Genomic DNA, 144179 nt, shown 5'->3' with positions numbered 1-144179 from the left:
TGAGAAGAACAAACGGACTTAAGATGGCTCGAAGTGATCAAAGTTGGTCTAAAACAGAAGATAAATCCAAAGCAGCATCAGATGAATGTTACCATTTCCAGTTACGGCGCCCTTCATCTAATATGGAAATGTGTTGTTTTTTTTTTAGCCGTGTTGTTGTTCTTCCTATTGTGTTTAGGCCAGAGATGCTCTTCAAACAGCTGACAGACATGACCACATTACAAGAACATGGTGTGAGTCTGATTTGATATTCCAGTCAACGCTGAGAGACCTTAACCAGGAAGTCAGAGGTCAGCTGATGCTGCGAGCAGGAAGTGAACCAAGGGAAAGGTTCACTCTACTCAATCTCAAAGAAAATATGCTGGTATTTGTTGATGTTGATGGTACAATAAAAATATATAATATAATAAATAATAAAATATCATGTGATGATGAGATGTGTTGTTGGTGTTTGTATTTTCTGTAAATGTCTTTTTTAATGTAAATGCTTTGTTCCAGACAGACAGGGAATCAGTTGCTGTACGATGACATCATCTTGATGTTGACGAGGAGGGCGAGAAAAACTAGTTTTGTCCTGCAGATGGCGATCTTGCACCGTGTTCAGAGAGCCGACACTTTGATGGTGCTGCTCTACTCAGCTTACTTTAGCCTGGGTTGGACTCTATATGAGCAGCTTCCACTCTGGTTTCACTCTTAAACACACTTGTTTGATTTCACTTGTAAAAGTTGAAGAATAAATATTTTATTACAAAATTATTTGTTGATGCATTTTTTAGGGTCAAATATCTTGTTTGATTTGAGGAATGAACTGTTAGGGTGGAAAAAGTGAATCAGGTTAAAATAGTGGTGCTTTATATCAGTGAAGATGTATAATGTAATTTAAAATGTTGATGATGGGTTGTAGTGGGCTTGTACTTACAAAACTGCCTCATTTTATTGGAACGATCCACAGTTGCATCCATTCACGGATGACATCTGACATCATTTGACATCTGGTCTGAACACGTTTGTACACAAGATGCCTCAGTTCTGGATGTTCCCACAGACTCCTCTGTGCACCTAAAGAAAAGGTCAAGGGTCAGCAGCACATGTAGTTGGGACAATTCTTCAGTCGCACAAACTACACAATCATTTTCCTCCAATGACGACTTTTCACTTGCAGAAATGGTCCTGTGTGATTTCCAGGCTGTGATATAAAAACTAGTTCCTAATGGCAGCGACTCACTCAGTAAACATGTGTTTCCTTCACCAACCTCACACACAGATCCAATAAGATCAGGAAGTGGGCAGTATAGTACAATATGTGTTATTCTGTGCTGCACTGCCCAAACTAAAGATCTGCTGAAGTGTTGGAAATGATCCAGATGTTTATTTTGGACGATACAGCAGAAGATCAGACATGAAAGTGGAGATAACACAGAAGACCTGCAGCAAAGGTCAGAGGTCAGACTGGGCCCTGGATTCAACAATGAGCCAATGATCATCAAGCAGTGACTAAAGCAGAGCCCTGACCTTCTGACATTCATCACACAGTCAGAACAAATGTCTGCTGATGACTTCATCTCATGAAACGACTGATAGATGTCAGTTCATTGATCAGCTGAGCTGCTGATCTTCATCGTCACAGAAACATTCAGCTTGTTTCAATCAGTAAATAACTCCCACTACTCCCAGTTTGAACTGTTCCCACTCAAAATGCTGTGAGAACAATGATCATTGTAGAACTTCACAAACATCACGTGTTGTTTTCCACATGTAAGATCAGCAAACACACAGAAACTTCCTGTTGCCACACACGGCCTCTAAAATCTCTTCCACGCTTTCTGTCTGAAGTCCACTCTCTGTGTCGGATCCACAGGAAACAACAAGATCTTATTAACATGGTTTTCAACGTGTCTCCTTCCAAAAAGTCCAACCAATGAACAAATGTGTGTATTTGTGGAGGCCGAACAAAAGCATGACACATTTCTCTGTTTCTATAAACTGGAGTCAAACACAAACATGAAGAGTTTCACTGACAGACTCCAAAATGCCCCCACAGTGGATCAAAGGGAAATCCTACAGTGTGGCCAGAGACTCTTAATGGCTCCAACATCAACACATCCACAATGTTGGATCCAGTTCTGCCTCACAGAGTTACTAAGACACACCCTCTGCCAGCATCACAACAGCTCCACCTGCTTCACCTGCCTCCTCAGCATCTGTACACCTGAAGAGAAAAGAAAGGCTCCAACAGCTCAAATCTACAAAGGATTCATGAAGTTTCATCCAACAATAACATGTTTGCCTTCCACACTTCTATTATTCATGATCACAAACACAAAGAACTTGTGCAGCCCTGATATCAGCCCTAATATATGAGTGTGTTTGCCCAAAGACTGAAACAGCATCAACATGACAGCTGTAAGAAATCTTCTCTCAGCCTTGTTTGGCAGAAGATCCCTGCAACAAAGATTGTAGCTGAAAGATGACGTGTGTAAAGTTTGCTCTGTGGGAGGGTCGAGGCTGTTTTTAGACCTTTGATAGTTTCCAATCCAGTTCTGACAGACAGGAATAAAAACAACATCATTAAGATCAGATCATGGAGCTGTTTGCTGCCTTGTTTCTATCTTCACATTACAAGACTTTACTACAATAAAGATGCTGACATGTGTCTGTAGGAACAACATCATTGAATCTATAACAACTGGAGCCAAACCAGTGGCTCTGCTGGGATCACTGGTGAGCCAACACTTCCTTGTTGATGCAGATTTCAGGGCTTCCTTTTGCTCCTCCGTTATAACTGTTCTCTCTTCTCAACACATGATGACACAAAGGAATCAGCAGTGACAAAGATGATGCTGAAGAGAAGCACACACTTCACACATATAACAGACCAGTGCAGTTACACACACCTCTGCTCGACATCAGGCCTCAAACAAAGACACAAAACACTAACTTGACTCTAAACAGAAGAAACGAGCAGCTGTTTCTGTTCTGTGCTTATTTATATTTGACACACATGCTTCTCTTTGTGCAAACACACATCGCACTATAAGGGTAACCTCGCACACAATGATTGGACAGCACAGTGATGATGCTGGGAGATCCTATACGCAGCAACACAGAAACACTGAGAACTTTAAACAATGATGGAAAGTGTTATAAATGACTTGTTGGCCTCTGATCTGTCACAAACAGCTGAAACGTGTCTCTCATGAGTCACATGAAGGTTTTTGACAGAAAGGACAAAAAGTAGCTGCAGTCAGTTTGTGTCATTTTTATATTTATTCATCTGGGAGAAAAATCTGAGGGACATTAAAATGTGTTTTCAACAGAGACAAGAACATGAATATAACAGAACAGGTAAATGAACATGTTTCAAGTAAACAGCTGGACTGATCAGGTCCAAACACAGAGTGATAAACTTGTCAAACAGCTGTCATATCTTTATATAGAAGCTCTTTATAAATGCTGCTCACTGCAGTCTGTTTACTAATAATGTCAAAGTGTTAGAAACACAGAAACATCAGAATGGTCTTTGTTCACAGAAACCTGTCTGGGATCCTTTGTTGTTCTTTTGATGCAGAGTTACATTATAAATATAAAGAGTTATTTCAGAGTCTCATCAGTTTTCCTGCATGTCTTTATTTAACACATCAGCAGGGCTGAAGCTCTCATGTTAAACACACACTGATCTATGGACACGTTCATGTGTTTCTAACAGAACCAGGCTGTTATCAGCCTGCACTAACATTATGTCACACACACTGAATGTAACAGTGACAGTTTACATCATCACACAATCAGCTGTGATTGTTTCACTGTCATCAAACGAGTCAACAGGAAGTAGAATCAATAGAAACCAATCATTTCCTGACAGCATGTCTGATGGAAATAAGTGCAGATTATGTATGAAGTCTAACTGCACACAGTAACTGTGTTACAATAAGGACTTAACAGCGCCCTCTGCTGGAGTGTTTCAGTACTGCGTTAACTAGAATACACCACCTCCTCCTCACACCACCTGCTACAGCTCTACTCTTCTATGACTACAGTCATCCACAGCACTGATGTGAGGTCACATGGTTCATATGTAAGGAGCACAGCTGACCTCAGGTCAGTTTAATGACTGTGAGCAGCAGCTGTGTTATTGTCACTGTGACAGGGAGACACTCTCAGACACAGCGCTCATGTCAGCTTGTTCTCATGCAGGAGGATCAGGAGCTCCATGTTTGTCTTTCTGTTTGAATCATGATGTGTTTGTGCCATCAGAGTCTGTCATGAGTACTCAGGGTTTCACAGCAGCTCTTCTGGATGCTGACGAGGACTCCAACCTCATGTTTCACCTCTCTGAGCTTCTGATGTCTGTGAACACTCGTGTTTCTTCTCTGGGCTCATCTGGACAAAAACACCTTTCTGTGTTTGGCTGCAGCCTCATTCTGACTGACAGGAAGTGTGTTATCCATGAGCTGCACTTCTGTGAGGAAGTTTCCTGCTGTGTTTCCTGTCTGTGGACAAACACGAGTGTTCCAGCTGAGGACTTGGTTCCTTCCACCTGTCCATACAGGACATCACGCTGTCTGCAGCTCTGTAAATGCAGCTCCAGGTCCTTCCACGTGCTGCTCTGTATTTGTGCAGTTTGTAGTGTGTCCTGGGAAACGTAGCACACATGGTGTTCTTCTGCTGTTTCCTCCTTTCACTGAGTGTGAAACACTGACGCTGTGCTGTTGTTCACAGAGGGGAGCTGATTCTAGCTGCAGCTGGACTCTGTCATCTAACTGAATGTGTTGGTGCTGATCACGGGGCTCTGAGGGGGGAGCAGCAGGAGGACTCTGGATGCTGACGTCAGTGTATCTGTGGAAGCTCCCACAGCGTGTCTGTCATTCAATATTGTGCTGTATATTGTATCTATGCAAAGATGAACAGACTGTGTGTTCACTGGTCTCTGTGCTGCAGCTCTGATGTCATCATCACTCCCTCCTCCACCCTCAGCAGTCCCAGCATGCTGCTGTGGTGCACCCCACCCTCACTCTACACCTGAGCCACAGACCACACCCTCCACCTCAATATACACCACAGTTTTCTCTGCTGTGGAAATGAGATCAGGAGGAAATCATCATTATTATTATTTAATAAACGCTCACATTAATGTGGGCTTATTTGTTTCATATTAGAAACATTAGTTGAGTGTTTTTAGTATAAAATGGTCAAAGTCCCTCTTTTTGCTCCTCCCCTCACCTGTGGATGGGCGGTGCTGTTACCGTGGTGACAGCTTGGATGTGTTTCAGTCCTGCCTGGTTATCACTGCAGGAATCTTTCACATTTATTACAGGTAATAACTCTGATTTTTCTGTGTATTATGAACCAAATGTATCCTGATACACACAGAGATGGATGAGCAGAGGTTGTTTTTGCAGTTTATGTAGTTACTATGGACTTAATGCACACATATTATTAAAATTAGGGCTATAACAGTTGTATTGATGTATAGCAACTTGAAATGCTCCCACAAATGGCTCCACAGCATGTAAAAATATAACAAAAGCTCTGGCGGACTTGGTTCTGTGGTCAGTCTTAAAGGGTGAAGTTAAACTCTGTAATCTTCACTGTGTCACAGAGTTCAGTGAGTCCCGTTATTCACAGTATCAATCAGATCATCAGAGAACAGCTGATCAGCAATCAGTGGTGCCAACAGCGCCTCCTGTGGTGAGAGGATGCAATAATGCAATGTAGCATTTTTCCACTCAACACTTGCAGTCATGGAAACTGTCTGTTGGATCTGTGTGACGTTGCTTTCTTGGTTAGAGTTCCTCACAAATGTCCAGATGATTCTTCTAATGAGGCGTCGACCATGTTTGCAGCTCTTTGGAAGAAAACGTCGCCCTTTGCCATCCTTACTTTTCTTTGACTTCTTCAAATGCAGCTGAACTCCAGCTGGTATTTTCTTGGACTTTGCAGCTGTTTCTGGTCATCAGTTCATTCCTGCAAACCTCTGAAGCTGAACAACAATGATGCTGCATTGCTGGCTGATCCCAAAAGGTTGATTCTGTTCATCTGGACGTTTTCAGAAACGTTTGCTCACTGATCAGGTGACTTCTTCAGTCTCAGCTGACTGCAGCTTTACAAGCTTACAAACAGCACATTTGCACAATGACTGAAAGCAGCAGCACCTGATATATATGATACTAATATAATACATATACATATATAATCCATACTAATGATGAAGGAACTGAGCTCACAGTCCATTGTTCATTCAGTGAACTACTCAGTTTATTTTGGGCCTCAGAAATGCTCACTCTGTTTGTACATCACTGTCAGCAATAGACTCATTCTGCTGTGTGGACAGGAACACATGTGACATCACTTCCTGTTTGTTTGTGACTGAAGAGGAAGAAGTTTACAAGGAATCATTTAGAAGAGTTTCAAACATTGAATCCATGAATCTGAAAACGTGTTTGTGAGTGAAAGAGACAGACATGTACAGACTGAACTATCTGTTCAACAGTCAGAGTGTTTCTGTAACAGGAGACACTCTTTACACTCCACTCAGCACAGGGACACTGAGGAACCAGGAGTCCAGAGAAACCTAAACCCAGGATAAAGAGTTTGAGTGAATGTGGTGTTGAAGGTGTGGAAGTGGATCAGAGTGTCAGAGGAGACTCTGTAGAAGGACAGAGTGCCAGCAGGACAGTCCACATACACTGCTGCTCTGTTAGAGACAGAGGAGGAGGAGGAGGAGGAGGAAGAGGAGGAGGAGATGGGTGTTTTTATTTTATTGTGCCAGACAGAATCAGGACCATCATCAGAGCAGATCAGACTCCAGGACTGATCATTGCTTCCAAACAAACAGTCATTACTGTCTCCTTTCCTTCTGATGCTTCTGTAACTCACTGATATATAAACGCTTCCTCTCCACTCGACCTCCCAGTAACAGCGACCAGTCAGACCATTTCTACACAGCAGCTGTTCCCAAACATCAAATCTGTCTGGATGATCAGGATATGACTGAACCTCCTCCACACAATGTGCCTCAATGTTATTGATATTATTATTATCATTAATATATAATAATAAAACCTTTATAATAAAACCACTAAAAACCTTTATTCTAGCGCAACTTGTAAACGAACTTGACTTTCAAAATAAAAGCACAAAGCACCAAAACGTTGACTACAAAAAACAAACAGTAATGTACAGCTTAAACAATTTACAATCATGACATAGATCTTGACAAGATAAAGAAATAATCGAAATTATATACAATGTCATCATGCCAACAGTTACAACATCGATGGAGGATCTGTGTAAGCGCTGAGGATCGTCCTGATGGACAGAACAGAAGGAGAGTGAGACAAGTGAAGATATACTAAACAACACTGTGACATGAACTGAGCCACACACAGTTTGATTCACAGGTGATTGACACATTATTTGACCACAAGTGTCTGTGAAGGTTCTCAGTCATCCAGGTCATCGTAGTCAAAGGAGCCTCTTTGCTGACTTTAAAATCAGCAAAGAGGCACAGAAAAGAAGACCAGACACCAGCGAGGGAGGATAAGAAAGACAGACGCAACAACATTGTCATCCCCTATGTAGCCGGTGTATCAGAAAAACTCAGGAGAGTTTTCTCCAAGGATGACATCCCGGTGTATTTCAGACCCAGCAACACGCTCAGACAAAAACTGGTTCACCCGAAAGACAAAACGCCAAAACACAGACTTAACAATGTGGTGTATTCTGTACAGTGCAGCGAGGAATGCACAGACCTCTACATTGGAGAGACAAAACAGCCACTTCACAAGCGCATGGCACAATACAGAAGAGCCACCTCCACAGGACAAGACTCAGCAGTCCATCTGCATCTTAAGGATAAAGGACACTCTTTCGAGGATGCCAATGTTCACATTTTGGACAGAGAGGACAGATGGTTTGAAAGAGGAGTGAAAGAAGCATCTATGTCCACTGTGAGCGACCATCATTGAACAGAGGCGGGGTTTACGACACCAACTCTCTGCCATCTATAATCCAGTTTTGAGATCCCTTCCCAGACGCCTTAACGCCCACTCACACCCTGGGCCATCTGATCTCAGGAATTCGCATGATAAGGTGGGGCCAGGTTTCACAATGAACTCACCCGAAACTCTGGCTGATTGGGGCCCACACCCAGTTTCACACTTTGGCTCAGGCGATTAGAGGATCATCAGGGGGTCCTTTTGTCCCTCTGTGGGGGGATACTCCCACTAGGTTTAAATCTGGGACTCTCCACCATTTGACCTTAGAACTGAAGAAGCTTCTCGGATGAGAGGTGAAACGTCTTCAAGTAACTTAAAGAAGTCCAGACGCTTTTCTTTGCAAGCTCCTTTGACATTTGACCACGAGCAATCTTTTCTGGTTTGACGCCGTCTTTGTAGCCAGAAACCAGCTCTCTCCTCGGCTTCCTCCACTACACGCTTCCCCCACGCCAGTCTCCTCCGTCACTATAAAGGGGAGAGTCATGAGCTCCATCACCCTCACCTGTGCCGTCCAACGTCCCGCCACCAGCCTCCACTGCAGCAGGCCAGAGACCACACCCCTGCCACAATAAGTAAAAGTATATCCTTGCTGTACCCTTAATGCTAAATGTGCTAAATTAACCGCTGCCTTTGCCCCTTTGGGATTATTCTTATGTCACTGGGATGTTGACCTTTGACCTTCACATTAGAGAGATGGGCAGACATAATTAGTGTATGAATTTTAAAGTAACAGGTAATAAAGAGAGTGTAGCAAATGTAGTCAGGTTTATTACTCTGTATCACACATGAGTGCCCGAGGGAGGCGGGGCTGACTGGGGAGACACAGGAAACAGAGAGACAGGGCTGACTCGACATGAAACGATGAAACGTGGGACACGGGAACAGAAACTAAACACAGGCTGAAATGAACACTGAGGGAGGGAGAACTAAGATTACTGAGAGCCTGATAAATAAGAAGAACAAAAACCAAGAAAAACAAGAGTCAAAGAAAACCAAAAACACAAAGCATTGGGCCAGGACCCACTGCTGTGACATTTATATGTGATAAAAACATTAAAAACTGCTCAGATGTTGAAATCTTTCTACGTATACTTTAGGTTCAGCTCTCCAGCCTGGCATTTGGTTAAGCATGATTCAAACATTTGATTTTGTTTAACTGGTTTTAATTATAGTTACTTTTTGTGAACATTTGTTGCAGCATTTAAAAATACATCATTTATTTTCAAACTTTTATTTGATTTAGAGCATCATATTTGACCAACGTAAATGTTTTAATTTCATATAAAATAACTGAAACAGTGAACTAAATATCTGAAATCTTTCCTTCCTTAAAAGTTATAATCCTACTTAAGTTATAGTGCAAACGCTTAAGCAACAAATATACTTGATGCTAATTAATTAATATTTCCCTTTGATGTTGCAACTATGCGGTCACTTCTGTCTTTAAACAAAATAATATTTTCCAGTTACAGAAATCATAAAGTCCAAACTAAAGTGCTACTGTTGCTATATGCATTTTATATAAATCATGGATGATGGTCCTGACATGAAGGAAGAGAAAGTTACAGGTTGCATCCTTTGACTTTGTCTCCGTGCCTTTGGGCGATTTTCAGAAGGACAGATGTTTCTGTTCAATTCTTAAATCAATTTTTTCAAACACAAACACTATTTTAAAGCTTCTAGAGAGTAAAATATTAATGATAATTATAATAACAATAATAAAAACAAAAGCTCTCAGATCCATCAAACCAAGCAGCAGAAAGAACAATAACTGAAGAGAAAACTTTAACCTTGTAGACTTCATTATGTTCCAGCTGCTCTACAGACGCTGTGACCTCGAACTTAAGCAGGTCGTAAAGTATGTGCAGCTCAATAACTTCATAATCAGACCCTGTGGTATTTAGGCAGCAGAACAACTAAGAATAACAACTACAAATAATGTTTTTAGGTTTCTGTTGTACTGCAAGGTTCTGTACAGGAGAACCAAACCAAGAGCAAATATTACATCTCATTTACACCTGAGCACGAAGAGCCATCAACATTTAGCAAATTGAATCATCTTTGTTTAGATGCAAGAAGAATCATATAGAAATAGAAATCCAGAGCAAAGATATCCTCTAATTCAGCGTAGCACATGTGCAGCTGCTGCGATTCACGTAAGCATTCGGCTCGTCGCTGTTGCAGATTTTTCTCTCGCTGTTCTGGCTCACAGCGCTGCAAACACAAAAATAAATATCCCCAAAGCTGTGAAAGGGAGCTAATTAGTAAGAGTATTGTTACTCTCCGCAGGAGTAGTCCAGCAGTAGAAATCAGTCCAATAACAAGGTGTGTAACATCTAGCAGGGTGACAGAAAAACCCAGGGTAACTTCTAAGGACCTCAACGTCTCTCTCACATTGTGTTTTTTAAACATGCTTCCATTTGTCACTTCAGTCTTTACTCTGAAATACAGGAAGAGAAATCATGGCTGAAACAATTTCTCATGAAACCAGGGGTGTGGTCCAACAGTCAGTTTGGTGAGGAAGGTTCCTAACTGAGAGAAGTGACCCAGAAGTATCTGTGTAGCAGCCACAATGAATCCAGATCATGAGCTTTATTAACTGATCAAAGTCTCTTCTTTCATCTTCTGTATCATTCAGTTTGCATTGGTAATGCCCATTATTGTAATGCTTTTTTAAGACCAGCAAAACTTTATTTCACTTTGGGTTAGCTGGGATAAGTGATGGATGGAGGGAATTTTACTTCAGCCACAGAAATCCTAAACAGGAAGGAGGAGCAGAGTTACAGTGGATCACTATCCAGCAGGGAAACAAGGTTTATTTCAATTTCTTGGCCATGAGTGAGATTTACTGAGTGGGCAAATTAGGGAGACGACACCATTAGATCCCGAGCCCTCCATGTGTTAATCAAGAGACGGCTGCTGTGCTACATCCATAAATAATGAATAAATTAGGAGCTAAAGCTGAAAGGACAGTTTATTTGTACCATCTTCACGTGAACACATTCAAGAACATCACAGATGAAGAAACATTAAAAACTTCCACACTACATAAAGCAAGAAAAATAGTTTTTCTTTCAGGTGGTTTCAGAAAAACAGAAACATCAAACATCTCCAAGACTCTCTTTGAAAGAACTAAAAACCTTTGTTCTCATGGTCCAATCATGAGTGAACTCCCCGATGAAGCCTTGTGTGCTAAAACATGTCAGAGTTTTAAAGGTTAAACATGAGTTTCCAAAACGTTTTGCTGGAGAACAATGAACTATTTGACTGAGTTTCAATCATTTACAGACGAGCAAAACCAGGACAGAGAAAAAAGGACAAAACTGACTCAGTAAAACAACAGAAAAGAAGATCCCATGTAGATCTGTATTATGTAGAAGTTCAGCCCAGCAACCAGTTCAGTTCAACACAAGTTTAAATGATTCTATCTGAACTCTGTGGAGCCTGATCTCAAGCTTTTTGAGTCTGACACAGAAACCAGAGGATCTTTCTGTGTCTTCAGATTCACTGTGATCCAGTGATGGGAGTGATTTCAGCCCTGAGTGATCGCGCTGATGTTTGCACAGAGCAGACAATGAGGTGAATGTTTGGGCACATTGGTAACAGTGAAACAGTTTATTAGTAACGTGGGATCGTTTGTGTGCAGAGTATGAACTGAGATTCCTGAAGCTCTTGTCACACTGGTCACAGCTGTAGTTTCCTTCCATGTGTGCACGTTCATGCCTGTTACGAGTACTTGAATGTGAGAAGCTTCTCTCACAGTGTCTGCACTTGTGTGGTTTCTCTCCTGTGTGGACTCGTTTGTGTGATTTAAGCTGACCTGCAGTGGTGAAGGATGACCCACACTGATCACAGAAGTGCTTTTTAACCCCACTGTGAATCAGTTCATGTTGTTTTAACTCACTTGGTGTGGTGAAGCTTCTCCCACATTCTTTGCAGTATTTCAGTTTGTCTCCAGTGTGTCTACGTTGATGTACTTTTAGGGTCTTTTGCCGACTGAAAGTTTTTCCACAGAGGTCACAATGAAAGTCTTTCCCACCACCACAGTGATGACAGGGTTGAGAACTGGATCCATCTGTGTCGCTCTGCTTCTAAACAAAGACACAAAGACAGTGTAAGTCAGTCCTTCAACATTTGTATCCTGAACGTCGCCTGAAATAAAGAGCATCTCTGCAGACGTCCAACTACATTTGACTGTTTCAGTTAACACACTCAGTTTACTGGGCTGCAATAACTCCAATACTACCACCATAATACTACAGTAATACTAAAATCATAACTGAAAGGAAAATCTGAATAATCACTCAGAGCTGCTTTTCCATGCAGTAGAATTGCTAACATGCTAACACAGTTTAATGAGCAGAGTTGTTCCAAACATCCATCCATCCATCCATCTTCATCCGCTTTATCCGAGGCCGGGTCGCGGGGGCAGCGGCCTAAGCAAAGAGGCCCAGACCTCCCTCTCCCCAGCCACCTCCTCCAGCTTATCCGGGGGAACACCAAGGCGTTCCCAGGCCAGCCGAGAGATATAATCTCTCCAGCGTGTCCTGGGTCTGCCCCGGGGCCTCCTCCCGGTGGGACATGCCTGGAACACCTGACCCAGGAGGCGCCCAGGGGGCATCCTTGTCAGATGCCCGAACCACCTCAGCTGGCTCCTTTCAATGTGGAGCAGCAGCTGCTCTACTCTGAGCCCCTCCCGGATGGCCGAACTTCTCACCCTATCTCTAAGGGAGAGGCCAGCCACCCTTCGGAGGAAGCTCATTTCTGCCGCTTGTATCCGCGATCTCGTTCTTTCGGTCACTACCCACAGCTCGTGGCCATAGGTGAGGGTAGGGACGTAGATCGACCGGTAAATTGAGAGCTTCGCTTTTACACTCAGCTCCCTCTTCACCACGACGGACCGGTGCAGCGTCCGCATTACTGCAGCCGCAGCCCCAATCCGTCTGTCGATCTCCGGCTCCCTTCTCCCATCACTCGCGAACAAGACCCCGAGATACTTGAACTCCTCCACTTGGGGCAGGAACTCATCCCCGACCCGGAGTGGGCACTCCACCCTTTTCCGGCTGAGAACCATGGCCTCAGATTTGGAGGTGCTGATCCTCATTCCCGCTGCTTCACACTCGGCTGCGAACCGTTCCAGTGCGAGCTGGAGGCCCTCACCCGATGGAGCCAACAGAACCACATCATCTGCAAAAATCAGAGATGAGATTCTGAGGCCACCAAAGCGAAAGCCCTCCGCCACTTGGCTGCGCCTAGAAATCCTGTCCATAAAAATTATGAACAGAACCGGAGACAAAGGGCAGCCCTGGCGGAGCCCATCACCCACCGGGAACGAGTCCGACTTATTGCCGGCAATGCGAACCAAGCTCTTGCAACGGTCGTATAGGGATCGAATGGCCCGTAGCAATGGGCCAGACACCCCATACTCCCGCAACACCTCCCACAGGACACCCCGAGGGACACGGTCGAATGCCTTCTCCAAGTCCACAAAACACATGTAGACTGGTTGGGCAAACTCCCATGCACCCTCAAGTATCCTGGAGAGGATAAAGAGCTGGTCCAGTGTTCCGCGACCAGGACGAAAACCGCATTGTTCCTCCTGTATCCGAGGTTCGACTAGCGGACGAACTCTCCTTTCCAGCACCCTGGCATAGACTTTCCCAGGGAGGCTGAGGAGTGTGATCCCCCTGTAGTTGGAACACACCCTCCGGTCCCCCTTCTTAAAGATGGGGACCACCACCCCGGTCTGCCAGTCCACAGGTACTGCCCCTGATCTCCACGCAACATTGCAGAGGCGTGTCAACCAGGACAGCCCTACAACGTCCAGAGCCTTCAGGAACTCGGGGCGGACCTCATCAACACCAGGGGCTCTGCCACCAAGGAGTTGTTTAACTGCCTCAGTGACCTCGCCCCCGGAAATTGGTGGGTCATTCCCCTCATCCCCAGACTCTGCTTCCTCCTCGGAAGACGTGTCAGTAGGATTAAGGAGGTCCTCGAAGTATTCCTTCCACCGCCCGACAATTTTCTCAGTCGACGTCAGCAGCGCTCCGCCAGCACTATACACAGTGCAGGTAGAGCACCGCTTTCCCCTCCTGAGACGCCTGACGGTTTGCCAGAATCTCTTCGAGGCAGTCCGAAAGTCTTTTTCCATGGCCTCTCCGAACTCCTCCCACACCCGAGTTTTTGCTTCAGCCACTGCCCGAGCCGCATTCCGCTTGGCCTGTCGATACCTGTCGGCTGCCTCCGGAGTCCCACAGGCCAACCAAGCCCGATAGGACTCCTTCTTCAGCCTGGTGGCTCCCTTGACCTCTGGTGTCCACCATTTGGTTCGGGGATTACCACCGCGGCAGGCACCAACCACCTTGCGGCCGCAGCTCAATGCAGCAGCTTCGGCAATGGAGACGCTGAACATGGTCCATTCGGACTCAATGTCCCCAGTCTCCCTCGGAATGCTGTTGAAGCTCTGCCGGAGGTGTGCGTTGAAGATCTCGCGGACTGGGGCCTCTGCTAGACGTTCCCAGCACACCCTCACTACGCGTTTAGGTGCACCAGGTCTGTCCAGCGTCCTCCCCCGCCACCTGATCCAACTCACCACCAGGTGGTGATCAGTTGACAGCTCAGCCCCTCTCTTTACCCGAGTGTCCAGAACATATAGTCACAGGTCTGCTGATACGATTACAAAATCGATCATCGACCTACGGCCTAGAGCGTCCTGGTGCCACGTGCACTTATGGACACTCTTATGTTCGAACAGGGTGTTCGTTATGGCCAAACTGTGATTAGCACAGAAGTCCAATAACAAAGCACCGCTCGGGTTCAGATCAGGGAGGCCGTTCCTCCCAATCACGCCCCTCCAGGTCTCGCTGTCGTTACCCACGTGAGCATTGAAGTCTCCCAGCAGGACAACAGAGTCTCCAGGTTGAGCACCCTCCAGCACCCCCCCCCCCCCCCCCCCCCCCCCCCCCCCCCAGGGACTCTAAGAAGGCTGGGTACTCTGAACTGCCACTCGGCGCATAAGCGCAGATGACAGTCAGGACCCGTTCCCCGACCCTAAGGCACAGGGAACAAACCCTCTCGTCCACCGGGAAAAACCCCAACGTACCGGCAGCAAGCCGAGGGGATATTAGAATACCCACCCCAGCCCGCCGCCTCTCACCAGGGGCAACTCCAGACTGAGACAGAGTCCAGCCCCTCTCCAGGAGACTGGTTCCAGAGCCCAAGCCATGTGTAGAGGTGAGCCCGACTATATCTAGCCGGTACCTCTCAACCTCACGCACTAACTCAGGCTCCTTCCCCACCAGAGAGGTGACATTCCATGTCCTTATTGCCAGTCTTGGCAGCCGGGGGTCAGTCCGCCAGGGCCTCCGCTCCTGGCCGCCACCCGGCACACAATGCACCCGACCCCTATGGCGCCTCCTGCGGGTGGTGGGCCTGCGGGAGGATGGGCCCATGTCTCCTCTTCGGGCTGTGCCCGGCCGGGCCCCATGGACTAAGGCCCGGCCACCAGACGCTCGCCCTCGGGCACCCTCCCCGGGCCTGGCTCCAGGGCGGGGCCCCGGTAACCCTATCCCGGGCAGGGTAAACTGTTCATAAGGGTCTTTTGAATCGCTCTTTGTCTGGTCCCTCACCCAGGGCCAATTTGCCATGGGAGACCCTACCAGGGGGCAAAAGCCCCCAGACAACATAGCCCCTGGGATCCCTGGGACACACAAACCCCTCCACCACGATAAGGTAGTGATTCAAGGAGGAGTTGTTCCAAACAGTCAGGCTAAAATGACAAGATAACAATATAAATACATACCTCACAGTAGCTGCACTTGTAGAGTCTCTTTCTGGTGTGGATCTGTTGGTGTTGTCTCAGGTGACGTGGAGATTTAAAAGTCTTCTCACACAGGTCACATTGATAAGGTCTCTCCTCAGTGTGGGTAAACATGTGTCGTTGTAAGTGTGCGTCTGTTGTAAACTCTTTGCCACACTGTTCACAGCAGTACACATCATGTCTGGTGTGAATGCGTAGGTGTGTATTTCGGCTCCCTCTCTGGCTGAAAGTTTTTCCACAGATGTCACAGCTGTATGGCTTAATTCCAGAGTGGGTAACTAGATGCCTCTGTAAGTGGCTACTGTGAGTAAAAGCTCTGCCACACTGATCACAGCTGTATGCCTTAATTCCAGAGTGGATAACTAGATGCTTCTGTAAGTTGCTACTGTGAGTAAAAGCTCTGCCACACTGATCACAGCTGTATGCCTTAATTCCAGAGTGGGTAACTAGATGACTCTGTAAGTGGCTACTGTGAGTAAAAGCTCTGCCACACTGATCACAGCTGTATGCCTTAATTCCAGAGTGGGTAACTAGATGCTTCTGTAAGTTGCTACTGTGAGTAAAAGCTCTGCCACACTGATCACAGCTGTACGCTTTAACTCCACTGTGGACGAGTTGGTGTTGTTTTAGGGAACCCTTCAAGGAAAAAGACTTTCCACACAAGTCACAGCTGAACGGTCTCTCTCCAGTGTGGATGACCTGATGCCGTTTTAGTGAAGCTTTCAGAGTAAACTCCATCCCACACTCGTCACAGCTGTATGGCTTAATTCCAGAGTGGGTAACTAGATGCTTCTGTAAGTTGCTACTGTGAGTAAAAGCTCTGCCACACTGATCACAGCTGTACGCTTTAACTCCACTGTGGATGACCTGATGCTGTTTTAGTGAAGCCCTCACAGTAAAACCCATCCCACACTCGTCACAGCTGAACGGTCTCTCTCCAGTGTGGATGACCTGATGCTGTTTTAGTGAAGCCCTCACAGTAAAACCCATCCCACACTCGTCACAGCTGTATGGCTTAATTCCAGAGTGGGTAACTAGATGCCTCTGTAAGTTGCTACTACGAGTAAAAGCTCTGCCACACTGATCACAGCTGTACGCTTTAACTCCACTGTGGATGAGTTGGTGTCTTTTTAGAGCATCCTTGAAGGAAAAAGACTTTCCACACAAGTCACAGCTGAACGGTCTCTCTCCAGTGTGGATGACCTGATGCCGTTTTAGTTTACCCTTCTCAGTAAAACCCTTCCCACACTCGTCACAGGTGTGTTTTTTCTCTCCCTTTCTTCTGTGAGGTTTGTCGGCCTCCTGAGAGCGCTGACTTCTGGCTCCATGTTGGTCCTGCAGTGACAGAGATACAAACAGAGGCAGTGAGTGAAATGCAGTCGTGGAACAAACTCAACCTTCAAACTCCATTAACACTAGTTTTAAACCTGAAGGTGGAGCGTGGCACCAAACACCTTAAAGGTCTCTTATCCCCACCTGCTGGTAGTTCTAACACATTACATCCAACCTGCTGTTAAAGATAATTCATGACTGTTCAAACACTAAAATCATGCCCATCCCTCCTGATTGTGTACACACACACACACACACACACACACACACACACACACACACACACACACACACACACACAATTTTATAATTTTGATTATTTTGTTGTTTCCTATTACATATTTCTATAATTTGTATAGATTTATACATAATTATTCAGTGATAATAAATCCTATGTTTGTTTATTCTAAAGGAACTCGATATATGATCCAATGTTGATCTCCACACAGCTGTTGTCACTAACGGCGCACTCGCTTACGTCACTGTCGTGAGACATTCTCGCAAAGAAATCACGGTTTTAGTAACGCAGCGTTCCTACGGGAAAGTAACGGTAATCTAATTACCGTTTTTGCAATAGTAATCCCTTACTTGGGTTACAAGTAACGCGTTACTGCCCATCTCTGGTCCTGAATCAGTCTTATTAGGTAATGTTCAAATAATGTGATCATCCCAGTGTTTCCAGTGTGGGAGAAAGTACTCAGGGCCTTCAAGTTACACACTATGAAAGGCAGCAACAAGTTTAATGTTCAGAAACCTAAAGTCTGTATCAGCAGCAGGATGGAGCTAAAAATAAATGTTGGTTTCAGTTCTATGAAGCTTTGAGTATTTTGGATCAGTAGCTGCTGTGTTTGTTGCATCACATTGCTGTAACTGTTTATATGCTTTATATATTCTGAGCTAAGTTGATCTATAGTGTTACATCATATTCTATAAGGATGTTATGTGTTTGTAGACTTTCTGCCCAGTTTGACCCATTTAGCAGAAGTCAGCCTGTTTAAGGCTCTGATATCTATTCTGTGTGACTTAAAGCAGTTATGACATGGTCTGATTTTCTCACCCAATATAGGAATATTTCATATATCAGTCTACTCTTCATTCTATCAGACACAGTTATCACAGCTCCTACATTTGCTTTTTACACATATATGTAAGCATTGAGCCACATTTAGTACCAACATATTAAATGAACAATATTTGTCCCTTATATATGATACATCTGTATACACACTGTCACAGATACTTGTCTGTGAGTGAAGTGATTAATATGATAACTATAATATTGGCCATATTATATTTACATTACCACAGTGAGATGACTTTAGTCTCATGAACAACATCAGCTAATTGTTATTTACAGCTAATCTTAAACGACTGTTCAGCACAGAAATGAAGCCCAACAATCATGTTTCACAGTCCTGTGGTCTCAGCCTCAGATACTCATCAAATCACACAGAGCTCATGTAGAAACAAATGAACTAAATATGTTCTCCTTCATTTCTGTCAAACAAAGCTGTATGAAACGTTTCCAGCTGTTAGTATCATGGTTGCTAGGCAACCTGGGCAGCGCGACGGAGGCTAGACGTCCCATTTCACGAGCCTACGAGCCTCGCACTTCGGCCTTAGCGGTCTTTGAGTACGCGGCCCTTGAGGACTTTAAAGCTGCAGAACCTGAATCGGGATACAGCCATGATGATCTCCAGCCTCGTGCTCGCCAACATTCTCACCTGAGTTAAGAAGACGATCACTGAAATGGTCTCAGCAGGTCCTTTGATGACAGCAATGAAATGCAGTGGTAAGGCTTTTTGGGGATTAAGTTCGTTTTCATGGCAAAGAAGGACGATGCAGTTCATCTGATCACTCCTCATAACATTCTGGAGTGCAGGCAAAATGCTATTATAAAAACTTAAGCAGCAACTTCTCCAGCTTCCAATATTTATGCAATTCTCAAACCTTTTGGCCACGACTGTATAACCTCTTCTGAAGTTTAGTGGATATTATACATGGTTATGCTCAGGATGTGTCGGCCAGTTTCCACTGGAAACGCCTTTTGGTTAAACTGTCAGCGAGGAATTTGCATTTGCACGGTTACATTTTTATATAACTTTAATGCACATAAACAACAGCTGCTTGTTTCAGTGAAAATACATTGATGGGTTTTTAATAAAGTTGTGCAGCTGTAAAGTATTTTGTCTGGTGTCAATTCTATCGTCAGCTACATCGTTATGGCAAATGTTCAAATGTATATGGTGATAAATATCTTTGGTCATATGGTCCTGCTCTGTCTGTCACCTTCTGTGTTGAGCTCATTGTTTCCTCTGTAGTGGCTGAGCTGAGTCCAAGTAGCTGAAAATGTTCCTCTGCTGCTCCGTCAGACTCTCCTCCTCCTGCTGATCAGCTGGGACACAAAACAGATCTTTGTTAGGCTCCACACTGCACTGAAGAGTCAAAGTGTCTCATATGTTCATCTGACAAGTAAAAGAACACATTTTTGTTTCCCGAGGTGGGCAACTTGTTGGAAACAAACACAAAAGCTTTGAGCACTGATACCTGCCATTGCTGGCATTGAAAGATGCAACGCCAGCAATGTGGATTGTCAAGACTCAAACCAATCATCAAGCAAAGACAACAGGGATCATTTGTTTCTGTTTATTTAGCATTCACAGCATTTGTAGTTGCCTTCTGTGCAGGGGAAGTCCACGCACACTGTGTGGTACCGCCATCCACAGAAGGTGCATTCAACCTCTGTAAGAGAAACGAGGTTGTCTGAGACTGAAATGATATTCACTAAAGAAGTGGTGATTTGTAAAACTTCAAGTGTATGATAAGGTGAAAACAAATACACAACTGCATGTCATGTAGTTGAAGGTTTTTTTTCCTTTGGAAGACCGGAAAACACTGAAAGTTACAAATTAGTCCTTTATTTATCCAGGTAAAAAAAAATCTCATTGAGATTAAAAATCTCATTTCCAAGAGAGACCTGGCGTCATGGCAACACAAGTCACATACCACACAGGTATATAACATTTAAAACAAACACAATATCCCAACATGTGTAACAAATGTATTGTGCTTGAAACAAATTCAGAATAGGTGATAAAGCAGCTGCACATGTGTGTGACGAGTAAATCTGGCTGTATAACAAACAGAAACAAGTGATCCTGCTGTCTTTGCTCAACGGTTGGTTTGAGTCTTGACAATCCACATTGCTGCCATCTTTCAATATGTTGAATGCACCAGTGTAAGTGCAGCCACTCAGACTCAATGTGTTCATAGAAACAGGTGCACATGTGTCACGAGTTCATCCAGCAGTAGCTATGGCACTTGGCCACAGGGGGCAGCAGTGGACTGACCTGCATTTGAGACTGCTCCAGCTGCTCTGTGACAGTCAGTAGATCTGCTACAAATTGCAGATCATATGCAAGTTTTGGAAATGACATTATAAATATTCCTATCTTAGCCACGGCAGCATTGTTGATGTATTACCTATATACTACAAATTATTCCACCTGCTGAAAAGTGGATCTAATGTGGGCGGACTCACACTTAGCAAATAAACCTGTGATGTGAGAATGTAATCAAACTGTTGATCAGAGGCAAAGTAATTTAAAGTTTATGATGCTATCGTCTAATGTTAGCTGACATGATGTTAGCTTGTAAACTTATGTTGTTGTCTGGGTCTCATGTCTGATCTGATGATAATAACTGTGACAACACAGAGATTAAATAAAGGACGTTGGTGGGACTTCTTATGTTAGAACTATAACTTCAGTTAAGGAGTGAGACGTAAGGTGACAAGGAGAATGAAGAGAATGAGAAAGAAGTAACTGGGAAGAGAAAATGAAAACAAAAATTTGAAATGATCAAATTTGTGTTAACAGATGATGGTGATTTTAAAAATTCAAGTAATTTAAAGGTTTTATCCTGTTTGTTGTTGTTTTTTTCATATTCTTCTATTTGCAAGAGGTTATTAATAAAACAGGTTCTCTTTCTGGTTTCTCTTTTTGGACGCACTCTCTACAGCTTATCACATCCAAAATGGGGGATGTCAAGTACAAAACCTCGACAGAAACAATCAGCAAGAATTTTAGCATCAGTCCAAAATAAAACTGTCCAACTACAGAGTTTTAAAATCCAACTAAACTATGAACAGAGATCTTTTACAAATAGGCTATTGATGAGATGACAGTGGTAACAAAAACGTACACATCCGCGCACACAGACAAAATGGCGGGAGAGCGTTTAACGGTCGACCTCATGAGTCCGTTACCGTGAACTATGGAGCGGCAGATTTGTGCTGGAACTGAGCTGCACACAGCTGATGTTAGCCAGGAAACATTACACACTGCTAACGTTACCTTCACACGGAGCTCCACACGGAGACGATCAGCGTCAGGCACAAACACCAAGTTCAGAAAAGAGGAACTTTGAGCAGGAAGGAAAGAGTCAGAGCGGCGTTTGAGGACACGTTTACAACCACGAACATCAGAATCTGTCTGTGCTGCATTCAAGTGCAAGTTGGAAACTCACTAATCTCTGTCATGTTGTCCAAAGATGATTTATTTCTGCTGGTTTTCTTGTTTGAAACACAAACATGTGTCAGCACTTTGTTGTTCTTCACCCTGCAGCATTTGAATATTTCAGGAGTAAACTGATCATAAATTCATGAAGTCATGACTGAAAGTGCAGACTGAGAGTGGATCACATGATGTCTAAGGTGTGTCATGTGACATGTTCAGTATTGTCACACATGTCTAGATTGTCCCTGATATCATAACTGCTCAAACACTGATGATTATATTTGAAGAATTATTCCTGATGGCAGCAAAGTTTGAATGGAGCTCTCTGTCTGTGCTGATTTGTCGCCCTCTGGAGGTCAAAGCACAAACTGCATGATGTCACTGTAACCACCACGGTGACAGGAAGTGTTTTTAAATGATGAAATATGTCAGTGATGCTGATAGTGTGTTCATCACAGACGTTCAGGCTGACATGAATCAAAGTTAATGTCATTATGGACCAAGGACAGTACTCTGGGTCTCCTGCAGAACAACTCGAGCTGTGATACCTGAATGAAGAGCCTCTGCTGCTTTAAAGAAGGAGGCTCGAGGCAGCGGTGAGGTGCAGACCAACCAGCTTTTATTCAGCAACTTTAACAGAAGGATCAGAAAAATAAAACTATACAGCACAGTGATGCTGACTGAAGCCACAGCATTAAACTAAACAAGCATCTGATCATCTTTAACAACATCTAATAAATAATGACAACTATTTAATCCTGTATTTCCTACAATAAAGCCTGTTCAGATATTTGTTGCTGATGGAAATGTAAAAGGCTCCCAGGAACCAAAGGACAAAAACAGAGGCAACAGTCACAGCTGCAAAGGATCCCCTAACACATAAACTGGTTCGAAGATATTTTCTAGCTCTGCAGAGGAGCTTGATTGCACGGACAGTAAAAAGTGGATTCAATAACAGCAGCGAGCGCTGAGTGATATAACGGTGCTGCGAGCAGCAGTGCAAAGGCTCACACAGAGACAGCAGCTACACTGTGTGTGGATGTGATCCACAGTCACAGCTGTGGGTTTCAGTCAGTGTGTCTCTAACTTCATGGTCACATTTCAAAGCTTATTGGAGCCAGAAGATGTTCAAGTAAAAGATTTATTGCTGTACTCGTCTACCAGGATAACAGGAGGTTCATAAAGCTGTGTAATACTTCAGCTTTCCATCATGGAGTAGTAGTTGTGTCCCTTTGTGTTTATTAGTGTGTTCACACGTCTACTTTAACTTCACTCTGTAATGAAAGGATTCAAATCACTGATAAATACATACATGCTGACTCTGAGTCTCAGTGAAGGAGGAAAGGATGGATGAAGGCAGCCTAGTGTGGGTCATGTGTGTCCAGCAGTCATCCAGGGCCTGGATCCATCTGTAACAGGAAGACAAAGTCCAGCCTGTAATCATCCTATCAGGCACAGCGTTTCCATCCAGCATCCTGACGACGCTAACAACCCGTCAAACGTCTCCTCTGGTCCACAGAAGTCACACTTCCTGTGTCATGTTTACCTTTTTAAGTGTGCTATTCAAGCCTGTGTGACCAACTCTGACTCTCCAGATTCCATCCTGGTCTCTGCTGCAGCTTCTTCTACACGACTGTTTTCTGTATAATAATATCTGCCTTTCCCGTCTCTGTCCCAGTGTGCCTGCCACTCGTCCTTCATCTTTACCTTCATTATACTCTTCACCTCACTTTCACTGTATTTTATAGTCAAACCTGCACGACTTCTTCTTGCTGCACCTTTTTAAACTTATCGTCCTGTTCATTGCATCAACACCGATATTCACAGGGAGCCATAAGAAATCCACTTCTATCCCTCTGTGTTTGATTCTATACAGTAAATGAAGTATATCAAAAACAATATGTTGCCTAGAGTCTGAAGACATATCACCTGTGCTCACTAGCACGCTGCTCGAGTCCCAGCAAACCACATACCTCCATATTAGTGCGTCCTCCACCCAGTTCAAGCCAGTAACATCACTACCAGCTCCCAGTATAAACTGCCACATCATCTGTAATTCTTTTACTCATCACCAAACTTATTTGTGGGAGAACAAATGCAGCAGCCGTTCTTTTATCTGACAGTGTTGACGCATCAGTAAATATCCTCACATGACCTGAGGACTTTCCCACTATATGAACCTGCTTTTAGTCGCCCCTCCTCCCTCGCCACAAGCTTCCTTTACAACATAACTTATAAAAAACAACTTTATTGACATTCAGCAATAACAATTACAGACAGTCTAGAAGAAGAATCACATGATCAAGGAGCAGAAGTTTATGGTTTTAATAGCTTTTACATTTTGGGAAAGTTTTAAAAACATTGTTTGGTTTTCTTTCTAAAGCGTTGAAAGGACGGCTTTGCATCAGAACAGTAAGATCAGCAAATGAATCCATTAAAGTTCTTTTGCCTTGTTTGCAAAAGCAGCCAAACAACATTTGTGTTACAAAGAGAGACTTCAGAACAGATCAAAGATCACAAACATCAGGCACTGATGGAAACAGCCAAACACAGAAACAGAGGCACCAGCAGGTGAAGGAGGCCTGTTGTAGAAATGACTCTGAGTGCTCAGGTAGAAACGCATGAAGAACCAGTGCGTCTAATATTTGGAAACCAGTCTGTGTTTGAGCGTCCTGGATGAAACACAGATCACGTTGCAGAGCGAGGACGTCGTCTTTCCTCCCGAGTGTGTAACTACAGGACGTGTGCAGAAGGTTTAATCGTCCTCCTGACAGTTACTGATGAACGAGTCCTTCAGGGAGGCTCCAGGATCACTGTGGCTTTTACCAGCTGCTGCTAAACTGAGAGGTGTTGCTGCTTCATGTGTGAAGATGTTTGCATGGCTTTAACAGTGCAGACGTTCCTCATGTGCACCCATTTCATATGTTTTATTGTGATGTTTAGTAACATCTGCTTTCCTCCTTCAGGCAGACGATAAAGTGAGCTCAGCCTTAAACATGTGGAGAGAACGTTTGACCGACAGTCCTGGGACGACTGCAGAACAATGGTTTGTTTTTAATGATAAAGTTTCATAATGGAAATAAATGCTGAGCCTGTTTCATGATGTTGGCCCTGCAGCATCAGGCAGGATTAATACTGTAACAAACGTGTGTCACAGTTATAATGACTTTAAATGAAGACTTGGGTTGGATGGAGATGTCAGCTGGATTTGTGCTGACTGTCACTTTAAATGTTTTCAGTTCAGCTTCTAAATCTACTTTTGTATAATGTTTGCTGAGTTTTGCACTTCATGACGCTTTTAAGAAGAGCCAATAAATCCTGACTTTACACAAAAATAAAGGTTTAATGTGTTTAGTGTGACAGTGGAGGAGAGCGCACATAATAAGAGTCATTAACAGAATAGTGACAATTATAATCTGTCTCATTTTAGGAGCAGCTCACAGGCACAACAGACTACAGAGCAATCAAAGCACCAGTTAAACGTCCATGTGACCGGCTTACAGCCAATGAACAGTCCCCACTGTCCCCACCAACACAGTGTTTTAACACAGTTCACGGTGGAGAACAGCTGCTGACATAATGTGGATCCCAAGATCCATAACTGGCCTACCTGGGGCTGAAAGTCTCCATAAATGCAGGCGTTTCGGCGGCTACACCGGCTTCCACGAGTGTGACGCTTATTTTGAGAAAATAATAGAATATAAATGTATTTTTATATTCCAATATCACAATAATCTTCCAATGTAGAACTACAAGTTAAAAAAGAACTAAGATAAATCAAATCCACTTCAGCTAAATACTTCTCATTTCTTTCCATCTTACATGCTGTGACTGCAGCCATTCCCACATCTCTGTGAATGGGACTCATGGACATGGATCAGTGGTTGTTGATCAATGGTCCTGAGAATCTGCATAATTAAGATGAAGGAACGGAGCTCCCAGCCCATCGTTCCTGCAGCTGCTTTCAGTCTTTATGCAAATGTCCTGTTTGTAAGACTGAAACCTGCAGCTGAGACTGAAGACGTCACCTGATGATGACGACACGTTTCTCCCACAAAACGCTGCGTCCAGATGAACAGAAGCAACAGACTCACTTTCCTGGATGATTGAGATGCATCAAGACTTCATTGTGTGTTACTTCTCATTCAGCACAGACACATTATTCCTGTTAGGTCATGTCAGCTGTCACTCAGTACAAGCACAACTGTGAACAACACAAACTTCTCTTCAATGTGTCACAGAAACACTAACGGTGTGTTCACACCGAACGCGATGGACGCGAATAGAGCGTCAGGTTTACATGTAAAGTCAATGGAAAGGCGCGATGACGCGCGATTGCGGGTCCCGCGAAAATTCGGAAGCAGATTTGCGTCGCGAAAACGCCAAAACGCGTGAAACGCGCGTCAGTGTAGCGCGTCTGGCGCGTTTGACTCGCGAATAAAACCACGCGCGTGAGTTTTTGTGTTGCATTTTGTGCATACGCGCGTTTCGCGTCTACCGCTCGAGTTGGAAAAATCTGAACTCCAGCGTCAAATCGCGCCGCGACAACCAATCAGGAGCCTGGTGACGTGGCTGTTACCTAGGTCAAAGGGGCAGATCCAGCCAAAGCCTTTCATACTTCAATGGAGGGGAAGGCTAATCAATGCGGTAGCAAACAACTCGGAGCTGTACAACACCAGCTGCTTTCAGTACCGAGACAGGAATAAAAAGGACCGAGCTTGGAGGAAGATATGTGAAGAGATCGGGCAACCTGGTAAGTTCATTCATTTCTCTTTTGAAAGTTTTCACTGACCCGGGAAGCCGCACAAAAGCTAGCAAGCCACCGCTATTTTCCCACTGACGTACAAATACCGTTCTGCTTTTATGCATGTTGTCATTTAGGAATATATTTTATTGTTTATTAATAAACAGCACACAGTGGTCCCGCTGTTCATCCGTCACTGCTTTGCTTTTTCGCTGATTTTTTATTGCACAGTACAGCATTGCATTCTGCAGCCTGATTGACAAATCTCCTGCGCTTGCCAAATTTATCACGTTTGGTTTTGATAACCATCGCGTCCAATAGAAAAAACAGCACAAAAACACCCATAACTATGAGCCTCATTCGGAAATAGACACCTGCACCGTGAGGGAAAAAGGCGCACGAAAGTGGCGGGCAGATGAAGACAAACCGTGGCATAATAATACTTTTACGTTTTGCAATCTACAAAGGTTTGCACTTTGAGAATCAATTGTGAGAACTGTGACCAGGGGCTAGTTATTCTGAGAACCCCTGCAATAAATGAGGGACCACTGTCTACTCTACGATTATTATATCCAACCTGTTAACATTTAATACTGTATTGATAGAACCAACTGATTCTGCAGCAGAGCATCCCCAGTCCCTGAGCTCCTGCTGCTGCACCCACAGATATGTACAGCAAGCACTGATACCTTTTTAGTCGGTGGGATTCCCTTGTGATCACCTTTACTAAATATCTACAACCAATCTGATTATATCCTGTTATTGTTTTTTTTTTTTCAATGTTGAAATTAAAATCTAGTAGCAGCCTTCTCATTTCTTTGTGTTTTGTGCTGTTTTACAGGCCCACAGAGGAGGACGGCTCCGAGGCAGATGAGGGACGGGTCCCAGGACGGTCCATCGGCGGTGGAGCTGGCCATCCTGGTGTCCCTGAAGAGGCCACATCAGTCTCCAATGGAGCATTTCCTCCTCAGCCTTGTTCCTGCTCTGGAGAGCAGCTGGTCCTTTTTATTCCTGTCTCTCTGTAAATTCTTATATTTTATATATTTATGTTTAATGTTTTTCTGTTTGAGACTTTTAATATTATTTCAAATAAATGTTTATAATGACTAATGTCTCAGTTCCACTACACAGCAAATGTTGGCACACAACTTGACACATGTAGAATTTATTTCATATTATACTAATGACAAAATATACTGATACAGTGGGATGCAGAGGTTTGGCCAACCTTGTTAATAGACATTATTGTCCTGTATAAATCGTTGGTTGTTACAATAAAAAATGTCAGTTAAATATCATACAGGAGACACACACAGTGATATTTGAGAAGTGAAAAGAAGTTTACTGGATTTACAGAAAGTGTGCAATAATTGTTTAAACAAAATCAAGCAGGTGCATCAATTTGGGCACCACAAAAAAGAAATGAAATGAATATTTAGTGTATATCAATGTGTGTGTCTCCTATATGATATATGGGGTGCCTTTGTCTGGATGTGCTTCCCATCCAGAGCTGCACAGCACAGAGGAAAGTTCCAGCGCTCCTGGAATCCCTCTGTGATGGACCGCCAGTCTCCAGGTGAAGGCACAGCCATGAAGTCGTCCACTAGACAGTCCCAGATGGACATCGCTGCCTGGGGGGTGATCTGGCTCACCGTGGACACACCGACTCTGAAACTGAACGCGATGGTCCTGAAGGAGTCCCCGGTGACAAGGAACCTGGACAAAATTGTTCAAAATCAGTATTATGTGTACTGCAGTTACAAAATACATTATTCAAATTCCAAAATACTTTTGTGATGTCAGATATAAATCACAAAACTTAAATCTTACATAAAACCTTTTGTAATTATAAGGATAATTACAAAATGTATATTAGATAATATCTAAAACAGTTGTGTTTTGTTTTAACTTTAACATATCATAATTTGATTGGTAGCAACTTTCACAACTACAGTGAGCCAATCACTCATAATTCCTAAACATGTCAATCAGGTAGGAATGAAGTAAGACATTAATAGAAATAAAGAGTTGTATGTTGACATGTAGCCCTTTCCTTGCTTAAATCATTAATATTTTTGAAAAATTAATCTGTGATAAGACAGCTTATCAAGATAGAACCATGTAACTAGAGATGAACCAAACTGTTCACAGTTTTATCTAACTCTGTTTTAATAAAGGCTGTGACCCCTGCTATAGAGTCTGACAGCTGCAGGGATTATATACAAATATTCAACTATCCCAGAATTAAACCAGGTCTAAATAAAAAGGAGTGAGTATCACTACAAAGGTTAACTCAGTGGTCCTAATGCTACAGTTTGATATCAGCAAACACCGAGCGCATACATTGATGTGACACCACAGCCATGCTATCATCGCAAACACTGATAACAGCATAAATCGAATTAAATCGGGACTTGATGAGAGCTTCTGAGTATCACTAGAAATATTATAAAGAGTCGTCTCTGTACCACAGTTTGCTTTCAGTAAACACCGACAGCATTCACTGTTAGCATAGCACATCCATGTTAGCAGTGTATAACTGGATGGATTAGCATATTAGCACAGATATCAATAAAGGACTACCGTATTAAATAGTTTTACTAACCTCAGGCAGACGGACAGGCGCTCTGCAGGTGGGATTGAGCGCCTGTAGTTGGTGTCTAGGCGGGCGATGCTGGGACCGACGAGGGAAAGCAGGTCCTCAAACTGGCCGACGGTGATAGCGCTGGAATCGGCCGTCATCCAGGCGCAGCTCCTGGAGCAAGTGGTGAAACTCACCAAACTGCTCATGCCTCTGGAGGACCTGATGGACCCAGGTACGGCGAGGACGTCTTTTACGCCGCTGCTCTGCTCTCCACAGTACATAGAGAAGGGAGACTCTCTCTTCAAGCGCTAGCTCGATAGCTGCCATCTTGCAAAGATACCAGTCTGGCACAACTCCCTCCCACATTCCTCCCACATTTCCGGTTCACGCGCGTCAAAATATCATATTTTGAGTTGCGATGGATTTTTCTTGGACACGCGTTGAGACGCGAATGTACACGCGTCAAATTAGGGGCGTTTGGGGCGTTTTATTCGCGTCCATCGCGTTCGGTGTGAACACACCGTAAGTGTGAGAGCCTGTATGACACACAGGACAGACTGTAAGCTCTGCTGGCTGCACAGCACTTTGTAGCAGTTTTCCAACATGTCCTCCACCCGTGATGTCAGTGGTGGGACCCCAGTCACAGCACTCAGCACCACCTCCTTTAAATGGATTTTATAGCAGTTCCTCCCGTTACTCGGTGCAACGCTTCTTAAATGTGTTTTTGCAGGATAAAACACAGCAGGTGGTGTAGAGAGGACGTCAGCTGACGGAGCAGAGGGAGGCAGACTGTGGATAAATGACAGAGTGAGAGGAGAGCAACCATGACAGAAGCACAGGTGTGGCAGATAGAAGTGGCTTTATAGACACTTATTGTCAGTCCTCGTGCATGCTGTGGAAATAAGTGTCTGTGTCATGAGGTGACATGTGAGCTTATCTTTGGTCAATAAAGCTGAACGACCAGTTTTCACTTTGCTTGTTACGCTTGTTTAGTGACGTCTGGGTTTCTGTGGAGCCCGAATTTTGATGAGTTCTGGTGAAATCATCTGAGATCATCTGAGCATCGGTGAAGAGTCAGCAGAGAAAGTGTGGGACAGAAGTTTGCTTTGGACACATGGACTGAAATCAAAAAGTAACAAACAGGATTTCCAATGGACAGTATGGAGAAGTGAAAGTACACAAAGGCTGTGCTGGAACACGTGTGTTACACTTTTTGACAGCTGAGAACAAAACACAATATTTTGCATCATCTCTGCAGTGTCTCTTCTTTCCTCTGCTGTTGTGCTTTTAGCTCCAAACTGTTTCAAATGGTTTGTCAGCAAGCTGACCTCTGACCTCTGCAGTACTAACTCCTGACCCGTACAAAGAGCGGGCGTTTCTGACCTTTGACCTGCAGCTGTATGTCTCTCAGTCTCAGTTCTTCTCTCCGTCACTGATGGAGCAGGTGTAGTTGCTGCTGACAGTCAGTCGTTTGTTTTCTCAGAGTGAGGCTGAAGTCTGAACTGTTCAGAGCATCAGGTCTCATCAACGTGCGCTGCTGTAACGCCGCTTTGTCCTCTGAGATCACCAGGTATGAAACCTGAGTGCTGACAGAGCAGCATGTTCCCCCTCATTCACCTCCACCACCACAGCCAAGGCATGCTGGGAAACTGAGGACACACAGACGGAGAACTGAAGTGTCTGCTGTGTGTTCATCTCAGAGTCCTCACAGGTGACACATTAGCTCCAGAACACCAAGCCAGGTGTTTGAAGCCTGACAGGGATTCTTCCCATCCAGAGGGAGGATTTAGCTGCACAACAATGAACATTAGTGTGTAGTTTAGAAACACAGACTGTGCCTGCACTGCATCTAGTGAAGAAAAGTGTTACTGCGAGAGAACCAGGCTCCTTTAAAGCAGCTGATATTAAGGTTGAAAAATCAACAATAAGCTGATGTAATCAACGTTTCACAAAATGGTCAGCAGCTAAAATCTGGAGCCGTTCTTTGGTGGTAATTAACAGTTTGTTCTTGTTAGCTAATTATGTCATTAAAGGTAGCAGCAGAAGCCTTGTGTTGAAAGCCCATTCACTCACACATTCACACAGTATGTGTGTGTCTGTGTTACACTGTGGACATCCCTTCTGTTGGAGCGCCATCTTGTGGCAGGTTTAAGAAATGTTCTTCTTGTAAATCCAAACTGATGCACCTCCATAGCAGACTGTGGAGGCTTTCAGTGACATGAAGACTTGATTTATACTGTCATATTCTCCTGTTACACAAAGCACAGCACGCTGAACATGGATGAACTGAAACTCCCAGCATCTGACTGAGGAAAAGCACAAATCATTCTCACACTGACTCCTGCTTGATTTTAGATTTGCTTTCAAATCCTCACACTTTCATATGAAGCACTAAATGGGCTCCAGACTGTTTATCTCAGCTTCCTGTCAAACACACTGCTGCTCACACCGAGGCTCAGTTTACTCCTCCAGCCTGGCTTAACCTGCTGTCTGTTAAAAACAGTCCCACACTCCTCTGTTTAATCCTTCTGATCAGACTCTTTGATTTTGTATTGTTTTTACCTGAAGTTGTGTTTTTGACATGGTTCTGTCTGTGAAATAAAGCTCACACACACACTGCTACAGTCCTTCATACACTTAGAAACGAAGCTGCTCCTTTCCTCAGTGCTGACACATAAAGAAGAGTTGGTTTTATATCCAACACGTCTCTGTTCCAGAAAACAGCTTCAGCAGCCTCTGAGTCTGAACTTGGAGTTGGTTATAAGCCACAGGCCTGTGTGCACAGCAATGAGGAAATATAATGCAGTAAGTGAAACATGGATGTGTGGAACAGATTATCCCAAAGGTTGATTCTGTTCATCTGGACGTTCTCAGTGAAACATTTGGTCTCTCGGTCAGGTGACTCCTTTAGTCTCAGCTGACTGCAGCTTTCCAAACCTTTGTCACTGGATCACTCACTTCATCTCCAACGTGTCCCTGACACAGACAGCTGGAGCCGTTACAGCAAAATCATTGATCATCGTTTTTAGAACATTAGCTGGTGTTGGTGGGCAGGCTAGCAGTGCTAATTGTTAGCACTAGTTCTGCTGCTCTCCCTTTGTCTCTGTTATTGTTGGTCTTTAGTGAACAATAGAAAGTGTCTTCATGAGACTGTTGCCTAATGTTCAAATGTAGATAACACCACCTGCACCAACCTGTTACACAGCACAACCCTCTGGTGTAGCTTTGCCCATACGGTAAAAAAATATATTTTAAAATACATTTTAAAATATATTTATATATTTAAAATGTATTTTAGCACATATATTTTTTGGCCATTTTTTGTATATTTTGAAATATATTAATAAAATATATTTCAAAATACAATTTAAATGTATTTAAAATCATTCAAAAAAATATAAATTTAACCCTTCATATATTTCTAAGAAAACACATTCACATGTAACATCTGAAATAAATCTTTATTTGGAAATCTAGTTTTAGATTTCCAAAAATTTGATATTTGTACAACTAAACATTTGAACTACAATATATGCTATTGAGCGATACTTTTATGGGTAATTTTTGGTAAAGAAACTGGTGACAGAGTTGTAGGCTTTTTAAAGTACTATTAGCTAACCATTTGAACTGACTTTCAAAGCTGATTACCTTTTAAATTGCTGTGGATCAAAACCTCCAGTGGGAAGGCGGCCATTAGAAGAACACGCACCATTGAACCTGAAAATAACAAAAACAAACAAAAAACAGAACAATATATAAGAGTCCGGTAGGGTAATAAATCTCTTCTGAAGCAATATAGTTATTTTGGGTGAAAAACAAAACATTCCTCTAAAATATATATACTGACATCAGCAATCAACATCATGATTGTAATTATTTCCTTTTTAGTACATCTACTGCTGTTTGCATGTGTCAAGCACTACGACTGTATCTATGCATATAAATTCACCATATATATCCAGCAAAAATGTTTTGTTATAGTCAAAAGGAAAACAAACAAAGGCATTCAATCAGAGGTGAGAAATTAATTGGGAATATGAATTATAGGTGAACTATTCTTTACCTACTAGCAATCAAGCTTCTTTAACCAAGAAGCTTGAAATATTTGAATGTAAAATAAAATAAATAAATAAATAATAATAAAAATAACATGATGTAATTAAAATGCACAACTTACATTAAGGAAATCTGCATTTGTATCCACAGGCTAAAAGTAAAACAGTAAATGTGTTAGTGATAGTACAGGTATTTGTAAAAAAAAAAAAAAGAGGCAGTAACTGTGACGCTTCTAGTGGGATGCTAAATGCAGAGATTTATATTTACAGTATAATACTGCATGTACGGGTAGCTGTGTTGTGAACTGTAACTGAATATTAGAGAATCTCAGAGAAATTAAATGTATTTATTTTTTTAATTTATCAATCATAAAACCGTCTGTTTTGAAGGCCTGTTACGATAACGACTTTTTGTTGGTCGGTATATTGCCCCATAAACAATTGCGACAAGTTATGTCATTGTCATTTTAAGACCATTTTATGTCTTTGAATGTATAATCATAATATAACACCATAATAATGCAAGATCTACACACTTTCAATTGACAAACCAACATCTAATTCTTAAAGTATTTAGATCATTGAAATTAGGAATCAAAATATTAGATACCTTAAAAACTTGAATAAATAGTAAGTTTTCTAACAAATAGAAAACAATGATATTTAATGTTATTGTTTTGTTATCATTATATTTTATTTTTGTAAATATAATGGCGGATAAATTACATCATCAACAATTATTGAGGTCATGTACATGTATTGTGTGTTAAGTCGATATATCGATTATTGTGATAGGCCTACTGTTTTGGTATCATAACGAGCTTGTCAAACATGCATGACCACTAAACAATGTCTAAGCAGTAGTATTGGTCTGAATGACAACAAACATAACTAGTGTTTTGGAAAATCTGTTAGAAAACAGTTATTTCAATAATTATGATTAGCATGTGACACAGACACCGCATAAAAAACCACAACAACAAATACTTACTTTAGGAGGATGGGGGAGGGCAGCATGAGGTTGAGACTTTGACATCTGTAAGAAACAAATTCATGTATTACAAACAAGTCACTTAAAAATACATTAATGTGGCAGACTGTTCCCTGTTCAGATGCAGTGTATAAGTACAATCAGGGCTGTCACAACAATGGGGTGGGGCCACGTGGCTGCAACCCTAGGTACAATGTGCAGGTATATATAATTACATATAATATATGTGAATAAAGCAAGAATCTGTTTAGGTTAGTCACTGTGCTGACTGATGTTTGCTAGGTTTATATGATTGCAAACTGCACAAAAACAACAACAGCAACAACATTAATGACAATGACAAACAAAATTACTTACATTTATGTAAATCTCACATTAGGAAGATCTGCATTCGATTTCATGGGCTGAAATAAATAGGCAGAAACATTACTGCTAAAAAAATAAAAAACAAAAACTCTAAAAAGCCTAAAAATGACTTAAAAAGCAAGGAAATGTGGAACATTGTAATTAGCGAACATTAATAAAGCATAACTGTTCTTTCTTTCTAACCTTGGTAAGTACTCTGTAGCCAGAAGGAGAGGTAGGATTTCTGTGAAAGCCAAATTAAATGTGAATAGGCTTTGATAGTTATTGAGAAGGCAGAATAATAAGAAAAGGCAAAAGTACGTCACAATATAATTAATTAAGTTACATATTTTGATTACCAAATTATGGAAGCGTGGAGCTGCCACCCAGGCAAAAGAAAAATAGAGCTGTATCACGTTATGACGTGAAATGTTTATTGTTCTAACATTATGCTTTTCATGTTTGTATAATATAATATCACATTATTATAATATACATAATTGTCACGTTCGCACAATATTGTACGGACGTGATAATTTTGTACATTTTTCGTACAATGTTGTTCAAACATGTTGTTCAAACATGATAGTATATTGTTAGAACGATAAACTTTTCACGTTATAACGTGATATACTTATATTTCTCTTTTGCCTGGGTGGCAGCTCTACGCTTCCGTTCCAAATACACGAGAATAAAGTAATATTATATGGGAAAAGGCACCTGCTAGCTTGATGATGGAGGCTTCTTGTCGCCACTCCACGAAATAAAGGTCCGTTTCCTCCATGCCGGCTAATTATTCATCCTCATTAAAATCTCGTATATGTTCAGTTGGCAGAATTGAGAATTTTACATCTTCCAACCACTTAATTAACGCGAACATAATCGGCTTGTTTCTTCCCGTCTCCTGTATCCGGCCGTTCCTCTCGCTGTCAGATTTCGCGCCTCAGAGACGTCGTTATTTTTCAAAAAAAAAAAAAAAGAAGAAAGAAAGAAACAGCAACAACTACTAAAGAGAGTTTTTGCACGTTCATTGCACATTTGTGGGAATGTTTAAATATTTAATTTTTATTAATTACTTTTCATTATATCTTTAATTTTTAAACCACCGTGGCAATGCGCATGCGCATACACTCCTGCACGCAAAGGGCTTTGGAGTTGACGTAATGTCGCAATGCATTGTGGGAGCGCAGCACCATCTTGGCAGGTCACGAATCAAAACAAGATTGCTACGAACCATTCTGAAACGTAGCTCAAAAGAAAATGACGGTATAGAGACATATATATATATATATAGGTACAGATTCTGTCCAGATGCAAAGAGACGGTACTTGATTGTTGAAATGTGGACCCGTATGAAATATAGCCGTGGAGTAGAAACCCTGAAGACCAAACCGCTATTGACTTAGCATGATCTACTCTCATACCTTGTCTGTGGAGTCAGAGCATACACGGCGCACCAATTTCGCAATTATAAATCTCTGGAGGCGCACATCCAATTCACCAAGGACTGGGTACAAGATTTGGCTATTTTTAAGCCTCCACGTTGTGAGTACGCCGTCATTCAAGCAAAGGTAAGTCAGCTTGAGTACTGCGAGTAAAATGCGTTTGATTCCCCCCAGCATTCAAATTAGTGCTAGTAAAAATTCATTCGTGAGGGGGAAATTACAGTGAGAACATGTAGAGGCTCTGTTAGAGGGATAACATAGTGAGTTCAGTGCATTGATGTGACATTGTCCTGAAGGATTTAGTTATTCTTTATGGTTAAAGAAATTGCCCTAATTAATTCATATTTATTATAAATAATCCTAATTACACATCTTGCACACAAGAATTTCACTCACATGTGCTGTACCAATGTACCTGCACATGTGATGTGACAATAAAAAGTGATTTGATTTGTGATTTGATTTGATTTGCTTCCTTGTTTGTGTCCCGTGTCACTAAAAATACATTCATTACATACTTTAGGTTCATTTTTTGCTGATAGGTTTCTAAAAAGAAACATGCAGATTTAGAATATAACATGCAGCGTTCTATAGATGGATACATAAAAACACTTTATTTGTTACATTTATGATAAATGGATTTGAAAGTAAATAAAACACATTTGTGTCGGCCTTGGCTTATTAAAGTTCTTGTCTTTAAATGAACTTTGTCTGTGTGTGTTTCAGGTCCTGCACTCATAAAGACTGAATTGCAGCATTGCAGCCACAGGTCATTGTGAGCATCACAGGGAAGGTTGAAGCCGCCCACTGCAGCTGTATGACTAGAGTCGTGGAGACTTGCAGCCATGTCACTGCTCTTCTGTTTAATGTAGAAGCAACAGTGAGGATCTGTGGCACAAGGACTGTTACAGATGAACCTGCATACTGGGTTTTGCTGGGTAATATGACCAAGATACAGCCAGAGGTTGGCCATAAGATAGACTTCTCCTCTTCAGCTGCTCAAAAAAAGGCTCTTGATCAAAACATAAACAGACCATTCGTTGTGACAGGTAAAAGAAGCCGTCCTCAAAAAAGAAAAGTTCCACCTGCTACTGTGGAGGAGTTGGATCAACTGATGGGACAATATTTTTCCAAGCATAGTTCTGTTCTGAATAACTCATAGTGTTTTAATTTAGGGGGCCATGTAAATACTTTGCATTTACTGAATATGTACTTACTAAATACCACTGTTCAAAAGTTGAATAAAGAAACAAAGAAATGTTTGCCTATTTTTAATTAAAAGCACTTTGTCGAACATCACATCAGTTACAATGTAGAAAAAATGTTATGTATAGTTTACAAATGACAAAATGTTCACATAAAATCATGACAGCATTTGTATAATATCACCCACTACTAGCATTCTGTAATTTACTGTCTCTTTTGAAAACTTATCACTACATAAACAGCACAAGACTTAAAAGTATTTAAGTCATTTTTCCCTGGTTTTACTACCACACTGGGGCACATGTTCACCAAAACGCAGCAAACCTTTGCCATCTTATCCAGGAAGGTCACCTTTTTACCCTCACATGGAAGAAGTAATCTGATTGGCATGGTGGTATGTAGCATGTAGTTTGAAGCAGGGATTTCGTAGTGCCCCATGTGTAGTGTTGGAACCCAGTCAGGATTTGTTTCATTCATTTCATAGGCTGGTTTGTTGCAATAATGCCAAATAATTAGCAACTCTATAAATAGAAGGTAGTTCTGCATGTTTGTTCTAAGTTTGTGCTATGATCTCAGAGCGCATTGAAAATAAAATTAACAGGCTATAAAGAATAATATGAACTTATTTAGAACTTACCTGAATGAAAATACTGGAGCACACCAACAGATATCTGTGGCTGGTAGAGAACTGAATATCAGCTCGTCTCGCAGCTGCTATCCAGGCTAGACGCCTTCTTTTGGTAACATCCAACACATAAGCTCCCTCATGATGCTTCCAGGTGAGGAAACAATGAAAAGAGAGCCTGTTTTCAAGCTTATTCCTTTGTCGGTAGTGCAATCTAACATTACAACCGACCACACAGCAAGCATTTGTTTGGCCTGCTAATATGGCGCCTTGACCAAAAATCCTGGCTACGCCCCATCCCGTAAGATCACGCTCCAGAGCCCTATTAACGTACGGATCTAGAAAGAAGACGCTGCATTTTTAACTCTGAGGGAGATGGAGAATGAGCCTATTTCCAAAACAGTGGAGTGTGTTCCTTTAAGTACTAAATTGTATATATTGTCAAAAACTAAAGTGTACATAGCAGTTGTTGTATCTTGTTTACTGTATCACTGACAGATAATTTCAAAGTCAATGAACGCTACATTATAGTGAGATATTGTGTAATGTGAAATACTGTAAGCAAATGAATAAACAACCTAATTCGTGATAGACCTTTGACTCTGTTTTGTTTGAATCCAACTGTTTTTTGCAGATGTGCATAAAACATGTTACTTTTAGTATTGTTATCATTATCATCATTATTGCACTAAATATATTTTAAATAAAGGATACTTTGATATACATTCTACTGTAAGGTTGGAAATGTATTTTCTTCACCCTAAAATATGTTTTGAAATGTATTTTGGTTTGAAAGAAATATATTTTCAATTTCAAAAATATATTTTTTTGGAGCATCACAAATACAAAATATATTTACCATATATTTGAAATATATTTTGGCCAGGAAAAATGTATTTTTTTACCGTATGGGTTTGCTGCTGCTGACTTTGAAAATCACACCAAACATGGAATCAAATATATCGACTCGGCTTAGACTACAGAGAAGCATCAGTCAGTAAACTCATCCATTGAAATAAACTAGTCCTTAAATAACTTTGAGTTACACAGTGGCAAATGTAATAGAGAAAGACACAGGGCCACCTGAAATCTGTCATCCTATCTGATTCAAAACCAACATGTAGGAGAATCTGGAATCTTTGATTTTGAGTTAAAAATAAAATATGGGTAAAATGCAGAAATGTTTTTACTAACATGTACTAACAGAGACTTGGAGGAGAGAGACCTAATGTTTAATAATCCACATTTCACTGTTTTACTCTTTGGTTCAGATGTGGATACTGTATTGTTCTTTCTTTGTGATTGTTTATGTTTAAGTTGTTTGTTGCTGGTTTTTAGTTTGTTTTTTGTCTGTTTGGAAGCTGACACAGTCTCTATGGAGATGGGTTTTTGGGGGGTAGCAGGAGGAGAGAAGCTGCAGAGAGGCGTGTAAGACTGCAACTCTGCTTCCTGGTCCCAACTCTGGATAGTCATATTTTGGGGGGTTTAATAAACTACTACTGCATGATGTAAAGCTGAAGTATTACACAGCTAGTTTAAATGCTGTAGGCTGCAGCCGTTGCTCTAACACTATAACTGTAACAGGGCTCAGTGCTGCTTCTAACAGTCTGAGCTGCTTCAGGCTTTATTTGTGAGGAGCACAGCAGCTTACAAACACGTGGCTGGGCCTGGACCCAAAGGAGTGTTTGTTAAAGCCTGCAGTGAATCCAGCAGCAGAATGATGGAAATGCAACACAGCAATGATGAAGAGGAGCAGCATTAAAGCCAAAGTCCAGTTCATACAGTTAGGTCCATAAATCAAATAAGGGAAAATAAAATGTTGTTGGATGCACCTGTCTGCACCCTTAATGCTCTCTGGTCGCTATGGTAACGCGTAAACATTTCTTTCAAAATAAGACACACGACTACAACACGGGAAAAGACCCAGGGAAACGAAGTTAACGATAAAAACCCTGAAAACCATTGTTGGATTTATATTTTATCATTGTCATTGTTATTGGGGAATATCTAACCATATATGCTCAGAGGTGTAGAACCAATTGTGTAATGATAGTAGTCGTTAAAGACTTTGTGTGACTCCAGAGTGTTCTGGCATTCACACCCACGTCCTGGGATCATGGGAGAGGTGCTACCTTCTTATTGTTTTGTGGTAGGATGTCTGTTTTAGTCTAAGTGCCTTTTGTTTAGATGAACTGCTGGACTTCCAGACCAGCACACACACACACACACACACACACACACACACACACCTACATAACATACAGACTGGTACCTTTGTTCACGTGTATGTTCATGTAACCTCAATAAAAGAACAGTGTTACGAGGGAACGGACGAGAGCGACTGTGGTCAAGCGAAGGAACGGCATTGGTCCAGTTCTCTCCCGTGCACGAGAAACAGAAAGAACTACTCGTGTCTTGCTTTGCTGTGTAGCTGGATTGAACGATCCATCGAACAGGTTTATGCTACAAACCTATCAACCATCAATTTCACACCGAGCCTCGACTCTCACGGCCCGGTACCAAACGACTCACGGACCGGTCCGTGACCCGGGGGTTGGAACCGCTGAGTTAACGCATGAGTAGTTCAGGGCTGCACGTCATTTTCATTGTTAATATCTTTGTGAAAAGCACATTGATGTGAAAATCTTCATGAGAGTCAGAGGCCCTACAACACGATTAAAGATTCATTCAAAAGAAAATCACAAGTTATTATCATCTTCAGAACATTTCATTAAACATTAGAGACAGACTGCTGAGTACATCTCATCTCTATCCAAACAACCTACAGTCCACAAACACATCATGAACCAGTGCTCTGGGCTGTGGTCTGTCCCCAGTTACATGGATCAGCTGGTTCCCTGGAGGTGACTGCTGGTGTGGTTTGGAGCGGATGAATAAACCTGAACTGAATCAGGTGTCCAGTTACTTTTGGTCCCTTTAAACCAGGTTGTCACATGTTCAGGATGTGAAACTCCTCCTCCTCCGTGAAAACGGGTGTGGGTCACAATCAGCCAAGGTTTTGGATGAACACATTGTGAGATCTAGCCCCACGCTATCATGTGATTTCCTGTGATCAAATGTCCCAGGATGTGAGTGGGCGTTAAGACGTCCATGTCCCTCTTCAAGCAACTTAAAGAAGTCCAGACGCTTTTCTTTCCAAGCTCCTTCGACAACATCATTCATAGAACAGCTTCCAGCTTCTTTTGCTCGGCTACAGTTTGGATGGATTTGCATTTAAAGATGCAACAAGACTAAAATGGTTAGGGTCAGGAGGTCAAAGGTCAGAGCTCCTGTGGGTCTGAGGGCGGCCTCACGCTGGAGAAGGATGAAGGAGTCTGACCTGAGCCAGTGTTTGACATGAACACATCAGCACTGCTGTCAGTGAGCCTAACGACAGCCGTTAGCATCATTTCAGTGTTTCAGTCATAAAAACACTTCCTGTCACTGTGGTGGTTACAGTGACATCATGCAGTTTGTGCTTTGACCTCCAGAGGGCGACAAATCAGCACAGACAGAGAGCTCCATTCAAACTTTGCTGCCATCAGGAATAATTCTTCAAATATAATCATCAGTGTTTGAGCAGTTATGATATCAGGGACAATCTAGACATGTGTGACAATACTGAACATGTCACATGACACACCTCAAACATCATGTGATCCACTCTCAGTCTGCACTTTCATTCATGACTTCAACAGGTTGAAATGAGCTTTGAAGAAACATTCAGTGAAATAAATCTTTCATGGATTCATGTGAGCAGCAGATGAACTTTGTACCAACAACATCTTCAATAACAGAGTCTGAATGAAGCTCAGGTGTTGATGCTGCTCCCTGATTGGACGCTTGCTTTCAGCTCTGCTCTCAGTCTTTACTGCACAGGTGAAGGTAGAAAGTGTGACTGGATCTATAGACTGGAAACAGAGAAACATGCTGAACATTTGAAGCTTTGCAGCAGAAATGTTCATGTTACAAATACAGCAGAGCTGATCTGGGATCAGTGTGTTCACACCTGCAGCTACAACAAGGTTTCATGTCTCCACACGTCAGCATGTGAACTTTACTCTGACTCAGTCTGAGCAGTCAGACGGCATATTTTTAAAGTTAACACATCAGCACACACAGAGCTGAGCCCCTCCCACCTGTGCTGAGTTTCAGGTGGAGCCCCGCCTCCTTCCAGGAAGCAGCTCACCTGTGTGTCCGTGTTTAGTGTCCAGGTGTGGAGTGGAGCTTGTTGTTGGTGTGTGAAGAAACTGTAAGTTTGCTTTGTTTCCTCCTTTAACAGTTTGTCTTTAGGAACTTTACTGTTTGTTCAGCTCGTGTTTGATTTCTTCACACAACAAACTGTGTGTGTTTGTATTTCCGGTCTCTCCATTAAAGTCAGTGTGTAATGTTTCCTGGCTAACATCAGCTGTGTGCAGCTTAGTTCAGCACAAATCTGCCGCTCCATAGTTCACGGTAACGGACTCACAGCTGGACCAACGAGGCCGAGTGTGTCCGCCACTCTGAGCTACGTTCGTGTTTGTGTACTTGTAGTTTGTACTTTGAGTTCACTCAGAGCCCACAGAGGACGCAGCGTACGTGATGACGTCACAGCCCTTTACCTCCTTTACTGTCACTGTGATTAATATTTACACACGAGACACCTGCAGAGCTCTGACGCTGAGCTAGCACACAGCATGCTAACGCTAAGCTAACCTAGAACCCAGAGTGAGTTAAAGCTGAGTAAACACTGACCCCAGACCAGCACCGTGATAAAGTGAGCTGCTGCTGCTGAACTTGAACAGGTAACAAAGTGATGAGCAGTCAGGCTGCAGGTTTCTACCTGTTCATGTTTCTACAGTAGAATCACTTTGAAGTGTCTTTGTGCTGTTTCATCTTTGATTTGTGTTCATAAACACTCAGAGAAACATCACGTGACCTCATCAGGATCTGTGTTGGTGTGTGGGGCTGTACCTCAGCTTTATGTTGTTACATGCTCATTTGTTCATTTTACACAGTAACATCAAAGTAATGTTATGAGGAGTAATGAAGTAACGTACTCCATTACTTTTAATCAAAGTGTTCTGTGTAATATGTGTAATAATGACTGTTTTGAGTAATGACCAACACTGATCACAACAAAGAGGAAATGCCTCCAACATGCACAAACATTTGAGCCACAACATGCAGTTAATGTGCACAAATGTCTTTGATATGCTGCTCAGTGATGGTGGTGACTGTCAGAGCAGAGCTACTGAGAATCAATAAGTAATATCAATGATGGGATCAGAATCACTAAATTCTTCTCATCCCTGTCAGTATCATACATGTGCTGTATAATGTGATAAATGTAGAGGTGCTGGCTGTTCTCTCACTCTGCTGTTTAGCTGTAAAGGACGCCTCCCTGCCTTTGTCTCATTCATGACCTTTAATAGTCTCTTCTAACATGCAGAGATCTGTATGATCTGTTTCATAGAGTCTAACCAGCCTGTACAGGTAACAACAACAGTCACTGCATCACTGACACACAAACGTCATCTCTGTCAATAACAACATTCATACATGGAATAAAAACACATCAGTGGATCATTGCTGGAGCTGATGTTTGTGCTCCTGGTGCAAAGGCTCTCAGTTTCCTCCTTGAAATAACATCAGTGGTGGGTCAGCGACATGCTTTCTTTCCCTCTCAGGTTTAAATATCTGGGACTCTCCACCGTTTGGTTTTAGAGCTGAAGAAGCTTCTCAGATGAAACGTCTTCCAGAAACTTAAAGACGTCTCTTTTCTCTCCAAGCTCCTTAGATCACATGACCTGGATGACTGAACCTACAGACATATTGACCTGGTTTCATGGTCACATGACAGGTCAGAGGTCAGCGACTGTAACTCAGTTCCTCCTGTTAATGTGAACTCACTGAGTGTTTGTGGTTTACCTCTCAGACTGACTGAAGATGATGATGGAGGAAGAGGAGGACAGAGCAGAGTCTGCAGGGTCCAGCTGTCCGTCTGTGAGGAGTGACCGGTCCAAAGGTCGACCTCCAGCCTTCAGTGGTGAACCTGGAGCAACGAGGTCAGAGAGCTGAACTCACTGAGTAACAGAAATAATTCTGCACTGACATTATAATCAGTGTTGACTCTGGTTGATTGTCTGACTGTGTTTGTGAGCTGAGAGGAAATGAAAATGAGTTTGTAACAAAAATCAGTTTTGTCCAGTTTTCCTGTAAAAAGCTGAACTCTAATCTAAGAGGATGTTACTGACAGGAAACAGCTGCATTATCTGCAGTCTGTGTGATCACAGCTGCTTCAATCATGTTTGTGTCTGCAGAGGTCAGAGGTCACAGTCTGCAGGGTCCAGCTGTCCGTCTGTGAGGAGTGACCGGTCCAAAGGTGAAAATCCAAACTTCAGTGGTGAACCTGGAGCAACGAGGTCAGAGAGCTGTGATGACTCCTTTACATGTTTGTGTTTCCTGGATAAATATGACCTGAAACATCCTCAGATTGTTACAAAGATTCATTAAAAAGAAAACAATGAAAGAGAAAAGATCCAAATGTTCGACTTGGTCATTTGCTGTTTGAGGACAGTGATGCTCATATCTGTGGGGAAAGTGTGACCTGAGTGGGTTCATGTTTGTCTTTAAAGAACAGAGCTGCTCTGATTCTCTTTGTGTCTGATCTGTTAAACAGTCTGAGAGGTCACACAGAGACCCAGCAGCTAAAGCCTGGATCATACTGGCTGCTGTTACTCCATCAGGACAACACTGAACCACAGTGGTGTGGATGTAGTGGATAAATCCCACCATACTGATGCTCAGAGTTAACCACAGGGAACAAAACCAGATGTTACCTTCAGATTGTGACCTTTGGAGTGGACGATGCAGATTTCAATAGAGAATAAATGTTGTTGTTTTTCAGCTGTGAAGAAAGAATCTAATTTTCTGAACTTAAGAATTTATGATGCTGGAAACAACATGGAGACTATAACACAACATTTCCACTGTGTTCATAGAATGAATGTAAAACTGTCAGACATTCATTAAATATGCAAAATGTCTACAGAAGCATCAGAGGGTCAGACGTGAAGCACTCAGTGATTTTGATCAAATGACTCATCAGTTATTGATCTGTACTACACTGATCTACCACGTTAGTAAAGCTGGTGTTCTGGTGGTGGAGGGAGACTCGGATCATGTTCTGGTTTTGGAGCAGTGATCTGCTGATGGTTCAGTTTGATGAGCTTCTTCAAAATCATCCCTGACATCACCACTGAAAGGACGTCCATGAAAACAGACTGAAAATTACTGATATGTTCACAATCTGAGAGTTTAAAACTTGACAGACTTGATTCAGATGAAGTTATTTGAGCAGAAACTCCTGGATCTTTATCCTGTGTTGATCTAATCCTTCATGGTTCCTCCACAGAGTGGACCAGCAGAGCTCAGAGGTTCCCAGTGGTCAGTCTGCCCAGCAGCATCAAACACAGCTGGACTCCATATTTATGGTCTGTACATGTACAACAACTACTTTATTATTAATAATAATGCATTTATTTATAGGTCCCTTTCAGAACACCAAGGACTCTGTGGACTAAATGACCAAAAGAAACAAACTTTGAAATCAGACGGTGCAAATGTGATCACAGGGAAACGTTTTAAACATCGAGGCTTTAAACAGAAACCAAAGTGAAACAGTTTGTAGTCGAGATCAGTGGGAATGAAGCTGAATAACTGTTTCTTCAATAACTTTGAGCAATAAATGACAAATATGATGGAAATTAGCAGCATTAGCACTTACTAATGATGTGAGCTGACACTCGGCTGTATTGAGACGACCACATTAGGTGGTCCTCAACTGTAATGGAAACCAGTGGATCCAGTCCAGTCGTGGTGACCTGTGGTGAGTCGATCTGAGCAGCTACTAATGGAAACAGGGCCATAGATGTGTTTGTGCTTAATAACAGTGAATCACATGAGTTTTACATTACTGTTAAAATCTCATGTTGTTTGTTAAAGTGTGCAGTTCAGGGTGTGTTACTAAAACACTTTCCAAAGACCCAGCCCCCATAAAAAGCAGCCAATCAGCTTCTAAGAGTTACACACCCACACATATCTATCAGGTTAACTCTGGTCTAACACACTTGGATTTAGCTTGAAGAATGTTCCTGTACGAGGACTGAAAATGATTTAAAAAGCAGCCAATGTCCAAAGAACAGCTTTGACACACCTTCATAAAACCTGCAGAGCTCTTAAAAAAGAAAAACTAGCTGAAAGTCTGGCTGCTCTTATGAAAAGTACAGAGAAATTATGGGTCGCTCAACACTTGTGCACAATATAAGAGTTGAAATAAATCTAAAGAATAACTCAAAGTCCTACAATCATACTGATAAAGTCATCTACAGCTAACTATCCAAGTGGATTTGTTTAAGACAGCTCCATCTGCTGGTGGCCCTCTGCAGGTGCATGAAAGGGGCGTGTTTATAGTGAAAGTAGGGAAGGAGGAGGACTCTCAGCAGCTTCCAGCTCATATTCACACATTTGACTTCTCACTGAAAGCAGCAAGTTTGAGTGTCTGTACCTTAGTTAGAAGAGATAACATGTCAGTAGTAATTAGAGTTGATTGAGCAATGCTGTCCTTATAATGTAGTTTATGATTTTTATACATCTTTTTATGGACAAGTCCAGTTTTTCTGTAGAGCTTCTCAAGTTGGTGACAGCAGTCAAAGTTCACGTGTAAACCAGAGCAGCAAATCAGGTCCAAATGTGTTGTTCACAGTGAGTGGGATCATCATTGGCTGCTATGTTAACCTCCTGCAGCAGGATGTCTTTGGTCAGAGAATGGATAGATCACTAAGTCATTGTTGAGTTTAGGGAGACAGTAGACAGTTGGAGGAGGTTCAGCCAGTTGACACACAGTAGATAAAATAACTGAAGGCAGGAGCAGACACCTGTATGACTTTCCACCTCTCACATAGATTATTTCCCTGGGCAGCGCCACAGGGCTGGTAGATGTAAACAAAGCTGGAGGAGAGGATTTATTCATCTGAGAAAAGTCACAGAGTTGTGTCTTGATGCTCAATCATCCAGGTACGTAAATCCCAAAAAGCTTGATTCTGTTCATCTGGATGTTTTCAGTGGGAGAAACGTTTCATCATCATCAGGTGACTTCTTCAGTCTCAGCTGACTGCAGGTTTCAATCTCATAAACAGGACATTTGTATGACTGAAACCAGCCCACTGAAGGAACAATGGGCTGGGAGGTCAGTTCATTGATCATTGGTACGCATATTGTCAGGACCATTGATCAATGGTTGTTGATCAATGGTCATGAGTCCAGTTCACAGAGAGCTGGGGAATGGCTGCAATCACAGCATTGTAAGATGGTGACAGTTGTACCCTTAGGCCCCTCCTCCATTCAGAGATGGTCTTTCCTTTTCACATAAATGGCCTCCTTGACTCCGCCCTCAAACCAGCGTTCACATTTACTCAGGACCTTCTTGATGTGAAGTTCTTCTGCTTCGCTGGCTGCTGTGTCTGTGGGGATGGTGTTTGTTCTGTGTTGTAGCGTCCTGATGACGTCCAGTTTGTGCCCCAGTGGATGATGAGAGTCAAACCTTAAATACTGATCTGTATGTGTAAACAGAGTGAACCTTTAAGACCAGTTGCCTGTACGATCAACTCAGTCACCTGAAACATCTCCAAGTTTCTGGCTTTGATCATCAACCTGTTGGTAGTTCAGCTCTGAACACCAGTGAAATGTTTCTCCCACTGAAATCGCTGCATTCATATGAACAGCATCAACGTTTTGGGATCGTGGAGTTGTGGACAAAGTCTCAGTTAATCAGATAAAGTCAAACCTATAATTGGTAAAGAGCTCGTGGATGATATGCCCCTTGATGGTAAAGAAGTGGATGTTGTGTGGACTAAAGTTCAGAGTGGTGGGTCATTCATAAAGTATTCTGTTCCAGCTGCTGGAGGACAACATCATCACTTTTGTGAAGAACGAGCTGAAGAAGATCCAGAAGGCTCTGAATCCAAATAAGCCCCAGTGCTTGGAGTTTCAGAGGGAGGATGATGAGCAGAGGAGAAACAGCAGAGAGGCATTTGTGAAGATCACAGTGGACTTCCTGAGGAGAATGAAGCAGGAGGAGCTGGCTGACCGTCTGCAGAGACGTAAGAGGATTTATCTAAAGATTTAAGCTGCTGGATAAATGAGAGACTTGTGACACCAGTGTGTTCAGTCATTTCTCAGTGGGTCAGAAATTGTCATCAGCATTTTGTAAAATATGATTGTTAAAGTTGTATTTTTATTATTATTATTCAGAACTTCCAGCTGCTGTTTGTCATCGTAACCTTAAATCCACCCTGAAGAAGAAGTTCCAGTGTGTGTTTGAGGGCATCGCTAAAGCAGGAAACCCAACCCTCCTGAATCAGATCTACACAGAGCTCTACATCACAGAGGGAGGGACTGCAGAGGTCAATGATGAACATGAGGTCAGACAGATTGAAACAGCATCCAGGAAACCAGACAGACCAGAAACAACCATCAGACAAGAAGACATCTTTAAACCAATCAGAACAGTGCTGACAAAGGGAGTGGCTGGCATTGGGAAAACAGTCTTAACACAGAAATACAGCCTGGACTGGGCTGAAGACAAAGCCAACCAGGACATCCAGTTCATATTTCCATTCACTTTCAGAGAGCTGAATGTGCTGAAAGAGGAAAAGTTCAGCTTGGTGGGACTTGTTCATCACTTCTTTACTGAAACCAAAGAAGCAGGAATCTACAGCTTTGAAGACTTCCAGGTTGTGTTCATCTTTGATGGTCTGGATGAGTGTCGACTTCCTCTGGACTTCAACAACACTAAGAGTGTGACTGATATTACGATGCCCACCACAGTTGATGTACTTCTCACAAGCCTGATCAGGGGGACGCTTCTTCCCTATGCTCACGTCTGGATAACCACACGACCTGCAGCAGCAGACCAGATCCCCCCTGAGTATGTTCACAGGGTGACAGAGGTCAGGGGGTTCACTGACCCACAGAAGGAGGAGTACTTCAGGAACCGATTCAGAGATGAGGAGCAGGCCAGCAGGATCATCTCCCACATCAAGAAAGCTCGAAGCCTCCACATCATGTGCCACATCCCAGTCTTCTGCTGGATCACTGCTACAGTTCTGGAGCGTGTCCTGGAAACCAGAGAGGGAGGACAACTGCCCAACACCCTGACTGAAATGTACATCCACTTCCTGGTGGTTCAGGCCAAAGTGAAGAAGGTCAAGTATAATGGAGGACGTGCAACAGATCCACACTGGAGTCCAGAGAGCAGGAAGATGATGGAGTCTCTGGGAAAACTGGCTTTTGATCAGCTGCAGAAAGGAAACCTGATCTTCTATGAATCAGACCTGACAGAGTGTGGCATCGATATCAGAGCAGCCTCAGTGTACTCAGGAGTGTTCACACAGATCTTTAAAGAGGAGAGAGGACTGTACCAGGACAAGGTGTTCTGCTTCATCCATCTGAGTGTTCAGGAGTTTCTGGCTGCTCTTCATGTCCATCTGACCTTCATCAACTCTGGACTCAATCTGCTGGAAGAACAAACAACCCCCAAGAAGTCTAACACAGGAGAATCTGCAGAGACACACTTCTACCAGAGTGCTGTGAACAAGGCCTTACAGAGTCCAAATGGACACCTGGACTTGTTCCTCCGCTTCCTCCTGGGTCTTTCCCTGCAGACCAATCAGACTCTCTTACGAGCCCTGATGACACAGACAGGAAGTAACTCACAGACCAATAAGAAAACAGTCCAGTACATCAAGGAGAAGCTCAGTGAGGATCTGTCTGCAGAGAAAAGCATCAATCTGATCCACTGTCTGAATGAACTGAATGATCGTTCTCTAGTGGAGGAGATCCAACAGTCCCTCAGATCAGGAAGTCTCTCCACAGATAAACTGTCTCCTGCTCAGTGGTCAGCTCTGGTCTTCATCTTACTGTCATCAGAAGAAGATCTGGATGTGTTTGACCTGAAGAAATACTCTGCTTCAGAGAAGGCTCTTCTGAGGCTGCTGCCAGTGGTCAAAGCCTCCAACAAAGCTCTGTAAGTAAACATGAACTCATCGCTTCATTCTTAAAATCATGGGAAATAAATCAGAGGTGCTCAGTTCAAAGAACACTACCACTTTAGAAAAATTAAAAAATAGTCACTAAAATAGTCATGATACTTTAAATATTTCTCTCCAGCAGGACATGTCAGCATTTCTGAAATATTTTTGTCTTCAACTCGAATCAAAGCACAATCCAGATCCAGCCTATAAGAACATGAGCTCTGATCCTTCAGCCCCTCTGACAGGTTTATTATCCTCAAGTTGTTCACTTGTCTCCAACAACCAGGAGTCTAGCTCTGTTTTTTAAAGCAAATACTTGAGCTACCAGACTGCACCTACATCGTTTTCAGATGTTCTTATTTTAAGGTCTGGTTTGTGTCTCATCTTTATTGCAATCCCCCATGTCTCTCTGTTTTTCAAATATAAATCTGTTACCTCGGTGTGGCCAGAACAACATGGTGAACCCAAAATACAGACAAAGGTGAAGGAACTGAATATTACTAGACGTGAAGGCTTTATTTACACACAGGAACTTGACACTTGGAATTTTTTAACATGAACTGTGAACTATGGCGGAAGTCAAGCACTTGAAGCTGTGAGCATGAAGTGGGCTCTGTGGTAGGTTTCCGGAAATGGGTCTTGGTAGATGGTAATCTGAGTCACTGTAACAGAGGTAGAGCAGCATCAGAAAGATCACTGGTGGAGGTTACAGTAAGTGAACGAGGTTATCTTCAATGTCTTATTTGGGGTTTCTGTAGCTCAGGAGGTAAAGCTGGTCTGATCTGACCTACTGATCAGAAGGTTGGTGGTTCGATCCCTGGCTCCTCCAGTCTGCATGTCAAGTATCCTTGGGCAAGATACTAACCCCAACTTGCTCTCCGATGCATCCATCAGAGTATGAATGTGCGTGAATGTACTTAGAAAGCACTAAGTTCAGATAAAGTGTTTGTGAGAATGGGTGTGATTGGGTGGATGTGGCATGTTGTATAGAGCGCTTTGAGTACTCCGGGAGAGTAGAAAAATGCTATATAAGAATCAGTCCATTTACCATTTACTTGTCAGCAGTCGGAAAGCAACTTGGGGAAGGCAGGTGGTGAGGTCTGGGTGAGTACTTGTTAGCTTTGAATCCAGGCCAAGTGGTCCAGTAAGTCTAAGAGACGAAAGGCATTAATGTGGCTGTGAGTGAATCAAGAAGACCAGCATCCAGGAAAACATGACTGAACTGCAAGGGTGAGTAGATGATCCGAGGATTAGGAGGTTAGCAGAGTTATTGGGAGTGCTGATGTTATATTCAGCCTAGTAGATTACTGTCAGGTGTGGACAATGGACAGGCTGACCAGGCTTCACCCAAAGGCAGAAACCAGAGTCTAGTGGGAAACCACCGCCGCTCACACAGACCATGACAGCAGCATGACCCCCCCAAAGCATTCTCTTTCACTTGGCATCATTTACCTCTCCCTTCTCCAATTTCTGATGTGTCCACCTTTGCAATGATAACTGTGATCAGGGTGAACCAAAAAGGTGCCGTGGTGAACAGATACTTAAGTTTGGTGAATGCAGTTTCAGCTTTGGGGGACCAGATGCATGCTGAGACTTGAGTGGTGCAGCTACCTGACTATAGTTGAAAATGAACAGTCTATAAAAATTTGCTATTCCCAAAACCCATTGGAGATGCTTCTTGAATCTACAATGGGTACAAGGGGTAGGCCACTCTGTTAAAGCTTTCACATTTGCCAGATCCGTCTTCACCTGCCCCCGTGCCAAAATGTAACTGAAAAAAGTTATTGATGAGGAATGGAATTCACACTTTTTTGCTTTGACATAAGGTTTATTCTCCAGCAAACGTTGGAAAAATAGCATGGACATGAGACTGATGTTCCTCGCAGGTTTTGGGAAAAATGAGGATATCATCCAGATACACCAATACGAACCTGTCAAGGAATTCCCGGAGGACATCGTTAACTAATCTTGAAACATTGCGGGAGCATTAGTTAACCCAGGCGGCATGACCAAATACTCGTAGTCCCCCAATGGCATGTTTAAAACGGTCTTCCACTTGTCTCCCTGATTGATCTGGAAAAAGTGGTAAGCGTTCGGATGTGGGGTTTTGTAAACCCAGTGGCACTGTGAAATGGCCTGAAAGTAGAGCTAATGAGGTAATAGGTACTTATTCTTGATGGTAATATCACTGAGGCCCCTGAAGTAAATGCATGGCCAGAGAGAGCCATCCTTTTTCCCCACAAAAAAGAAGTTCCAACTTGAGATGACAATCGTTGGATTATGCCTGCACCGAGGGATTCCTTAATGTACTTTTCCATAGCCGCACACTCAGGTCTAAGCAGGTTATACAGCCAGCTAGAAGGCCGGGTGGAGCCAGAGAGTAGTTCTATGGTGCTGTCCTGTGGTTTGTGAGGTGGCAGTGAAAGCGCTTTACTTTTGCTAAATACTTCCTGAAGATCATGACATTTGGTGGGCACAGAGGAGAGATCTAAAACAGTCTCAGTGTTGGTTGATGGTTCCACAGGTTCCGGTGGACGGGCGGAAACAAGGCAATTTAAATGACAGAACAGACTCTAACTGATTACCCTCTGACCTGACCAGTCTAAGTGGGGGTTATGTAATTCTAGCCAAGGAAACCCGAGTATGAGTGGTTTGTGAGGTGCATGAAAAGCAAAAAAGGTAAGTGTTTTCTTGTGATTGCCAGGGGTGACAGGCTCTGTGCGCTGAGTTATGTGAGGGGACACTCGGTTATTTAATGACTTAGTGGGAATGGGCGGATTAAGGGGGCATAGAGGGATGTTTAACTGTCTCGCTAACTCAGACTCCATGAGGTTCTAATTGAACAAGAGCCTGAAAGGTCTGGTTAACTAGAACAGAGAGTTGGAGTTGCAATCTGGGTTTTTATGTTTGTGTGAGTATCCTCCACCCTTATCCCTGAACTTTCCAGTGGGCAGACCCTGGTGTGGAATCGAAAACAGACAGGTTCATCACGAGAAGCAAGCTGATCTTTCATGGTTTGATTTAATGACTGAAAAACATACAGCGGACGGTGGTTAGCACTGTTGCCGCACAGCAAGAAGGTCCTGAGCAAAAGTCTTTACAAACTCAACCAGGAAATCATCATGCGAGCAGAAAGAAAGAGGATGAGCAGATAGGTAAGCAAGAGAAACCCGCCAGCGTCCCAGGTTTCCAGAGAAGGTTCAGGTTCTAGGTACCTGAAATGGGATGTAATTCAATTCAATTTTATTTATATAGCGCCAAATCACAACAGTCACCTCAATGCGCTTTATATTGTACAGTAGATCGTACAGTAATAGATACAGAGAAAAACCCAACAATCATATGACCCCCTATGAGCAAACACTTTGGCGACAGTGGGAAGGAAAAACTCCCTTTTAACAGGAAGAAATTTTTGGTGTCAAAGTCAAAGCACAGATCCACCCAGTCTCTGTATTTCAGCTTATTTCCTTTATACACACATTTAACAGGAACAGTTTCAGACAGCTAGTGTTTACCTGACATTACCTGCGTACCTCACAGTTTGCAGGTAATGGGCATAATAATTACTGAACAGAGACATCCTGCTGTGAACTTTGTTGCTGTGGATCTAAAATGTAAAAATACATCTGAGAAGATTTCTAATCATGATTTTATGAGCCCCCAAAGTTTGATTCTGTTCATCTGGACGTAGCGCTCTCAGCGGGAGAAACATTTTGTCACTCATCAAGATGACTTCTTCAGGCTCAGCTGACTGCAGCTTTCCCCAATCTTATAAAGAGTACATCTGCATAATGACTCAAACCTAATGGTCAAGGAACTGACCTCCCAGCCTTATTGTTCCTTCAGTGGGCTGGTTTCAGTCATTATGCAAATGTACTTTTTATAGGGTTGGAAACCAGAAGTCAGCTGAGACTGACGAAGTCACCTGGATGAGTGACGAAATGTTTCTCCCACTGAAAGCGCTACGTCCAGATGAACAGAATCAACTTTTGGGATTTACTAACCTGGATGATTGAGCATGGATCAAGACGGGTTTTTATGAGGTTTACAGTTTCTTATAATTTCTAAACCAGAAGGTTGAGGAGATGGAGCTCATGATAACTGGCTACTGCCCTTCAGCGTGCTTTATGAAATCATCCAATCAAAATAAAGTTGGCCTTTAGGGAGAGCGGGGCTTTAAAGGGGAATCAGCCAAAGCAGCTTTTAGACAGAAAATGAAACGAGAGTCCAGGATGTGATACATTATTTATAACTACATTTACAGTAATCACACATATTAGAATTAATAAAGTGACCAGCAGTACTGCAGTAAGTGTAATACTGCAGTACTCACAGGCCTGTGCCAGCAGACACTGAACTACTGTCACTAAATCAACCTGGTCTTCACTGGTTTCCATTTACATACATTGGAATAATTGTGTTTAATTTGAAATATTTTTCTTCTGTTACACTTAAATTCTTGAACATTTTTTTATTTAATTGTGCATTGTAGTGTACTCATTTGTACACATTTGATTACTTAGATTCAACATATAAAGAGATTTTATTTGATAATAAATATTATTGTTTTGTTGTTCTTGTTATTTTTTTCAGGCTGAGCAGCTGTAACCTGTCAGAGAAAGTCTGTACAGATTTGTTGTCAGTGGTCAGCTCCCAGTCCTGTAGTCTGAGAGAGCTGGACTTGAGTACCGACAGCCTGAAGGCTTCAGCAGTAAAGCTTCTGTCTGCTGCAGTGGAGAGTCCACACGCCAAACTGAATATTCTGAGGTCTGACCGATTTGTATTCTTTTTTCTTTTGTTTGTTTTGTTTTGTTTTTAACTGAGAAAATAAATCCAGCAATTTAAACAGTAGAGGTAAACTTGATCAATTTACTGTTGTTTCGTACCACATCTGCTCAGCATAAAACAACAAGGATTCTTAAAATATAAGATTAGTTATTGTACCCTGATTACACTTTAACATCAGTCTTTGTTCATGTTTTCATTTTCAGACTCAACGTCTGTGAACTTCTAGCAGAAAACTGTGAAGCTGTGTCCTCAATGCTCAGCTCTCAGTCCTCTACTCTGACAGAGCTGGACCTGAGTATCAAAAATGTGCAGGATTCAGGAGTGAAGATTCTGTCTGCTGGACTACAAAGTTTAAACTGTAAACTAAATACTCTGAGGTCAGATCAATTGACATTTTGTTTTTTTTAAATGAACCAATTAAACATTTTATTCAAGGGTTCCGGTTCCGGCGCTCGTGGGGATGGACACCTAGTACGAGAGCTCTCGACTGAAACTTATTAAAACTGCCCCAAGTAAATTAATACACTATCTAAGTGCACATAAAGAGGAAAAAGGGGTTTAAATGATGTCCAGAAAGAACAAAATAGCTAAGAAGTTAACGTTTGAAAACGTGGAAGATGGCAATGTGCAGCTAACAGAAGGGGCTAACGTTAGCCCCTATAGGGCTAGCCGAGGCCACTCTCCCACTCCTAGCCGCGAAGATTCTGGGACAGAAGATGAGGTTGACCCAGCAAGTTTGACGCTGATACTGAAAGAACTGAGAGGCGTTGGGAAAGAGGTGAAAGAATTTCGAAAAGACACGAAAGCGCAACTGGTGGAAATAAGGGGTGAGTTGGATAAAGCCAATGCGCGGCTTAATGATGTGGAAACCAGGGTTGCAGAACACAAAGATAAGCTCCAGAACACAGACGAGATTTTGTCTGAGATACTAACAATGCAATTCAATGTTATTTATATAGCGCCAAATCACAACAAAAGTCACCTCAAGGCACTTCATAAATACAGAGAAAAACCCAACAATCACATGACCCCCTATGAACAAGCACTTTGGCGACAGTGGGAAGGAAAAACTCCCTTTTAACAGAAAGAAACCTCTGGCAGAACCAGGCTCAGGGAGGGGCGGGGCCATTTGCTGTGATTGGTTGGAGTGAGAGAAGGAAGACAGGATAAAGACATGCTGTGGAAGAGAGACAGAGGTTAATAACACATATGATTCAATGCAGAGAGGTCTGTTAACACATAGTGAGTGAGAAAGGTGACTGGAAAGGAAAAACTCAATGCATCATGGGAATCCCCGGCAGCCTACGTCTATTGCAGCATAACTAAGGGAGGATTCAGGGTCACCTGGCCCAGCCCTAACTATATGCTTTAGCAAAAAGTAAAGTTTGAAGCTGATCTTCAAAGTAGAGAGGGCGTCTGTCTCCTGAACTCAAACTGGGAGCTGCTTCCACACCCAGTCCAACATAGCCAGGCTTTCTTTGCTGCTTTGACAAAACCTCAAATCCCAGTCAGAGATGATGAGCATCATCACAGTGATGATCATTTCTCTATTAACCCAGGCTTTCTGCTTCAGGATCTGTGCATGCTCAGAAAACAAGGAGACCTTTAAACATAATTTCACTAAATGGATGGATTGAGCTCAGCCTACAGATGAACTGGTGCCAGAGATCATAAAGAACATCAAACAGTCAAATTCAACACTTTTAATGGAAATATGAGATTAATCTTAAAAGTAGAGATAGTGTCTGTCTCCTGAATCCAAACTGGAAGCTGGTTCCACAGAAGAGGGGCCTGAAAACTGAAGGCTCTGCCTCCCATTCTACTTTCAAATACTCTAGGAACAACAAGTAGGCCTGCAGTGTGAGAGCGAAGTGCTCTAATGGGGTGATATGGTACTACAAGGTCATTAAGATAAGATTGGGCCTGATTATTTAAGATCTTGTATGTGAGGAGCAGGATTTTGAATTCAATTCTGGATTTAACAGGAAGCCAATGAAGGGAAGCCAATACAGGAGAAATCTGCTCTCTCTTTCTAGTCCCTGTCAGTACTCTTGCTGCAGCATTTTGGATTAACTGAAGGCTTTTCAGGGAGTTTTTTGGACATCCTGATAATAACGAATTACAATAGTCCAGCCTGGAAGTAATAAATGCATGAACTAGTTTTTCAGCGTCACTCTGAGACAGGATATTTCTAACTTTAGAGATGTTGCGCAAATGGAAGAAAGCATGCAGGAAAAGTTTCAAACAAAACTAACATCACTGGAGGCTTACTCGAGGAGGGAGTCGCTCAGACTGTACAGGGTGCCGGAGGGAGAAGAATCGGGAGCTCCATCTATGGCCCACTTTGTGGAGAAGCTACTCCGGGAGAATCTCGCCATCCCACCATCAACACCGTTACAAATTCAGAGAGCACACAGAGTGTTATCATTACTCCCTCTGGACGGCTCCCAACCCAGATCGATCCTGGTAAAATTCCTGTGCTTCACGGTTAAAGAAGAAGTGCTGAGGCTCGCTTGGCAAAAGAAAGGTTTTATGCTGAATTCCAGCAAGATCAACCTCGACCACGATTACCCCCCTGAGATCATGGCTATGAGGAAGGAGTATGCAGAGGCACGAAAGGTCCTAAAAGAGAAGAATGTACGGTTTAGGACCCTCTACTCAGCGCGCCTTAAGGTTTTTTTCGAAGAAGGAGTGAAAACCTACAACACGGTGGAGGAGGCAACGGCTGACCTGGCGAGTCGGGGCCTGCCGGTAAAGGTGATTACACCACCGGCAACCCCCAGAGAAAAACTACAAAGATGCCCGCTGTGGCGGGGAGTTGGTGGTTGGCGTCCGCGTCAGATCCAAGGAGCTGCGGGATATAGAGAGAAGCTGCAAGTATACAGACGTGAAGAGAACGAATTTAATGTTATGTATTAGCTATGGACAACATGGTGAAATATGGTTACTGTCGAGCTAAAATGGGTGGGGCTTCTCGTGCTGTGAGTGACGTCGCAGTGGAAAGCCCCCTAACTCAGGGGGTAATAAGGGGTTTCCCTTCAAGTTGTGAGGGTGTCAGTGGAAGTGCTCCACTGTCAGAAGCCAGCTTAGGAGCTTTCAAGCTCCAGTTATGTTCAAATGTTTTCAGTTCATTCCTAACTTTTTTCACTTGTTACTGTTTTAAGAGGGGGTTGCCTGCTGCTATTGAGTTTATGCGCTGTGGTAACTTAATATATCTTTATGGGAAGTGAGTCAGTGAAAGTAATCTCTTTTAATGTTAACGGGGTTCTGAACGTGATTAAGATGAATAAGATACTGTCCAAACTAAGGAAGGAGAAGGCCCAGATTGCATTACTTCAGGAGACACACATGAACCAAGTAGATCACTTGAGATTGAAAAGAAAGGGTTTTAAATATGTATTCTCCTCTTCCGTTAAGTCCAAACACAAGAGGGGTGTGGCTACACTTATCTCTGGTACACTTAACTATGAACATATCTAAGAACTCTGTGACGAGGAAGGCAGATTGGTTAGAATAACAGAATGGATAGAGGGGTCTGAAATCACAATTTTAAATGTTTATGCTCCCCCCGGGAGCGATTGGCTATTCTATAGGAATAGGTTTGATTTATTGGTGGATTCTCAGGGGATAGTTGTCTGTGGGGGGGTTTTAACTTTAGACTTGACCCTAAACTAGACTCCTCCTCCCCAACCAACAAGGTAACAGCACTTACTAGAAAAGTCAATTCCTATATGGTAGAGATGGGGATAATAGATGTATGGAGGGACCGCTACGCATCTACCAGAAATTTCACTCATTACTCTGGTTCCTTTAAAGTGTATGCAAGGCTGGACTACTTTTTTATGTTTAAAGTTGATAGGTTTAGGGTCAAAGACTGTGACATATTAACAAGAGATCTATCTGACCACAGTCCTATCTCTCTATCTTTGCAGGTGGCTAGGAAAAAATGTACCACACTGTGGAAATTGTTATCGCACCTTAATGATCCTGCCATAGTTTCCAAATTAAAGGTAGACATTAAAGAATTTCTAGATGTTAATGACACAGGAGAGGTATCTCCAGCTATTCTTTGGGATACGCTCAAAGCGGTAATGAGAGGTACATTAATTTCTATCGCCTCCCACTTAAAGAGAATCAAAGGGCAAAAATTAGCAGAACTACAGGCAAATTTAAAGTTGAAAGAATAGGAAGACATAAACACCGCAAATCCTACTCTGAAGCAGGATATCAGGAAAATACAGGATGAAATTAATGATATTTACACCCAGGAGGCCCAAAATAACTTAATTTTTTTGAGGCAAAAATACTATGAGACAGGAGGGAAATCTGCAAAATATCTGGCACATAAATAACGCAAACAACTAGAGGAAAGTACGATATACCAAATCAAGGACCCCAAGACTAATATTCTGGAATCAAAATTAGAAGACATTCAGAAATGTTTTGAGACCTTCTTTAGGGAGCTGTACTCACAGCCCAATGCTACGGAGGAGAATTGTACTGATGCCTTTCTTAGCTCTCTAGAATTACCTTCACTCCCGTCTCTCAAAAATGAGCTTCTAACACATCCCATTTTAGTGGAAGAAATTAATGCTTTTTCCAGATTAAAACCAGGTAAGGCAGTTGGGCCGGACAGGTTCAGTTCTCAGTGGTATCGCACCCTGAGGGCAGATCTAGTCCCCACATTGCTGAAGTCATTTAACTACATCCTACAGGAGGGAGAAATCCCACCCTCCTGGAGGGAGGCAACTATTTCAATTATCCCAAAAGAGGGGAAAGATAAACGAGAATGTGGAAACTATCGACCAATCAGTGTCCTTAACTTGGATTACAAACTATTTACTTCTATTCTTGCTCGTAGACTGGAGAAGTTTTTACCTGACCTCATCGATTTAGATCAGACTGGTTTCATTCACTATAGACAAACAACTGACAACATTAGGAGAATATTACACATCTCTACTCAAATTTACAGTAAATCGGGATAATGAGAAAATTAAGTACCTGGGAATATATTTGACTGCGGACCTCTCGCTGCTCTTTCAGGCAAACTACGAGCCAATATCTGCAAGTATAAAAGCTGATTTGCACAGATGGAATCTGGTCCCCTTTATGCGTCTCAGCTCCCGGGTAACCGCAATCAAGATGGACACGCTCCCCAGACTGCTTTATCTTTTTAGAAACTTGCCAATAGAAGTGAGCGATTACCAATTTATTGAGTGGGACAAATGGATCTCCAGATTTATCTGGCAGGGCCGAAAGCCAAGGATTAAATATGCTACCCTCCAGCTCCCCAAGGAAAAGGGAGGACTGGGTCTCCCCTGCCTCAGGAATTACTATTATGTCGCTCAAATAACCCCCCTCTTATATTGGTGTAACAAAACATACACGGCTAGGTGGAAGGAACTGGAGTCCAGCCTGTTGGACCGATTCCCCCTACAAGCTGTAATGGCAGATAAGGGTCTAATGTGCCGGCTGGAAAAGCTGGGGAACCCCTGGTTAACCCACACCCTCCAAGTTTGGCAGAAGGTAATCAACATCTGTGGGATACACAAAATGCTAAAAATCTTCAGGTGGGTTGCTTTCGACTCGGATTTTATTCCAAACAGACACGACTCTAACTTTGAAGCATGGATATCCTATGGCCTTACGACATTCCTCTCTCTTACTCATAGAAATATTGTGCTCAGATTTGAGGCCTTACGGGACGATCACAACCTGACAAAATACAACTTTCATAGAAACTTACAGCTGAGATCATATATTGATCATGAATGCAAACTGTCCGACTTCAATGATGCTGAGTCGCATTTTTTCCTCATCCTGAAAAATGCCACAACCATGACCCCTACTAAATCTATTTCTAAACTATACAAAGCCCTCTCTAGTGCCAGCAAGGATAATACTTTATACACTAAGGATAAATGGGAAAGGGAATCAGGGATTGCTATTTCTGTGGGGGAGTGGGAAAATGTTTTGTACTGCCAGTGGTCCACGTCCAGTTCTATGAGCTGGAAGGAACATGGCTGGAAGAATATTATTAGGTACTTCAAGACTCCATATCAGGAGAGGTACAAAGGGGCTTATATGCAATGCTGGAGACAATGCGGCTCGACTGTTGCTAACCATTTTCATGTCTTTTGGGACTGTCCCAAGTTAAAAAACGTTCAGGTCTCCTTAAGTGCAGTCTTTAACGTTCAAATACCTTTAGATTTTAAGGTTTTATACATGGGTTTGGTCCCCTTTCTGGAATGTAGGAGTGAGATTAAGTTAGTGCAATTACTCTTGGTGGCAAGTAAAAAAACAATTACTAGAAGATGGTTAAGCCTAGCCCAGCCTACCCTAGACGACTGGTTTGGGATCATTTTAGAGATATTTAGGATGGAAAAACTTACATATCTGTTAAGAAATCAAAAAGCCAAATTCTACCAAATTTGGAACAATTGGATCCAATTCATCACCCCCACGAGGGCTGACTTCACTTGATCTCACTATTACTTGGTTGTTTTTTGTTTGTTTGTTTTTTACATTTACTTCTATTACTATTGCTTGTTTATTTACTTATTTCTTCACAATGATTGCAGCATGGGCACCCCTCCCAGTTTGTGTTTATAGTTCCATGTAATGTGTTCTATATATCTCCTTTGGGAGAGCATGCGAGCAACTGTCCTAGTAATAGCTAGTGGAGGTTAATATGCACCCGCTGATCACTTTGTTTATCATTTGCTCTCCTGGACTTAATCTAAAACCTGGAAGGACTTTGTTCCCATGTTATTCATATACTGCTATGCAGATGGTTTTTTCTTGTCCAATCCAAATAAAGATATAATTAAAAAAAAACATTTTATTCAAGTTCATCCATATGATGTTGTATCTTAGTATGTTAAGGTTTCATCAAAAATAAAAAGATGGCATGTAATATAATAACAAACTTTACATAAGTATTATAGATTATCTTTTGTTTTTCAGACTGGGTGGCTGTAACCTGTCAGAGAGAAGCTGTGAAGCTCTGTGCTCAGTCCTCAGCTCCCAGTCCTCCAGTCTGAGAGAGCTGGACCTGAGTAACTCTGACCTGCAGGATTCAGGAGTGAAGCTTCTGTCTGCTGGACTAAAGAGTTCACAGTGTGCAGTGGAAACTCTCAGGTCAGGATTCAAACGTTAACACATATGATCATTTAAAATGTGAATTATATTATTGATTGACTTATCTATAGAGCTTTTAGCTAAACTTATATTTATATTTGAGTGGATTATTAGACTGAATTACTGTGTAAAATTTGTCACAGTCATACGATTTTGTTTATTTATTTATTTTTTTAATTCATGTACTGGCCATTTTACATAAATTTGGCTAATCTTCTACAATATATACATTTGATTTCGTTAGGAACAAAATGTTCAAATTACATATTTTGCTGGATATTGGGTATTAATGAAATTATTATGTCTTTAATGACACCACATTTCCATATGTAGGAGGTTACTGGTGGTATTGTTTCAGTGTCTGAGTTTTCCTTGCAAAGAAACATCTGGAATTTAACAATACATATTTTAAAGCTGTTTTCTCCAAAGGGATTTGTATTAGTGATGGTAAATTTGATTCTTTTTACCGAATCGAGTTTAAATGAGTCACTCACCAAAATGAATCGGGTTTTTTAAGTCATTTGAGTCTCTGAGTCAGTTGCCCAGAGAGTTCCAAAAATGTACTTTTTCTCTCAAACTTAATTTGTTTTTATTTTCATGTAAATCCTACTGCTACGATGAGTGACTGAAAAATAAAAACAACTATTTTATAGAGCAAAAAAGAATAAGATTTCTAAATTGGACATTTATTTTTGTTTATGTTATTAGTATTTCCTCTTTATCATCTTTGCACAAAAACAAAGTGTAGACTGAATGTTATATTGCATCAGTCAGACTATCAGGCTTCATCTCAGATGAAGGAGTGACTCTTCCGTGGTAACAAACTGTGAGTTTCAGCAGCTGAGAGGCAGGAGGGAAGGGTGAGTGAGTGGTCTTGATGCATTCTCAGTCTAGACTAGACTAGAAAGAGGGGCGCTGCTCTTGTGGCGACCAGCAGGTTGTCTCTCTCTGTCAGTGTCAGTGTTTTAACTTATTTTATTTCATTCTTTTATTCCTTTATATATATATTTTTTTGCCTGAGGAAATTCTATAGCATCGGCTTGTGCTTTGTGGAACTTCTTTTAACGAAGATGGGTTTTTTATTTCGCATGATTTTATTGGCAATCCTGACGGTTGTTTGGAGTCATTCCTTTACCATCAATAATCCTGGCTAATGTGCAGTCTCTGAGGAGTAAATTGGATGAACTGCATTTGAATGTCGCACACTTGCGTGGCTACAGGGATACATGTCTAATGGCATTCACAGAGACTTGGCTCAAGGACTCTGACCCTGATTGTTCTCTGGAACTAAATGGCTTCGGGTTTCCCATACGTTTGGATCGAGACCCCGGAGCTACCCAGAAATCTCAAGGAGGAGTGTGTTTGTATATAAATCAGAAATGGTGTAAAAATGTGACCGTTCGTAGACAAGTGTGTCTGCCTGACATTGAGCTCCTCTCTGTGTCTTTGAGGCCGTTTTATCTGCCGAGGGAATTCCCACAGATCAACGTCACCATTGTTTACATCCACCCTAAAGCGAATCCTAAGAATGCGACTGACACCATCTCCATTTTTTTCCTAATAACAAACCATGGTCTTCAAAAGGTCTTATGAGGCTGAGTCATGAAAGGAAAAAAGCTTTTATTGAAGGGAATATCTTGAAAGTTAGAGAAATTAGGAAGGAGATCAGATCAGAAATTAAAAAAGCCAAAGTAAAATACAAGGATAAGGTAGAGGCGGAGATGGGTAGCAATAACTTAAGGGTGGCCTGGGCAGGCATGAAACACATGACTGGTCACTGTTACAGTGACTGTAATAAGATAAGTCTTCCTGGTTTTAGTTCAGACTCTCAGTTAGCAAGTAGAGAAGCTTATAGACCCTCTACAATTTGCATACAGGCCTCGTAGACGTGTTGATGATGCAGTGGTCACTCTGTTGAACTTCCTTTATCGCCATCTTGATGGCGCCAAAGCTCATGCTCGGCTCTTATTTATTGATTTTTCTCCAGCTTTTAATACTATCCAGCCACATCTTTTAGCTGATAAACTTCTTAACCAGTTTACACTTGATCTTAATCTCGTTGGTTGGGTTTTAAACTTTTTAACTGACAGATCTCAGTGTGTGAGAGTGAACGGCTGTTTTTCCAAACAGCTGAACTCTTCCACTGGCTCACCGCAAGGTTGTTGTCTCTCTCCTCTACTGTATATTTTGTACACTAATGACTGTCGCAGTACACAGGCCAACAGGCATTTCATTAAATATGCAGATGACACAGTCATTGTAAGCCTCCTTCATGGTGAAGAGGATTCCCATGGGCCTGTTGTGGATGAGTTTGTTTCGTGGTGTGATCAGTCCTTCTTAAAGATCAACACACTGGAAACCAAGGACATGGTTATTGACTTCAGGGAGACATCCCCTCATCCTGCGCTAACAGTGGTAAATGTGCAGCCATTGAACTGGTGGACAGTTATAAGTATTTGGGGGTTGTTCTTGATAAAGCTCTGTGCTTTGAGTCACATCTTGCTGCTACAGTGAAAAAGGTTCAACAAAGACTTTTTAAGGAGGTTGAGAGGTTTTAATGTTTCATCTGCAATGATGACTCGTTTTTTATAAAAGTTTTATTGAATCTGTTTTAACTTTCTGTATCATTGCTTGGTACGGTAATATGTCTCTGAATAATAAGACCAGACTTAACAACCTGGTTAAAGTGGCTGGTAAGATTTCAGGGAGGTCTCAGGTCCAGCTTGTGGACTTTTATAACAGGCATGTGCTGAGGAAGGCGACCTCTGTCATGTTGTGTTCAGATCATCCTCTCTTTAATGATTTTCAACTGCTTCCATCAGGTCGTCGTTATAAAGTGCCTGCAGTGAAGACAAAGAGACATAGATTGTCTTTTGTACCTACTGCTATTATCATAGTTAATAACACTGAACCATATGTGTTGTTGCCATTGCACATTGTACTTTTTTGATGAAAAATCTAGGTTGTTTTCTCAGGCTTATATTATATTATATTATTTTGGAGTGTGTATGTGATGTGTTGGTTGCCTGTTTGTTTGTTTGTACGGACATACTGCAAATCAATTTCCCGTTAGGGACAATAAAGTTACCAATAACCAATAATCATCCAGGTAAGTAAATCTCCAAAAGTTGATTCTGTTCATCTGGACGTGGCGTTTTGTGGGAGAAATGTTTCATCATCATCCAGGTGACTTCAATCTCGGCTGACTGCAGGTTTCAATCTTATAAACAGTACATTTGCATAATGACTGAAACCAGCCCACTGAAGGAACAATGGGCTGGGAGGTCAGTTCCTTAATCATAATTATGCAAATTCTCATGACCATTGATCAACAACCACTGATCAAAGCCCACTGATCAAAGCCCACTGATCAAAGCCCACTGATCAATGGCCATGAGAACCATTCACAGAGAGTTGGGGAATGGCTGCAATCACAGCATTTTAATCATTCTTTTAAAGGCTGTAGATTGGAGCCATTGCTCTAACAGTGTACAAATGTAACAGGGCTTGGTGCTGATGCTAACAGTGCTAGCTGCTTCAGCCTTTATTTACACATTATAAGCACATTTCGCTTATTTTAAACAGTATATAAAACAGCTAGTACTGCTGGGACTTTATATTTTCACAAGCTAACATGAGCCAATCAGTGAGATGTCTAGCCATGACAGTTGTATGTTGCTGTGAGAAGAGTCGGGCTACATACAGTGATGATAGTGTTAGCCATGTTAGCATTTAGCTTCTATGTTTTTATAGTTTACACTTCTTGTTTATTGCTAGCTGCTCTGTTTAGTTGCTTTAGGGTTTCTTAGTTTACTTTTCCTGCATTATTTTGGTAGTTATCGTGCTTGGTGTCATAAGTTCAGTTTGACTTCCTCCCCTGACATTGTCTACATTAGTTTCAGCTGTGGAAGGATTTATTGAGTGTTTTCTATTTCTTCCATTTGAACAATAGTGGTGCACTCTATGCTTGTAGCTGCTGTGTGCTACGTTCTTCTGTCAAACAAGATGGCGCCTGTGTTTGGCTTTGCCGCCGCTGCAGCTTGCTGGAGGCAACAATGTAGTTTTTCACTGTCGTCAATCATTTTTTGTAATGTCATTTTTGCTCTTTTGAGTTCTGACTTAATTTCTGCTGCTTTAAATTATGATTGGGAGATACTGTTAACCCTTTAAGGCCGGTCAGAGTGGGAACGCTCAGTTTTGCGTAACTATTTTTAAATGCCTGTAGATCGGCAACCACACAAGCTAGTGCAATAATTTTTATTTTTCCATGTGAAACCGGAGTTGTACTTACATCTTATGTATCCAGCTTATCCTAGGTCACCGTTTCCTTCCACACATAGCTTTGCAAAAGTTGCATGAAAAGCACTTGCAGCAACAAAAAAGTAATATTCCAGAAACACGCTTTGCCAATCCGATCAGATGTTCATAGCACTTCCTACGTTGGAATAGATGTCAGCCCAAACTATCGTATGTCCGCCATTACCTGCCCGAAACCTGAAGTGATGTCGTTTTTGCGAAAATTCTAGTTGTTTGTTTGTTTGTTTTTTTTACCTTGAAGCCTACACTGGTGTTTTTAAAAGTCATGTTTGAGTTTACCCTTTCAGTATAGTTTCTGGGAGGCTTAGAACTCAAATTACACAGTTGGAAATAGTTTATTTTGATGCACTGAAGTTTTTCTTGCAAATTCACATGGTAGTATTTATTTTAGTTTTTCATGCAGTATATACAATTTGGTGTATCTCAAAAATACAACTATGGATACACTCAAATTACATTTCCTGGGGTTGGAAACTATTTTGTGCAACTTTTTTAGTTCTTCCGTTTTGAGGGATAAACCTCTTAAATTTCTCCAACTACAAATATATGTAAAAATACAAAACAAAACAATTTTCAATTTGTTCTAGTTTATTGCACTTTTTGCTGTATATGTATATATGTATATGTAGTTACTATGGACTGAATGCATACATATTATTAAAATTTGGGCTATAACGGTTGTATTGATGTATAGCAACTTGAACTGCTCCCCAAAATGGCACTACAGCAGTGGTTCCCAAACTTTTTTTGCTGGGCCCCCCTTTGTTTTACACGAAAAACGTTCGCCTCCCCCCCGGCGCGTGAACAGCACGCACACGCACTAACACATCCTCCAACCACACACGCCCATATTTTGCTCCATTGCGGTTTATTTCACACCTCAAACATTTAGTAAACAATTAAGCAAATACAAGTAATCTGCAATAAATTACAGGTAGTAAGAAAATAAACTACTAAATCTTTTACGCTACGTCCGCACCTACACTGGTATTTTTGAAAACACAGCTGTTTCATCCAAACAGTGTTTCAAATCACCAAAAACTGAGATTTTTTTAAAACTCCTTTTTTGCGGACGAGGAATACAGAGTTCATCTGGCAACGTCAAAGGTTGCGCCTTTTTTCACGTCACGTTATTGTTTATGTGAGATGAATTGCAGAATGGCAGACAGAGACAAAATACTGTTACTCTGAGTATCTGCAGGTTTCACACGCAGTTACTGTCCCTCCATTTACAAAGGCGTCACGGGTAGTTGTTTTTTCTTCTTCTGTAATACTAATCAACATTGCTGTCATTTTCAAAAAATGCCTCTCTGTGCAAAATGGGTTCAAAAACATAAACAGCTGTGGGATCCTGTTTGTCTGTGATTTGAATCGAGGGAACAAATCGTGGCAGGATCAGCCTGATGTTATTTGTATCCCGCTGTAACTTTACTCTATAAAGAGCAAACATCTCCAACATGTCAGGAGTAGTTAGTCACTACAACAAGTGTTTGTGAACTAAAAATTAAGAATGTGGGATCCTGTTTGTCCATGATTGGAAGAGCCCAGCGCTGCTCCCGACGCAGGGACCTACCTCAGCACCTGTGCAGGTGAAGCCAAAGGGCAGATTTGCTTCACCATATTTTCTAGTCTTTGGCTTAGAATGAAGTTGGTTTGGAAACATATTCAGCGATGCTTCATCTCCTGCTTTGCGTTTCTGTGGGCGCCGTGCTAGCAGTGTCCAAGCGTTTTGTTCCCCTCCCTTTTCATACCGCGCCCCCCCTGCCATGGCTCTGCGCCCCCCCTAGGGGGCGGGCACCACAGTTTGGGAAGGTCTGCACTACAGCATGTAAAAATCTAAAGATAAGCTCTGGCAGACTTGGTTCTATGGTAGGTCTTAAAGGGTTTAACATCAAAGATTCAGTGGAGAGCTACTGTAACAGCTGAACAGAAAAACTCTTCCTCCCCTGGTGTGCTACTCTTCACAACCTGCAGGACTTTCACCCTCAAGAGATGGAAAAGGGGAACGAGGGCCGACGTCCAGGTGAAACTGAGAAGCTACCAGAGGCTAGCTTCTTGGCTGTGGGGAGAATCCTGGTGCCTGCGTCCACTTCCTCTCCTGACATTTAGTTAATATGTTACGCCGGTGACTGGGACCTGGGCTCTGTGGCTCAGAAGCAGTTTTTCTCACGGTGTGTCCGTCAAACGTTCACTGTTTTTATTGATAACAGCTATGTCTGCTCATCGATCATTGCTTCCCCCAGCTCTGGAGTCGCTGCCCTGCCCAGCAGGTCCACAGGTCTGCATTGTCTTTATTTCAAGTGCCGCTGCAGTCAGCTGTTGATTTTGCAGATCGACCGTCATCAACTCGGTTGGCCCCGCTTAACGTTCGCTCCATAACAAACAAATCATTTATTCTAAGCGATCTCTTTATTAAAGAGTCTCTAGATTTCATGTGTCTGACTGAGACGTGGCAGCAAAATAAGAATTATGTCCAATGTTCCCTCTAATGTTTCATGTGTCTGAGCGAACACACAAACTCCCTGAGCGGTCCCTTGGATCACTGGATCACGTTGTCATTAACGTGGCTTCACTCTACATCAACCAAAACACCGCTGTCGGCACATGAGGACGCTGTCATAGCCCGTCAGCGACGTTGATTAGCTGCGTATATACGAATGTGAATCATTGGCTGGACTATGGGATAAGGCGGCATCGTTCTAAATACTGGAGCAGCCAGTCACTGACTAACACTGCAAAGCAGAATTGTTAACGTATTTATTTTAATTTCAATTCAGGTTAGTATTTAGTATTTATTTATTTATTGTCATTGTCAAGAACAATGAAATTGCGTTTGGGGCTTCCATACAACCCCCAAAAAAAGAAGAAAATAATAAATACCCCTTAAAACCCAAGTGTACATATTTAACCCAGTGTGACTCCAATGCAATAAGACAATCCTTAGCAACAACATGAGAACATGACAAGTAATGTTCGTAGAAAATCAGACAAAGACCTGAGAAACATGACAAAGTACAACAATGCAACCCATTCAATATTATTGTACTGTGAGATATGATATCAGATATGATAGTTATCTATTTAAGGAGGGGGGGGGGGGCAGGAGGGGGAAGAGAATAAAGATATGATGCACCAATGCAGACCAGTTCATTGCTATTAAGAAGTTGGATATGGTTATTGTCCGTGAGAGGGGGGCAGAGAGTTCAGGAGCCTCACAGCCTGTTAGATATCTTTTTGTGCGCAATGCAGATACTCTGTGTGCAGAGAGCGTGTCAGCGGATTGCGCCCGTGCGCAGCTTAGAGGGAACATTGATTATGTCCACTTGAATGAAATCTGCCCGGCTGGCTGCTCCGTCATCTGAACTCCGCGTCTTTTAGGACGTGGTGGAGGACTCGCTGTTGTTTACCAGGACAGATTCACATGCAGTCTGATGACCTCGGACTCCTTTTCTGCATTTGAGTCACAGATGATGGTCAGTTCTCTAAAAACCAGTTATTGTATTTTATTCTACCTGATGGGGTCTTTCTAACTGAATTTAATGACCTTCTGACATCCATCATTTCATTGGAGAAGGTTGGGAGATTTGAGCCGTCATATTGATGAAGCATCCTGTAACACTGCTGCTGAGCTCATCACTGTCACTGAGTCTTTTAACTTTAGGCAGCATGTTTCTGGCCCCACACATACAAAGGGTCACACACTGGATCTTGTTTTCTCCCTGGGTTTAAATATACATGATGTATGTGTGGAGGATGTCCATGTGAGTGACCATAGCTGCATATTTTTTAACTTGTTATTTTACTTGGATCCTTCATCTCCTAAACTGATGATCCAAAGGCGGATTATAAACCAAGATGCTGCTGGAAGGTTCTCTGCCATGTTTGACCCTCGCATGGCTCGTAGTGACCTCGACTCACGTATTTTATCCTTTAATGATCAATGCAAGTTGTTGGAAAGCCCACTGATAACATGTTTACATGGCTAAAATGTTATGGCTCATTCATTGATAGTATTTTCGCCATAGAAATTGTTATGTCCTATATTGTTGAACCCACCATGTCTATGCTGATGCTCTTTGAACGCACCACATACGTACTCGAGGCCATGCAGTGGCTGCTAGTCTGTGTTCTCAGTATTTTTATGTGTCAGTTCCAGTTTTAGAGCTCTAAAGTGCAGCTATCGTGTTAGGAATATGTTAGGAATAGACAGGAACACTGAGCACACTGAGGTCAAATCTTTATTTAGGGCGACCGTGGCTCAGGGGGTTGGGAATCGCATCTGTAACCGGAAGGTCACCGGTTCGATCCCTGGGCTCTCTGTCCTGGTCGTTGTGTCCTTGGGCTTTACCCTACTTGCCTACTGGTGTTGGCCAGAGGGGCCGATGGCGCGATATGGCAGCCTCGCTTCTGTCAGTCTGCCCCAGGGCAGCTGTGGCTACAACCGTAGCTGCCTCCACCAGTGTATGAATGTGAGAGTGACTGAATAGTGGCATTGTAAAGCGCTTTGGGTGCCTTGAAAAGCGCTATATAAATCCAATCCATTATTATTATTATTATTTTACCACTCGCTGCATTCTTGATGTTCATGTTCTTCTCTTTCCCCTCACCCTGCAACCAGTCATGGTAGATGCTCCTCCTGGAGCCTGTTTTCACTGGGAGGATCTTTGTGTCAAAGGGAGTTCTTCTTCCCACCATCACCAAGTGCTGCTCACAGTGGAGGCGGTTACCTTACACTGTTAAACAGCTTCAGATGACTGTTGTTGTCTGTTGGGTATTGTCACTTATAAATAAAGTTACATTGAATGGATGTATGGATGGATAGATGTTATTGTGACAAAGAGAAAACGATTGTTGACAGATAGATTGTTGTTTTGTGTGTCTGCAGTCTGTCAGGCTGTCTGATCACAGAGGAAGGCTGTACTTCTCTGGCCTCAGCTCTGACCTCCAACCCCTCCCATCTGAGACAGCTGGACCTGAGCTACAATCATCCAGGTCCCTCAGGAATAAAGCTGCTGTCGGCTGGACTGAAGGATCCAGGCTGGAGACTGGACACTCTCAGGTATGGAGAGAATGTCTGATAGAGGAGGAAGAGCTGGAAACATTTCCTGTGTCCTTCACTCACTTCCTGTTTGTTTCCTGCAGATGAGACATGAACAATCACACATGCAGGAATATTTTCAGGGACAGACACACTAGTCTAGCTGGATAGTTCATGGATATTTATGTAGGGGTCTCCAAGGAGTCTGGTTGCAGGAACATTTAGGTCACAGGTGTACCTGAGATAGATACCAGTGTACCTAATAAAGTGTCAGCCATGTGTATGTTTCCCATGCTGTATGTCCACAGTGACAGAAGGATGAAACAAGGCTGTGAATCATTTCAGTCTGTGTTTGTGACAAAGAGGCAGACAGGAGCAGCTAACATTTGGAAATGGAAGCTTAAATAATGACAAACTCTACATTCACAGCTGAATTAACAATAAATTTGTTCTCAAGTGCACATTTAGCAGGTAATGCTATTACTGTTTTCCCTTGCTTTCTACAACTTGAGCAGCTATTGCTAAGTAGGCCACTTTGCTCTGCTAAGGATTTATGTGACCATGATGAAAACTCTGATAAGCTAATGCTGCTAAGCTAATACTGTTTATGGGCCCTGTTAGAATCAATATTTCATTCTCATTCTGTTGTTTGAGAACAATATTAACGTTTCACATCATTATAACACAAGAGAAAAGGGTATTAGCGTTAGCTACTAATGCTATTCACCTCAAATTAGCTTTAGCTGCTAATGGTAGCCTACTTAGCAATAACTGCTCACTAATATAATGCTAATTCACATCAAATTAGCATTAGCTGCTCAAGTTGTTATAAGGAAAGAGAAAACGGTATTAGCATTAGCTGCTAATAATTGTTCACCCCTAATTAGAGTTAGCCCCTAATGGCAGCCTACTTAGCATTAACTCCTGACGTCGTTGTAATGCAGGGGAAAAGAGTTACCATTATCGGATAATGCTAATTCACATCAAATTAACATTAGTTAACAACGGTAGACTTCGTATCATTAGCTGCTGTCATTCTTACAAAGCAAACAGTATGAGCATTAGCTGTTAATGCTTTCTCATCTAACATTAGAATTGGCCACTAATGGCGTATTGTTAAAAAGTAAAAAAACACATTGTTAGCATAAGCGGATGATGCTAATTCACCTAAATTAGCATTAGCTAATGATGGCTACATACCTAGCATTAGCTACTGATATTGATATAAATCAAGAAAATATGGTATTAGCATTAGCTTTTAATGCTTTTTCATCTAAAATTAGAATTAGCCACTAATGGCGTGCTATTTAGCATTACCTCTTCACATCGCAGGGGAAAAGTTAAAATTAAATTAAAAAAAATGTTCAGATTAGCTACTCATATTGTTAAAAAGTAAGAAAAAACATTGTTAGCATAAGCGGATAATGCTAATTCACCTCAAATTAGTATTAGCTAATAACGGCAACCTACTTAGCATTAGCTGGTCACATTGTTATAATGCAAGAAAATATGGTATTAGCATTAGCTGCCAATTCCTAAATACCTAAAATTAGCATTACCTGTAATGGAAGTCTACTTAGCATTAACTCCTCACTAATGTAATGCTAATTCACATCAAATTAGCTTTAGTATTAGCTGCTAGCACCAGCCTACCCAGCACTAGCTGCTCACATTGTTAAAAGGGAAGAGAAAACGATATTAGCATTAGCTGGTAATAATTATTCACCCCTAATTAGAATTAGCTGCTAATGGCAGCATACTTAGCATTAACTCCTCACATCGTTATAATGCAAATGAGGCTAACTTACATTAAATTAGACTGCTGTTATTAGCTAATGCTATTTAGCAGTAGCTGCTCACATTGTTATAAAGCAAAGGAAAACGATATGAGCATTAGGTTCTAATGCGTATTTGCCTTTAATTAGACGTAGGTGCTAATGGCGACCTACTCAGCATTAGCAGCTCAGATGTTGTATTGCTAGGGAAAAGAGTGTTAGCATTAGCCGTTCACATTGTTATAAAGTTAAGGGCAATAGTGTTAGCATTAGCTACTCACATTGTTAAAAAGTAAGTGTTAGCATTAGTGCATAATGCTAATTCACATCCAATTAGCATTAGTTAATAACGGCAGCCTATTTAGCATTAGCAGATAATGTTGAATTTGGCCCACTGGAAAAGTTAAGAACTCAAGATTTAGGAGTGTTTCTCGATAGCTCTTTCTCATTTGAGAAACAAATAAATGTTGTTATTAAAACCAGCTGTAAGCTTTATATTGTTGATTGTCATTTCCCATATGGAAAAGATATATAAATCTTATAAAGTTTGTATCTGTCTTGTGTGAAACTTGTATGAAAAGCATACAAGAGTGAAAACAGATATAAGATCCCTTGAAAAATTATATAATGAAACTTGTATGTTTTCGATACTTACTAAAACAATATATGAAAGTAATGAAAAAGTGGCCACTTTCGTGAGTATGACTTTCATCATATAAGTTTTTAGTCTTTTCCATATGGGATATGCTTAAAAATATTTACTCATACATGCTTAGTTTTATAATCGATTGGATGATGATAGAGGTTCGATCCTTAGTAGTCTGTAAAGACTCTGTGTGCCTTCCAGAGTGCTCTGGAAGGCACACACCACTTGGGGCCATGAGAGAGGTCGTACCCTCTCTTACTGATTTATGGTGTAGGACAGGGGTCTCAAACTCAATTTAGCTGGGGGCCGCTGCAGGCAGAGTCTGGGTGAGGCTGGGCCACATTAGGTTTTCCACAAGAAAGGCATGGTTAAAAAATTCCAATCTTCTCAAATCTCTTTATTTTTATTTTTTAACACAAAATATGAAAAATAAATAAACAAATTAAGAATTAATAAGAAAATAAATCAATCTGTAAAACATAAATAAAATAATAATAAGATATTTTTAGTCAGTGAACTTGTGTGTTTTTCTCAGTCTTCTATATCTGCTGTGTTTAGATTGAAATGTCTGTATTAACAGTTCTATAACCTTCTTCTGAACATGAATGGAACACTGGAGAAAATGAACTGTTCTTCTGAACATGGCTTCTCTTGCCTACTCCTTGCTGCTAGAGACCTGGCAGCGTTTCCTCTCGCATAGCCGAGCCAGATGTGGCCGGAGGGAGGAAGCAGTTGCGACCCTCAGTATGTCTTGATGATGATCATCCGTAAGTCCTGACCTGTACTTGGACTTATTGAAGTTCAAAGTGGAGAAGAGCTTTTGGCACAAGTATGTGCTACCAAAAAGGCACATGGTCCGCTTGAACATTCGGGAAAGCCGAGGGAAACTAGGACTCAATCCTCTCAAAAATTGTCCAAGCTTGTCTGCTTTTCCACTCACCTCCCTGAACTTTGCTTTGAGTTCAGAGTTGCACTGCAGCTCAATGAGCTCCATTTGAAGCACAGAAGGGGCATCTTGCACATCAAAGGAGAAGGGGTCCGCAAAAATGTGAAAGGTGGCTCTGTGTGTCTTGAAGTCAGCAAATCTGTGATCAAATTCCTCCTGTAGCCTCAAAATGACATCAACATACTCGTCAGCTCTGAATGGTGTGCCTGCATCCACGAGTGCCTTGCATGCTGGGAAATGGCAAAGGTTTGTCTGAGAGAGCTGAGCTTTCCAGAGCGCCAGTTTTGTGGAGAATGCTCTCACGTTGTCATAGGCAGCACTGACAAGTTGCCCCTGGCCTTGTAACGTCTTGTTCAGTACATTAAGCTCATGTGTCATATCAACAAGAAAAGCTGAGTCCATGAGCCATTTGGGATCAGTTAGCACAGGAACACTAACTCCATCCTTCTCCATGAAGGCTTCACTTCTGCTCTCAACTCAAAAAGTCTCTTTAATACATTTCCCCTGCTGAGCCAACGTACCTCAGTGAAGTCGAGCACATCCCCATATTCTGACTCCATTTCCTCTAAAAAAGCACAGAACCTTCGGTGCTTTAAGCCCCTGGATCTGATTTGGTTGATGCATTTCACAACAATAGACATCACATTGTCAAACTTCAGGCATTTGCTGCAAAGGACCTGCTGATGGATGATGCAGTGCAGAGCAATGGCCTCCTCCACGCCTTCCTCTTCCAGTTTGTTTTGTGCCACCAGTCCATGTTTCCTCCCTGTCATTGATGGCGCTCCATCTGTTGTTATTCCAACAAACCTCTTCCATGGCAAACCAACATTCTCAATGGCATCACACAGCTTGTAAATATCTGCTGAGCGGTGGTCTGGCCATGCATTGGAATTACTGTGAGCAGCTCCTCCATCACTTCAAAACTGTCATCAACACCACGGACATACATTGGGAGCTGGGCAGTGTCGGTGATGTCTGTGGTCTCATCAAGAGCGACTGAGTATACACTGAAACATTTGGCTTTCTCACACAGTTGGTCATAAATGTCACTTGACAGGTCAGAAATGCGATCTGCTGCGGTGTTGGCAGAAAGGCTGATGTTGCTAAACTGACCTTTCTTTCCCGGACAGACTATATTTGCAGCCTGCAATATGCACTTTTAGACAAATGCACCTTCTGTGAATGGCTTCCCTGCTTTAGCAATCATCTCACTAACCACGTGGCTCCGACTGCTGCATTATTCTCTTTGGTTGCTTTCTTGGAGAAATCTTGCTGCCTCAGTAGATCTGTTTTAAGACTGGCAACCCGGTTCGCTCTCTCGTCTCCCTGGTATTTTGCATCCAGCTCAGCATGTCTAGTTGTGTAATGACGTTTCAAATTGTATTCCTTGTGCAGCGCAACTTTCTCTGTGCAAATAAGACAGGTCGGGGTGCCCCTGTGCTCAACAAAGAAATATTGCATTTCCCACTTTTCCTGAAATTGTCGGTGCTCATCACCAACCTTTCTCTTCACCGCAGGCTTTGAAAAAGACATGTTTGGGGCTATGTGACATTTATAATTCTACTTGGTGTCACTGTCGCATTGAAGTTTCAATCAAGCGTTTAGCCGACGGACGGGGAACGTCTCAACGCGTAGAGAACGTCATTTCTGCTTCTTTTTCTTGCAACCGTAGCACGGCGATCGGCAGATAAAAAGCCGGTAGCAGTCTCCTTTGTTTTTACGCTCGATGTTCATGTCTTTCATGATGACACGAACACCGTGGCGTTTGCAGATGGTAGAAAGTGCAGGGATAGCGAGCGCAAAAAAGGCGACTGCTCACGGCGCCGGGCTGTTGTTACAGGAGAAAGAAGCGGAAATGACACCGTGACATATAACAAATAACATCAGCTGTTTCTGATGTTAGTTGTTTTGACTGCTTTTACATTATATTGAAATATATGTAATGTTCATGTTTGCTGCAATGCAAACGCAGTGATGCAAATAAAAACATGGAGCCACAAATTACGGTGCGACCCTATAATTAGTCCGGGTTACCGGGGACTGTTGTTGCCGATGAACAGGTGTCGCTATGTGACTGCAGACTAAATTGGGCTGCATTGAGTTCATGACTTTTCTTTTATCCCGCCGCCTACGCATCACTGTGAGAGTTAATATGAGATCTCTCTCTGTGGAAAAATAACTTTAAATCCCACTGACGTGTGTATAAATCTATATACGTATAATGTCCCGCTGGGCAGCAACTTAAAAAAACAACTTTTTTTGAAGTGTTGTGAACGCAGCGCGCTGGGGCGAATGTCGGCGTTTGCCCAATAGAAAGGAGGAAGCCAGCCAGGCACAGGAAAGAAAGAAACACTCCAGGGCAACGCTGCTGGAACTTTGACTCATTGAGAAATGTTTCCCTGCTTGCATCAAGCCCGGCTGGTGTCCCCTGAGATCCATATCCCACCCTGATTGGTGGGTTAATTCAGCTCCGCCCACAACACTGTAAAGTGTCATACATTATCAAACTAACATTACATTTTCATATTAAGGTGGGGCCAAAAACTATCGTCCTGGGGGCCGCAATTGGCCCGCGGGCCGCGAGTTTGAGACCCCTGGTGTAGGAGGACACCTACTCTGTGTCTGGTTAAGTATAAGAGCCCTTTGTTAGGGGGACCGCTGGACTCTTAGCACCAGCTTTGGGGTCACATCTGGAACACACACACACACACACACAGACACACGCCCACACACGCACACAGACACACACAGACACACAAACACACACACAGACACACACTATGCACACACACACACAGACACACACACACACACACACACACACGCACGCACACACACACAGACGCACACACGCACGCACACACACACAGACGCACACACGCACGCACACACACACACACAGACGCACACGCACACGCAGACACACACGCAGACACACACGCAGACACACACAGACACACACACACACACGCACACACACACACACAGACACACACACGCACACACACACACAGACACACACACGCACACACAGACAGACACACACACGCACACACACACACACGCGCACACAGACACACGCGCGCACACAGACACACGCGCGCACACAGACACACACACACACACACACACAGACACACACACAGACACACAGACACACACACAGACACACACACACACACAGACACACGCACGCACACACACACACACAGACACGCACGCACACACACACAGACACGCACACACGCACACAGACACACACACGCACACAGACACACACACAGACACACAGACACACACACACACACACACACACAGACACACACACACACGCACACACACACGCACACAGACACACACACACACGCACACACACACGCACACAGACACATACACACACACACAGACACACGCACGCACACACACACAGACACGCACACACACACACAGACACACACACACACACACACACACACAGACACACACACACAGACACACACACGCACGCACGCACAGACACACACACGCACGCACACACGCACGCACACACACACACACAGACACACACACACACGCGCAGACACACACGCAGACACACACGCAGACGCACACACACACACACACACGCACACACACGCACACAGACACACACGCACACACACACAGACACACACACGCACACACACAGACACACACACAGACACACACACACACACACACACACACACACACACACAGACACGCACACAGACACACACACGCACACAGACACACACACACACACAGACGCACACACACACACACACAGACGCACACACACACACACACACAGACACACACACACACACACACGCGCACACACACACACACACAGACACACACACACACACAGACACAGACACACACACAGACAGACACACACACAGACACACACACACACACACACACACACACACACACACACACACACACACACTATGCACAGACTGGTACTCTTTGTTCATACCTGTGTAAGACGTCATAATGAACTTGTGCATATTCACGTAAGCTCAATAAAGAGCAGTGTTACGAGGGAGCAGACGAGAGCGACTGAGGTCAAGTGAAGGAACGGCGCTGTCACAGTTCTCTCCCTCATCAATTGTCTGGTTCCAGCGGTGGGTCTGTGCTAGACGACCCATCACCAGCTTTTTCCACTGGTTACCAGTACGTGGTAGAATCCACTTCCAGATCTGGTTGTCTTTAAATCTGTGAATGGATTGGCTCCATCTTATCTCTCTTTAACAAAAGAATCCAAGTGGAGCCCTCAGGTCTGCAGATAAGCAGCTTCTGACCAGAACTAGACGTAAAAACAGAGGTGAGCTTTATCGATGGCTGCAGCCAAACTCTGGAACAGTCGCCCTTCACATCAGGTCGTCACCAACACTGGACATTTTTAAAAGCCGGTTGGAAACACATTTGTACTCTGTAGCTTTCAATCCTGACCAGTCTTTATAGTCATTACTGTGTATGTTTCCTATTTTCTCTCTACTCTGTGCAGCACTTTGGCTCAAGCTGTTTTTAAATGTGCTGATAAATAAATGTAGATTTCTTTGAATAAAACAGTGGAGCCGAGCTTTGAGCTCAGTGTGTAACAGTGTGTGTGTGAGAGCCATGTAATGTCCATGTGTGCATGCTGACTGTGCTGCTCTGACCCCCCTCCTCCTTTCAGGGTGGAGCCTGCTGGAGTCCGATGGTTGAGACCAGGTCTGAGGAAGTGTAAGTGTGTTTTTAATGGGATTCATGAAAACAAAGCAGCACACATTCAACCATCTTCATCATGTCAGGAGTCATCATCAAAGTGTCAATCAATGAACAGATGATGGATCAATAACTGCAGCTGGATTGTGTTTGTTCTCTCCATCAGATTCCTGTCAACTCACAATCGACACAAACACAGTGAACACAAAGCTCCAACTGTCTGACAACAACAGGAAGGTGACACGTGTGGAGGAGGTTCAGTCATATCCTGATCATCCAGATAGATTTGATGGTTGGGAACAGCTGCTGTGTAGAAATGGTCTGACTGGTCGCTGTTACTGGGAGGTCGAGTGGAGAGGAGGCGTTTATATATCAGTGAGTTACAGAAGCATCGGAAGGAAAGGAGGCAGTAATGACTGTGTGTTTGGATGGAATGATCAGTCCTGGAGTCTGTTCTGCTCTGATGATGGTCCTCGTTATGTCTGGCACAATAGCAGTCGAACATCCATCTCCTCCTCCTCCTCCTCCTCTGTCTCTAACAGAGCAGCAGTGTATGTGGACTGTCCTGCTGGCACTCTGTCCTTCTACAGAGTCTCCTCTGACACTCTGATCCACCTCCACACCTTCAACACCACATTCACTCAAACTCTTTATCCTGGGTTTAGGTTCTATCCTGGTGGCTCAGTGTCCCTGTGCTGAGTGGAGTGTAAAGAGTGTCTCCTGTTACAGAAACACTCTGACTGTTGAACAGATAGTTCAGTCTGTACATGTCTGTCTCTTTCACTCACAAACACGTTTTCAGATTCATGGATTCAATCAGTTGATGTTTGAAACTCTTCTAAATGATTCCTTGTAAACTTCTTCAGTCACAAACAAACAGGAAGTGATGTCACATGTGTTCCTGTCCACACAGCAGAATGAGTCTATTGCTGACAGTGATGTACAAACAGAGTGAGCATTTCTGAGGCCCAAAATAAACTGAGTAGTTCACTGAATGAACAATGGACTGTGAGCTCAGTTCCTTCATCATTAGTATGGATTATATATGTATATGTATTATATTAGTATCATATATATCAGGTGCTGCTGCTTTCAGTCATTGTGCAAATGTGCTGTTTGTAAGCTTGTAAAGCTGCAGTCAGCTGAGACTGAAGAAGTCACCTGATCAGTGAGCAAACGTTTCTGAAAACGTCCAGATGAACAGAATCAACCTTTTGGGATCAGCCAGCAATGCAGCATCATTGTTGTTCAGCTTCAGAGGTTTGCAGGAATTAACTGATGACCAGAAACAGCTGCAAAGTCCAAGAAAATACCAGCTGGAGTTCAGCTGCATTTGAAGAAGTCAAAGAAAAGTAAGGATGGCAAAGGGCGACGTTTTCTTCCAAAGAGCTGCAAACATGGTCGACGCCTCATTAGAAGAATCATCTGGACGTTTGTGAGGAACTCTAACCAAGAAAGCAACGTCACACAGATCCAACAGACAGTTTCCATGACTGCAAGTGTTGAGTGGAAAAATGCTACATTGCATTATTGCATCCTCTCACCACAGGAGGCGCTGTTGGCACCACTGATTGCTGATCAGCTGTTCTCTGATGATCTGATTGATACTGTGAATAACGGGACTCACTGAACTCTGTGACACAGTGAAGATTACAGAGTTTAACTTCAACATCTGACTGACGTCACACAGACAGAAGGATGAACCAGTGAGGCACAGAACACAGTTACTGGAGATACTGGATCAGCTCCATGTGAACCTCTGATGGAGAAGCTGCTGAGCCAGAGAAACATCAGGACATGACAGCAGCTGCACTTATCTAACAACATGTAGCAGAGCTGATCTATGTTAGAGGATCTATCACAGCAGCTGAAGCCAAAGTCCAACACTGGATACCAGCTGAGCCTGTGCTGAGTGTAGTGTTACAGGAAAAGGGCAGAAACACTGGTAGCTCCCAGTGATGCTGACTGGGGCACAGAGCTGAATGATGCAGCATCAGGACACTGTTTCAGTCTGACTGACAGAGAAACCTGTAGCTGTATCTACATGTGAGGCAGAGGCCACACAAGCAGCTTTCTATGTTTCACAGTGACTGAGATCTTCAGTGGGGGTGGACATGCTCCTGTACAGACCTCTGAGGAGAACTGTTGGAGGTTCCATTTTTTAGGGCAGAAATACCGGGGTTACTCGCATATCTCACGGAGGAATAAACCATACACACGTTGTTTAGAGTTTTACATCAGAGGGACACACCTTCCTCTGCGCCATCATTTATTGCACACACACTTCCGTATTTATACCTTTCAGGTTAAGAGCACATACATATATGATAGGGCAACACCCCCACTTGCTCTTAACACTATACATTACACATTTACATGATATACATATTTACATGATATTCACATTGTTCCAAACAAAATATGCGTAAATGTATCTATTTTCACTTTACTTACAGACTTAGTCATGATGTCTGCTACCATGTCTTCTGTTGCACAATATTTAACTTGTACTTCCTTCTCAGTTAAAGCAGACCTAATAAAGTGATACTTGATATCGATGTGTTTACATCTTTGACGGTTTATAGGATTTTTGGACAATGCAATTGCACCTTGATTGTCTGCAAGAATGGTAACTGGTGAATATTGCCTTTTAATGTCCATGCCATTAAGTAGCTGTGAGAGGTATAAGCTTTCTTGTACTGTGGCGGCCATCGCCATGTACTCTGCCTCGCACGTTGACAAAGCTACTGTAGCTTGCTTCCTGGTTTTCCAGCAGATCACTGGCCCATTTTTGGATAGTACAAAACAATAACCCGTTGTACTTCTCCTGTCACTCAAGTCTGTGGCCCAATCTGCATCGCTGTATGCTATAAGATTTAGGTTTCCTTCTATCCTTTTATAGCACAGCTCTTTGTTTAGTGTCCCCTTAAGGTAACGTAATACATGTTTTGCTGCTGTCCAATGATGCTCTTTTGGCTCAGACAGGGATTGTGACAGTTTGCTCACTATCCAACTCAAATCTGGTCTTGTACATGTCATTAAGTAAATCAAACTGCCCACTAATTCTCTATATTTTCCTGAATCAACTGATTCACCATGTGCACCAAAATCATTTTTGAGTTCACAAGGAGTAGAACGTGGCTTACAGTCAGACATTTTGAACTTTTCCAGGATTTTTGTGATGTACCGTGTCTGATTTAGTCTTATCTCATGGTTCTCTTGTATACAGTCAATACCCAAGAAATGTTTGAGCTCACCAAGATCCTTCATTTTAAATTTCTCATCCAACATTTGTTTCACGTTTCTGATAGCGTCCTCACCGTTGGCAGCTATGATTACATCATCAACCCAGATGATAAGAATCACTGTTTCACTCGCTGTCTGTCTGGAATATACACAATGGTCTACAGGATTTTGTTTGTAACCTTTTTCACATAAATGGTCATGTAACATCTTATTCCAGTTCCTGCCAGATTGTTTCAAACCATATAGTGATTTGTTTCGTTTGCAGACCAGTTTTTCACCTGTGTCTGACTTTACTTCAAAACCTTCTGGTTGCTGCATATACACCTCACAATCGATTGGGGCGTGCAAATAAGCAGTCTTCACGTCCATTTGATGGAGTTTAAAGTTGTGCTGTACTGCTAATTGCATCAGCGTACGCACTGACGTCATATCTGCAGTCGGCGAAAAGGTTTCTTTGTAATCAATGCCTTGAACTTGGCTATAGCCTTTAGCAACATATCTTGCTTTAAATGTTTTAGTCTGATTTGGGTTCTCTTTTATCACATACACCCATCTCCCCCCCACTGCATTTTTACCTTCTGGCAGCGTGGTTAAAGTAAACGTATTATTGTCTTTCAAGGATCTTATTTCATCTTCCATAGCATCTGACCAACACTTAGAGTTCGATGACTGCATAGCTTCTTCAAAAGTCTTTGGTATGTCGTACATCACCCTGTAACAGTAATCTACAGTCAGTGATGTTTGGTCGTCTTCTGCAGTTTGGACATAGTCTTTCAGGTAATCTGGCCTTCTCCTGTTTCGTTTGGGATATCGTTCAGACTCTGTTCTATCACTCTGTTTGTCTGAGTTTTGTGCATCATTTATGCCATTGTCCTGAATGTCACTTTCAGGTTCCAGGATCATACTTTCATCTGATCTCTGGTCATTCCCTGTTTTGTCCTTTCTAGCGGGGTACTTCAAGATGTCCCCTGGAGTCAAATCATCATCTCCATTGTCATCAACCTGAGTGGTCTGGGTTTGGTGCTCAACTACACTTTTAGTGAGGAACTTGACCAACCTATGTCTAAGAACTCGTCCTGTTTTAGGGTAGTAGATTAGATACGACGGACTGTTTTTATCGTAACCCACAAAAACTCCTTCGTCACATCTTGCGTCTAACTTTTTTTTTGTTGTGCCCGTAACCATAGCAAACTGATCCAAAAATCCCCATCCTCGACATGTCTGGCTTCTTTCCTGTCAGCATGTAATAAGGGGTTTGCTTTGTGCGTCTGTTGTAACACCTATTACGAATTACTGCGGCAGTCATAACAGCATAAGTCCATAATCTTTTTGGCAGGTTACTTTCGATCAACATACACCGTGCCATTTCAAAAAGTGTTCGCCATTGTCTCTCGGCAGTCCCATTCTGATGAGGTGAATACGGCGCTGATGTCTCATGCCTTATCGTGTTTTTATTTAACAATGTCTGAAACTCTTTAGATGTAAATTCAGTTCCATTGTCTGATCTGATTCTCTTTACTTGCCCATAGGGGGCGACGTCTGCCAAAAACTTTTCAGTTGCTTTTACGGTGTCACTTTTAGCCTTTAGAAAGTACACAAACATTGTGCCTGAGTAATCATCAGTAAATGCTAACGTGTACCTGAACCCGTCTTTAGCTTCTGGTTCTATCGGTCCAGCTAAGTCAGTGTGCACTAGCTCTAATGCTTCTTCTGCTCTTTTATCAGGCTCTCTATTCCTGGTTTGGATAAATTTGCCTTTTGTACACACTTCACAGTCTTGGTAATGTTTAGCTTTACCTTTTATTTTCATACCCTCGGTAATGTCCTCTAGTTTAACCAAGTCTTCATAGTTGCAATGGCCGAGGATTTTGTGCCAAGTTTCTACATCATGACAGCCATTGCATTCGTCGTTGTCAACATAATGATCAGATGTAACACTGTTCAAATAGTATAGGCGTTCATATTCACTTATCTTAAACCTTGTCCCGTTCTTATGGATAAGCTGGTTGCAGCCCTTCTTGAAGGTTACTGAGGCTCCTTTGGCCGTTGCCGCCTGAACCGAGAAGATATCTTGCGGGTAAGAGGGAATGTAAAGTGCTCCCTCCAGTGTCGCCTTCACCTTTCGTCCCTCGCTGTCTTGTAGATAGACCTCCACATCTCCCCTCTTCAGTGCGACCCCACTCGTCCTCGTTCCTTGGCATCTCTCATCACGAGTGAAAGACTTCTATCATCCAATACTTGGATTAGCTCTGCATAAGCTACTTCATTCTTTTCATCCAAGTCCTTGTCTTCTTCCTCCGACTCGCCGGGCTCGTTCAGAATGGCATCCTTTAGCCCAAGTAGCCGCAGGTATCCCAGGAACTTTGTTTCCCACAGTTCATAGTTTCTCTCGTCTCCGTCGAAGCATAGACGGTTCCACCGGCTTCCCACATCCCTTCTGGGCCCATAACCTGTTGGAGGTTCCATTTTTTAGGGCAGAAATACCGGGGTTACTCGCATATCTCACGGAGGAATAAACCATACACACGTTGTTTAGAGTTTTACATCAGAGGGACACACCTTCCTCTGCGCCATCATTTATTGCACACACACTTCCGTATTTATACCTTTCAGGTTAAGAGCACATACATATATGATAGGGCAACAAGAACCAAGGTGCAGTCAAAGAGTCCAGTCTGTCCTCACAGATGTGAACATGTGCTTTCATCAGGTCTGCTGTCAGCTAGCAGGCTCACATCAGAATCACTGTTCCTGAAAAACACAGTCTGTGTGACATCATCAGTCAGCTGATGGTCCCAGATCTGAATGGTTTCTGTCTCTACTGAGGAAGTCAGAGAATATCACTGAGGTGTGGATCAGGTCTGAGTGAGCTGTGGAGGGACAGCTTTAAACAGTCCACAGGTCTCACGTCCTGCTCAGTCTGGTAGCAGATACCTCGTATTGTTCCAGATGTGCTGACATCAGCAGCAGCACAGCTGTGTGATACCATGAATCTCAGTTATTGATCCAACACACAGTAAATACAAAGATCAGGATTTCTGAGAGTAATCATTATGAGTCTGAACGCATGATCACTGAATGTTAGTCTCCACAATAATAAGCTAACACAAGCAAACACAGCTTTCAGCTCTTATTTTGAAACTGGCTTATTTAGAGAGCTGTGATGTGAGCGTGCCTGGCTCTGAGGCACTTGGGTCAGCCTCTGTTGTTTAGAAGTGTTACAGACTGTGAATGACACAGACCTGTCAGTTTCCATGTTTGTCTGTAACACAGCTCAGGGGCTCCATGCTGAACGCATCCATCCAGTGTTATTGATCCAGGACTGATACCAGCATTGGGATCAATACTACAACACACAATCACATGTGTCCACGTGATGCAGTTTGAAGAGCAATCAGATGTCTCTGTATGAGGAGGCGGGGTCACAGGAGGTTCACAGAAACTCTGCAGCAGCATCATCAGCTCACATGGAAACTTTGATGATTCACTTCTGTGGTGTTTTTACAGAAACACGTCACAAAATTAGCTCCACCTGTTTTGTGAGCTTTGAGTTTCTTGTCTTCATCCTGGATTCTTGTGTTGCTGTTTTTACACACAGCAGATATTTCCTGTTGCTTCCTTGATGACCACATGAAGCTTTCTGAAGCTTGGATTGAAAACGCTTCATTACTCAAAGCTTTCCAACACAGGCCTCTGTGCTGCCATCTGGTGGACAAACATATGAAGTGCAGCGTGACGCTACAAATGAAACTGCTTCAGCTACGTTTATATATAACATACTATAACCTATATAACTATATGTATAGTGTATTATGTAGGTTTTAGAGCTGGGGGTAGAACTGCTGATGGCCTGGTTGTTATTTATGTTCCCCATGGTTCACCAGCTCTCACACAACATCAGCACCAATGATCCACGTCCTTATAAACCTCTGAATCAGGTCCTGAAGCAGTGACGTCCTGAGTGAAGACCTCACTGATCACATGACTCTGTCACCTGGACTCAGTGTTTCTGAAGCAGTGTGCTGGGTTTTTAAAAATACGTGGCTGCTGCCTGATGTTGGGCCCACAGAGGAAGACGACTCACTCGCTCTTCTTCACTTCCTCCTTAAACATGTGGAAGGAGAGCAAAGTGCTGCCAGACTCTTATTTCTGACAGGAACAGAAGAAACCACAGCAAACTGTTCCAGTTCTTCATCTTCATCACAATCTGTTTATTTCTGATGGTGTCTTCAGTCTGAGGTTTGAAGTTTCCATGTCTGTGTGATGTGTGGTGTGAAGGCTGCTGGTTAAACTGCACTCAGAAAAATAAAGGTGCCAACTGGAACCAAAAGTGGTTCTTTAGACTGATGCCATAGAAGAACCTTTTTTGGTGCCACAAAGAACCTTTCAAACAATGGTTCTTTGAAGAACCATTTCTTTCAGTGGTTCATTGAAGAACCATTAAATGTGCCCCAAAGAACCATCAAGAAATGGTTCTTTGGGGCACCTTTAATGGTTTTTCAAAGAACCTTTTTAAAAATGGTTCTTTAAAAGAACCATTTTAAAGAACCTTTTTTGAGTGGTTCTTTAAAAAAACATTTTAAATCTTTCAAAATAAAATGTATCATAAATTGAATTTGAGTAGGGTAAAATAAATACGACCACAGCATAGACATATATTAATGGTTTATTGTCATTTTGTAGTTACCAAAAGACAAAAAGGCATTTTAACCCTCAGCACAACATCACTACTGATACATGTCACATATTAGTGTTTTAAACAGTAATAATTAAATATATTTGCTATACTATAAATAAATATATAAATACTATAGCTACAGATAACACAAATAATACATGTATTGTTTAATTAATAAAACATCAGAAAGTGATAAAAAACATTAGAAATAGCAACAGCTTCATAACAGACCATTAAATCAACACATTTTCATCAGCAGATGTTTGCATGTTCAATAAAAACATTTCAACAACAAGTTTATGATTAAAATGATCAATGAACTTCAGCCTTACACCATGTAATGTATGTTTCATGTTGTACTCATGGTCCTTTGTTAGTCCAGTTTAGGATAATGTCTCTGACGTATGTTTCATATCAAATATATGTCATATCAAAACAAGCCCACACCTGCAGTTGTTTCAGTTTTTCACTGGTGTTTCCTGTCAGCTGGTCAACCTCACTCAGGCGGACATCCATATCAGCCAACCAAACGACAAGCTCCTCCTTTTGTGCTTCAAACCCCTCCCACTCTGAGACAAGGAGCTGAAAGAGAGAGAAAAGAGTCAATTATAAAGAAGAGAGAAAAGTGAAACCCTCCTCAGAAGGTCTGACTCACATACCTGCAGTTGACCTGTGATGGACTCCAGTTTGGCGTTCACGTCATCCCTCGCCGATGCCAGCAGCCGAGTCTGCAGGGTGCCCTGGAAGAGCTGAGTTAATGTTCGACTCCTCCTGGTCAGGCTCTCCAGCTGGATGATCCGAGGTCTCACCGCTGCCTCTGAACACAGAAACACAAATTGCATCTGAAGCAGGAGGTGCAGATGTTTTTTGCTATTCTTTTCTAAATCCAGGCTAGATCACGTGGAGGTATTTGGAAAACTTTTTTGGCCAGTGGACGACTGTTGTCTTGCAGAAAGTCAAATCAAACATATGCGATACACAATCAATTCACAAGAACACATTATAAAAAATAAGTCCAGTTCTTGCCTGATTTCAAGTGAAATCTGCATCAAAACAGGGTGACAGAAGTAAAACGAGTGCACAAAGCCTCATTTTGTACAAGCCTGCTATTACAGTTCTCCTCTATGCAGACGACTTTCCTGTTTTCAAGGCACAACTTGGATCTGCTGTACGAATCTTATGGATACACACTAAATGAAACAATAGTGTGCATGACTCCAGATTCTGATCCCTCATCCTAATATGGTCCCAACATAGCAACAGCAATAATGCAAATGTTGAGGCTTCAAAATACAAAGTCCATAAACCAATGGCTGACATGGGTTTTATCATAAGGGTGATAAATATACAGATTTCAGTCTGTCTTAGAGATTTGATGTTCATTTACCTGCAGATGCAGTATACGTGCCTGCTCCATGTTTTTTCACAACATTTTGCACATCACTATTTAATACAGGAAGTAGGTGAACTAAAACAAGTCATCTTTCTTTGTGAGAGGACCATATTAATGAAACAAACCTCAATGACATCATAGGGATCCCTAAAGATGCTCCTGCTGCTTCTCTTCCTCCTCATCCTAAGCTTCCTTCTTCTTGTCCTCGCCTTCCATCCAATTGTAATTCAACCTAATTGTGTTTCTCCCCCTCCTCTTCCTCATTTTGTTGGAGCTGTGAACACAATTAATGTGAATCTGGATTAATTTGTGCAAACAAGAAAAATCTACAGCTTTTTGGTCAGAGGTGCTCTTGTGATTTAAGCCGGTGTTAAGGTTCAAAATATTGGGGATGGACACCAGAGGAAAAACCCACAATAACAACACTGGTCCGGCCGGGTTAAGTCAAACGATGATTTTAATGGTCACACGTGGGAGATGGACACTGTATGCAGACAGTCTCAGATCTCATCTCAAAAAACACATCTCCATAGTTTTATGAAATCAGGGTATTAGACGCCCCCTCATGCGTAGTGACAGGTGTAATACAATCAATGTTGACAATTTTATTTAACACAAAAAATAACATTGTCTCCTTCCCGAGGGCAGACGCTGACTGCCCCCGTCTCCTGGAACCGTCTGTACCCTGCTAAGACACAACATGGCAGCTACAAGGACTCTTTCATTTATTAAGACCATCAGTGTGTATTGCTCTGAATCAAGTATATAATATTAAATGAATATTGCTGGATCAGCTACTTCTACTTAAAACATATTAAAACATGACTAAGCACAAAATCACCAAGGATAACATCGTATAAGTGCTGTGTAAGCGCGTGTGGCCTTCCAAGCTCAAAGCCTTTGCCCTCCATAGATCAGCCAGACATCACGCTGGCTGTAGCTTTTAACCTTTAATTAACTTGAGCACAACTCTAGAATAAGCAACAAACTGCAATGTGTATGGAATGATCATGGTTACATCTGCAATGAAAAATCATGTTATTATTCTGGTACCTGTAAGGGAAAAATCAAACTAAAGTTAAAACCATCACTGTAATGCAAAGGATAATATAAGGTCAAAAACTTCAATTTATGTAAAATGCAAAGCTGGTTATATACTTCTGATGAACTAATAATGCCATATTAAAATAATGGATAATAATGAGAAAAACATCCCCTCCTTATTCTACAATTCCCTCTGTTGCAAAACAGTTGTGTCCCTCCTTGGCCTACACATTCGGTTCTACATGCATCATTGGCATCATGGACATTGGAGTAATAACTCCAGAGTCCACTGCCCTCACAGACATACTTTTAAACATTCTTCTGGCACAAGGGATGAGACAACAACAACAAATAACCATAATACCCACCACAACAGACAAAGAAAACATGACCGAAGCGATAACCCCCTTCCACCGTCCGAACACTGAGGTCAGCCAGCCTTCCAACGGACTATCAACACCGGAGTGATCATGCATATTTTCAGACAAGAATTCCTCTCTTCCTCAAAATGTGTCTTTTGCGCCTGGCTGCCAATGTGCGCGTATTGTGTGGGGGAATTGATTTTACCTTATTTCCGATTAGCATAAGTGGCGCTCCTAATCTCACCATCGCGCACGTCCCCACGCTCCCAAGAGGAACACGAACCAGTAGAGTCCTGTGCCCGCAATAGTAATACAGCCCGCTCCTAGCCCAAGTCCCAAATAGAGTGGCTGCATCACTCACATTGTTGGTGGTCCTCCCCGTCTGGGTGACCGAACACCAACTGGGGTCAATTTCCCCCAACCGATATTTAACTTTATCTGTGGAAAACTTGAAGCACGTATAATTATCTTTCCGGGGCATAAACGGCCCTACTTGCGTGAGCTTGCCAATAGGGGGAAATAGACTGGACAACACAGTGCAGTTCCCCGTATTCACAGCTCCTCTAGTTATTTGCAACATACAATTATAGCCCCACGAATCCTCTGGATGCAGAGGTGCAGGCTCTATAAATAAACGCGGCCTTGCAGAAGCGCAAGCTACACAATTAGCCACTTTTTGTTCTCTAGCATTTTGGGCTATCCAGTCCAGCCAGATGTTACTGTCACTGAACCCGGTAGCGCGTTCAATCAAATCCTGAGGTTTCAAGGTGGTGTAGTCCACCGACACTACTCGCCTCTCCCTTGGTTCGTGCTCTTCTGGTGTAGCTTCCGACGACCCGCTCCCCTCTCGCCCTGTAAAAGATGCAACAGAGCTGGTGGGGCTGGAAATCACACGAGTTGTCATTTCTTCTCTACCTGACGGTACGCGATTAGTTTTTCTAGGAAATTAACCTTAATTAACCCTTTTGGATCAACCCCCGCTGTTTCCACCCCCAAAATTAAATACATAGATTGTTTACGATGCCAATTCCCCAATGATAAGGTTAACGCGTTTCCAGAGGGGCTGAAATCCCTCTGTAGTTTAAGCTCATTTTCGGATCCTAATTCTAACGGTTCCCAATTTTGCCCAGTGTAACCCCTTACCTGGTCCCAATTACGGCACCAGCTGTCATATGGACGATTTCCCCTCTCGCAGTGCGTACTCACTGAATAATCCCAACAGACCCACACATTATATCCCCTCCAGGCACTGCCGACGTCCCTGCAATTAACAACATCACACAGATCAAACATAAAAGAAGTTGTGGCGCCAATAACATAATCTAATTCTAAACCACCATATGTGCTGAGACACTCATCCTTTTTACCAGAGACCTCACGCTTCACTCTTGCCCGCAGTTTCAAATCACTATGGATCACGCGTGATGTAATTGGTGTATCAAACAACGCCGGACTGGCATGACCTCCGTGCTCAGACTGGTTTCCCGGGTCGGTCTGCAACAAACAAATCAAAAAACAAATAGCCATGATTAGCAACATAATTGACATCAAACTCATAATAATTTTAAACATTGTGATGGCTTTTAAAACTCTTCTTTCATCACCAGTGTCTGATTGTTGTGATGGCATGGTGGTATGTGAATATTATGGTATAGTAAAAAGTTCAAAGCCCTTTATCAGAGCCTCTCTCTTGTTCTAGGTGTTCAGTGTGGTACCGCTCCTTTTCGTTGGCGCGGCGATCTCCTCCTAGGCTGCTCTTCTTTCTTCGACCTTCCGGGTAGACCACCGGTCGGCCCGTTGCACAGGTGTGAGGGTTTATTCTGCCTCTCTATTTCACCTGTGTTGGGTGGAGATTAATCCTTCCCCACCAAGCCCTCGTGCGCGGCCGTGCACTGCGTCCAGTGATACCAGGTGTCGCCTTTCCCCTTCAGTTGGACTGCTGTCGCCGTCCGAGCCGACACCTCATATGGACCAATCCAGCGGGGTTCCTTCCACTTTCGTTTGATGACTCTCAGCCACACTGCATTCGTGTCCGGGACCTCTCCTTCTCCTGTGGGCCCTTTACAAGCCGCCTGTTTTGTGAAACTGGACACGAGCGCCTTTAACTCGTTCCAGTATTCTGCGTGGGACCGGTTCCCCTTTTTGTCCCGTTCAACCGAGCCCACCGTCCAAGGTGCCGGAAACTGTCTCCCGGTTTGCAGCTCGTATGGTGTAAAACCTGTGGATTGATTAACAGAACATCTTATGGTCATCAACGCAACCGGCAGGGCTGCGACCCAATTTAGCCCTGTTTGCGCGCAGATTTTTGCCAATTTGTTTTTCAAATTTAGGTTCATTCTTTCTACTTTCCCCTGAGACTGAGGATGATAGACCGTTCCAAATTTATGCTGGACGCCCAACATTTTTTCTACTTTTGCCAAATCTTGATTTTTAAAATGGGTTCCATTATCTGATCTAATTCTTTTCGGGAACCCATGACGGGGAATGTAATGATTGATTAAACACTTAACGACAGTCTTAACATCCTCCTTTTTTGTAGCCCACGCCTCTGGCCAGCCGGTCAGAGCATCTACACACACCAACAAATATCTTACACCGCCAGGCCCGGAATCAATCATATCAGTGAAATCAATAACAATCTCCTCTCCCGGCCTCTCAGGGGGCCGAAACTTACCCACTTCCGGTTTTACTGCTGGCTTAGGATTGTGTGCCCCACAGATTAAGCACATCCTGGCCTTTTCTCTTATCATTGCTCGCAGCTCAGGATGCCACCAATGACACAAGTTTCTTTCCATCTGGGCTATCCCCACGTGGGCAAGTCCGTGGGCCTCATCCACCTTCTGTCCTGCCATTTTGGCTGTCAGCACGGGGCGCCCGTCTGGGCCCCTCCACAAATATCCATCCTGCCAGGCTCCTTTGTTTTTCCACACCCCCTTTTCCTCTGGGGATGCCTCCTCCTGGGCCTGTTTAACTTCCTCAATCAGGTCAACAGATATCTCCTCTTCTGGAGTTACCTGTATCATTTGTCTCCGTCCTTTGTAGCCTGCGGCCTCCTTTGCGGCTTCGTCTGCTCTCTGGTTTCCTTTTTCCACCATGCTGGTTCCTTGGGAGTGAGCTTTGCATTTTATGATGCTCACCTCATCTGGGTCAGCCAAGGCCTTTGCCAGTTCCTCCATTTCATGTTTGTGGGAAATAGGTGCATTGGTTGCTGTTCTGAATCCTGCTCTTTTCCACTGAGGCAGCTCCACATGCGCTGCTCCAAATGCATATGCCGAATCGGTGTAGATGTTCACTCTCCTGTTCTTGGCTAGTCTCAAGGCTCGAGCTAGGGCTATCACTTCAGCTCTCTGGGCCGACTGCTTTCCCTCAATTCTTCCTGACTCTCTGACCTGATAATCTCCTTCTACTCTGCAAACCACCGCATACCCTGCTTTCAGTCCTCCTTCATCTCGGTGGCAACATCCATCAGTAAACCAGTCCTCAGCTCCCGGTATGGGTTCGGCCTTCAGGTCCTCTCTAATCTTTTCCTCAATCTGTGCTCTTTTAACGCTGTCATGTGGTTCCCCTACTCCCATTAAATCTGCCATGTTAATTCCTTCATGTGTGAATGTCAAATTTGGGGCCTCTAAGACTTTGCTCAGTCTCTGTTGTGCCCGTGGTGACATACAAAATGCTTGTGAATTCACGTATGCCACTATGCTATGTGTAGTAAGTATTTTTAGTGGGTGTTCTCTCACTACATGTGCTGTTTTTTGGATAATTCTAGCGACCCCTGCTGCATGTTGTGTGCATGTAGGATGCTTTGCTTCTGTTGGATGTAGTTTTACACTTACATACATGAGCACATATCTACCCCCCCCCCCCCCCTTTTTTTCTGAAACAACACTCCATTTACAATTGAGTTTGTTTCAGAAACATCCAAATAGAATGGCTCATCATAATTGGGTGTGGCTAAATCTGAGGCCCTTGACAAATCCTGTTTTACCCTAATAAATGCGGCTTCAGCTTCAGGCGTCCAAGGCAATTCAGCCTTAAGGTTTCGAACGCCAACTTGCTTCATTAGGCCCCTTAAAGGGGCAGTTTTGCCTGCGTAATCCGGAATGAACTGCCTGCTGTAACCTGTTAAACCAAGAAAAGAAAGCATTTCTCTCACAGTTCGCGGTTTTGGGTGTGTCAGAATTTGGTCTCTGTGTGTGTTCATCAAGCCCACTGATTTGTGTGCGATTACCCGGCCCAAAAAGGTCACTTCAGGGCGAACTAACTGCAGCTTTTCTTTACTTACTTTAAAGCCGCATTCCGCCAACCTATTCAACACAACGAACGACGCTGCTGTACAATCCGCTGCTGACGGGGCTGTAATGAGAAGATCATCAACATATTGTATTAATGTACAATCATCAGGCAAATTACATGACGACAGGGCTTCTTTAAGCACCTGATTGAAAATGCCTGGAGAAAGCGCAAAGCCTTGTGGCAAACGTGTGTATCTGAGTTGTTGGCCTCTGTATGTGAATGAAAAAATGTCTCTGAGTGACTCATGCAGAGGAAGACAAAAGAATGCATTTGCCAGATCAATGCACGTGAACCACTTTTGGTCACATGTGATAGCTGATAAAGCTGTGTACGGATTTGGTACAGGTGCAGTGGTAGAGAGTAATATTTCATTAATGGCTCTCAAGTCATGTGCCATGCGGTATTTTCCTGTTCCATGTTTCTCCACTGGTAGAATTGGTGTGTTCCACAGTGAGTGAGAGGGCTCTAACACCCCGGCCCTTAGCAGGCCTTCTATTGTTTCTGTAATTCCTTCCTCTGCTTCAGGTTTGTGTTTATACTGTGGTCTATAGATTGGTGTGTTTGACTTGAGCTGGAACAAGACAGGAGGACACTCAGCTAGGCCAACATCCGTGGGCCCTTTTGACCATAGACTGTTGGGCAGATTTGACAGTCCAGCAACTGCGTGAGGATGATCTACACACTCCTCAGCATGTGTTTTTGAAATTTCTTTATGTTCCAAGATCACTGTATCATCACAGGCACAGGTTATGCGATAGGTTTTACAATTTGGAGCATAACATAAGTTAGGAATTTGGGTTCTTTGCCACCCTGTGTCGTCCAGTGCTCGCCTGACCATTGGACCTAGATCACCTGCACCATGACCTTGGTGGACCGCCAATGCAATGTGGGGTGCAGAATTTTCTCCCACATTATACCAAAGCAATTGTTCATCAGTTAATTTCACAGCCGCGGCTACACCTTCTGGTCCGATGTAGATGTCATGTGTCTGCACATTCCACGTCTGACCCTCAAGATCAGACTGAAATAATTCACGATAGGTGTCGTCATTATCTTTATCATAAAACAGGGTGACGTGGTAAGGGTCGCGCGGAGGGGAGTAAACTGCCAAGCTCATTATCCAGGGTCTCCACAGCTGAAATTGCCTCAGAACATCCTCTTTCACTAATCTCCCCCAGTAGATGTCGACTTTTTCTCTTTCACAGTCTTGAAGCAAATATTGAGTCTTTGTATTTGTTCCCAGGCACGGAAAATGCTGTCCTCCTGGCAGAGTCACAGATAATCCATCTGCTGAACATGTGATTGTGGCGCCCAACTTCACGAGCAGGTCCCTGCCCATGAGATTTACTGGCGCTTGCGATGACACCACATAGTTGTGTTTCAAAGTCTGCTTGCCCAGCTTTGTCAAAGCTGGGTCAGTCACTGGCAGAGTGATCGGGATCCCGGAAAAACCCACCACGTTCACTGTGTGGCAGGACAACGTTGCACTGTCTGGTGCTGCTCTCAAGGTTGAATATGTTGCTCCAGTGTCTACTAAGAAGGGCAATTCTGTCCCTTCTACAGTCATTGACAGCATGGGATCTGCCATTCCCATGCTGTTTGGTCCCTCCGGGTCCCTTCAGTACTGGTCCTCCCCCCAGTCAGCCACTGGATACTGCGCGGCTGGTGCTGCACTCGGATTTGGGGCCTGATATGCTCCCCTATAGCCATCTCTTGCTCTCGGAGCTCCACGTGCCTGGGATTGGTAGTTTCGTCTTTGATAGTTCTGACGAGGTTCTGGGCAAATTCTGCTCCAATGACCCTCTGCTCCACACCTCCAACAGACATTCCAAGGCGCACCGCTGAGATTCCCCGTGTTACGAGCTCTTTGTACTCCCCCCGCTGAGCCCCTCTGTACGATCCACCGGTTCCCCAATTCCCTGTGGGTTTGTTCTGCCTTGGTGCATTGGCGGGCCATCCGTCATTAGTGTAGGGACCCGGGCCACTATCTGGCCATTCGGGCCCAGGACCAGGCTGGGTCGCAACTATCATCATTTTTTCTGTTTTTTCCTCTTTCTTCTTCTCGCCGGCTTTGTTTCTGGCCTCCGCCAACTGTAGTTTGAGCAGAGACGCTTGTGCCTCCTCCAACTCTTTTTTCTGCTTGTTCGCCCTGTCCTGCTCCAGCTGTAAACGATGTGAGACGTGTCTTTCCCACTGCACCGAATCTGCTACGGCAAAATCTGGATTTTTCTGTAGATCTTCTATGACCTGGTTTGGCAGCCCTGCCAGCACCGCTGCACGAAACCACGCTTGATGTTCACCTTCTCTACCCGGATGAGTACCTGTTTCTAACAACCACTGATCTCTGGCTTTTTCTAAAAATTCTCTAGGTGTGTTTTGGGGGTCCCAAATTATTTTAGGTATGGCACCTGTATTGGGGGTTGGGTACTTGTCACGGACTGCGTCAGACAAGGCACATTGCACTTCAGGATAAGGCAAATCATTTGCATAGCGAGTTGTGCGAGCTATGGCCTCTACATCTGCTAGCCCACCACCGAGCATACATCGCGCAGAAATGGCGCGAAAATCACCAATAGCAAGCTCTTCTCCTTCTGTTAGCCTGCGTAATTCACGCAACCACCTTGCTCCTCCTCCAGTTATAGGTGGAAGCTGTTTAACCAATGCCTCCAAATCTCTTACTTTGTACGCGGGTACCCCTCCTTATTCTACACCGGGTAGAGTAGATTTATGTGTTGATGCTACCTGCTTCAGCTCTGGCTGCTGAGTGATATTTAGACCCCGGCTGGATTACAAACTTTAACCATGTGCTGAACTTTGGCCCAGCGTTGATACCTCTTGTTAGTATAACGACCTCTTCTTAGCTTGTATGTATGATGGTGGATAAATGAAATATACAACGAAAATTTAACTATATTACAAAAGAACATCTATCTTGGAAACATCAAATGACCGGAGCATAACTTGTCAACTAGTCCGAAACTAAGTTATGCAGGAACAGTCAAAGACACCTTCTCATGTCACATTTCTATTCATTTCTATATAATTAGATTAGACAATAAAGAGTTATCTAATCTAATTATTCATTCAAAACACTTATGCATAGCTGTATTTTATACAGCTCATACAGAATTCAAAGTACAGGTTCATGTGAGTATTTAATGTACGGCTCAGATCTACAGAATTTCAGAGTTTCTAGAGCAGACACAGAGCTCACGTCACAACAGGCTTCAGGCGCCATTTTAGTGACTTTAACAATATATTAAATTTTAATTTCGGTCTAGCTGACATTAGGTTATGTACGCAGCACGCAATTGAACCTCATATTTTAGAAGCCAAAGATTCAGATTAGCTGGGAGCAGCTTCACTTAATTATAACAGTGGTTTTGTTAGGAAAACAGTTGGATACTAAATTGCGCTGACGTCAACGGCTAACGTATCTAGCTAATCGCTACTGTTAGCACAACATTAACAGCAAGCTACAATGATGAGTAACAAAAACAAAACAGTAATGTCATGAGATTTTATTATTTTGCATTATTTCTATCGTTTTACTATATTATCTGTTTATTTACTCATATAATGCAAAGCTTAAAGGAGCACATAGTCTTCACATATTTTTATGTCTCTCCCCCACAGTTATGACATGCGCATAGACACATGAACTTTGCTCTTATTGTAGAATAGAGGAAGAGGCTCCTTGGTAACAGGAAAAGCCGTTTTGCTGTTCTCTGAAGGAGAGAGACTACACACACACACGTTTACACATACATCTTTACTATCTTTAGATATACTCAAGTCTGAAAAAGAGGAAATGTCATGAAACTGCTTCTGTGTATAAATAAAGCCTGACTGCAGCGCGTCGGTGTGAGTATGATCCAATCTCTCACCCATGCACGTAGTTCTTTGAAAACTCTCTGACTGTCTTGTATTCCTTCATTGTACTTAAAATGTCACAAAACCACTGACAAGTAATAAGGTTTTAATGAAAATGTTTTACTTTTTCCAACAGTCCCAGAATCCACGGCTTCAAAGTCCAGCAGGTACTGAAGACTGTTATCCGCCTCGCTGTCACCGTCCGTGAGGTTTTTTTTCCCGAAAGGTCAAGGCCCGCCGCTCGCGCACTCTGTCTGCGCATGCGCATCCCAACGACTGACCCCTCCGTCCGCTCCCGGGAGGTTACAGTATGACATGTTCTGACGTCACTCTCTCTCTCCCTGTCATTGATTTGGCTCGAAACACATATTAACAAATTGCTCAGTGATGAACAACTACTCAGATCATTTACCTAAGCAGTGCGCTTTGTCAAAACGAAGTGTGTGTTCATTACACTGACATTCTGTTCTGCAATTGTTATTTACTTGTATTTTATAATTTGACTTTACATACTGCTGGGTGGTTTGTAAAGTTTACAATAACTAGTATTATCATTATGCTATATTTTCAAAAATATATAATAATCTCAAAAGTAATGCCTTAGAGTAGAAAATAGTAATGCTTTATTAAAATTTAAAACTAAAGTACAGCATTTGAATGTGTGTATTGTGTCTACTGTTTGCAAATATTTCTAACTTTTATTTGAATATTCAGTTTCCTACCATCTTCTCTTAAAGGGTAATTGCCAGGTAACCCACCCTCCCCCTTCGCACACACATGCACACAAAGAAAACACACAGTATAATTCACAGCCTCGTTATAATGAATAAATATTTATGCCATTTACACCATCAAACTTAGATTGCTAAGGATGAAGAACCTTTTGTTCTTTAAAGAACCATTTGTAATAGCTGAAGAACCATCCACAAAATAAAAAGGTTCTTTGACGTATGATGGTTCTTTAAAGAACCATGAAGACATCTGAAGAACCATTTAAGAACCATAATTTTTCTGAGAGTGGGACTCACTGTTTAAAGCACTGAGTGCTCATAGAGAGATGCTCCATGAGTCCCAGTACAGACTACAAACATGGTGGAAACTTAGCTTTGATATCCACACACTCTGCACGTCTGTGAGTAACTGTGATGAAGATGTGCAGAGATCTGTGTCCAAACAGGAGGAAGACTGTAAAGACTCTGTGCTTCTAACAGCCTCTGTTAACATATGTGAGGCTGTTTGTTGTTGTTGCCATGGAGCTTTGCACTGTTTGGGTCAGCAGGTCATGTGATCAGGTTTGTTCTGCTGGACGATGGTTCAGTGTCAGGTTTGTTTGCATTCATCAATAAATATCTAAATAAATCAAAGACTCCATGTTTGTTCTTTCATCATGTGACCTCTGCTCATCCATCTCTGTGTGTATCAGGATACATTTGGTTCATAATACACAGAAAAATCAGAGTTATTACCTGTAATAAATGTGAAAGATTCCTGCAGTGATAACCAGGCAGGACTGAAACACATCCAAGCTGTCACCACGGTAACAGCAGCGTCCATCCACAGGTGAGGGGAGGAGCAAAAAGAGGGACTTTGACCATTTTATACTAAAAACACTCAACTAATGTTTCTAATATGAAACAAATAAGCCCACATTAATGTGAGCGTTTATTAAATAATAATAATGATGATTTCCTCCTGATCTCATTTCCACAGCAGAGAAAACTGTGGTGTATATTGAGGTGGAGGGTGTGGTCTGTGGCTCAGGTGTAGAGTGAGGGTGGGGTGCACCACAGCAGCATGCTGGGACTGCTGAGGGTGGAGGAGGGAGTGATGATGACATCAGAGCTGCAGCACAGAGACCAGTGAACACACAGTCTGTTCATCTTTGCATAGATACAATATACAGCACAATATTGAATGACAGACACGCTGTGGGAGCTTCCACAGATACACTGACGTCAGCATCCAGAGTCCTCCTGCTGCTCCCCCCTCAGAGCCCCGTGATCAGCACCAACACATTCAGTTAGATGACAGAGTCCAGCTGCAGCTAGAATCAGCTCCCCTCTGTGAACAACAGCACAGCGTCAGTGTTTCACACTCAGTGAAAGGAGGAAACAGCAGAAGAACACCATGTGTGCTACGTTTCCCAGGACACACTACAAACTGCACAAATACAGAGCAGCACGTGGAAGGACCTGGAGCTGCATTTACAGAGCTGCAGACAGCGTGATGTCCTGTATGGACAGGTGGAAGGAACCAAGTCCTCAGCTGGAACACTCGTGTTTGTCCACAGACAGGAAACACAGCAGGAAACTTCCTCACAGAAGTGCAGCTCATGGATAACACACTTCCTGTCAGTCAGAATGAGGCTGCAGCCAAACACAGAAAGGTGTTTTTGTCCAGATGAGCCCAGAGAAGAAACACGAGTGTTCACAGACATCAGAAGCTCAGAGAGGTGAAACATGAGGTTGGAGTCCTCGTCAGCATCCAGAAGAGCTGCTGTGAAACCCTGAGTACTCATGACAGACTCTGATGGCACAAACACATCATGATTCAAACAGAAAGACAAACATGGAGCTCCTGATCCTCCTGCATGAGAACAAGCTGACATGAGCGCTGTGTCTGAGAGTGTCTCCCTGTCACAGTGACAATAACACAGCTGCTGCTCACAGTCATTAAACTGACCTGAGGTCAGCTGTGCTCCTTACATATGAACCATGTGACCTCACATCAGTGCTGTGGATGACTGTAGTCATAGAAGAGTAGAGCTGTAGCAGGTGGTGTGAGGAGGAGGTGGTGTATTCTAGTTAACGCAGTACTGAAACACTCCAGCAGAGGGCGCTGTTAAGTCCTTATTGTAACACAGTTACTGTGTGCAGTTAGACTTCATACATAATCTGCACTTATTTCCATCAGACATGCTGTCAGTAAATGATTGGTTTCTATACATTTCTGTTGGATTATGTGTCCACAGGTGTTTGTACTTTGTGCCTTAATAAAATGACGGTAAAAGGCCCCGCCCATATCCTATCCATGTCTTATCATGCAATGACTCTGTGAATGGACTGGAGAGGGGTTGTGGTAGAGTCCTCCGTCAGGAATGAGATGTATGTGTCGACTTTTTATTCTCCCTTAAAAGTATTATGCCATAAATGCTGCACAGGGCAGCTCTGCTAACAGGTTATGGGCCCAGACAGCAGTAAAGAGGAGGTCCTGTAACTGCCAAAGGAAGGGCAGCGTTTCCTGAAACCGCAAGATACCGGCAGGTGTTAAAAGTTTGGCACGATTGAGTGAGTAAGCGATTTTGAGCATCATGAGCAGACGCACGGCAGAGTCGGGTAGTCGATATTCCTGTTTGCAGTTTGATGGAGATGAAAGGAAATATGAGATATGGGAAACAAAGTTCCTTGGTCATCTCAGACTACAAGGTTTGAAAGATGTCATCTTGAAGGCTGAGGGTGATGGAGAAGCCGAAGGTGAAGATGATGACAAAAATGCAGAAGCATATGCAGAGTTGATACACTTTCTAGATGACAAAAGTTTATCGTTAGTTATGAGAGATGCAGTTGATGACGGACGGAAAGCTCTAAGAATTTTGAGAGGTCATTATGCAGGAGTGGGCAAGCCACGGATTATAAGTCTGTACACCGAACTTACTTCTCTCACAAATGAAAAGAATGAAAGTGTGACGGACTATATTATCCGAGCAGAAGCAATTATCACAGTGTTAAAAAATGCGGGTGAGTCATTAACTGATGGACTTCTGATCGCAATGATAATGAAAGGTCTACCAGAGACATTTAAACCCCTGATTGTGCACGTTACACAGAGCGAAGCAAAAATCACATTCTCAGAGTTTAAAGTAAAACTCAGAAGTTATGAAGAAACCGAGAGAATGCGTGCGGCTGTAACTGATGACAACGTAATGAGGACAAAAGTGCAATTAGACCAGGATTCTACTTTTTGGCGAGCAGACGACCGAAGATCAAAGAATAATGAGATTGTGTGTTTTAAATGTGGACTAAAGGGACACACTGCAAGAACGTGCCAATCCAGAGTATGGTGCAGTTTTTGCCGGAGTAGTACACACAAAGATGCGACCTGTAGAAGGAAGCTGAGACGGGATGAAGCGAGAGGGGTTATGGAGAAGGACTACGCGTTCAAGACGGGCTCCGAACCCCAGAGGGTCCCGGACGGCGGCCGGGAGATGCTGAACAATCAGCTACTGGTGGATACGGGAGCGACGTCACATATCTTTACGAAGCTCGAGAGTTTTAAGACGTTTGATGATACATTTCGACCCGAGGCTCATTGTGTAGAGTTGGCTGACGGAAGGCGGAGCAGAGGAGCTGCAAAGCGGCGAGGAGATGCTGAGATAAGTATGATTGACAGTAAAGGACGAAGTCACAAGGTAACATTGAAACAAGCACTCTACATTCCATCGTTTCCACAGGACATTTTGTCAGTAAAAGCAGCTACTAGTAACGGAGCCACTGTGGTTTTCAAACACGGGGACAGTTTTCTTAAACATGTTGATGGAACAAAATTCCCTATATGTGAACATGAGAGACTGTTCTTTATAAATACTGTGCAAGAGTTGGAAGAGAAATGTAATGGATGTTTTGATATGCAAACGTGGCATGAAATCCTAGGGCACTGTAATTATGAGGATGTTCAAAATTTGCAAAATGTCGTCGATGGAATGGACATTAAGGGTAAAATCAACAAAAATATGCAATGTGAAGCCTGTATACAAGGGAAGTTTATCCAAACTAGGAACCGAGAACCCGATGAAAAGGCCAGGACAGCATTAGAGTTGGTACATACGGATTTAGCTGGTCCGATTACGCCAAACTCTAAAGAAGGGTTTAAGTATGTTTTGTCGTTTGTTGATGATTATTCAGGTGCAACATTTGTATATAATCTGAAACACAAAAGTGATACAACTCAGGCAACTGAAAGATTTATTGCAGAGGTGGCATCGTATGGGAAAATCAAGTGCATTCGTTCTGATAATGGAACTGAATTTACAAGTAGACAGTTCAGAGATTTGTTAAGTAGACACGGCATTAGGCAGGAAACTTCGGCGCCATATTCGCCTCATCAAAATGGAACAGCAGAGAGGAACTGGCGTACACTTTTTGACATGGCGAGATGCATGTTAGTTGAGAGCGAATTGCCAAAGTCTTTATGGCCATATGCAGTACAAACCGCGGGAGTGATTCGGAACCGGTGTTTTAATAAACGCACAGGTCAGACAGCGTATAAGATGTTAACTGGAAAAAGACCTGCTCTTTCTAGAATGAAGAAATTCGGATCATTGTGCTATGCTTATAAACAAAATAGGGGAAAACTGGATCCAAGATGCGACAAAGGTGTTTTCTTGGGATATGACAAAAACAGTCCAGCATATTTGATCTATTTCCCAAAAACCGGGAAAGTTGAAAAGCACAGATTGATAAAAATACTAAATCCCGTGACAATGGATCAACAAACACAGAGTGATCAGATGTGTGAAGATGAGGTTTATGAATCCAGAAAAGATGGTGGGTCCAAACAGACGAAGGATGAGGATGTTCAGGATGGTAGTGAAAGCAGTCAAACTGAGTCCGAGGTTAAAACTGATGATAAAGTAGATGCTGGAGCTACACGTTATCCATCCAGAATCAGAAAGAGACCTGATTATTTGAGTGATTATATCACGGATGTGAAAGAGTGTGAAAATGAACAGATGCAAACCAGTGTTGATTATTGCTACAGATTGTTGTGTGAAATACCCACATCATTTAGCGAAGCTATTGTGTCAAGCAAGTCAAAAGAATGGGAAAGAGCGATGAGTGAAGAAATTCAATCCCTTAAGGAGAATGACACATTTACTTTAACCACCTTACCAGAGGGAAAGAAAGCAGTGGGGGGTAAATGGGTTTATGCCGTTAAAAAGAACTCAGACGGATCAGACAGATATAAAGCTCGATTTGTGGCTAAAGGTTTTAGTCAAACGAAAGGAGTTGATTATGAGGAGACTTTTTCACCGACTGCTAATTTATCGAGTGTGAGAGTTTTGATGCAGAAAGTGGTTCAGGATGATATGTTGGTTCACCAGATGGATGTAAAAACCGCCTATTTACATGCACCAATAAATGAAGAAATATATATACAACAACCAGAAGGTTTTGAGATAGAATCAAGTGAGACTAATAAACTGGTGTACAGACTAAAGAAATCACTTTATGGGCTGAAGCAATCGGGTCGTAACTGGAATCAAACCTTACATGACTATTTAAGCAATTGTGGATTTAGACAAAATATTGCTGATCATTGTGTGTATTCAAAAGAGACTGAAAGTGAAAAGGTAATCATCATAGTGTGGGTGGATGATTTACTCATTGCAGCTAACAATGAAAATGTGCTTTCAGGCGTGAAAGAAATGCTCTCTTCTAAATTCCAAATGAAAGATCTGGGGAAACTTAACCATTTTCTAGGAATAGATTTTCTTCAAGAAAAAGAATGTGTCACAATGTCACAGAAAGTATATATTGAGAACATTTTAAAGAGATTTAACATGCAAAACTGTAAGCCACGGTTAACACCCTGTGAACAGAAATGGACTCATTCTGATAAATTCGAGACATTACCAGATGTGAGGAGATATCGTGAAGCGGTAGGATGTCTTATCTATCTGAGCCATTGTACGCGACCTGATTTAAGCTATGTTGTCAGCAAACTGTCACAACATTTCAATGCGCCAACTGTTGATGATTGGACAGCAGTGAAACATGTTTTGAGGTATTTAAAAGGTAGTCGAGGGAGAGAACTGTGTTTTAGGAAATGTTCAAGTGGAAAACTGGGTCTACAAGCATACAGTGATGCAGACTGGGCATCCGATGTTTCTGATAGACGCAGTATGACAGGTTATTGTGTAAGCCTAAATGAAAATGGTCCTTTGATATCAGGGGTGGCTGTAGCTCAGGTGGCAGAGCAGGTCAGCCACTAATCAGAAGGTCGGTGGTTCGATCCCAGGCTGCACCCTGGCTGCATGCCAAATATCCTTGGGCAAGATACTAACCCCGTGTTTGCCTACTGGTGGTGGTCAGAGGGCCCGGTGGCGCCTGTGTCCGGCAGCCTCGCCTCTGTCAGTACGCCCCAGGGCAGCTGTGGCTACAATGTAGCTTGCTATCGCCTGTGTGTGAATGGGTGAATGACTGAATGTAGTGTAAAGCGCTTTGGGGTCCTATGGACTAGAAAAGCGCTATACAAATGCAGGCCATTTAGCATCATGGAAAACCAAAAAGCAGACAACTACAGCATTATCAACTTGTGAAGCCGAATACATGGCATTAGCAGCAACAATTCAGGAATGTATGTATTTGACTTATTTGATTCAAGATCTTGATGAGTTTGAGTATGAAATACCTATGATTTTGGAGGACAATCAGGGAACAATCGCTTTGTCAAAGAATCCAGTGAACAGACAAAGACGTAAACACATTGATGTGAAATATCATTTTATAAGGTCAGCTGTACATGAAAGAAAAGTGCTCATTGATTACTGTCCAACTGAGTCAATGGTAGCAGATATGATGACGAAACCAGTCTCAAAGTCTAAGTTAGACAAATTCTCTGGATTCGTGTTTGGAATATAAGATGTTTTTTTTGGAGGATTGTTTTTCCCCCCAACCTGTGTACAAGTGGGGGTGTTGGATTATGTGTCCACAGGTGTTTGTACTTTGTGCCTTAATAAAATGACGGTAAAAGGCCCCGCCCATATCCTATCCATGTCTTATCATGCAATGACTCTGTGAATGGACTGGAGAGGGGTTGTGGTAGAGTCCTCCGTCAGGAATGAGATGTATGTGTCGACTTTTTATTCTCCCTTAAAAGTATTATGCCATAAATGCTGCACAGGGCAGCTCTGCTAACAATTTCTAAACACAAAACCTCTTCACACTTCTAACATGCACATTTACACAACTAAATGGCAGTATTGATGAAAAGAAACACATTCAACAAATCCATTTAAACCTTAAAACAAACAAAAGGAAGCATCTCTATGGACAAACAAACCCCTCCACTTGGTTTGACCTGCTGATGTCATGTGTGACATCAGCAGGACTTTAAAATGAGGAAATGCCGGGCGGGCGTTTCCCCACACCTGACCCTCATGAAGACTGAAAAGACAAACAAAGTAAGAACAAATGACTTAATCTGTAACATAATAAAATGTAAAGAAACATGTAACTGAGTATTCAGCTTCATTTGCAGAATGTTTGATTTGCCAGCAACTGAATGCTTCCACACACAAACCCGGCATAGTGAGTGAAGCAATGTTACTTAACAAATACCAAATCATAGCAAATACATAGAAACAGAATAATGTGTTTAATATGCAAAAGAAGAAGAAGAAGTAAACACATATGGGACAAATGGAGACCATTGCAGCTCATCCACCAGTGGGGTAAAAAGAGCAACCAAGAAAGTGGCAGCCTGCACGGCCACAGATATGCTGGAGGAGCTAGAAGCTCTACCCATGGAGAAACTCCTGGAGAACCTTGCTAAGCCTAACAGGGGACAGGTACTTCTGCCCAACCTGGCAGCCACAAAGTGAACTCATTTAGGTAAAGATAACCACATGCACCTAACCAGCCTGCACCAGCCTGACATTTCTTCCTCCTAAGTAAAAACCAATGGATGGATTGAACTTAGAGTCTCAGCTCAGTTTTCTATTTTGACCACCTACACCCCAAGATACTCTTTTAAAAAGTGTTGTTTTCAGATCCCTTTGAAGTTCATAAAGGGCCTGTTCATTTTCATTCAGATGTTTTATTACATAAATGTTACTGTTTTCTTTTGATTTATGCTCCCACTACACTGCACCTCTACAAACAACAATGCCACGGACTGTCAGCTGCTTTTACATGCTGTGAACATGAGTAGGTTTGATCAGAGTTTCAATTATCAAAGAAAAGACAAACTGAGCAAAAAGAAGGAAAAAAAGACCAACTTCTTCCCAACTGACAAGAAAAATACTCGTCATGTTTTCATAATAAAGGATCAGGCTCCCCATTTATGACAGCTTGGACCAATAATGTATGTTACACTGATGCTACTGTAGAGACAGGGTCAACATCTCTATTTAAATATAATTAATATACAAAACACAATAAAAGTTATACATGAATTATTCATTATTTTTACTATTGATAAAATTCATGTATACTCATCAAAGTTATACATGAGTAACGACATTATTAATAATGATTAATAATAATAATTCTAATGCCAACATGATGACTGTTCATAGCTCCTGCTTTGAAATACTGAACTTAAACATTGAGCTGATGAAAGATCACAATTCACAGTGGCCCACTGTCAGAATCATTCTGAATATTAACTCATCGAGTTAATCTGAACCTTTCTCAAATGTGCTGTGAATAAATGCTGCTGCAAGCCACTGTGGGAAAGCTGTGTTATTATCATGGAAACATCTGTGACACATTCACAGAGGACGAGGACACAAAGGGACGACACGCAGAGGCTGTGTTAAAGTCAAAAATCCAAATCTTTAGTCTTAAACAGGCAGTGGTTACAAACAGGAAGACGAGCAGTCCATTAAACAGTCTACAGGGTCAAACATACAGAGAATTCAAACAGCTATTAAAAACAAATAACTGGACACTGAAAAACTTCAGTGATGTGTGAGGCACCAAAGGGAAGCAGCTGAGTATATTCAATGAATTCTCTTCAAATACAAAGACAGAAACTCCTACAGGCAGCATGCAAACTGAGCAGGATACACAAAGATTACAAAATAAATCAGAAAAGGATTTCAAACTTACTGAGAGCAAGGCCTCTGTTACAAATCTGTCTAATAGAAAAACATGCTGTACAGATACAATACGCTCAGTGTTCATGGTCATTTAAAAACTGGCTCTACCTGAACCACTTCAATATTTTATGAAGTCACTGAGTCGACCATTTCTACAGTTTGTTTCCTTCATTGCAGTTAGAGTGCGGCTGGTAAGGATGAAAACACACACAGAGCGTAAATTGTCTTTGTTAGTAACAAACGTCAGCAAAGAAAAGACAAAACACACAAACACTCTCATGATATTCATGAATCATTAGAAAGCATCTAAACATTCTGCTCGTGGACTTTTACAGTCTTATTTGCACTCGCTCATCTTCATAATCATCCTGATCAATACATGACAGGGGAGGCTTTGAGGTAGGCGGGGCTCTCTGCTGATGTCAGCATGAAAGGCAGGACCAGCGTCTGCCACATGTTGGTGAAACATCACAGTACACTGGCGTGGTTTCCTTTCCAGATGTTGGACGTTTGACACTTCAACGTTGAGGCCAACAAGAAGACACAGTTTTGGGTCGGGTTGCTGCAGGGTTTCTAACTGAGCAAAAGCAGAAGCACACAGACCAACAGGGATCAGATGCTGAGTGTTAGAGGAACATCTGTGCTGATCACTGAATGCTGCTGTGGTCTCTTGCTGAAGTTGGCTGGTGGGACAGTCTAATAGTGATATCCTGCCCATCGGAGGAACACTTTTAAAAACACATGCAATACTTTGTTTGTATTACAGTCACAGTTTATGTTATTTTTGTCCTTTAAAAGTGTTGCTGTACTATAAAGTCCTATAATTTGAGGCTAAAATGGCTCAGAGAGTCTCTCTCTCAGAGGATCTCCTTTGAAAGTGGAGACGGCTTTATCCACTGATCCACGTCACTTTACCTGGATGTTTTCTTTGAAGCTGGATGAAGACTCCTCTCCCTCACTCCTGCTGCAGCTGTGTGGTCCAGTTGGCCTCTGAGGTCACAGTCAACATCTGTAGCAGAAGAGGGGAAATAAAAGTCCAGGTTACCAAAACTGGGAGCTTTTCCAAAATAGAGCGTAACTGGACTTTTTCAGCCTTACAGGCAGATAGTCGTCTGAAGCTGCAGCTTTTTCTTTTTAGCTTTTTCCAATCTCTGCTCTCGGCTTTCTTTGAGGACATGTCTGCTTTCTTGGCATGGGTCTGTCTGCTGTTGGTGAACAGACTAAATCCACATACTCGCTACTAAGATCTCCTCAAGTAGTCTCAACCAGATTACAGTTTAAGAGTAAATGTCTCCTGAGAGTTTCACCTTGGGGGAGATGCTGTCTTGCTAACATGCAATCATGAGCATTAATCTATGAGGTGAAAAAGTAATTTTAAAAGCTCCAGCCACAAGTTTTATTTCATCTGTGTTTTGGTCAGAGTCCCATCAGACCTCCAGAATGGTGTCAGAGTGTTTTCTATCCACGTGATGAGCACAGGCCTCAGGTCCAGACCTCCACGGGCACCATAGCCTCTTTGGAGCTAATAGGTGCAAGAAGGTTTTGTTGGGATAGGAACTGAAGAGGAAACTGACGAGGAAGGCAAGGATCTTCTTCAGCTCCTCCGAGCCGGGACCTCTTTGTGTAGGCCAGCATTGGCCAGGTAGCCCTCCAGCATCGCTGGATGGCCGACAGTGGAAAACCTAGAGGAGGAGGAGAGAAACAGCAGCTTGGAGCATGTCTTTATACTGTTTAGTTTTTAGAGCCACAGACTTTCTTTTAATGTCATTGTTCAGGATCTATGACTGATTATGTATTTATTGTATTCCTCCATGACTGTGTGACAGCAAGTGGAAAAAAACAGCTTCACCTTTGTTGATATGCTTGTAATTTTAATATTGATTAAATGGCCCATGAAATAATAGAAAGCTCATATATGAAAATGTATTTTAAGAAATAAAATGTTAATCTGAGTACAAAGGAGTACACTCACCTTCTGGTAGATGGAGGTGTAGCGAGCGCTGGTGAACATCCAGGCCTCCTCGTAGAACTGATCACTGATTGGATCCAAAACATCGATGGAGGATCTGTGTAAGCGCTGAGGATCGTCCTGATGGACAGAACAGAAGGAGAGTGAGACAAGTGAAGATATACTAAACAACACTGTGACATGAACTGAGCCACACACAGTTTGATTCACAGGTGATTGACACATTATTTGACCACGAGCAATCTTTTCTGGTTTGACGCCGTCTTTGTAGCCAGAAACCAGCTCTCTCCTCGGCTTCCTCCACTACACGCTTCCCCCACGCCAGTCTCCTCCGTCACTATAAAGGGGAGAGTCATGAGCGCCATCACCCTCACCTGTGCCGTCCAACGTCCCGCCACCAGCCTCCACTGCAGCAGGCCAGAGACCACACCCCTGCCACAATAAGTAAAAGTATATCCTTGCTGTACCCTTAATGCTAAATGTGCTAAATTAACCGCTGCCTTTGCCCCTTTGGGATTATTCTTATGTCACTGGGATGTTGACCTTTGACCTTCACATTAGAGAGATGGGCAGACATAATTAGTGTATGAGTTTTAAAGTAACAGGTAATAAAGAGAGTGTAGCAAATGTAGTCAGGTTTATTACTCTGTATCACACATGAGTGCCCGAGGGAGGCGGGGCTGACTGGGGAGACACAGGAAACAGAGAGACAGGGCTGACTCGACATGAAACGATGAAACGTGGGACACGGGAACAGAAACTAAACACAGGCTGAAATGAACACTGAGGGAGGGAGAACTAAGATTACTGAGAGCCTGATAAATAAGAAGAACAAAAACCAAGAAAAACAAGAGTCAAAGAAAACCAAAAACACAAAGCATTGGGCCAGGACCCACTGCTGTGACATTTATATGTGATAAAAACATTAAAAACTGCTCAGATGTTGAAATCTTTCTACGTATACTTTAGGTTCAGCTCTCCAGCCTGGCATTTGGTTAAGCATGATTCAAACATTTGATTTTGTTTAACTGGTTTTAATTATAGTTACTTTTTGTGAACATTTGTTGCAGCATTTAAAAATACATCATTTATTTTCAAACTTTTATTTGATTTAGAGCATCATATTTGACCAACGTAAATGTTTTAATTTCATATAAAATAACTGAAGCAGTGAACTAAATATCTGAAATCTTTCCTTCCTTAAAAGTTATAATCCTACTTAAGTTATAGTGCAAACGCTTAAGCAACAAATATACTTGATGCTAATTAATTAATATTTCCCTTTGATGTTGCAACTATGCGGTCACTTCTGTCTTTAAACAAAATAATATTTTCCAGTTACAGAAATCATAAAGTCCAAACTAAAGTGCTACTGTTGCTATATGCACTTTATATAAATCATGGATGATGGTCCTGACATGAAGGAAGAGAAAGTTACAGGTTGCATCCTTTGACTTTGTCTCCGTGCCTTTGGGCGATTTTCAGAAGGACAGATGTTTCTGTTCAATTCTTAAATCAATTTTTTCAAACACAAACACTATTTTAAAGCTTCTAGAGAGTAAAATATTAATGATAATTATAATAACAATAATAAAAACAAAAGCTCTCAGATCCATCAAACCAAGCAGCAGAAAGAACAATAACTGAAGAGAAAACTTTAACCTTGTAGACTTCATTATGTTCCAGCTGCTCTACAGACGCTGTGACCTCGAACTTAAGCAGGTCGTAAAGTATGTGCAGCTCAATAACTTCATAATCAGACCCTGTGGTATTTAGGCAGCAGAACAACTAAGAATAACAACTACAAATAATGTTTTTAGGTTTCTGTTGTACTGCAAGGTTCTGTACAGGAGAACCAAACCAAGAGCAAATATTACGTCTCATTTACACCTGAGCACGAAGAGCCATCAACATTTAGCAAATTGAATCATCTTTGTTTAGATGCAAGAAGAATCATATAGAAATGAAAAAGTAGAAATAGAAATCCAGAGCAAAGATATCCTCTAATTCAGCGTAGCACATGTGCAGCTGCTGCGATTCACGTAAGCATTCGGCTCGTCGCTGTTGCAGATTTTTCTCTCGCTGTTCTGGCTCACAGCGCTGCAAACACAAAAATAAATATCCCCAAAGGTGTGAAAGGGAGCTAATTAGTAAGAGTATTGTTACTCTCCGCAGGAGTAGTCCAGCAGTAGAAATCAGTCCAATAACAAGGTGTGTAACATCTAGCAGGGTGACAGAAAAACCCAGGGTAACTTCTAAGGACCTCAACGTCTCTCTCACATTGTGTTTTTTAAACATGCTTCCATTTGTCACTTCAGTCTTTACTCTGAAATACAGGAAGAGAAATCATGGCTGAAACAATTTCTCATGAAACCAGGGGTGTGGTCCAACAGTCAGTTTGGTGAGGAAGGTTCCTAACTGAGAGAAGTGACCCAGAAGTATCTGTGTAGCAGCCACAATGAATCCAGATCATGAGCTTTATTAACTGATCAAAGTCTCTTCTTTCATCTTCTGTATCATTCAGTTTGCATTGGTAATGCCCATTATTGTAATGCTTTTTTAAGACCAGCAAAACTTTATTTCACTTTGGGTTAGCTGGGATAAGTGATGGATGGAGGGAATTTTACTTCAGCCACAGAAATCCTAAACAGGAAGGAGGAGCAGAGTTACAGTGGATCACTATCCAGCAGGGAAACAAGGTTTATTTCAATTTCTTGGCCATGAGTGAGATTTACTGAGTGGGCAAATTAGGGAGACGACACCATCAGATCCCGAGCCCTCCATGTGTTAATCAAGAGACGGCTGCTGTGCCACATCCATAAATAATGAATAAATTAGGAGCTAAAGCTGAAAGGACAGTTTATTTGTACCATCTTCACGTGAACACATTCAAGAACATCACAGATGAAGAAACATTAAAAACTTCCACACTACATAAAGCAAGAAAAATAGTTTTTCTTTCAGGTGGTTTCAGAAAAACAGAAACATCAAACATCTCCAAGACTCTCTTTGAAAGAACTAAAAACCTTTGTTCTCATGGTCCAATCATGAGTGAACTCCCCGATGAAGCCTTGTGTGCTAAAACATGTCAGAGTTTTAAAGGTTAAACATGAGTTTCCAAAACGTTTTGCTGGAGAACAATGAACTATTTGACTGAGTTTCAATCATTTACAGACGAGCAAAACCAGGACAGAGAAAAAAGGACCAAACTGACTCAGTAAAACAACAGAAAAGAAGATCCCATGTAGATCTGTATTATGTAGAAGTTCAGCCCAGCAACCAGTTCAGTTCAACACAAGTTTAAATGATTCTATCTGAACTCTGTGGAGCCTGATCTCAAGCTTTTTGAGTCTGACCAGAGGAAACCAGAGGATCTTTCTGTGTCTTCGAATTCACTGTGATCCAGTGATGGGAGTGATTTCAGCCCTGAGTGATCGCGCTGATGTTTGCACAGAGCAGACAATGAGGTGAATGTTTGGGCACATTGGTAACAGTGAAACAGTTTATTAGTAACGTGGGATCGTTTGTGTGCAGAGTATGAACTGAGATTCCTGAAGCTCTTGTCACACTGGTCACAGCTGTAGTTTCCTTCCATGTGTGCACGTTCATGACTGTTACGATTACCTGACTGTGAGAAGCTTCTCTCACAGTGTCTGCACTTGTGTGGTTTCTCTCCTGTGTGGACTCCTTTGTGTGTTTTAAGCTGACCTGCAGTGGTGAAGGATGACCCACACTGATCACAGAGGTGCTTTTTAACCCCACTGTGAATCAGTTCATGTCGTTTTAAATCACTTGGTGTGGTGAAGCTTCTCCCACATTCTTTGCAGTATTTCAGTTTGTCTCCAGTGTGTCTACGTTGATGTCTTTTTAGGGTCTTTTGCCGACTGAAAGTTTTTCCACAGAGGTCACAATGAAAGTCTTTCCCACCACCACAGTGATGACAGGGTTGAGAACTGGATCCATCTGTGTTGCTCTGCTTTTAAACAAAGACACAAAGACAGTGTAAGTCAGTCCTTCAACATTTGTATCCTGAACGTCGCCTGAAATAAAGAGCATCTCTGCAGACGTCCAACTACATTTGACTGTTTCAGTTAACACACTCAGTTTACTGGGCTGCAATAACTACAATACTACCACCATAATACTACAGTAATACTAAAATCATAACTGAAAGGAAAATCTGAATAATCACTCAGAGCTGCTTTTCCATGCAGTAGAATTGCTAACATGCTAACACAGTTTAATGAGCAGAGTTGTTCCAAACAGTCAGGCTAAAATGACAAGATAACAATATAAATACATACCTCACAGTAACTGCACTTGTAGAGTCTCTTTCTGGTGTGGATCTGTTGGTGTTGTCTCAGGTGACGTGGAGATTTAAAAGTCTTCTCACACAGGTCACATTGATAAGGTCTCTCCTCAGTGTGGGTAAACGTGTCGTTGCAAGTGTGTGTGAGTTGTAAACTGTTTGCCACACTGTTCACAGCAGTACACATCATGTCTGGTGTGAATGCGTAGGTGTGTATTTCGGCTCCCTCTCTGGCTGAAAGTTTTTCCACAGATGTCACAGCTGTATGGCTTAATTCCAGAGTGGGTAACTAGATGCCTCTGTAAGTGGCTACTTTGAGTAAAAGCTCTGCCACACTGATCACAGCTGTACGCTTTAACTCCACTGTGGATGAGTTGGTGTTGTTTTAGGGAACGCTTCAAGGAAAAAGACTTTCCACACAAGTCACAGCTGAACGGTCTCTCTCCAGTGTGGATGACCTGATGCTGTTTTAGTGAAGCCTTCAGAGTAAACTCCATCCCACACTCGTCACAGGTGTGTTTTTTCTCTCCCTTTCTTCTGTGAGGTTTGTCGGCCTCCTGAGAGCGCTGACTTCTGGCTCCATGTTGGTCCTGCAGTGACAGAGATACAAACAGAGGCAGTGAGTGAAATGCAGTCGTGGAACAAACTCAACCTTCAAACTCCATTAACACTAGTTTTAAACCTGAAGGTGGAGCGTGGCACCAAACACCTTAAAGGTCTCTTATCCCCACCTGCTGGTAATTCTAACACATTACATCCAACCTGGTGTTAAGCCAAGAAAGGTTATTATGCATTTTATCAATATTAGTATAGTATGAACATCTTCACACTAATCTGGACGCCTTATTCTGGACTAACTGAAGTCTGTTAAGATCTGTCTTATTAGCTGCTGACCAAATGATTGAACAATACTCCAGATGAGACATTACTAGTGCATTAATGACATCTTTCATAATGAAGAAGTGATACACAAAGGGGCGGCTGTAGCTCAGGTGGCAGAGCAGGTCAGCCACTAATCAGAAGGTCGGTAGTTCAATCCCAGGCTGCCTCCTGGCTGCATGCCAAATATCCTTGGGCAAGATAATAACCCCATGTTTGCCTACTGGTGGTGGTCAGAGGGCCCGGTGGCGCCAGTGTCCGGCAGCCTCGCCTCTGTCAGTACGCCCCAGGGCAGCTGTGGCTACAATGTAGCTTGCCATCGCCAGTGTGTGAATGTGTGAATGACTGAATGTAGTGTGAAGCGCTTTGGGGTCCTTAGGGACTAGAAAAGCGCTATACAAATACAGGCCATTTACCATTTCATAGCCATAGCTATGCCTTGTCGGCAGAGTTATGTGACATTAGTGATGTTTGTACTTTCAGCGTTAACTTGCTTTTAAAGCCTTTAAAATATACGCCGTTCAATAGTCGACCTTCATCTGACAGAGAATGTGATGATTTTGTGGATAATTAAAGTCAGTCATATATCCACAAACACAACAAGCTGAAAGTCAGTGATGCTGCTCGGTTTGCAGTCCTGAACATCACGGCACAAGCAGGATTCACTGCACTGTTAATGTTAGCTGTGTTATATTGCTGCCTCTGTTCGGTGGTGTCGAGCCAAACGCACTTTAACGTGTGTTTGAACGAGCTGACGGTTCACTCGTTAAGCTGAAAGAAAGATGCTTTAATCACAGCAGTCACACATGTGTCCACTGCACCATCTGGAACTCTTCTTGTTTACACTCGTAATAACACAAACACTAAATCCTGCTTCTCTGGTGCTGTTGTGTAGCAGTGTGTACACCTGAGACTGTCACCTGTCTGTCTGTCCTGCACTCTCTCTCTGTTTCTTTCTCTCTGATTGTGGAATAAAAGTATGAACATGTGTTTATAAGTTACACTTGTGTTTGAATCCTGCAGCTTATCACACATTTGATTTCCATGTGTGATAAGCTGCAAGTGTCCAGAGTGAGGACAGACTGAGGGAGCCACTGCTGCACATCATCTGTGAGGCTTTGCAGCCCTGATGATCCACCAGGACAAACTCAGCAGTGTGTGAGGAAGAGGAGGAGGAAGAGCCAGCAGCAGCTGACAGATGGAGAGAATAGACAGACTGTTCCCTGTTTGTGAAGGACTGCTAGGAAAGTTTAACATAACTGTCTGTGCTGAATCAGTCTTATTAGGTAATGTTCAAATAATGTGATCATCCCAGTGTTTCCAGTGTGGGAGAAAGTACTCAGGGCCTTCAAGTTACACACTATGAAAGGCAGCAACAAGTTTAATGTTCAGAAACCTAAAGTCTGTATCAGCAGCAGGATGGAGCTAAAAATAAATGTTGGTTTCAGTTCTATGAAGCTTTGAGTATTTTGGATCAGTAGCTGCTGTGTTTGTTGCATCATATTGCTGTAACTGTTTATATGCTTTATATATTCTGAGCTAAGTTGATCTATAGTGTTACATCATATTCTATAAGGATGTTATGTGTTTGTAGACTTTCTGCCCAGTTTGACCCATTTAGCAGAAGTCAGCCTGTTTAAGGCTCTGATATCTATTCTGTGTGACTTAAAGCAGTTATGACATGGTCTGATTTTCTCACCCAATAAAGGAATATTTCATATATCAGTCTACTCTTCATTCTATCAGACACAGTTATCACAGCTCCTACATTTGCTTTTTACACATACCGTATTTTCACGACCATAAGGCGCACTGTGCTAAAAGGCGCAGTCTCAGTTATGTGTGCCCTTACTGTATTTAACACACACATAAGGCGCACTGGACCATAGGGTGCATACAAGTACCGTATGCGTATTTAAAAATAAAGCGGGAGCAAACCTGAATTCGGTACCTTACTCACATTTCTATTGCCGGTAATCGTCATCATCAACAACACACAAGCATACAAGTGTGCATATTTAAAAATAAAGCAGGAGCAAAACTGAGTTTGGTACTCACATTTTTATTACCAATAATCGTCATCATCAACAACACACAAGCATACAAGTGTGCGTATTTAAAAATAAAGCAGGAGCAAAACAAAGTTTGGTACTCACATTTTTATCATCAATCAAACCCATCGAAGTCCTCATCCTCTGTGTCTGAATTGAACAGCTGCGCTAAATCTCCATCAAACATGCCAGGTTCACTTTCTTCACTGTCAGAGTCACTTTCCGTGCCGTGCGGCTCCTCGGAAACGATGCCGGCTTTTGCGAAAGCTCGAACAACAGTGCCAGCAGACATGTTAGCCCAAGCATCTACAATCCATTGGCAAATTGTGGCGTAACTCGCCCGGCACTGCCTTCCACTCTTAGTGAAACTGTGGTCTCCACCGGTCATCCATCGCTCCCAGGCCGCTCGCAGCCTTACTTTGAACGGGCGGTTCACACCGATGTCCAGCGGTTGGAGTTCCTTTGTCAGGCCTCCCGGAATGACAGCAAGCTCACAGTTCATTTGATTCAGAAGTTTTTTCACATCGGCTGTGAGATGGGCACGCATAGAGTCACAGATTAAGAGCGATGGTGATGCGTGGAAAAAAACCACCTGGTCTCCTTACATACACCTCCCTCAGCCAGTCTTTCATCATTTCCTCATCCATCCAGCCCTTTTCATTTGCCTTAATGATGATTCCTGCTGGAAACTTCTCTTTAGGCAAAGTCTTTCGCTTAAAAATCACCATAGGCGGCAGTTTCTGTCCATTAGCATGGCAGCCAAGCACAACAGTAAAAGAAGACTTTTCATACCCCGTTGTGCGTATCGCTACCGTGCTGGTCCCCTTCTTCTCCACAGTGTGACTCACCGGGATGTCAAAAGTGAGCGGGACCTCGTCCATGTTTGTGATGTGGCTGGGCTGGATGTGTTTGTCGCCGATGTGTTTGCTGCAGTAGGAGCGGAAGATGGCCAGCTTTTCCTTATAATCCGCTGGAAGTTGCTGCGCTACCGTAGTCCTGGTCCGGATGGAAAAATGGCACCGTTTCATAAAACGAAAGCACCAAGACGGACCTCCTTGGAAATGTTCAATGTTCATCTCTTCAGCTAGTGAAACTGCTTTTAGCTGAATGGTGACCGTCGAAACTGCTTCTCCCGCTCGCTCTTTGCTCGATGATCCACCGCTCGAGTCTTTCCTCCAACTCGGGCCACCTCGCCTTATGTCCGCGGAAACTCAGCTGCGTTTTCTTGACCTGCCGGAGCTTGTTTTCCAGCTTCCTCCATTTGCGAACCATCGATTCGTTAATCTTAAATTCTCTCGCCGCTGCTCGATTTCCATGTTCCTCCGCGTAGCTGATGGCCTTCAGTTTAAACTGTGCTTCGTAAGCGTGTCTCTTTGCCATTTTCAGGGTTGTTAAAACAACGATGTCCTGCATAATGCACATACCTGTTCTTTTATACAGGTATGTGCGATTGTCCCGGTATATACGATCAACGCCCACACTTCACCCTTTAACGTTCTTATGGCTTTTACACATATATGTAAGCATTGAGCCAAATGTAATAATGCCAACATACTGAAGGAACAAAATTTGTCTCTTATATATGAGACATCTGTATACACACTGTCACAGATACTTGTCTGTGAGTGAAGTGATTAATATAATAACTATAATATTGGCCATATCATATTTACACTGACTTTAGTCTCATGAACAACATCAGCTAATTGTTATTTACAGCTAATCTTAAACGACTGTTCAGCACAGAAATGAAGCCCAACAATCATGTTTCACAGTCCTGTGGTCTCAGCCTCAGATACTCATCAAATCACACAGAGCTCATGTAGAAACAAATGAACTAAATATGTTCTCCTTCATTTCTGTCAAACAAAGCTGTATGAAACATTTCCAGCTGTTAGTATCATGGTTGCTAGGCAACCTGGGCAGCGCGACGGAGGCTAGACGTCCCATTTCACGAGCCTACGAGCCTCGCACTTCGGCCTTAGCGGTCTTTGAGTACGCGGCCCTTGAGGACTTTAAAGCTGCAGAACCTGAATCGGGATACAGCCATGATGATCTCCAGCCTCGTGCTCGCCAACATTCTCACCTGAGTTAAGAAGACGATCACTGAAATGGTCTCAGCAGGTCCTTTGATGACAGCAATGAAATGCAGTGGTAAGGCTTTTTGGGGATTAAGTTCGTTTTCATGGCAAAGAAGGACGATGCAGTTCATCTGATCACTCCTCATAACATTCTGGAGTGCAGGCAAAATGCTATTATAAAAACTTAAGCAGCAACTTCTCCAGGTTCCAATATTTATGCAATTCTCAAACCTTTTGGCCACGACTGTATAACCTCTTCTGAAGTTTAGTGGATATTATACATGGTTATGCTCAGGATGTGTCGGCCAGTTTCCACTGGAAACGCCTTTTGGTTAAACTGTCAGCGAGGAATTTGCATTTGCACTGTTACATTTTTATATAACTTTAATGCACATAAACAACAGCTGCTTGTTTCAGTGAAAATACATTGATGGGTTTTTAATAAAGTTGTGCAGCTGTAAAGTATTTTGTCTGGTGTCAATTCTATCGTCAGCTACATCGTTATGGCAAATGTTCAAATGTATATGGTGATAAATATCTTTGGTCATATGGTCCTGCTCTGTCGGTCACCTTCTGTGTTGAGCTCATTGTTTCCTCTGTAGTGGCTGAGCTGAGTCCAAGTAGCTGAAAATGTTCCTCTGCTGCTCCGTCAGACTCTCCTCCTCCTGCTGATCAGCTGGGACACAAAACAGATCTTTGTTAGGCTCCACACTGCACTGACGAGTCAAAGTGTCTCATATGTTCATCTGACAAGTAAAAGAACACATTTTTGTTTCCCGAGGTGGGCAACTTGTTGGAAACAAACACAAAAGGTTTGAGCACTGATACCTGCCATTGCTGGCATTGAAAGATGCAACGCCAGCAATGTGGATTGTCAAGACTCAAACCAATCATCAAGCAAAGACAACAGGGATCATTTGTTTCTGTTTATTTAGCATTCACAGCATTTGTAGTTGCCTTCTGTGCAGGGGAAGTCCACGCACACTGTGTGGTACCGCCATCCGCAGAAGGTGCATTCAACCTCTGTAAGAGAAACGAGATTGTCTGAGACTGAAATGATATTGACTAAAGAAGTGGTGATTTGTAAACCTTCACATTTTGATCCGGGACGTACTCTGCATGAAAACAAGCGCTCACTCTTCCTGCTCAACAAATGACACGGGCGGAGCCTTATACCACGTGATACAGAAGCTGTGCCGTGTGATGCTAAAATTAGCAGGGAAACAACAACGGAGAGCACGTCAGGGATGACGAGAAAGTGACAGGAGAAAATCCGTCCCGGTCAACCACCCAAACATCAATAACGGGAACCTTATACAGCGCTTCCCTATACACGTCGAACTCCCGCAGGCACAAAGACATTACGGAGGCTATCACTTATCACCTGACCAAAGATATGGCTCCATCAACACTGTGCAAAACGAGGGATTTAGGAAAACGATCAAAACCCTAGACAAATGCTACACAGTGCCGTCCCGCAACTATTTTTCTATTGTTGCACTACCTGCTCTGTACACGCAGCGTCGCGCAACGGTGGAGACGGAATTTCAAGCAGGACAACATTTTGCTGCAACAACAAAACGTGAGACATTTGTTGTTTTATGTTTATTTATTGTTATGAGAGAATCATGATCTCAATTCTAAGCCAAAAAATGGTGATTCTCATTTTATGCAAAATCGTGCAGCCCTAAAATTAACACAAAACTATTGTTTCACCAGAGAAACACACATGAAGAGAGAGAGAGAGACAATAACAGCTACCAAACAGTCGTCATAATTCGTCACACAATGAGAAAAGGACAAATCAACAAGTAACAATGACTAATTAATAATAAAATCTGTAACATAATGTATTGTTTGGAGTTTAGTCTGATTGGTTCAGGATGAGCTGCCATTATCCAATCACACATCTGCTTACCTGCATCTTTTCTCTTTTTTCTAACCTGAGCACCTGATGGCTTTGAACTTTTGTTGTCCATCTTCCATTGGTTTGAATTTTGCGCTCCAGTACAAACACAAATCCCCCAACCCGAGGATCAGCACAATTAACCTAACAGACCTACACCTTAGTTCACAGATTCACTTTGTCTAAGGTTGATTTCTGGGATTTCACACAACCCAGGATTCAGATCGTGAATCCATGATGGGCTTGGATTTACATCATTATAAATGAAATGCGCTCTACTTGGAAGCAGCCGGCCCCGCCCCTTTTGACGGGTTGTGTGAGACTTTAAATCATCAAACTGTAAATTATAAATTTAAATTGTTATTGATCCTTTACCCCGAGTCCTAAAGTGTAGATTTATTTTCTTACTCTTCTTATATTTATTGTTTGTTTACTTGCACCGCTGTAACTGCAGCCTCGTCGTCTCGTCTCTCTATATGCTGGACTGTCTGTAGCGGAGATGACAATAAAGTTTACTTTGACTTCAGCAGCGCGCAGGCGCACCGAGGGCTCTCGCGCTCACTTTATAGAATTTAGAAAAAACATCGGTGCAGATTATAAGTCTGTATCATAATATCTGTTTGTTGTGTTGTTTTTATTTTGTTTTGCGAGTTGGTTATTAGATGCCGCTCCAGCCAGCCAGAGACTCCCCGCCGCCCCGCCCTCTCCTCCCTGTGCCGCCAGCAGCAGGCGCACCTCGCAAACGGAGGGCGCCCTTACTCCCAGCAAATGGCTGATAGAAAACCGATCAGTGCCTACGAATTTCCCAATATGCGCTGGCATGACGTCGGGGAAGCATGGGTACGACCGATTATTTTCTTTTTTTCTTGCCAATGCCAGTGATGCCCCCCCCACCACGATGCATTCTATTGGTTTGCACACTTACACACACCCAGCTGTGGTTTCCTGTTTTGCTGGACTCTGGAGAGCCCCGCCTTTAACGCTCTTCTCTCACAGAGAGCAACAGAAAACTTGGAAAAACTCCAGATTGACTGAACTCAGTTCAAAGTTACCTTGACACCTTTAGATGTGAGACGTAGTGATGGTCCGCTTGAAGCTGACGCTCCGGTGCGTGTGTCAGAAAGATCAACGCGCTGCTTCAGAAGCACCGTGTCGAGGCTTGATTCGGCTACGGGCTGTGCGTTAAACGTGAGTCTGGGAGCGCGCTAGCCGCGTGACAGAGACGCAGGCTTCTCCGCCGTTTGGGGCGTGGAGAGTGTCCGAAGGTTGAATTCTCCGCCATATGGGGCGTTTGAGAGTTTTCAACAGAGAGCGCTAGCTGTGCGTGCAGACGCAAGCGATAGGCCTATGTTGTGTGTGTGTGCGGGCCAGACGTGGTCTGCGTGAGTGTGGCTGATTGTTGTCTTGTAATGGAGAATAAAATGTGTAAGTCTGCCTTAGAAGGAGATGTAAAATTTATGCAGAAAGTTTTACCAGGCAGCACGCAGTATGTAGGTTGTTGGTGTGAGAAATATGGATTTGAAGGGACATTAGTGGAAGTTAAGTGTAAAATGCTGGTAGAAAGAATAGCTGTAAGTGTAGCAGGTAAAACAGGTAAAGCGAAGCAGAGGAAGGAATTGCAGTTAGCAGTTGCTAAGTTGTGGCTGGAGCAGACTCAGAAGAGGAGAGAAGCACAGAATGTTAAAAGAGCAATATTGCAAGAAGTTCTTGTGAAACCTGAGGATGAAACTACAGCTCAATCCACTGCAACTACTCTAGAACAACACCGTAGAAAAGCATTAGGAAGAGCAAGAATGTTAGCAGAAAGAAGAGCCAGAGAAGAGCGTGAGAGAGCAGAGGCAGAGGTGGAGGAGAGATTAAAGGCATATTAGGAGCAGCATTGAGTCCATTACAGACTAGGCAAGAGAGGAGACAGAAAGGAAAGAAAGTGAACACAAACGTTACAACTACATATCCATCCCTGACACAACACAACACAAAAAAAAAAAAAAAAAAAAAAAAAACATATGGTGTTTCTGTAACAGAGTGTGAAGATGAAGAAAGTTTTTCTCCTGATCAATTCGGCGAGTGTGAGAGTGTCTGACGTCATGGTGTGTGTGAAAGGTATCCAGCTGGGGCAGACGTGATTCTGCAGGTCACCTGCCCAGTGGACAAAAAGAAATAAAATAGTTGTGTGGATGAATGATAGCATGAAGAGTGTTTGGTGTTCCTCAGTCTGAAACAGCTGTAATGCTATTTTCTGTTTTGGAGAAAAGTACAGTTAAAGAAAAAAACAGAGAGAGATGTGTGTTGTTTTAAGCAGTGATGAGAATAATGGAAGTGTGATGAGAGAGGAACACAAAAACATACAGAAAATGCATTAACTATACTAACCCCACATGCATATACACATACAATGATACTAATGAGACCAGACAGCATCTTAAGCATGAGATTCTGTTTGTCATCTTGTCCAAGTCACTAGTAAGATGAAAGTGATACATAGACTAGTGGACTGAATATTATAGGAGGACAGATGGTTGCATCATAGAGGAGAAAACAGAATGCTGATGAGAGGTCTTAAATGAGTGAGCTGATTGTGAGTTTCTGGTGTGTGAAGAAGTTTTACCATGGCACACATTTAGTTACATGAGAACTAAAACTTATTATGTGCTAAGACAACAGGGTTATGCTGTATGTTGTGTGTATGGCTGATTGGATGAATGTTTGAGATTAAACTGGCTGTTGATTTGTCTTTTGTTACTAAGTTGAACCTGCTAATTGGGTTGTTACGATTTATCCCCCTGGCATGAAGAACACGTGTCATGACTTAAACAAGGCCTATCTTTCTTTTATTTTGTTACTTTCATGGTGCACTGAAAGTTTTGTTTGATGATCTCTGTTTGAGCAGATCTGCACGATTAGAACCGAAGCGTCGGCGAGAAAACTGTTGCAAAGTGAGCTTCTCCAAAATTAAAATGGGCTCTTATTTGGGACAATTAGGAAACAAGTTCCTGTCCAAAAGGATTCAACGAGGAAATCCAGTCTAAATTATTTTTCTTTTTGAAATGACGTTGTTTTGCTGAGCGTGGAAACGAATGCGACGATAATTTCCACAATTAGCAAAAGAAGGAATCACTGAGTGAATGAGTAAGAATTTTAAAATAAATGGGGAACTGACTGACTGACTTAACACCATTGTGTGAAGTCAACCCCCACCTGACAAAGGTGTGGATGTATCTCTGTGTGTGTCTCTGTTGCAGGAGAAGGAGACCACAGGATTCCTCCTGTGGGTCACATGACTATGTGAACTCTGAAAATTTAACCTTTTTAGTTTAAATTCTCTGTCTGTGAATTTACCATGTGTGTGTGTTATTCACTAACTTGTGTTGCTCACAGACATTACTGTGAGAAAGTGTATACACCTGCGCAGCGCTAACATTAGGGCTGGGACAACGCGTCGACGTAATCGATTACGTCGACGCAAAAAATACGTCGACGTAAAAAAATCTGCGTCGATGCGTCGTCACTTTCAAAAAAAGACATGGCGGCAGCGAGTAGCGAAATCATGAGTGAGGCAGTTGCAGTCAACTTAAATCACTCCACCCGAACACGCAGCTCTACAGTATGGGGATATTTTAACAGAAAAGGAAGTGATTCAGTCGTTTGCCGGCTTTGTGAGGTGGAAATGGCCTATCATAAAAGCACGACGGCTATGCACCAGCACCTCAAACGACTGCATCCAGGAGCAGCTCCTGCAAAGGACAAACCACCGTAAGTTTAACTTTTTTACTAACGCTAGTTTTTACCCGTTAATTCATCCAGACCCCCCCACGTAGACGTACACTCACTCATAGACACAGAGATAAACACCCAACCTCCGTAAATACAAAACTAATTTAAGCTGCTGAGCAGTAACATATAGCAGCTGCTGTTTAGTTGTTGTTGTTGTTGTTTTGTTTGTGGCCCATGCTGGCAAAATGAGTCGGAATGCACGCAGGCTGATTATCAGAATCGGCGAAAGACAAAAATGTGAGACAGCGAATTGGCCGCAGGAGAAATGTTAACAAGGATAATGCACCACCTGCTAAACGTAGCCGTCGTGGACACTATTACAACATTGTTAAAGTGCTTGCAAAAGCAAAATGACAACGAACTCTTGATTTGTCAAATTTAATGTGTTTCATCCTATTTGAACGCTGTTTTTATACATAATGCTTCTCCAGCTTGATCTTATAGGTCAAAGTTATGCCATCTAATGACTAGAAAGCAGTGCACCAGTAAAGGTGCCATCAGCCCTGGGTGTTTAAACGTTATCTTTTCCAGCCATCATGATTACTGCATATCATATGTTCAACATTGGGGATTATCATTAACCTCTTACTGTTATGCTATGAAAGCACATGGCATAACAGTATGTGTGTATCTATCTATCTATCTCAACCAGATCCTTATCAAATTATTTTGATATTATGCTTTCCATATAATTATTTTGTAATTATTCGAATTCATCTGTGTGCTGTGTGTGGTTTATGATTTCAGGAATAAACAGAAAAGTCTGGAGGACTACTGTCAGAGAAGAAGTACACCATGCACCCCCCAGGAGGTGGCTGTACTTACTGAGAGCGTCTTATCTATGATTTTAAAAGACAAGAGACCACTTGCTGTGGGTGAGGGATTCAAAGAAATGCTGACCACTTTCCAACCAGGTTACACTCTGCCGTCTAAGCGTCATTTTACAAGCATGATGGAGAGAAAGTATGAAACTTCAGTGGAGAGACTAAGGAATGAACTAAAAAAAGCCACATCCAAAATCTCCCTTACCACTGATGCTTGGACAAGTCTGGTCACAGAGTCCTACTTAGGGGTAACTTGTCATTTCATTATTTGTTCAAAGACGCCATATGAGCTCCTCCCCTTTGTGAGTGTGGACGCTTCATCTCTTTGCTCTTGAATGCTTTGCTTCTTATATTGATTTTTATTGATTTTTATGCTGATTTTTTCCCTTTTTTCCGTGTGAGCTTACCTGCGATAACTTCTGGACACTTGTAGATCATTAGGACTAGAGTGTTCTTAACAGAAACAGCAACATTTTATGGTTACCTTGTCCTCAGCGCTCCGTGTGTCTGTGGCCTAGACACAGCTGAAGCCTGATTACAGCGTCTGGGCACCGAGCAGCCTCAATAGCCTGGAAAGGTGCTAACCGCTAGGCTAACTAGCAACAAGATGCCTTCCCTCTCCACAGATGACTACCACAGCCTCCTGCAGAAGATTGCAGTACTGGAGACAAAAATTCATCGCTTAGAAGTAAACGTGGAGGTAAATGGACTGTGTGGAAATGAAACAACCTTGCCTTTGATTCAAAACAATGGCGATGAGCAAGCTAGTACACAGCTAAGGAGCACAGATAACATGACCAAGAAAGTAGACTCTGTGCATTATTATAAATCCTCAAGTGATAATCCCCCCTTAGACTGTCTTGGTGCAAAACCAAGACATAAATCATGTCTCCTGGAAGGGGGAGGACGTATCACAGGCAGGGCACAGCGAGCTGAAATCTCTGAAACCGACTGGCCTTCACTTCCTACGAGACAGAGAAGCTCTTCTACCCCTGTATACGGGAGGAAACAGGACTGGACAACCGTGAATAGGAAGGTTAACAACAAACCTCCAAAACAACTGAATGTGAAACTGCAGAACAGATTTGCTCCACTATCAAAGGACCCTGGATCTATATCGGACAACCATCCATCTAAAAGCAGCGAAATAAGGTCTGAAAATCTGTTGAAAAGTGAAAGGCCACAGGGAAAGCTAAAGGCTAGGCCTGAAACTCTGATTGTGGGTGACTCTGCCGTAAAGGATGTACAAAGGATGTGCGGTAAGAACACTAAAGTCCTCTGCTTTCCTAACGATATGGTCAACAACCTGAAGGAGAGAATTCTTCAAATTGCAGATGAATATCCAACTGTGACAAACATTGTTCTGCATACAGGGTCAAACGATGTGTCCAAACAACAGTCGGAGGTTCTGCAACGGGACTTTACTGGATTATTAAATACTGTAAACTCTCTGAATGCAGCTGTATTCATCAGTGGACCTGTACCGCCGGTCAGAGGAGGAGACGAGAGATTCAGCAGGTTGTTTACACTGAATAAATGGCTTATATCAGCATGTGCTGACCACTCAGTGCATTTTATCGACAACTTTAATATTTTTTGGGAACGCAGGCATCTGTTTAAAGCAAATGGATTTAATTTTAACAAGTCAGGGGTGAAACTGTTCACCTCCAACTTGTTTTATTCCATACGTCATCCATCCGTGCTTGGTGCCAAGGCTGAGATAAACGAGGAGTTATCTCATAAAGAGGAACAAACAGTACTCCAAGAACAGACAAAGCCCAGCAGAAACCTTGAGGAGGAGCTCCATTTGCCCCCACCCGGGAAGAGCCTCAGAAAGGAGAGACATCCATGGCATCTGAGGAAGAGCCTCAGAAAGGAGAGACATCTAAGGCAAGAAGAGGGGTCCCTATTTGCCTCCAACTCTCTCAACAACACCAACGACCAGGACAAGGGACCACGACCTTCCCCAGTCCCCCAAACCCCTGACAGGCCATCACCCTCCTCCCCCTCCCTTTCTCCCTCCTCCCCACACCTGAAATTCACTGAGGAGATGATGGAGCGGGTCAATGCTGGGCTCAGATCTACCCCCCGTCCCAATCCCTTTTTGTCCCCCATAAACCCCCCACCAGAGCGGCCAAAGGTTCGCCATCGAGCCCCACCCTCAACAGAGCAATCGAAGTCACATTGCCCAGCCTCGCCCCCCTTAGTTCCTCTTCATGCCCTGTCTCCGCAGTCTGATGCGTGATGTGTGAAGGGTCCGGGCTGTGAGGATTATGGCAGTGATGACTTTTCCCAGGAGAAGCTGGGACCCTGTTTACTAGAAGGTTTTAAAATTTCTGTACTTTTAGGTGACAGGAGACATGTGGCCTGGTCAAAACACAGAGAGCTGCACTCTAAAAGATCTTTAAACATAGTAAACATACCTTGTGTGCCACAGACTGCTCCCAAACACGAGGGGACAAGTAATACCTCTAAAACACTTAAGTTGGCTTTATTAAACATTAGATCTCTAGCTGGGAAAACATTTTTAATTAATGATTTAATCACTGAGCACAGCCTTGATTTTATGTTTTTAACTGAAACTTGGTTGGACCAAAGTAACAGTGGAGCTGTTCTCATCGAGACGACCCCTCCTAACTACAGTTTTATCAGTGAGGTCAGGGCGAGCAGGAGAGGAGGAGGGGTTGCTGTCTTATTTAATGAATCATTTCAATGTAAGCAGCTATCTCCTGGAAGTTTTCAGTCTTTTGAATATGTGGCTTTACAGCTGAAGGCCCCATCCAAAGTTGTGTTTCTTAATGTTTACAGGCCTCCCAAATACTGCACAGACTTTTTTAATGACCTCAGTGAACTGCTGTCTGTGATCTGTGTTGATTTTGACTGTGTAATTATTGCTGGGGATTTTAACATTCATGTGGACAACCCTCAGGACAAAGGGACTAAAGACCTGAGTAACACTCTGGGCAACTTTGGGCTGACTCGGCATGTAACAGAGGCCACACATAATAGAGGACACACTCTTGACCTACTGATCTCCAAAGGCCTGAGCATTTCAAAGGTTACTGTGTCTGATGTGGGCCTGTCTGATCATTACTGTGTTTTCTTTGAAAGTAAAATCTCAGCCCACACAAATATATCAACAACAGTGATCACAAAACGGTGTATAACTGAACACAGTAGTGAGATCTTTAACCAGGTCTTCCCATTAACACCTGACCTGTCCAGAGGGTCAGTCAATGAGCTCGTCAATAGCTTCAATGCTAACATGTTAAATGTAATGGACACTATTGCTCCCATTAAGGTGAAGGTTATCTCTGGAAGGAAAAAGTCTCCATGGAGAAACTCCACACTGGTGAAAAATGAAAAAAGAGAGTGTAGGAAAGCTGAGCGCAGATGGAGAAAAACAAACCTCCAGGTTCATTATGACATTTATAAAGAGAAACTTCACAATTATAATTTACAACTGAGGAATGCAAGGAGGTCCTACTTCTCTGACATCATCACTAAAAACAGCCATAATGCTCGGGTCTTATTTTCTACAGTTGACAGGCTAACAAACCCCCCTGTGTCAGTGGCAGCTGAACTTCATTCGACCATGGCCTGCAATGACTTTGCCAAATTCTTCACTGAAAAAATCCAAAAAATTAGACAAGCAATTGGTACATCAACAGCAGATCCAGGATATGTACTGTGTCCACCAAAAAACTGTTTAAACACCATGAAACAGTTTCAACCTATTAACAGCAAAGACCTGGAGGACATCTTAGGTCAACTGAACTCCTCCTCCTGCTGTTTAGATGTCCTGCCAACAAGTTTTTTCAAAAAGGTCTCAAAGACTTTAGAGTCAGACCTGTTACAGATCGTCAACTTTTCTTTATTATCAGGTGTGTTTCCAGAATCACTAAAAACTGCTGTAATCAAACCTATACTGAAAAAGGACAATCTTGACAAGACACAAATGAACAACTACAGGCCGATCTCAAATCTCCCGTTTTTAAGTAAGATCATTGAAAAAGCAGTTTCTCAACAGCTCAGTTACTTCTTAAAACAGAATAATTGCTACGATGCCTTCCAGTCAGGTTTTAGACAGAACCACAGCACTGAAACCGCTCTGACCAAAGTCTTTAATGACATATGTCTGAATACAGACAGTGGAAAAATGTCAGTCTTAGTTTTACTGGATCTCAGTGCAGCATTTGATACAGTTGACCACAACATATTACTCAAACGACTGGAGAACTGGACAGGTCTTTCAGGAACTGTACTAAACTGGTTCAAAACATACGTAGAAAACAGGAAATACTTTGTATCAATAGGTAACTTCACATCTGAGCAGACAAGTATCACATGTGGAGTTCCTCAAGGTTCCATCTTGGGACCCCTTCTGTTTAACATCTACATGCTCCCACTGGCACAGATTATAAACAACAACAAAATAAACTATCACAGCTATGCAGATGACACACAAATATATATCACAATGTCACCAGGAGACCAAGGCCCTGTACAGGCTCTTGGTAAATGCATTGAGGAAATCAATGACTGGTTGTGCCACAATTTTCTCCAGCTAAACAAAAACAAAACTGAGGTAATAGTCTTTGGCGCCAAAGAAAAACGATTACAGGTCACCAGAGAACTTCAATCTATACATCTAAAAACCACAAACCAGGCGAGAAATTTGGGTGTAGTGATGGATGCAGACCTAAACTTAGAAAAACACATTAAGACAATAACAAAGTCAGCTTACTATCACCTCAAGAATATATCAAGGATAAAAGATCTGATGTCTCAACAGGACCTGGAAAAACTAGTCCATGCATTCATCTTTAGTAGGCTTGATTACTGTAACAGCATCTTTACAGGTCTACCTAAAAAATCAGTCAGACAACTACAGCTCATTCAGAACTCTGCTGCTCGAGTCCTCACTAAGACCAAAAAAGTGGACCACATCAGTCCAGCTCTGAGGTCTTTACACTGGCTGCCTGTCCGTCAGAGGATAGACTTTAAAGTTCTGATGCTGGCCTATAAAGCTCTGAATGGTTTAGGACCAAAATACATCAATGACCTCCTGACCCAGTATGAACCATCCAGATCCCTCAGGTCATCTGGATCCGGTCTTTTATCAGTTCCCAGAGTCAGAACCAGACACGGAGAAGCTGCATTCAGCTTTTATGCTCCTTATATCTGGAACAAACTCCCAGAAAGCCTCAGATCAGCTGAAACACTCAGTTTATTTAAATCCAGGTTGAAGACTCACCTGTTCTCAGCTGCATTTGAATAAAGCACCAAATCCACACTTTAAGCTTAAATTTCAAAACTTACATTTAACTACTGATTTTATCTACTGTTCTGATTTTATCTGTTTTGATTTTATATACTGTTGTTTGTTTGTTTGTTTGTTTGTTTGTTTGTTAATTAGTTAGTTAGTTTATTTGCTTGTTTTAATCAATTTTAAATCATGCTTTTTATTTGTTCTTGTTTCTAATGTCTCTGTAAAGCACTTTGAATCACCTTGTTGTTGAATTGTGCTATACAAATAAACTTGCCTTGCCTTGCCTTGCCTTGCCATTGCTGCTGTTTGTATATTATTAATTTTTTGCTATGATTTCCTTTATATTTGTTTTGCAAAACATTTAATTTTTTGTTAAAAACAGCAGATTGTAGTACAATGTTATTGTGGATTTTGTTTTGTGAATGAAGAGCACTTTTTGGCAGAAAGCAAAGTGAATGTTACATTTTGTTTGTTTAAAGACACCATTGTTGCTATTTATTTGAAATGTTTTGTTAACTTTTCCTTAATTTTATATATGTTTGCACATTTCATTTCTTGTTAAATGCTATCTCTATTGTATTGATTGTACGACCTCTACAACTTTATTTTGCAATTTTTTTTTTATTAAAAGGTCTTCAAATGAATAAATTTGTGTTTTTCATTTATATACATAAATTAGTAAATGTGAAATTGCTATACAAGTCAAATAATGGGGGAGAAAATCATTAATCGAATCGAATCGAAATCGAATCGGATTGAAAAATGAATCGTTAGATTAATCGATGCATCGAAAAATTAATCGCTAGATTCATCGATTAGGAAAATAATCGTTTTGCCCAGCCCTAGCTAACATTTACATTTCTTTTTACAGCAGATGGTTGATCATGTGATTTGTAAAGGATTCAGCACAGACAGACAAGTGACGATTGAACAGATGTGCAGTGGTTACAGAATAGTTACATGGAGCTCATTATCTGACCACACTGTTGGGCTCATGGTGAGTGACAAACTTAAGGGAAGTCACTGATTACAATGTGGAATAACATTGAGATGTTAAATAATTTGGAACAAATTATGGGAAAAAGTAGGAGTTTAATGAGTTTAGAATAAACCTGCAATGATACTTGTCTCTGTGATGCTAAATACTTTATTACTCTTATGATCTACAGTTGGTTGCAAATGTGAAGTTGTTTTAATTTTAAGACTTTGTCTTCTGTGATACAGGAGCTGGGAGTTAAACAAGCTGAACATTTAAGTGCTGACTAATGTTTTTACACAGGGTTACAGCGAGTGAAGCTGCTCCAAGGGACAAACCCTGGAGATTGTTTTAGGGAGACTGTGCAACATTCTTGTACATGTCTCATTGGGGAGTTGACACATGGCGAAAGCCGTGTGGCGAGAGGAGTGTCATTTTTTCAATTTGTAGATGTCGTGAGGTGCCATGACGAGAAGGAGTGACTGAGAGGATCGCCCATAAGATGGAAGCTGAGGGAGCGTGCCAAGCTCCAAAAAGTGATAGCGCAGAGGAGGTCCAGCGATGGACTTGTGGTTCTGTGAACAGCACAAATGCCAGGTGACTGTAAAATAACTAACAGCACTTTTTCCACAAGTGAAGCCAGTAACTTACTATCCTAAAAGATTAGCTCTAGTTGCTCGTGCTTTACCTCCATGCGTGAGATCAGTATGTGCAGCAGCTTAAGCTGTACAATGTTTCAGGAAATAGTTTATTTCACCTTTTGCAATTGTTAGTTCCAGAAGAGGTAGATGTTTACTATCGCAGACTAAACTTACATTTCTGTCACCTACAAGACACTTGTCTTTAAAGAACCTGAACATCAACTCAAATAAGCACAGATATGCATTGTGTACACAATAGTTATAACTGCATCTGAAATACAAAATTAACATCATCATAAACATCTTAAGGCCATCTTAAAGCTATCTATTACATTGTCAAAGCAATGATCATACTGCAGATTATATTATTAATGCAATGGTAATAATGATGATTATTTAACAATAGCAGTAAAATAATTTCCCTGCTCCACACACTATAGATCAACTTAGCTCAGAATATATAAAGCATATAAACAGTTACAGCAATATGATGCAACAAACACAGCAGCTACTGATCCAAAATACTCAAAGCTTCATAGAACTGAAACCAACATTTATTTTTAGCTCCATCCTGCTGCTGATACAGACTTTAGGTTTCTGAACATTAAACTTGTTGCTGCCTTTCATAGTGTGTAACTTGAAGGCCCTGAGTACTTTCTCCCACACTGAAAACACTGGGAGGATCACATTATGTGAACATTACCTAATAAGACTGATTCAGCACAGACAGTTATGTTAAACTTTCCTAGCCGTCCTTCACAAACAGGGAACAGTCTGTCTATTCTCTCCATCTGTCAGCTGCTGCTGGCTCTTCCTCCTCCTCTTCCTCACACACTGCTGAGTTTGTCCTGGTGGATCATCAGGGCTGCAAAGCCTCACAGATGATGTGCAGCAGTGGCTCCCTCAGTCTGTCCTCACTCTGGACACTTGCAGTCGTCACACATGGAAATCAAATGTGTGATAAGCTGCAGGATTCAAACACAAGTGTAACTTATAAACACATGTTCATACTTTTATTCCACAATCAGAGAGAAAGAAACAGAGAGAGAGTGCAGGACAGACAGACAGGTGACAGTCTCAGGTGTACACACTGCTACACAACAGCACCAGAGAAGCAGGATTTAGTGTTTGTGTTATTACGAGTGTAAACAAGAAGAGTTCCAGATGGTGCAGTGGACACATGTGTGACTGCTGTGATTAAAGCATCTTTCTTTCAGCTTAACGAGTGAACCGTCAGCTCGTTCAAACACACGTTAAAGTGCGTTTGGCTCGACACCACCGAACAGAGGCAGCAATATAACACAGCTCACATTAACAGTGCAGTGAATCCTGCTTGTGCCGTGATGTTCAGGACTGCAAACCGAGCAGCATCACTGACTTTCAGCTTGTTGTGTTTGTGGATATATGACTGACTTTAATTATCCACAAAATCATCACATTCTCTGTCAGATTAAGGTCGACTATTGAACGGCGTATATTTTAAAGGCTTTAAAACCAAGTTAACGCTGAAAGTACAAACATCACTAATGTCACATAACTCTGCCGACAAGGCATAGCTATGGCTATGAAATGCTCTTTGTGTATCACTTCTTCATTATGAAAGATGTCATTAATGCACTAGTAATGTCTCATCTGGAGTATTGTTCAATCATTTGGTCAGCAGCTAATAAGACAGATCTTAACAGACTTCAGTTAGTCCAGAATAAGGCGTCCAGATTAGTGTGAAGATGTTCATACTATACTAATATTGATAACATGCATAATAACCTTTCTTGGCTTCCTGTACAGGCTAAAATATTCTATGGCTTACTTGTAGTTCTAAAGAAAGCAATTCTGTTAAACACACCACATTTATTCTGCTCAGCTGCAGTATCCAGATGAAATACATCATCATATTACACAGTTTTCAACAAGCTGCAATTTAGTAAATGCTCGAGTTAAAAGTAACGTTTTGTAAAACTGTTACATTTAGAGCAACTTTTAAGTGGAATAAGTTGCCTTAAAAAATTAGAGAATTATTCAAAACTTCAATGAACACTTAAAAGCCGATTTACAGAGCTTTTAGTTGTTGTAAATATTGTAAGACATGATTTGTTTTTGAAATTTGTGTAATGTGCCTCAATGTTATTGATATTATTATTATTATTATTATTATTGATTGCTTATATTTGAACAATTGTGAAACCTCACTGTGGATGTAAGAGTGAAATTATGTGGATATCTTGAATCCACTTTATTGTGTAATATTTTATGTGAGTATTTGACGGAAGACGAGCAACATCTGTTGTGGAAGCTAACGGGGTTCCTTTAGAATAAACAAACATAGGATTTATTATCACTGAATAATTCTGTATAAATCTATACAAATTATAGAAATATGTAATAGGAACCAACAAAATAATCTAAATTATAAAATAGTGTGTGTGTGTGTGTGTGTGTGTGTGTGTGTGTGTGTGTGTGTGTGTGTGTGTGTGTGTGTGTGTGTGTGCATGATTTTAGTGTTTGAACAGTCATGAATTATCTTTAACAGCAGGTTGGATGTAATGTGTTAGAACTACCAGCAGGTGGGGATAAGAGACCTTTAAGGTGTTTGGTGCCACGCTCCACCTTCAGGTTTAAAACTAGTGTTAATGGAGTTTGAAGGTTGAGTTTGTTCCACGACTGCATTTCACTCACTGCCTCTGTTTGTATCTCTGTCACTGCAGGACCAACATGGAGCCAGAAGTCAGCGCTCTCAGGAGGCCGACAAACCTCACAGAAGAAAGGGAGAGAAAAAACACACCTGTGACGAGTGTGGGAAGGGTTTTACTGTGAGGGCTAATCTAAAACGGCATCAGGTCATCCACACTGGAGAGAGACCGTTCAGCTGTGACTTGTGTGGAAAGTCTTTTTCCTTGAAGGGTCACCTAAAAACACACCAACTCATCCACAGTGGAGTTAAAGCGTACAGCTGTGATCAGTGTGGCAGAGCTTTTACTCACAGTAGCCACTTACAGAGTCATCTAGTTACCCACTCTGGAATTAAGGCATACAGCTGTGACGAGTGTGGAAAGTCTTTTTCCTTGAAGGGTTACCTAAAACAACACCAACTCGTCCACAGTGGAGTTAAAGCGTACAGCTGTGATCAGTGTGGAAGAGCTTTTACTCACAGTAGCAGCTTACAGAGTCATCTAGTTACCCACTCTGGAATTAAGGCATACAGCTGTGACGAGTGTGGGAAGGGTTTTACTGAGAGGGCTTCACTAAAACAGCATCAGGTCATCCACACTGGAGAGAGACCGTTCAGCTGTGACTTGTGTGGAAAGTCTTTTTCCTTGAAGCGTTCCCTAAAAAAACACCAACTCATCCACAGTGGAGTTAAAGCGTACAGCTGTGATCAGTGTGGCAGAGCTTTTACTCGTAGTAGCAGCTTACAGAGTCATCTAGTTACCCACTCTGGAATTAAGCCATACAGCTGTGACATCTGTGGAAAAACTTTCAGCCAGAGAGGGAACCGAAATACACACCTACGCATTCACACCAGACATGATGTGTACTGCTGTGAACAGTGTGGCAAACAGTTTACAACAGACGCACACTTACAACGACACATGTTTACCCACACTGAGGAGAGACCTTATCAATGTGACCTGTGTGAGAAGACTTTTAAAGCTCCACATGACCTGAGACAACACCAACAGATCCACACCAGAAAGAGACTCTACAAGTGCAGCTACTGTGAGGTATGTATTTATATTGTTATCTTGTCATTTTAGCCTGACTGTTTGGAACAACTCTGCTCATTAAACTGTGTTAGCATGTTAGCAATTCTACTGCATGGAAAAGCAGCTCTGAGTGATTATTCAGATTTTCCTTTCAGTTATGATTTTAGTATTACTGTAGTATTATGGTGGTAGTATTGTAGTTATTGCAGCCCAGTAAACTGAGTGTGTTAACTGAAACAGTCAAATGTAGTTGGACGTCTGCAGAGATGCTCTTTATTTCAGGCGACGTTCAGGATACAAATGTTGAAGGACTGACTTACACTGTCTTTGTGTCTTTGTTTAGAAGCAGAGCGACACAGATGGATCCAGTTCTCAACCCTGTCATCACTGTGGTGGTGGGAAAGACTTTCATTGTGACCTCTGTGGAAAAACTTTCAGTCAGCAAAAGACCCTAAAAGTACATCAACGTAGACACACTGGAGACAAACTGAAATACTGCAAAGAATGTGGGAGAAGCTTCACCACACCAAGTGATTTAAAACGACATGAACTGATTCACAGTGGGGTTAAAAAGCACCTCTGTGATCAGTGTGGGTCATCCTTCACCACTGTAAGGGACCTTAAATCACACAAAGGAGTCCACACAGGAGAGAAACCACACAAGTGCAGACACTGTGAGAGAAGCTTCTCACATTCAGGTAGTCGTAACATTCATGAACGTGGACACATGGAAGGAAACTACAGCTGTGACCAGTGTGACAAGAGCTTCAGGAATCTCAGATCATACTCTGAACACAAACGATCCCACGTTACTAATAAACTGTTTCACTGTTACCAATGTGCCCAAACATTCATCTCATTGTCTGCTCTGTGCAAACATCAGCGCGATCACTCAGGGCTGAAATCACTCCCATCACTGGATCACAGTGAATCTGAAGACACAGAAAGATCCTCTGGTTTCTGTGTCAGACTCAAAAAGCTTGAGATCAGGCTCCACAGAGTTCAGATAGAATCTCCTGTAAAAATCTGATGAGGCAGCTGTGAATCAAACTCTTCCCCTAGTTCCATTTTAAGCTTTCAAAACTGTCCTACTGTAGAGTTCATGTCAAGTGGTTAGATTTCTTTTCATCAGTTGGTTGAAAACTGTTTCCTATTATAAAGTTTTTGTTTTAATGTATTTTGATGCACATAAATGTTTTCTTGTTCAGGTTCTTTATGTTATTGAATCTTGCAAATGTTAAATAAAAAATTCAAATGTTAAATATCTTCACTGATGGTTTAAATAAACTGTCCTTTCAGCTTTAGCTCCTAATTTATTCATTATTTATGGATGTAGCACAGCAGCCGTCTCTTGATTAACACATGGAGGGCTCGGGATCTGATGGTGTCGTCTCCCTAATTTGCCCACTCAGTAAATCTCACTCATGGCCAAGAAATTGAAATAAACCTTGTTTCCCTGCTGGATAGTGATCCACTGTAACTCTGCTCCTCCTTCCTGTTTAGGATTTCTGTGGCTGAAGTAAAATTCCCTCCATCCATCACTTATCCCAGCTAACCCAAAGTGAAATAAAGTTTTGCTCGTCTTAAAAAAGCATTACTGATGATGATGATGATTTATATAAAATGCATATAGCAACAGTAGCACTTTAGTTTGGACTTTATGATTTCTGTAACTGGAAAATATTATTTTGTTTAAAGACAGAAGTGACCGCATAGTTGCAACATCAAAGGGAAATATTAATTAATTAGCATCAAGTATATTTGTTGCTTAAGCGTTTGCACTATAACTTAAGTAGGATTATAACTTTTAAGGAAGGAAAGATTTCAGATATTTAGTTCACTGTTTCAGTTATTTTATATGAAATTAAAACATTTACGTTGGTCAAACATGATGCTCTAAATCAAATAAAAGTTTGAAAATAAATGATGTATTTTTAAATGCTGCAACAAATGTTCACAAAATGTAACTATAATTAAAACCAGTTAAACAAAATCAAATGTTTGAATCATGCTTAACCAAATGCCAGGCTGGAGAGCTGAACCTAAAGTATACGTAGAAAGATTTCAACATCTGAGCAGTTTTTAATGTTTTTATCACATATAAATGTCACAGCAGTGGGTCCTGGCCCAATGCTTTGTGTTTTTGGTTTTCTTTGACTCTTGTTTTTCTTGGTTTTTGTTCTTCTTATTTATCAGTGTGGTGGGGCGTGGTCTGCGGTGCCATGCGGACGCACCTGCACGGCATCCGCAATCACGCCCGCCGTGTTAAAACACGGGGACTCAGGGGTTGGTGGTTGTGTGGTGTGACGTCTGAGGTGGCAGCGAGGCTGGACTAGCCAGCCCGCCGACCCCCGGCCTAGCGGGGCTGTCCCGCTCCTCTGCCTCCAACTCCGGCTGCCCTGGAGCAGGGACCTCCGTCTCCTCGCACAGCTGCTCCGCCACCGCCTCCGCCACTCCCGTTTGGAGCGGCTCCCCGCACTGCGCCTCCGCCCCCAGCAGGCACAGCCCCTCGTCCACCTCTTGGTGGAGCGACTCCTCTGCCTCCGGCAGGTATAGACCCTCGCCCGCCTCGTCCTCGGCCTCCGATTGGAGCGGCTCCTCCACCGCTCCCGGCAGGAGCAGCCCTTCACCCGGCTGCTCCTCCTTAGTTTCTGTTCCCGTGTCCCACGTTTCATCGTTTCATGTCGAGTCAGCCCTGTCTCTCTGTTTCCTGTGTCTCCCCAGTCAGCCCCGCCTCCCTCGGGCACTCATGTGTGATACAGAGTAATAAACCTGACTACATTTGTTACACTCTCTTTATTACCTGTTACTTTAAAATTCATACACTAATTATGTCTGCCCATCTCTCTAATGTCAAGGTCAAAGGTCAACATCCCAGTGACATAAGAATAATCCCAAAGGGGCAAAGGCAGCGGTTAATTTAGCACATTTAGCATTAAGGGTACAGCAAGGATATACTTTTACTTATTGCGGCAGGGGTGTGGTCTCTGGCCTGCTGCAGTGGAGGCTGGTGGCGGGACGTTGGACGGCACAGGTGAGGGTGATGGAGCTCATGACTCTCCCCTTTATAGTGACGGAGGAGACTGGCGTGGGGGAAGCGTGTAGTGGAGGAAGCCGAGGAGAGAGCTGGTTTCTGGCTACAAAGACGGCGTCAAACCAGAAAAGATTGCTCGTGGTCAAATAATGTGTCAATCACCTGTGAATCAAACTGTGTGTGGCTCAGTTCATGTCACAGTGTTGTTTAGTATATCTTCACTTGTCTCACTCTCCTTCTGTTCTGTCCATCAGGACGATCCTCAGCGCTTACACAGATCCCCCATCGATGTTTTGGATCCAATCAGTGATCAGTTCTACGAGGAGGCCTGGATGTTCACCAGCGCTCGCTACACCTCCATCTACCAGAAGGTGAGTGTACTCCTTTGTACTCAGATTAACATTTTACTTCTTAAAATACATTTTCATATATGAGCTTTCTATTATTTCATGGGCCATTTAATCAATATTAAAATTACAAGCATATCAACAAAGGTGAAGCTGGTTTTTTCCACTTGCTGTCACACAGTCATGGAGGAATACAATAAATACATAATCAGTCATAGATCCTGAACAATGACATTAAAAGAAAGTCTGTGGCTCTAAAAACTAAACAGTATAAAGACATGCTCCAAGCTGCTGTTTCTCTCCTACTCCTCTAGGTTTTCCACTGTCGGCCATCCAGCGATGCTGGAGGGCTACCTGGCCAATGCTGGCCTACACAAAGAGGTCCCGGCTCGGAGGAGCTGAAGAAGATCCTTGCCTTCCTCGTCAGTTTCCTCTTCAGTTCCTATCCCAACAAAACCTTCTTGCACCTATTAGCTCCAAAGAGGCTATGGTGCCCGTGGAGGTCTGGACCTGAGGCCTGTGCTCATCACGTGGATAGAAAACACTCTGACACCATTCTGGAGGTCTGATGGGACTCTGACCAAAACACAGATGAAATAAAACTTGTGGCTGGAGCTTTTAAAATGACTTTTTCACCTCATAGATTAATGCTCATGATTGCATGTTAGCAAGACAGCATCTCCCCAAGGTGAAACTCTCAGGAGACATTTACTCTTAAACTGTAATCTGGTTGAGACTACTTGAGGAGATCTTAGTAGCGAGTATGTGGATTTAGTCTCTTCACCAACAGCAGACAGACCCATGCCAAGAAAGCAGACATGTTCTCAAAGAAAGCCGAGAGCAGAGATTGGAAAAAGCTAAAAAGAAAAAGCTGCAGCTTCAGACGACTATCTGCCTGTAAGGCTGAAAAAGTCCAGTTACGCTCTATTTTGGAAAAGCTCCCAGTTTTGGTAACCTGGACTTTTATTTCCCCTCTTCTGCTACAGATGTTGACTGTGACCTCAGAGGCCAACTGGACCACACAGCTGCAGCAGGAGTGAGGGAGAGGAGTCTTCATCCAGCTTCAAAGAAAACATCCAGGTAAAGTGACGTGGATCAGCGGATAAAGCCGTCTCCACTTTCAAAGGAGATCCTCTGAGAGAGAGACTCTCTGAGCCATTTTAGCCTCAAATTATAGGACTTTATAGTACAGCAACACTTTTAAAGGACAAAAATAACATAAACTGTGACTGTAATACAAACAAAGTATTGCATGTGTTTTTAAAAGTGTTCCTCCGATGGGCAGGATATCACTATTAGACTGTCCCACCAGCCAACTTCAACAAGAGACCACAGCAGCATTCAGTGATCAGCACAGATGTTCCTCTAACACTCAGCATCTGATCCCTGTTGGTCTGTGTGCTTCTGCTTTTGCTCAGTTAGAAACCCTGCAGCAACCCGACCCAAAACTGTGTCTTCTTGTTGGCCTCAACGTTGAAGTGTCAAACGTCCAACATCTGGAAAGGAAACCACGCCAGTGTACTGTGATGTTTCACCAACATGTGGCAGACGCTGGTCCTGCCTTTCATGCTGACATCAGCAGAGAGCCCCGCCTACCTCAAAGCCTCCCCTGTCATGTATTGATCAGGATGATTATGAAGATGAGCGAGTGCAAATAAGACTGTAAAAGTCCACGAGCAGAATGTTTGGATGCTTTCTGATGATTCATGAATATCATGAGAGTGTTTGTGTGTTTTGTCTTTTCTTTGCTGACGTTTGTTACTAACAAAGACAATTTACGCTCTGTGTGTGTTTTCATCCTTACCAGCCGCACTCTAACTGCAATGAAGGAAACAAACTGTAGAAATGGTCGACTCAGTGACTTCATAAAATATTGAAGTGGTTCAGGTAGAGCCAGTTTTTAAATGACCATGAACACTGACCGTATTGTATCTGTACAGCATGTTTTTCTATTAGACAGATTTGTAACAGAGGCCTTGCTCTCAGTAAGTTTGAAATCCTTTTCTGATTTCTTTTGTAATCTCTGATCTTTGTGTATCCTGCTCAGTTTGCATGCTGCCTGTAGGAGTTTCTGTCTTTGTATTTGAAGAGAATTCATTGAATATACTCAGCTGCTTCCCTTTGGTGCCTCACACATCACTGAAGTTTTTCAGTGTCCAGTTATTTGTTTTTAATAGCTGTTTGAATTCTCTGTATGTTTGACCCTGTAGACTGTTTAATGGACTGCTCGTCTTCCTGTTTGTAACCACTGCCTGTTTAAGACTAAAGATTTGGATTTTTGACTTTAACACAGCCTCTGCGTGTCGTCCCTTTGTGTCCTCGTCCTCTGTGAATGTGTCACAGATGTTTCCATGATAATAACACAGCTTTCCCACAGTGGCTTGCAGCAGCATTTATTCACAGCACATTTGAGAAAGGTTCAGATTAACTCGATGAGTTTATATTCAGAATGATTCTGACAGTGGGCCACTGTGAATTGTGATCTTTCATCAGGTCAATGTTTAAGTTCAGTATTTCAAAGCAGGAGCTATGAACAGTCATCATGTTGGCATTAGAATTATTATTATTAATCATTATTAATAATGTCGTTACTCATGTATAACTTTGATTAGTATACATGAATTTTATCAATAGTCAAAATAATGAATAATTCATGTATAACTTTGATTGTGTTTTGTATATTAATTATATTTAAATAGAGATGTTGACCCTGTCTCTACAGTAGCATCAGTGTAACATACATTATTGGTCCAAGCTGTCATAAATGGGGAGCCTGATCCTTTATTATGAAAACATGACGAGTATTTTTCTTGTCAGTTGGGAAGAAGTTGGTCTTTTTTTCCTTCTTTTTGCTCAGTTTGTCTTTTCTTTGATAATTGAAACTCTGATCAAACCTACTCATGTTCACAGCATGTAAAAGCAGCTGACAGTCCGTGGCATTGTTGTTTGTAGAGGTGCAGTGTAGTGGGAGCATAAATCAAAAGAAAACAGTAACATTTATGTAATAAAACATCTGAATGAAAATGAACAGGCCCTTTATGAACTTCAAAGGGATCTGAAAACAACACTTTTTAAAAGAGTATCTTGGGGTGTAGGTGGTCAAAATAGAAAACTGAGCTGAGACTCTAAGTTCAATCCATCCATTGGTTTTTACTTAGGAGGAAGAAATGTCAGGCTGGTGCAGGCTGGTTAGGTGCATGTGGTTATCTTTACCTAAATGAGTTCACTTTGTGGCTGCCAGGTTGGGCAGAAGTACCTGTCCCCTGTTAGGCTTAGCAAGGTTCTCCAGGAGTTTCTCCATGGGTAGAGCTTCTAGCTCCTCCAGCACATCTGTGGCCGTGCAGGCTGCCACTTTCTTGGTTGCTCTTTTTACCCCACTGGTGGATGAGCTGCAATGGTCTCCATTTGTCCCATATGTGTTTACTTCTTCTTCTTCTTTTGCATATTAAACACATTATTCTGTTTCTATGTATTTGCTATGATTTGGTATTTGTTAAGTAACATTGCTTCACTCACTATGCCGGGTTTGTGTGTGGAAGCATTCAGTTGCTGGCAAATCAAACATTCTGCAAATGAAGCTGAATACTCAGTTACATGTTTCTTTACATTTTATTATGTTACAGATTAAGTCATTTGTTCTTACTTTGTTTGTCTTTTCAGTCTTCATGAGGGTCAGGTGTGGGGAAACGCCCGCCCGGCATTTCCTCATTTTAAAGTCCTGCTGATGTCACACATGACATCAGCAGGTCAAACCAAGTGGAGGGGTTTGTTTGTCCATAGAGATGCTTCCTTTTGTTTGTTTTAAGGTTTAAATGGATTTGTTGAATGTGTTTCTTTTCATCAATACTGCCATTTAGTTGTGTAAATGTGCATGTTAGAAGTGTGAAGAGGTTTTGTGTTTAGAAATTGTTAGCAGAGCTGCCCTGTGCAGCATTTATGGCATAATACTTTTAAGGGAGAATAAAAAGTCGACACATACATCTCATTCCTGACGGAGGACTCTACCACAACCCCTCTCCAGTCCATTCACAGAGTCATTGCATGATAAGACATGGATAGGATATGGGCGGGGCCTTTTACCGTCATTTTATTAAGGCACAAAGTACAAACACCTGTGGACACATAATCCAACAGAAATGTATAGAAACCAATCATTTACTGACAGCATGTCTGATGGAAATAAGTGCAGATTATGTATGAAGTCTAACTGCACACAGTAACTGTGTTACAATAAGGACTTAACAGCGCCCTCTGCTGGAGTGTTTCAGTACTGCGTTAACTAGAATACACCACCTCCTCCTCACACCACCTGCTACAGCTCTACTCTTCTATGACTACAGTCATCCACAGCACTGATGTGAGGTCACATGGTTCATATGTAAGGAGCACAGCTGACCTCAGGTCAGTTTAATGACTGTGAGCAGCAGCTGTGTTATTGTCACTGTGACAGGGAGACACTCTCAGACACAGCGCTCATGTCAGCTTGTTCTCATGCAGGAGGATCAGGAGCTCCATGTTTGTCTTTCTGTTTGAATCATGATGTGTTTGTGCCATCAGAGTCTGTCATGAGTACTCA

General features: G+C 42.5%; 5 protein-coding genes and 3 long non-coding RNA genes across 13 annotated transcripts in view; 2 read left to right on the top strand and 6 right to left on the bottom strand.

The window, feature by feature from the left end:
• LOC112432464 (protein NLRC3) overlaps positions 1-21812 on the bottom strand; it is a 124588-nt gene extending 102776 nt beyond the window's left edge. Inside the window, exon 1 of the mRNA XM_076881473.1 lies at positions 21504-21812. The gene's annotated coding sequence lies outside the window, so the exon portion shown is untranslated. The remainder of the gene's footprint in view (positions 1-21503) is intronic.
• Positions 21813-27659: 5847 nt separating this feature from the next.
• Positions 27660-29472, bottom strand: LOC143416019 (uncharacterized). The gene is made up of 2 exons (XM_076881375.1): positions 29015-29472; positions 27660-28125 (listed from the first exon to the last, which is right to left on the bottom strand). The coding sequence occupies exons 1-2, from the start codon at positions 29272-29274 to the stop codon at positions 27855-27857; spliced, it is 531 nt and encodes a 176-aa protein (XP_076737490.1). The 5' UTR covers positions 29275-29472; the 3' UTR covers positions 27660-27854.
• Positions 29473-32569: 3097 nt separating this feature from the next.
• On the bottom strand, positions 32570-34831 carry LOC143415973 (uncharacterized). The gene is made up of 5 exons (XR_013096400.1): positions 34589-34831; positions 34397-34443; positions 34040-34084; positions 33171-33200; positions 32570-32710 (listed from the first exon to the last, which is right to left on the bottom strand). It is a non-coding gene; the product is annotated as an uncharacterized LOC143415973 (long non-coding RNA).
• An 8600-nt stretch (positions 34832-43431) lies between these two features.
• Positions 43432-83617, top strand: LOC112432190 (NACHT, LRR and PYD domains-containing protein 3-like). The gene is made up of 15 exons (XM_076881471.1): positions 43432-43502; positions 43578-43707; positions 43963-44064; positions 45057-45135; positions 47598-47802; positions 47954-49727; positions 54328-54501; positions 54726-54899; positions 61492-61665; positions 70868-71041; positions 79096-79142; positions 79291-79533; positions 83012-83084; positions 83318-83456; positions 83558-83617. Exons 2-15 carry the CDS (start codon positions 43589-43591, stop codon positions 83615-83617), a joined length of 3537 nt encoding a protein of 1178 aa, XP_076737586.1. The 5' UTR covers positions 43432-43502; positions 43578-43588.
• Positions 83618-87407: 3790 nt separating this feature from the next.
• Positions 87408-88792, bottom strand: LOC143416034 (uncharacterized). The gene is made up of 3 exons (XR_013096460.1): positions 88567-88792; positions 87708-87865; positions 87408-87630 (listed from the first exon to the last, which is right to left on the bottom strand). It is a non-coding gene; the product is annotated as an uncharacterized LOC143416034 (long non-coding RNA).
• Positions 88793-108132: 19340 nt separating this feature from the next.
• LOC143415938 (phospholipase D1-like) lies at positions 108133-124442 on the bottom strand. 4 transcript variants are annotated; one of them, XM_076881327.1, is made up of 6 exons: positions 122084-124442; positions 119696-119801; positions 109809-109925; positions 109270-109518; positions 108752-108845; positions 108133-108413 (listed from the first exon to the last, which is right to left on the bottom strand). In XM_076881327.1, exons 2-5 carry the CDS (start codon positions 119711-119713, stop codon positions 108792-108794), a joined length of 438 nt encoding a protein of 145 aa, XP_076737442.1. In that variant the 5' UTR covers positions 119714-119801; positions 122084-124442; the 3' UTR covers positions 108133-108413; positions 108752-108791. The 4 variants fall into 4 exon arrangements, 3 of the variants coding, with proteins under 3 accessions (XP_076737442.1, XP_076737441.1, XP_076737440.1); XM_076881326.1 differs by lacking the exons at positions 119696-119801; positions 122084-124442 and having other exon boundaries at positions 108133-108409; positions 109809-110577; XM_076881325.1 differs by lacking the exons at positions 119696-119801; positions 122084-124442 and having other exon boundaries at positions 109809-110576.
• On the bottom strand, positions 114153-118534 carry LOC143415941 (uncharacterized). Its single transcript, XR_013096372.1, has 2 exons — positions 117150-118534; positions 114153-114704 (listed from the first exon to the last, which is right to left on the bottom strand). It is a non-coding gene; the product is annotated as an uncharacterized LOC143415941 (long non-coding RNA).
• A 14871-nt stretch (positions 124443-139313) lies between the features above and the next one.
• Positions 139314-142211, top strand: LOC143415988 (phospholipase D1-like). 3 transcript variants are annotated; one of them, XR_013096413.1, is made up of 4 exons: positions 139314-139627; positions 139918-140500; positions 140590-140683; positions 141022-142211. XR_013096413.1 is itself a non-coding variant. In XM_076881352.1 (4 exons), exons 1-3 carry the CDS (start codon positions 139406-139408, stop codon positions 140641-140643), a joined length of 525 nt encoding a protein of 174 aa, XP_076737467.1. In that variant the 5' UTR covers positions 139314-139405; the 3' UTR covers positions 140644-140683; positions 141026-142211. The 3 variants fall into 3 exon arrangements, 2 of the variants coding, with proteins under 2 accessions (XP_076737467.1, XP_076737466.1); XM_076881352.1 differs by having other exon boundaries at positions 139918-140166; positions 141026-142211; XM_076881351.1 differs by having other exon boundaries at positions 139918-140166; positions 141022-142210.
• Positions 142212-144179: the final 1968 nt, after the last annotated feature.

The sequence above is a fragment of the Maylandia zebra genome, unplaced genomic scaffold (assembly GCF_041146795.1).
Source record: "Maylandia zebra isolate NMK-2024a unplaced genomic scaffold, Mzebra_GT3a scaffold11, whole genome shotgun sequence".
Lineage (NCBI taxonomy): Eukaryota > Metazoa > Chordata > Actinopteri > Cichliformes > Cichlidae > Maylandia > Maylandia zebra.
The sequence above is the reverse complement of the archived record's forward strand: the minus strand, read 5'-3'. Positions and strand labels throughout refer to the sequence as shown.

Bases quoted from the DNA above. Each gene is read 5' to 3' on its own strand.
- LOC143415938 (XM_076881326.1), bottom strand. From the start codon at position 110,030: ATGTGTCAATCACCTGTGAATCAAACTGTGTGTGGCTCAGTTCATGTC. The intron at 109,519-109,808 runs GTGAGTGTACTC...CTCCTCCTCTAG, and splicing joins ACACCTCCATCTACCAGAAG to GTTTTCCACTGTCGGCCATC. The intron at 108,846-109,269 runs GTCTGATGGGAC...CTTCTGCTACAG, and splicing joins ACTCTGACACCATTCTGGAG to ATGTTGACTGTGACCTCAGA.
- LOC143415988 (XM_076881352.1), top strand. From the start codon at position 139,406: ATGTGTCAATCACCTGTGAATCAAACTGTGTGTGGCTCAGTTCATGTC. The intron at 139,628-139,917 runs GTGAGTGTACTC...CTACTCCTCTAG, and splicing joins ACACCTCCATCTACCAGAAG to GTTTTCCACTGTCGGCCATC. The intron at 140,167-140,589 runs GTCTGATGGGAC...CTTCTGCTACAG, and splicing joins ACTCTGACACCATTCTGGAG to ATGTTGACTGTGACCTCAGA.
- LOC143416019 (XM_076881375.1), bottom strand. From the start codon at position 29,274: ATGTACTGTGGAGAGCAGAGCAGCGGCGTAAAAGACGTCCTCGCCGTA. The intron at 28,126-29,014 runs GTTAGTAAAACT...AATTTTGTCCAG, and splicing joins CGCCTGTCCGTCTGCCTGAG to GTTCCTTGTCACCGGGGACT.
- LOC112432190 (XM_076881471.1), top strand. From the start codon at position 43,589: ATGATGATGGAGGAAGAGGAGGACAGAGCAGAGTCTGCAGGGTCCAGC. The intron at 54,502-54,725 runs GTCTGACCGATT...TTTCATTTTCAG, and splicing joins GCCAAACTGAATATTCTGAG to ACTCAACGTCTGTGAACTTC. The intron at 83,457-83,557 runs GTAGTAGATTAG...CCGTAACCATAG, and splicing joins AGAACTCGTCCTGTTTTAGG to CAAACTGATCCAAAAATCCC.